Source organism: Pelobates fuscus, chromosome 7, assembly GCF_036172605.1.
Source record: "Pelobates fuscus isolate aPelFus1 chromosome 7, aPelFus1.pri, whole genome shotgun sequence".
NCBI lineage: Eukaryota > Metazoa > Chordata > Amphibia > Anura > Pelobatidae > Pelobates > Pelobates fuscus.
The window spans coordinates 139,216,753-139,360,931 of record NC_086323.1 but is presented as its reverse complement, the minus strand read 5'-3'; the positions used below and the strand labels follow the sequence as shown (position 1 = coordinate 139,360,931).

At 42.4% G+C, this 144,179-nt stretch overlaps 2 protein-coding genes and 1 non-coding gene across 3 annotated transcripts in view; all 3 read left to right on the top strand.

The window, feature by feature from the left end:
• The window catches only part of LOC134568262 (serine/threonine-protein kinase pim-3-like), a 9,901-nt gene extending 709 nt beyond the window's left edge, over positions 1 to 9,192 (top strand). The window contains exons 2-6 of the mRNA XM_063426704.1: positions 5,190 to 5,290; positions 5,790 to 5,840; positions 5,972 to 6,335; positions 6,670 to 6,846; positions 7,192 to 9,192. Of these exons, the coding sequence (XP_063282774.1) occupies positions 5,190 to 5,290; positions 5,790 to 5,840; positions 5,972 to 6,335; positions 6,670 to 6,846; positions 7,192 to 7,370 (872 nt within the window). The 3' untranslated portion in view covers positions 7,371 to 9,192. The remainder of the gene's footprint in view (positions 1 to 5,189; positions 5,291 to 5,789; positions 5,841 to 5,971; positions 6,336 to 6,669; positions 6,847 to 7,191) is intronic.
• A 60,066-nt stretch (positions 9,193 to 69,258) lies between these two features.
• QARS1 (glutaminyl-tRNA synthetase 1) lies at positions 69,259 to 137,922 on the top strand. Its single transcript, XM_063426703.1, has 24 exons — positions 69,259 to 69,399; positions 87,976 to 88,123; positions 90,266 to 90,375; positions 90,899 to 90,974; positions 91,444 to 91,508; positions 92,828 to 92,881; positions 96,477 to 96,531; positions 118,971 to 119,042; positions 122,423 to 122,508; positions 123,118 to 123,204; positions 123,604 to 123,703; positions 125,187 to 125,265; positions 125,942 to 126,050; positions 126,809 to 126,939; positions 128,681 to 128,773; positions 129,611 to 129,748; positions 130,988 to 131,075; positions 131,953 to 132,096; positions 132,548 to 132,652; positions 132,760 to 132,852; positions 133,609 to 133,736; positions 133,884 to 133,950; positions 136,041 to 136,166; positions 137,743 to 137,922. Exons 1-24 carry the CDS (start codon positions 69,286 to 69,288, stop codon positions 137,791 to 137,793), a joined length of 2,319 nt encoding a protein of 772 aa, XP_063282773.1. The 5' UTR covers positions 69,259 to 69,285; the 3' UTR covers positions 137,794 to 137,922.
• Positions 124,175 to 124,314, top strand: LOC134570028 (small nucleolar RNA SNORA14). The gene has a single exon (XR_010084681.1). It is a non-coding gene; the product is annotated as a small nucleolar RNA SNORA14 (small nucleolar RNA).
• Positions 137,923 to 144,179: the final 6,257 nt, after the last annotated feature.

Here is a 144,179-nt window from a genome sequence, read left to right as displayed (position 1 = left end):
TAATTTTTTCATCTCATTAATAAAGGGTGTTGTACTAGGAGAGATGAATTGCGGGGAAGCCCAGCACTGCAAACAGGGAAACACATCACGACTCTATGAAAATAACAAGCAATTCGTGATAGGAATTTCTCATGTTCCCCACGCACAGCCTTTGAAGGGCTCGGACATATTCTGTAGGGTAGTCAAATATTTACAAAAAAAATTGTAACACTGAGGGGGTTTTCAAATCGCTGTATCGGTGACAGTTGATGGTTCAAGGAACGATGATAGGGAAGATTTGTAAAAGTGCTGTTATAAGGGAAGTGGGGCAAAGAGCAATCCGTCAACAGAATTTTCCTAGGGATTCCATAGGTTTCCATGGTGACTGCTCCACTTTAAGAACTTTGCTCCACTAATTAAGATTTTTTTTATAACCCCCATCATGGATGTGTCTTGTATATAGATGTTGTTATGTTGCATTATTAATGAACATAAATTGCCATAGCTGGTTAATCTATGCATTTGCTTATTTTATAATAATTAATTTGTACATTTAGTGAAACCCCTCTCATTTTAAATTTGATGGCATTGACCTCTTGCATTGTAAGTGACATGTGGTACCCCTACTCCAAACTATTATAAACCCACATCCAATAGATGATTTATTTGCAGACATATGCAGATAAAACATACCGGTAGCTAATATTTATTTTATATATATAATTTTTAAAATATATATTTATACTATGATTATCCAACCCATCACGTTGCAAGGGACTGGGCCACCATAAGCCATCCTGCAACATGCGATGACGCTCTATAAATTAATGTTTATGGGGGAAATCTTTTCAGGAGTTGATGGATTGCACCAGCTGATATATTCTAAAATGCAGTTACATAACAGAGGGTCCCCCATACCCTGTGAATTCTTTTAAAGACGCAGTGCTTCTATAAGCAAGCTGGAATGTTCATAGTTTTAGTACTTAATGGGTTCAAGCAGGATAAATTAGAGCATGTTAACTCTTTCGTTGCTTTTCTTTTTTTTTGTCTTCAGACATTTTAAAGCTAAAAATGTTGCAATATGGATAGTCGGAACAGATGTGTTTTTAAGGCTCGTAAAACTGCATGATAATCATAAATATGGTTTGTGAAAAATAATTGCAAGCAAACGTTTATGGCTGTTTTTTTTTTATTTTTTTTGCTTTTGACAGTATACTAGTTCTCAGTGTTGTGGGTATTCTTGGATTTGAAACCTCTTTAGATTCAACATATATAAAATTTTACAGGGCATTTCTGAGTGTGAAGAGGTTAAAACAGGCTCTGTAAAACGTTGACATAATTTCTGTGAGATTTAGACCTGGCAAGAAAAATGACAACATTGGGCTCATGCCTGGCGCCTAGTGGCTGCAGTTCAAATCAAGCTGAACAAACTATTTATTTATTCACATACGATTGGTTACACAGCTAATTAACATTACAAATGAGGATGTTTCACGCTGGGGTTTATTCGCTAAACAGTTAATCAAAATCTGACATTCAGCTATGAAAGATGTAGTAAAGGAGTGTGTGTATGTAATTTGAGATTAGGAAACAGGACGGATTGTTATGATACTGTTTTTTGGACTGCACTCTTATCATAGGTATGATGTTAAAAAATAGTTTCTCTCTCTAGTACACTAAATCAGCAACTACTGAAATATGTCAGGTTTCACATTGACACAAGTAAAACGTTCTTATGAAAATCACACATTTTTTGTACAGTCTGCAGATTAGAACACTAATAGCAAAATATTGCAATAACAAAAGTCTTGTGCATGTGATCATAAACATATAGTAAATTATTTAAAAATGCACATTAGATGACACCTCCTATGATGCTCGGGCAGTGTAATGGGGAAAAGGAGCATTTAGCAACTTCAGTACTATATAGATGAATGGTCACATCTCTGTGCTATATAGTGAGGCACAGAGGGGGGCCAAAGCCAGTGTGGACCACCCACTTCTTGTTAGATCAGATGGCTGTACCCGCAGCCCCCCTGTTCAATCAGCCTCATGTGAACTCAAAATTGGCGCCTTTATCAGAGCACATTCTCACCCTACAGGAATGTGGAAAGGGAGGGAGGGGGGTTGCCCTAATTATGCTGTGCCTTTCATGATCACTAACTACTAGCTTGTATGCAGCTCTTCAAACTGGTCAAGCAACATAATTTGCAAATGTGTAAACTGGCTTCTGGCAAAAAAATAAACAACTATAAATAAAAATTACACAACAGAAACCACTTCACAAAATTATTGACTTAATTATTAGCTACTGGTGAAAAAATGTTTTAAATTTTATATATATATATATATATATATATAAAAATTCGAAAGGTGCTGCACTCACTGTTTGCTCCAATAGAATGCCCGGTGCTTGATCGGCAAAAATTATAGAAAGTAGAATTGACAGCACTCCAAGGACTTCTTCTTAAAAAGTAACTTTTATTCTTCCAAGTAAAATATCAACGTTTCAGTCTAGCGATTCTAGACTTTCATCAGGTATGATGAAAGTCTAGAATCGCTAGACTGAAACGTTGATATTTTACTTGGAAGAATAAAAGTTACTTTTTAAGAAGAAGTCCTTGGAGTGCTGTCAATTCTACTTTCTATATATATATATATATATATATATATATATATATATATATATATATATATATATATATATATATGTATGTATTTATTTATCTATATATATATATTTATTTTACTATGTAAAACGTATCCCCCACCCCAGCCTATGATGCTTTGCTAAGTGTTATAATGTACTATAAGTGGAGGTGTGGGGTTATACTCTTTATACTATAAATAGGTGTTTAAGACTATAGATTTATTTTTTTTAAAGGCGGGTCCTTATGAGGGAAATGACAATAGCTCAGCACTATTGTTATTACTCCCATGCTGCCCACTCATTCTTCTCTGCATTCAAATAGAACCATGCCTTCCCTGCGTTCTGATTGGCTGCCGGAGAGATAGTGTCAGCCCTCCCGAGACGCGGGAATGGAATACACTAAGGGGGAGATGAGAGGGGCGTTCCTATTGGTTTACGCTCCGCCGTCCATAGAGCTCAAGTCGGGCTGTGATTGGCCAGCGGTCTCCGCCTGGGGGCGGGAAAGAGTCCCTAGCGCTGAGCCCTGTGGCCGCACGTGGTTGCTGGCTCCTGTAACCGGCAGTGGCTGCTTCAGGAGCGGAGCCGGCAGCACGCCGACCCCACACTGCCTCATCTGTGGAGCGGGTGGCCATGCTGCTCAGTCCTCCGGCGCATCTAGCTTCTCCTCCTCCTCACATGGCTCTGGCTTGCTATTACCTGCCCTCACCCTCTGGCACCGGCGGCATGTCCCCAGCATCACCCAGCCTGGCAGAGCCACAGGCGGCCAGCCTGCAAGGTAAATGGCCACTGGGGAACCAGCCCTGAAATACATACATGCTCTCCGCCATGGCTTATGCAGGCGCCATGTGGCTCAGCAGTTACCCTGATAATCAGGTGGATGTGACTATTGTGTATCCATCACTGGCAACATGTGTGTTGATGGATGGATGCAGCCCACATACTAACACACACATACACACGTGTTTGTGCCGGCTGCTCTGTGTTGTAACAGAATGGATTTTAATACGGACACACAAGAAGACGCTGGTCTGTCTGTATCCCCGTGTGAGCTATTTAAACAATGCTGTGCTAGGTTTTTCAATAGAGCGCAATGCACACCACGTGTGCTTCCTCACAATTGTACTCTGCGCTTTGGTATATGTTGGCGCAGTGGCATTTATGTAGTGCACGCCCAGTGTCTGTATATGCTATTCGTTTATATGGTTTTGTGATCCACCGCTGCTTTAGGGGGGGTGGATGGATTTTCGTGTGAGGTTGTATTGATTCTGCAGAAAATGTCACACACGTTTGTGTTCATTTTGTACAACGCCGTGGTATATGTGCGTGGCAAAGATCATCCGTAATAATTTGTGTTGGTCTTTTGTCCCACAATCTAGTGTAAAAAAAATAAAAAAATCTCTAGTTTTGGTTCTTTACATAGTCGGCATGCACACGTGTTTCCCTTAACTTCGCTCTCCGCCACGGTATATGTTCGCGCCAGGTGGGATGATAATTGCTAATAATGCTTAATTTTCAAGGGATTGTTCTGCTATTGCTAGGATGTATGGACTTTAGACACCGGTACTTTAAATATCTTGTTACATGATATATTTGTAAGAGCTTTATGCAAGTAACACATTTGGGAGTATGATCATTTCTGTATCAGATTGAAAGTCGACTAATGGGTATCAAAGAATTGTCTGACTTATTTTTGGTACGAACTATAAACAAATGCTTGTGAAAGTTCACGAGTCGATATAAACATAGATATACAGTATATTTATGCAAATTTATACGATATATAATTACACTTAGTATTGGCATTGAATTGCAGAGGATGTGTAGTTTCAGATAGTTAAATGTCATTCATGTTCATAGTCTGCTGGTGTACATTTTCCCCTTCATGCACTGATCTAGCTGGTTTATGGATGTAGCAGCAATTTATAAAATACTGAACATTCTGTGGTGCTTGTCTGTGTTCTAAATGTACCTGCTGCAGGGACGCTGCATACATTGATTTTGTAGGGGGTGGGGGTGGAGTTGCTCTGCAGAGGTTTTGAAACAGATTGTATGGGTGGGAGGTGCAATTTGTGGGGTGGTCTCCTCCTGAGGGAGGGGTTTCCCCGGGATACCCGCAGAGCTTGGAATGGATTTGCCTCCTCTGCAGGGAGTCTCCCTGGTCTCTACTGCCTCCTTATTAACCCCCATCCTGCACATTCCTCCCCCTGTATCTTACTGACCTTGCAGAGACATCATAATAAAAACATCAGGCTTTCTGCATCATGAGTCACACATTATACCTGTTTGGTGAATGCATGAGTAATTCTCTCATCCACTGAGATCACCAATTAATCTCTGAAAGCAGGGGGGGGGGGGGGGTAGGATGGGGTCTGTGCTGTCCTTCCATATAAACTGTACACCATGAATCGTTTCCAGAGCCTGCAAATATGGATATCATTGCAGTATCTGTCTATAATAAGCTTGCAGGTATATTGGATATCTTGCTTTTGGTCCAAATACTTAACTTTTTTTTCTGTTATGGCTAGCTACTTACCAGGATTTTTTTTTTCCTCCTTTTCAGTGAAGGAACCATTTGAAAACTGCTATCGAGTGGGACAGGTTATTGGAGCCGGCGGTTTTGGCACAGTATATTCTGGAGTCCGGATTGCTGATGATTTGCCTGTAAGTTGTAGGGGAAATGTGTTGTGGTGTTTTGTGTGTTTTGTTTTTTTTCTCCTACATTTTGTTGTGTTTAACAAATATATAAAATACCAGTGTTGTCTCAGTATTTTCCATTGCCCTTAAGAGATATTTGATGCTTTTGGTATTTGTTCATGGGGCAAAGAGTGCTTAATATTACAGAAGACATTTCAGCACTACTATGTAATCTACTTCTGATGTAATTTAATGTATTGTAATAGTGCGTAATACAACATTATAGCAACCTCTATCATGAACTCTGAAATGCTCCTTCTTAAATTTTTATTTTAGTATTTGGGCCTATTTCTATCAAAGATTTTTAATTCAGTTATGATGGTTGACTATCCTTAAAATCTTTGAAGCCAAATTGGGAATTTAACTTTTGGTGTTGCTTTCTCTTTAATACTATTTTTTTGTTTTCAAAATGTTTAGTGGTGAAAATCTTTTAAATTGGTATTTTTTGTTTTTTTTTGTTTTATAGGTTGCAATCAAACACGTGGCTAGAAACAGGATTTCAGAGTTAAAACAAATGGTGAGTTTCATTTTCTAATGTTATGGGTAATAGGATTATTGGGAAATATGCTATTAACCTTGGGGAAAGAGTGTATGCATGCAATATTTCTGTGGGATTCTCATTGTAGCAATGTTTTTTTGTTCTTGCAGAATGGGACACTAGTTCCACTTGAGGTCTATCTCCTGAAGAAGGTGTCTACTGGCAACCGTGGGGTAATCCAGCTTATAGACTGGTACGAAAGACCAGATGGCTTCATCATTATTATGGAACGACCTGAACCTGTGCAGGACCTATTTGACTTCATCACAGAGCGAGGTGCTTTGGGCGAAGAACTGTCGGCCAAGTTTTTTCGACAGGTCGTTGAAGCTGTTCAGCATTGCCATGCACGTGATGTTGTGCACAGGGATATCAAGGATGAGAACATCTTGGTGGACCTTCGGACTGCAGAACTGAAGCTTATTGACTTTGGATCTGGTGCATTACTCCGGGAAGCAGTTTACACAGATTTTGATGGTAGGCTATAAACATTATTTTGCTTAAGCATTAAAATTCCAAATTTATAATTATAGAATCTGTCTCAATCGGCTCCTCTCCATATAATCTGAAATGATCCATAGAAAGATGGCACGTAGACGGTGACTAATTTCTGTAGTAGAACATTAATATAATATATATATTTTCTATTGGAGCATGTAACAGTTTGTTTGGACACCACTCAGCGTTATGTCTTAAAAATTTAACTCCAGAAAACAGTAAATTGACAAATCGTCTCAAAAGGCTGAATTATGGTGGCAGTGTCAACAGCGTCTAAACTTTTTTTTTTTTTTTTTTTTTTTTTAATGAACAGGTACTCGTGTGTACAGCCCTCCAGAATGGATCCGCTTCCATCGATACCATGGCTGCTCTGCCACGGTGTGGTCCCTTGGCATCTTGCTCTATGACATGATCTGTGGAGACATTCCCTTTGAGCATGATGAGGATATTTTAAAGGGCAAAATCCATTATCGTTGCAGAGTGTCAAGAGGTAAGCTTCCATCTTTCTACACCCTTCTTTATGGCCAAAAGAATATTTAAAATCTGAACTTCCATAGACATGGCTTAGAGAAACAGGTGTTGTACCTCTGCAGTATTCCATTACCAATTTGTGTGAATACCTTCTTCGGTTTTGGAGAATGTACACAAAAAAAAGCAGGTTTAGTGCCTCTTGTAGTTTAGATCTAAACAATTCACCTTCTGCAACTGTGAAGGTAACTCGATCATAGAATGATTGACTGTTCATGGCACTAAGGGAGTCTCGCTTATCATGCTGACAGATTTGGTTATGCAATGAAATCCTAGTTACTAAATTTGCTGTATTGTTTTCTTGCAGAATGTCAGCACCTGATTGAGTGGTGTCTGTCCAAGAAGCCTTCAGACAGGCCAACTCTGGAGCAGATCCTCTCACATCCTTGGATGTCTCAAGACCACATGGTGGGTCAACAGGACAATGGGAAAGTGTCACGAAAGGTGGACCAAGAGCAAACCAGTACAAGCCAAGAAAACCTGTGATTCCAGAGAAGTTTGAGCGACTTAGGAAAGTTCTGACATGCCGCCCTGATTTGGGTGGGCTGGCATGGGACTATGTCCGGTATGGAAGCTGGGATTCCCGGGGCGGGCAGAAGGAGCTGTCCCACCAGAGAAAAATACCTCAGGGGATTCCAGAAAGGGACTCTGTGAAATGGCGACCTCAGACTTTAAATTACATTTTTTTTAGAGGACCCGATCTTCCCAACGGAATGATGCAGAAGGCATTGAAGTGTAATAGGGGTCTACTGGCCTGTATTTGTGCTGGGTTCTACTAGCATATGTTGACTTTGTAAAAATTTTATTCTATACACTCACAGGATTTGGGGGATAGTTTGCCAATGGAACTGTAAACATATATTTGCTCATTCTGAATATGCATTCACTTACTGCCAGTACGAGGAATGAAAACTGCATCATATTTTAATTTAAAGTGTTTTGTTTTGTATGTTCTCTTCCCCTCCCAGCTTGTTTTTGAGAGGTTAGTCTTCATTTCAAGTGGATATGTCTCTTAAAATACTGACAGTTGTCAACTTGCACAACATTTTCAGGTTGAAAATGTAGATTTACACTGAGCTGTAGCCCAACATTTTAAGATCTAATAAGTGACCTCTGCTTACATAGAGCCATGTGTATACTTTTTTTTTTTTTATAAATAAATGTATATATTTACATCCCCCTCCCTCCTCAACCAACAGCCTGTGACTCCACACATTTTTCTCTTTTTAACTGGGAACTGGTTGTCTGAGTGCCTCAGTTAAAGTTGTCCCAGAATTTTAAGTGTTTTTGCTGCTCTTCTTTGATTTATTTTTTTTTGTGGGTTTTTTTTTCCTCCATGAATCCTTGCTGCTAGATATGAGTGGGGACTGCACCAAGGAGCAGAATGGGTTAACTCAATCCTTCCTCAGGGAGCTGGTATGATGCTGGTACTACTGGGTGAACCTGCATTGATGATTAATGCTGGTTAAACATGCTTTGCAAGCATATCCTCTAGTTGAAAGTGTGTATCTGCTGTGCACCAGTTGGTGACTGCAGGTGTGGTTGGAAGTTGACTTACAAAGAATGTTACCCATACCGTAAACTTTATTTCCACCTCTGCCTTAAAACTTTATTTTAAACACATTGTGGTATGACCAACATTTGTTATTGTGGGGATTTTTTTTTATACACTTAGTGGAGGGGAAGAGATGTAATGTTTTTACAGAAGCAATGCAATCTGCTGGCAACTAAGGTGGCAAAAAGATGCTACTGTAGTTCTAGCTTTTTACAAGATACATTAAGTTTAGTTATGTAAGTGGCAAGGCTTGAATATCTAGGTAGGCCTTAGGGCAAGTACATTTCATGCTACTCAATTGACGGGCGGTACTGTTCAGGAATGACATTTTTTCCCATCTGTTGGAAGTAAAGGGGTTAAAGTACTGTTCTGGTTTAGAATAGATTAGAAATTGTAACCCAACTACAACTCGCAAGGTTCTTGAATAATCTTATGGCACCAATTGGTGGAAAAATTGAGGAGTTATTTTGACAGCTGACTTCTGCAGGGTTGCCTGTAATTGCACCTGGTTGCGGAGACTGAGCAATTCTTAACTTTTCCACTAATACCTCCTTCATAGGCTTGTATATATCCATACTAGAGGCCTATACGAATAATTTAACCACAATAGCCGTGCAGATTATATATGCCCAAGCGAGGGAACCATCTTCCCGTTTAAGTCATTTAAATGTGCTGGCAATGGCATGAAGTCAATTTTATTTAGGTAGATTGGCATTGTAAGAAATCCTGTAAAATTACATTTCCAGACATATTTTACAAAACAAATTCAAATAAATGGTCACATTTAAGTTGAGGGCAAGAATATGTTTACATTATTTAAAGACCTCTCACAAAGGAGCCTTTCTTTCCGTGGATGTGGCTAATATAACTGCAATAAGCAGATGCTAGTTCCATGTCACTACTAGAATTTATAAAGGCATTTTTTCCAGGCATATTACACCTTCATCACCAGGGAAGCTGATATAATTATTGATCATTCCCCGACTGTATGGAAACATTGAGTTCTACTGGACCCCCCTCTTGCAACAAAAGGGTTTAAGGTTTATTTTGGGTACAGTCTGTACCTTCAGTGTTCACTGGTCATGTTCTAACTTATTTAATTTAATCTGTCGTGTTTTTTTTGTTTTGTTTTTTTGTCCTTGTTCTGACTTTTTATTTATGAAGACTCTTTGATTTCCTATTTTCAATACAGACTTAACGGTATTTATAAAAACTTTGTTACATTCTGGAGATCAGATTTTTGCATTTTGTCAGTTTTATTTAAGTGTTTAATGTTATCTATTTTCTTTTAATAAAAGTTTTTTTTTTAAAGTTTAACAGTCTCTTATTTTCTGGGTAAAGATTGACCGGTTTTGAGTTTTTACGGATTCAAGGTTCTTCACAATATGGGATTTGCAGAGGATGGTTGGTTGAAATGGAAAAAAATCCCCAGCTTTGTTGTTTTGGCTTAATACTTTTTATTGCTTTGTAATTTCTTCACAACTTCAAGATTAGGAAATAAATGCACACTGGTAGCTCGAATTCATAAAATCTATGCAGGAAAAATCAACTGGTAAGATATCTAATTGACACTATTGGTGCCAATAATAATTTAGGCTTAACTGTCCTCCATGTAAAAATGGAAAATATGTATCTACTTGTGAAATTGGAGTGGCTGTATCAAGATGCAGGATAAAGAGTTGTGACTTTTTTTACATTTTATTTTCCACATTTCACAAATATCTGTTAACATAGATAAACATTGAAAGTTACCCTTTAAAAGAACACTCAACACGCATAAATCACTTCAGCTTGTGATTTGGAGTCTCACACCTTTTATAATTGAGGTAGAAATACACATTTTCTAATGCTAGCAGGCACACTATTTTCTTCTCACCTTCTGAATGAGATGTATTACAGCTCTTTGAGAAGCCTTTAAAAAAAAATTAAATGTCTATGATGGAAAATTCTGGTTCGGTTGAATCTTTAAAAAAAAAAAAAATTCAGTCCATTTGGGATTCATGTATGCATGTCTCCTCATTATCCAGATTTTGACAGAGACCCATTTTCAGGTCCTGTCCTACCTTAGTTCCCTGCATTTTTAGGACACCAGCGAACTGTCCCCAACAATCATTGCACAAGCACATCATAAGATGCACGCACATGTTCAGTGAAACCGTGCACCCTGCATGTCCTGCACTCAGTGATGGACAGGCAGCCTGACATGCATTCACGCCTGCCAATAACTTGGGTGGGTTTCCTCCTTCTGGCACTCCCTTGCCACCAGTGTCCTGATTCGCTTGACACCGGATTTAGAGATCTATGTCCAACCAATTGTTTCAGGAAGAACTCATTTTACAATATCAATATTATGTATATGTTTTGCAGTACACGGATAGGTGCATTTTCCCACCATTTGGTTTCGCACATCAAGTGAGAAGAAGTAATCAATAAAGGGAAAACAAGGAGCAGCCAAAAAATAAATCTGTATTTATATATTATACATTTAGTAAATATATAAATAACTTTTTCCTCTCTTTTGGTCACTTCTCACTTGAGCTGTGCCCTAACCACCAATCCATTTTTATTTGATTTTTTTTTGGCACTACGAACAACTCCAAAACAAATTAAACTGTTCAGTGTCCATTTCGTTTGTTTTGCAATTCGTCCATATGTATTCAGACGACCCGATGATTGCTTAAATCGTTCAAAACATTTGGGGAAAATCACAATTTGTTTGAAACCGAATGCACAAGTCTAATATATATAATTTAAACCAAGCTTCCAGTGCATTTGATAAAACTGCACGTTTTTATATATAATATACAAGCTTGTTCTACATGCGTAAGAAACAGTCATGGCATTGACTATTACATATCGGGTGAAGCAAAGAGCAAGTTAAGAATGAACAATGTACAAACACGTAGCAGGACTATAGGTGAGCAAACTCAGAAGGTGTCTACTGTAAGTTTTGCTCACTCATATAGCATCAGGCTATGTCAGAATGCCTAAAACATTGAGCGATCTGTGCCACTGGGTATTGATTAGTAGAAAAAGGCAAAAAACTCTGCAATATTAAAGGAACACTATAGTCACCAGAACAACTACAGTTTATTGAATTTGTTCTGGTGAGTAGAATCATTACCTGCAGGCTTTGTGCTGTAAACACTGTCTTTTCAGAGAAAATGCAGTGTTTACATTACAGCCTAGTGATAATTTCACTGACCACTCCTCAGATAGCTGTTAGAGATCCTTCCTGGGTCATGGCTGCCTAAAATGCATTCAAACATTCTGTATCTACTCCCACTGCATGCAGACACTAAACTTTCCTCATAGAGATGCATTAATTCAATTAATCTCTATGAGGAGATGCTGATTGGCCAGGGCTGTGTTTGAATCATGCTGGCTCTGCCCCTGATCTGCCTCTTTGTCAGTCTCAGCCAATCCTATGGGGAAGCACTGTGATTGGATCAGGCTACCACTTCTGATGAGGTCAGCAGACTGCTTGTTTTTTTTTTTGAGGCAAACATCATGCAGATCTACAGCTTCAAGCTTGAATACAGTAAGATTTTACTATATTTATAGAGGCATGAGGGGGCCAGATGGTGGTTTTAACACTATAGGGTTAGGAATACATGTTTGTGTTCCTGACCCTATAGTGATCCTTTAACTAAATAGATACTATGGATAAAACAAGTAGCCACCAGCTCTATTCACCCAATGCCACAGGTGAGCCAGAAAGCACAGTCCCATGCCAGATGTTGCATCCCTTCTCTCTGCCATCAGGTTTGGTAGGTATTGCTTGGTTTCCCGCTGTGTATTGTATTCTGAACCACATAACAGCTTTGCGTAATGTCGGCCCCGGGCCTGAATGGGAACCTGTGCCTTATGTCCATGGCTCCCCCTTTCCAAAGTGGCATAATCATGGACCAACAGTTTCACCGGATTCTGGACCAATCCCTGTGTATATGAACATTGATGTGGAGATATGTTCGAATGGGCCCGGCGTAGAAGAGGAACGAGCAGCTGAGACATCACTCCGGGTCGGCTGTGAAGCAGGAGGAGTCAGGAGGGATCTGCTAGTAACACGATAGCAGAACGTCTGGCAGATTGCATCAAATTTTGAAAGGAAGATCATGATGTCTCTCAACCCTTTGCCCTCTGGGCCTGCTCAACTGTGTTGAAGATCCAGCCCGGCGGCCATCTTGGCCACACCACACAGCTTTGAAGGCTACTGGATTTTCTTCACTTAATGCAGAATATACTGACCCAGTGGGGACAGGGATGACCCCCACCAGTCCAATGGGAGGGGTAACTGGTATCCTTGAATTTAGCAATACGGTGCGTGCATAGCTTCGGGAGATTGACCACCTCTTTCCTCGGCCTTTGCGCCAGTCCCAGTAGGCCTCAAATACAAACAAGATTGCTGTTGAGCAGGATACTCCAGTCCAAGCTTCGTGATTTGTGCTTGGCTGTAATATCAATCTGCTTGTAGCCATGGATCAGAGGTAGCAGAATTTTCACCTTTAATCGTTTGACCCGATTTGTCGGGAGCTATTGAAAAAGGGGGACTGGACATCAGGCCCAACCCCCACACGTCTAATATTTTATAATGTATATTTTTATTTAGTATCACTGGTTTTGTGAGTAAGATACGCTAGAATGGAATCTCCAAGGACCAGATTATCCTGGTGACCTAGACCAGTAAAGTAAACCTTGGTAATGCAGGGGTATTCAATCTACATTTCCCTAACAAATAATCAACATCGACGCAGGGTAAAATCGGTCATAAAATGGTAATTTAATCCAAGCTTCCCCTCTCATTTCCCACATGGGTACCTGTTAAAGTAGAAATATGACTGTACTGTTCATGACTATATATTGTGTGTGTATATTATATTTTAGATATATAACAAATATATTTATTTTGTTTTCCTTGTTGCAATGAAAGCTGACACATCCTGCAACCTTTTGAGAGAACAGCCTGTGCTAAGTGGTCCAGGAGGGAAGCAAATCAATAATTCAGATGAAATTAGCCAACACTTCCTGAACAGACAGAAAGGAGAAAAATTGCCTTGGGAGAAGGAATGGAGGGGGAGCTGCAGGGGGTGAGTAATTTTTATATAAGCAGCTGGATTTGGGTTTCTGGAATATGGGTTGTCCTGTATGTATAATTTAGAATCAGACTTGAAATTAAAGAATGTATTTATATTATTTTGTTATATTACTTTTTGGATGAAACTAAATACATCAGTAGCACACAGTGATTATTAAGATTCATATATATTGTGGTTAAAAACAATTTGGACAAAATAACAAAATCTGGGATTATTTTCCTGAAACTCTAGTATTTTGGCATTAATTTTCTCACATTTATATGTTAAATTACTACAACTGTTTAATCAATAAACTAGGAAAATAAACCATGGTTTTTCACTTGCCACTGAATTATAGAAAAATCAAGGTTTAAATTAACAGTTGGAGAATTTCTCAAAATCATCTATTATTTTTCACCAAAATGTTGCCATTTTCATTTAAGAGTTCAGGGAATAACCACAAAGTGTGTTATACATGAACAAACTAATATGTAAACCTCAGAGTAAAAATAACCCTATACAAATTCCCTGCTATGCTTGACCTTAAAGGGGGGTTCAGAAGAAATATAGAGTCGAGCTAATAGGGATACAATACCAAGGTTCCCGTGAAAAAGAAATGTTTGTAATTAAAAGTGGATCTGATAATTGTGCAACATCTGGCAGAACAGTCCCTATTTTGGGCTCATGCATGTTAGAGCAAAGAAACTCATAAAAATAAATACATTTACTTGCCACTCGCAAGACACTTCCATCCTTAAAATAACATTCTTAGTGCACACCTCTAAGGGGGGAAATTAAGGTAAGGTTAGGGTTGGAGAGGTTTGTAGAATAAGGGTAATTAACGTTTTTGGGTTTCGGGGTACCTGCCTTAATGATGTTGCTGACTGCACCTAAAATTAGATTTTCTTAAAAAAAATTTTTTCTTAAGAATACATCAGGAAATCACCAAGGAAGGTGCATCTAAAAATATCACATGTTTTATAAAGTAATTATTTATCTTCCAAAAATGTCTGTTCACTCAGAACCCTATTTCAGAAACATAACCTCTTGATCCCAGCCCTCTAGGAATCAGGTTTAGTTTTTCTAAGTTTCTTATTTTATAAACAGTACTCCCATATCCATTGTCTACCTTCAAATAAGCACAACATATTAAGATAATTTGTAAGTTACAGAAATGGAGAAGGGGGGGGAAGGTAGAACTTTTGATAAATCTAGTGTAGATCCTCACCTCAGCTGTCCCAGAAGACTTTGATCATTAGATGCAGACACATTGTAATGACCATAAAGCACAATGTTCGTTATAAATTCATAACATTGCAGTGGAGGAGCCAACCTGTGCTACCATTTATCTAACACATGGCCTAGTTTAAGCAGTTTCATATGCCAATAATGCAGACTGCTATTAATAAGACAGGGAGTTTGTAAACAAACCAGCTTCAAAAAGACACATAAAAAGGGTGGGGGAGGAAATCCCAGACAAAACAAAGCGTGAGTCGGAACATGACAGCCTGCTAGAGCTTATGTATGAGACCCCAGGATAAAAAACAAAAAAACATACCCCACAAATATCCCTATTTAGATGGGAAAGTCCATATTTTGGTAGCTTTGTCATGGACAAGTATAATACCCCAGTATGAAGATTATAACCTTTTATAAGGCTTTTTGCAGAAAACACTGTTTTTTCAGCGAAAAGGCAGTGTTTACATTACAGCCAAGGGACACCTCCAGTGCCCACTCCCCAGATGGCTTCTAGAGGTGCTTCCTGGGGCAGTGTTGTTTCAGTGTGCAGCACTGCCATTCAGTGTCCTCACCCTCTGCATGGTGACACTGAACTTTCCTCAATGCATTTTTATGAGGAGATGCTGATTGGCCAGCACTGTGTTTGGCTTGTGCTGCCCCTGATCTGCCTTGTTGACAAACTCAGCCAATCCAATGCTTTCCTATGGGAAAGCATTGTAATTGGCTCAAACCACCACTTCTGATGATGTCAACCAAGCAGGCAGATCAGGGGCAGAGTCAGCAGCAGACTGGAATACAAGTATGATTTTACTATATTTAGGGGGGTAAGTGTGGGCTAAATTATGTTTTTAACAAAAATACATGTTTGTGTTCCTGACCCTATAGTGTTCCTTTAAGCGTGTTACCATGCCTTAGAGTGGCCAGACTTCACGTAAAACAGACAGAGAGAATAGGTCAGACTCCCTAAATTATGTGTGCCAGGGGTGCAACAAACCCCCATCACAAACGTGCCAAAAAATGTCTGCATGTGCAGCATTTCAAGCAGAAGTATTGCTTATACATATTCCTACCACCATGACCACTTTTAAAAGCAAAAAATGGTCATGGTGATTGGAGTAACCCTTTAGAGGGAACGGGTGGTACTTTAGAGGCACTTGCGCACACTTACCTCTGGTGTAAATATGGACATTGCTTGCTCTTGCAGGTTCCAGCATTGTATTGAGGATCTGATGAGTCCAACTAGCTGTATGGAATGCCGATACATGCTCACAACTAATATGCAGCACGCCTGAATCCAGGCAGAATGGCACAATATCAAGACTCTAGCTTGTATTTTGACCATTCATTGGCTTTTTTGCTTTTTTATCCTGGGTCTTAAGCCCAACCACTCTAAGGATCTATAATATGTGCTCTCTCTATTTTCCTAATTCTTGTGCTCTGACCTTTTATTGATACACTGGGGCAGTAACAAACCCTGACAGCTTGGAGTTATGACAAAATAAGAATCAGGCCAAAATCCAATATATATACTTCATCAGTGCTGTTTTATAGTTTTCATGAACCCATAGCGGAAAATTACTGTGGGTTTAATTAAAAAATATGATTTTGGGATTCTAGCAACCTGTGATAAAAACTGGTGCTGTCACCTGCTGGGGACTTTACATATATTGACATTGCTGCTTGGGGTGACACGCTTTGTGTTCGCAATAGAGGTGTGTTATACTTTCGCCACCTTCGATATTCAGCTCTAGCGCGTTATCCACCAGGAACCCACATCAGTGTTGTACTCTTTTTGTTAAGTTTGGTCAAGATATTTTATCTTATGACTGCATTAACATTTCTGGAAAATGTCATTATGGTATTCATGAGCATTTCATCAAAGTGTTTATATTCATGAAAAGCTCTATTTTGTTTGATTTTTTTTGACAAGAGTAACTTTAAAAGATCATGATCTGTATCGATCATTTTGAACTATATATAAATCCTTACCCACATGCATTTATAACTAGAAATGTCAAGCTTGTAAAATCCATCTTCAAAAGCTGGCTGAGGCACAGAATAATCACCTGGAACATCCACTAGGTGACTGGCATACATGGGGTCATAGTTACATAGTTGTGCAGGTTGTAAAGAAAGACTAAAGTCCATCAAGTTCAATCGTGAAGTCCATTCTTTTATGCTGTTGAACAAAACAAAAGGCAAAAGAACAACAACAATTCTAATTAAGACAAAATTCCTTCTTGACTACATATTAGCAATCATATTTGTCTTTGGATCAACAACCCGTTTACATACATATCAAAGCACAGATTAGGTCTAATACCAGATCTAGACTCTGCAATTGCATTATTTTCAGTCCGAGCTCTTGCGTGATTTGAATTTGCATGCCCCTCTGCGTAAAGTGCAACTAAAAGGGACACACCTGCCCTGGGTTACAGCTGACCTCATGCAAATGTACCAGTATCGGGATTCACTGTGGTCAAAGTTCAAGCGTACTGGCTCCATGAATGATCGCTGTACCTACAGACAATGGCGAAATGCATGCACAAAACAAACAAAAATGGCAAAGGTCCAATATTTCAGTGAAAATTTGAACAACAACTTATCAAACCCAAGAAACTTTTGGAAAATCATAAATAGCATACAAACCCCCACAATCCACTCCCAACCCTCCACTGTCAAAATGGACAACCAGACACTGCAACACCCCCTAGATGTAGCAAATGCCTTTAATAATTAGTTTGTTGCATTCGCTACCACCCTGGTTGCGAAGATAACAAATTACACTAATTTTCAGACCGCAAATAAAGATCAGGCTCTGCCAAATCTTCAAACTCCTCATATAGAGAAACTCAATTTCAGACCTGTGCCTGTTATTATCGTTAATAAACATCTTAATAATTTAAAAACGAAAAACCAGTATGGACCAGATCAAATCCCAGCACTCATGTTGAAGCTCAGTCACTACCCTTATCAATGTCAGGATACATACTGTGACAAAAGTACTCCTTTCCCTTGGTACCTTGTCCTGGGATTGGGGTATTACACACAGTCTTTTCAGGCTTTAGAGACACTTCACACGCTGTATGAGGTAAAAGGACTTGCTCTTTTTATAGTGGTTCCAAATTAAATGCACAGTAAGGTATAAAAGGTTGTAACAAAATATGTATAAAAAAAAACCTTGCTCTTCTGAGCACTAACTAAACAAAATAATTAGCTAACTGGGTTGGATGGCTTATCCATTTCCCAACATAAACATAAACAACAACCTTACTGTTTCATGGTTTTTCAGCTCTCTGTTTCCACTCACAGAAATCAAACACAATCTCTCTCCTCCTTTGGCAGGGGAGTACTTAATAGCACCGGTAATTGGCAATCCTTTTCAGGTGAGGTAAATTAGGATTGAAACTCTGGAACTGGACTTCTCACCTGTAGGTTCCAAGCAACTTCCAAAATGTGGAGTGGAGCACTGGCCCACCCTACTCTCCTAGTGCTCCACCCCAGGGCCCAAATAAACACATAATTAAAGTGCAATATTCATTTTAACATAACACATTTCCCTGGGGCTAATTACACAAAGTATGAACCTTGCAAAATCTGGGGAGGTATATAGATTCCCTCCAGCACAATTCCTTGCTTTCGGTCACAATACCCATACTTTGGAAGACTGCAGAAGATGTACCTATCCATAAAAGTGGTGACAATACTTTGAAATCTAAATATCGCTTGATATAATTTCTCCCAGTATTGTCAAATATGTGAATATTATCGACGATCAAATTATCTGACCCCTGATCAATCAGGCTTTCGTCCAAATCACTCAACTTCGACTGCCCTCTTAAAAGTTTGCAATGACATCCAAATTGGCATGGAACAAGGAGACTTAACTGGAGCTATTTTCCTTGATTTTGCCAAGGCCTTTGACACAGTAGACCATGGCATTTTTTTGCAAAAACATAAAAACTCATTGGTGATCGTCCGCTAACCTGGTTTCGATCATATGTTTCAGACCGATTGCAATATGTGGCCATTTCTGATAGCACTTCCCTCCCTCTGTAACGTTCACCAGGGAACCCTAACACACAGACAGGACAGAGTAGAGAGAATTGCAATACCGATACTTAGAATGGTCGGATTATGCAAAAAGGGATAGTCAAAACGCAAGCTGAGGTCAAGGGAAACAGAGAGACGGAATAACGAGAGTCAAAGCCAAATATCAGTAACCAGGAAATCTAAATAACAAGTGCAACGCTCAATGGTAAACCAATGACCACAACAGGGCACTGAGGCAAGGGAGAGGTTAGCTTATATACACACAGTGTGTCTGATTGGCTAATCTCCAATTAGTGTTAACCACAACACGTGGGAGGAGTTTCTTCCCTCCCTTGTGGTCTCTGAGGTCATCACTGTGTGCCGGGTCACAGGACCAGGTGCAGCACACATATAAGGAAGCTGCTCTGGAGCATGCAGCGTCAGACACACTGCCAGTCTGGAGACAGGGACCAGATGACGCTGTGATGAGGTAAGCAAGGTCGGCGCGGGGGCAGGGGACGTGACACCCTCTTCCAGTCATGTGTGGTGTTCCCCAAGGCTCTATACTCGCCCCCCTGCTATTCACATTATTTATAAATGATCTGTCTAATGTCTGCAAATCTTCAACTGTACACATGTATGCAGACAAAATTGTAATTTACGCTAGTAAACCCAAGCTATTGCAGCTTGAGGCTGTGCTTCAAAACCAATTCACAGAGGTAGAAAAGTGGATAGCGGATAACAAACTATTCCTAAACATTGACAAAACTGTTACAATGATCTTTGGAACTGTACCTAAATTACATAAACTACAAAATCAACAACTGTGTATCAGAACAAATTCAAATAGCACACTGACAGCAGTCTGTGCTTTTAAATATCTGGGTATGTTGCTAGACCCCAATCTATCCTTTGGCCTTCACATTGAAAAAATCTCTTCAAAACTTTACCCAAAACTAGGTGCCCTGTACAAAAACAAATCCTGCCTAAGCCCTACAGTAAGGAAACAGATAGGGCAACAAATGCTAATGCCGGTCACTGATTATCGGGATGTAGTGTATGCACCCGCACCGCAAACCCACCTTAATAAACTTAATACGTTATATAATTTGTTCTGCCGCTTTGTACTAGAATGTACCGTATATACTCGAGTATAAGTCGAGTTTTTCGGCACATTTTTTGTGCTGAAAACCCCCAACTCGACTTATACTCAATTTACATTGCCATAATACAGACAATGGGGCTGTGTAGGAGGGGGACTGGCAGAGATCGTTTACTTACCTCTCCTGCAGCTCCTGTCAGCTCCCTTCTCCTCCGCGCCGGTCCGGTCGGCTCCCCTGTCAGCCCCCAGTGTAAGTCTCGCGAGAGCCGCAGGGTCATTACACTGGGACTTGCAGAGGGAGCTGACCGGATCGGCGTGGAGGAGGAGGAGAGAGCTGACAGGAGCTGCAGGAGAGGTAAGCGCTCTCTGCCAGCCCCCCTCCACTGAACTGCCAATGCCACTGGACCACCAGGGAGTGAGAGCCCCCTCCCTGCCATGTATCAAGCAGGGAGAGGGGACGAAAAAAAAATATATATAAATAATAATAAAATAAAAATTCATAAAATACATAATAATAGAACCAAAAAAAATGATTAAAATAATAATTAAAAAACAACAATAATCAAAATGCCCACCCCCCACCAAGGCTCTGCAACACATACACAAACACACACTGCATCACACACACTCACACTGCACTCATACACACACACTGCACTCATATACACACTGCACTCATACACACACTGCATTCATACACACACTGCACTCATATACACACACTGCACTCATATACACACACTGAACTCATACACACAATGCACTCATACACACACTGCACTCATATACACACTGCACTCATATACACACACTGCATTCATACACACACAGTGCACTCATACACACACTGCACTCATACACACACACTGCACTCATACACACACTGCATTCATACACACACACACACTGCGCTCATACACACACACACTGCATTCATACACACACTGCACTCATACGCACACACTTCATTCATTATATACACACACTGTAAATAAATATTCAATTAATATAATTTTTTTAGGATCTAATTTTATTTAGAAATTTACCAGTACCTGCTGCATTTCCCACCCTAGTCTTATACTCGAGTCAATAAGTTTTCCCAGTTTTTTGGGGTAAAATTAGGGGCCTCAGCTTATATTCGGGTCGGCTTATACTCGAGTATATACGTAATTACTTTACCCACCACTGTGACATGTTAAAAGAGCTAAACTGGCTGTCTCTGAAATCCCGACGCACTCTTCATCTTTCCAGCCTTGTGCATAAGAGCATTTCTGGGAAGCTCCAACCCTACCTAAGTAGAATGTTCCCCCCGGCTGTTCCCACCTCCTATAACCTTAGATCCAGAACTAGCACGATATTTAGCATACCGCAATACAAAAATAAAGTGGCTCGATCCTCATTTTCCTACAGAGCACTGCAATTCTGGAATAACTTCAGGGACACAGTCACATCTTTATTCAATCTAAAATCTTACTGAAGCAGTTTTGGTGTATAGAACATGCCCCTGCAGCCTCACTGCTCAATCCTCTGCCATTTAGGAGTTCCTCCCCCTGCATGTGACTTGCACAGCCTTACATAAACACTTCCTGTAAAGAGAGCCCCATTTAGGCTTTCTTTATTGCAAGTTCTGTTTAATTAAGATTTTCTTATCCCCTGCTATGTTAATAGCTTGCTAGACCCTGCAAAGCCTCCTGTATGTGATTAAAGTTCAATTTAGAGATTGAGATACAATTATTTAAGGTAAATTACATCTGTTTGAAAGTGAAACCAGTTTTTTGTTCATGCAGGCTCTGTCAATCATAGCCAGGGGAGGTGTGGTTAGGGCTGCATAAACCGAAACAAAGTGATTTAACTCCTAAATGACAGTGAATTGAGCAGTGAAATTGCAGGGGTATGATCTATACACTAAAACTGCTTTATTTAGCTAAAGTAATTTAGGTGACTATAGTGTTCCTTTAAGAGATATATGGCAATATACCTCAGCACAGAATGCACCTGTCATGGAGTAATATATTTATTACCTGTTATGTATTAAACGTATATATGTGTGTATGTATATATATATATATATATATATATATATATATATATATATATATATATATATATATATATATATATATATCTATAGTTTGTATATTGTATTTTTGTAATATTGCATCCTATTGTAACAATGCTATGTTTTGTGGACCCAGGACATACTTGAAAATGTATCTGTAAGATCTGATAACACAACCTCTTTAGGCAGAGAATTTTACCTCTTTATTGTCCTTGCTGTAAATAACCCTTTCCTCAGCTATAAATAAAAAATGTTTCTGTTATTCTCAAAGAGTAACTATTGTCTGTTGTATATTTCTGCTAATTAACAAGTTAGCACACAGCGGTTTGTTCTGACCTCATATAGTATAGTGCAGCGGTTCCCAAAGTGTGGGTCGCGTCCCACTGGTGGGTCGCAGGGCGATTTCCAGTGGGTCGCGCTGACCCACACATTCAGGGCCGCAGGGGTCTCGGGCAAGCAGACTGACACCAAGAGGGAGCCCGGTGGCTTGCCCTCTGTGCCGCCGGGCTCCCTCCAATCAGTCTGTAACCCCTTCACTCCCTGCCCCCCACCCCACACTGTAACCCCTTCACTCCCTGCCCCCCACCCCAGACTGTAACCCCTTTACTCCCTGCCCCCCTCCCCACACTGTAACCCCTTCATTCCCTGCCCCCCACCCCACACTGTAACCCCTTCACTCCCTGTCCCCTCCCCTCACTGTAACCCCTTCACTCCCTGCCCCCTTCCCCACACTGTAACCCCTAAACCCCCTTCCACCCTACCCACACTGTAACCCCTTCACTCCCTGCCCCCCTACCCATGCTTACATTTAAACGCTTAAACACTGCTCACAAATATAACCCTGCAACGATGGGCAAATGGTAGATTCCCAGCTGGCATAGCATTGTTGAAGTTCTCCGACAGATGGAGATCTACCTTTTGGCCACACTTGCACTAGAGGGGGCCCCAGAAAGCATACTTGCACCAGGGCCCTCTCTACATTAGTTCCACCACTGGGATAATCAATGTGAGGTGCCTGAATGAGCAGGACACAACGTCTGATTCTGACTGAGTCTGTGAGTAAGCAGTTGTATGCCTCTAAAACTGATTGCCATGATTTGCAAAGTTTCTGTCTCTAAAACTCCATGATATATCAACATTATGCATCTAAAACTGCCATGATATACCAAATTATGCCTCTAAAACTGCCATGATATGCCAATTTTATGCATCTAAAGCTGATTGCCATGGTGTGCCAATTGTATGCTTTTAAAACTGATTGCCATGGAGTGCCAATTTAATGCATCTGACTGTTTGCCAATTGTATGCCTCTGAAGCTGATTGCCATGATGTGCCAAGTTTATATATTTAAAGCTGCCATGATGTTCCAATTGTGTGCCTCTAAACCTGGATGCCATGGTGTGCCAATTGTAAGCCTCTAAAACTGATTGCCATGGTGTGCCAATTTTATGCACCTAATGTTGCCATGATGTGCCAAGTTTATACATCTAAAACTGATTGCCATGATGTACCAATTTTATGCATCTAAAGCTGATTGCCATGGCGTGCCAAGTTTATTTATTTAAAGCTGCCATGGTGTGCCAATTTTATGCCTCTAAACCCGGTTGCCATGGTGTGCCAATTGTAAGCCTCTAAAACTGATTGCACTTGTGTGCCAATTTTATGCACCTAAAGTTGCCATGATGTGCCAAGTTTATACATCTAAAACTGATTGCCATAATGTACCAATTTTATGCATCTAAAGCTGCCATAATGTTTCAATTGTATGCCTGTAAAGCTGATTGCCGTGGTGTGCCAATTGTAAGCCTCTAAAGCTGATTGCCATTGTATGCCAACTGTATGCCTATAAAACTGATTGCCATAATGTACCAATTTTATGCATCTAAAGCTGATTGCCATGGTGTGCCAATTTTATGCATCTAAAGCTGCCATAATGTTTCAATTGTATGCCTGGAAAGCTGATTGCCATGGTGTGCCAATTGTAAGCCTCTAAAGCTGTTTGCCATGGTATGCCAACTGTATGCAATTGTTTGCCTCTTAAGCTGTTTGCCATGGTGTGCCAATTTTATGCCTCTAAAAGCAATTGCCATGGTGTACATCTAAAGCGGATTGCTATGGTGTGCCAATTGTATGCCTCTAAAGCTGATTGTCATGGTGTTCACTTTTTAAAATATGCATTAAAAGCAAGTGGGTCTCGAGAAATTACCATTTTGAAAAGTGGGTCTCGGGCCATAAAAGTTTGGGAAGCCCCGATATAGTGTATTTGTATAGTGCTATCATATGCCCTCCGAGGCGTTTTTTTTTTTTCCCTAAAGAAAACATATTCAAAATCTTCTAACTTCTCCTCAAAACTAATGTTTTCCATCCCCCTTACTAGTTTTGTAGCTCACCTCTGCATTTTTCCAAGTTCTGCAATATCCTCCTTTAAAACTGGTGCCCATTTAATGTATAAGTGTCTTATGGGTTCCTTATTCCAAAATTTATGACTTTGCATTTATCTGTATTGAATCTCATCTGCCATTTGCCTGCTCAGTGCCCCAATTTATCCCAATCTCTCTGTAGAAATCGATATCGTGTTCAGATGTTATTTTTTTACCTAGTTTGTGTCATCTGCAGACACCGAAAAATGACTTTCAATGTCTACTTCAAGATCATTTATAAATAAATTAAAGGGAAATGGACCCAGGACAGAACCACTTTTGTCCAATTTGAAAATTTTCCATTTACAGTTACTCTCTGCATTTTATCTTTAAGTCAGTGTTCTATCCAAGAAGAGGATTTTTAGTCTACACCAAATTATTTCATTAGAATTATCTAGGAGTTTATTTCTGATCTCTGACTTTGCTTGACGTACTCCTGTCTAAGCCTGTGTAATGCTTATTTACATATTTGCCTGTTTGAACCCCTAGTTTATGTATTCTGTGCATCTTTCGTGCCTTAACAAACAAAGAATGACATAAAAAAACATCTTTAAGGTTCTCCATCTTCCTGTAACTTTGTCATTATTACTAATATGGACCATGACAGCTGGGTCATCCCAGTTCCTCCCAATAATCCATCCACTCTGTCAACATGTCGGACCAGAGCACCTGGGAGACAGCAAACTGTCCAGTTGGTGTGATCAGATCGGCAGATTACCATATCTACTCTCATAATAAGAGAGTCCCCTGCCACCACAACTTGCTTTTCCTACATTCTAGAACCATTACCATACAAGAGGAGCTGTTGCTTTTAGAAAGAGTAGCTTCCTCCAGCACAGTCACTCCTAAGATGATACTCCCAACATCTTCACTCAAGCAGGCAAATATGCTGGGGTGTACAAAATCAGAACGGGCAATACCGTTCCTCTTTACTCTGTCACGCAGCTACGTGCATGTTTCCCAGCTGCCTCATCTCCTGCCACTAAACTTTGTTCTGTGAGCAAAACATGTCAGATTGTCTCAGTGTCAGTCTTTGCTTCTCCAAATCCTCAATCTGATGTTCCAGAGAAGCCACTACTCACATTTAGTGATGCACCGAACTGTTCGCTGGCGAATAGTTCCCGGCGAACATAGCGTGTTCGCGTTCGCCACGGCGGGTGAACACATACGCGGTTCGATCCGCCCCCTATTCATCATCATTGACTAAACTTTGACCCTGTGCCTCACAGTCAGCAGACACATTCCAGCCAATCAGCAGCAGACCCTCCCTTCCAGACCCTCCCACCTCCTGTACAGCATCCATTTTAGATTCATTCTGAAGCTGCATTCTTAGATAGAGGAGGGAAAGTGTAGCTGCTGCTCATTTGATAGGGAAATGTATAGCTAGGCTAGTGTATTCAGTGTCCACTACAGTCCTGAAGGACTCATCTGATCTCTGCTGTAAGGACAGCACCCCAAAAAGCCCTTTTTAGGGCTAGAACATCAGTCTGCTTTTTTTTTTTGTGTAATCTAATTGCAGTTGCCTGCCTGCCTGCCAGCTTCTGTGTCAGGCTCACAATGGATACTGTGCCCACTTGCCCAGTGCCACCACTCATATCTGGTGTCACAATAGCTTGCATTTAAAAACAAAACATGTTTTTTCACTGTAATAGATTAATTAGCAGTTAGTTGTCTGCAAGCGTCTGTGTGTCAGGCCAACAGCGTGTACTCTGCCAGTGTGCACAGTGCCACTCATATCTGGTGGCACAATAGCGTGCATTTAAAAACCCACAAACTTTTTTTTCACTGTAATAGATTGAATAGCAGTTAGTTGTCTGCAAGCGTCTGTGTGTCAGGCTCACAGTGGATACTGTGCCCACTTGCCCAGTGCCACCACTCATATCTGGTGTCACAATAGCTTGCATTTAAAAACAAAAAAATTTTTTCACTGTAATAGATTAATTAGCAGTTAGTTGTCTGCAAGCGTCTGTGTGTCAGGCCAACAGCGTGTACTCTGCCAGTGTGCACAGTGCCACTCATATCTGGTGGCACAATAGCGTGCATTTAAAAACCCACAAACCTTTTTTTCACTGTAATAGATTGAATAGCAGTTAGTTGTCTGCAAGCGTCTGTGTGTCAGGCTCACAGTGGATACTGTGCCCACTTGCCCAGTGCCACCACTCATATCTGGTGTCACAATAGCTTGCATTTAAAAACAAAAAATGTTTTTCACTGTAATAGATTAATTAGCAGTTAGTTGTCTGCAAGCGTCTGTGTGTCAGGCCAACAGCGTGTACTCTGCCAGTGTGCACAGTGCCACTCATATCTGGTGTGTATGTGTATCTGTGTGTCAAGATATACATTTGTGTCAATGTGCTTATCTGTGTGTCAAGTTGTGTGTATCTGATTTTGTATGTATTTATCAGTGTGTGTATTTGTGGGTCAGGTTCTTTGTATGTGCCAGACTCAGTGTGTATATATGTGTGTTAATGTGTATGTATATCTGGGTAGTTATGTATGTGGCAGTGTATGTCTATATGTGCATACATCCCTTCATTCAAACACCACTACTGCACACAAATGTACTTCCACATTTAAAAGCCAACACTACATACAAACACACTCCTTTAATCAAACACAAACATTACATACAAACACACCCCTGTATTAAAAAGCTAAAATTATATACAAACATCCCTTCATTCAAACACCAACACTAATAATGTCAGCTGATGAAATAGTGCAGACACAATAAAAATATGTCAATTAAATTAGCAAAGGGCTGTGCCAGGTTCCCATGGGTACAGAGACATGGGGGTGAATAGAAGAGTACATTGAGAGGGATTGCATTGGGATATTGAGGAAAGTAGAGAGGGATAGACGTTGATGGGGATAGTGACATAAGCAGGAAGGCATGGATGGCCTCAGTTAACCAGCATTTGTTTCCAGATCAAAGGTAAAAACAAGGGGACATGGAAGGATTTCAAAGAGCATAGGTAGTTATGGTGAGTGTTTCTTTAACTCCATAAATATGTATTTTATTTTACCATAACTGACAATAAAGAAAACAATTACCAACAAAATTATCTTTAAATCTGAGTCACAGAGGTTCTTGCAGAATATTCTAGAAAACAAGTAAAATGAGACAACCTGACTCATTAGAAGTAAGCTTTAGCTTAAAAATGCCATTATATATAGAATCAGGGAGTACTTTGCCAGAGGATATCAGGTCACTGGGAGATATTTACTGTGTTCCCACCACCCAACCACTACAAAACCCCACAGTTAATGGACAAGTTAACTGCAAAGTGTATGACTTTGGGATACAAAACAACAGCAATTTTCTATAGAGACACTACTGGAGAGCGTTGGAAGAGAAAATTAGTACGCCAGATGAACATAGAAGAGCAGAAATCATTGCAGCTTTAAACTAACAAAAATGCTGTAGCACATGTAATGGTTATGGTACCAAAAGTGTCCTGAAAAAAAATAACAGTACTACACAGAAAAATAATTATTTTTTGTTTTAAAAGTGAGTGTCACTTTATAGGGACATTACTGTTTGGCATGGGTCTCCTAGAGAGGGCTTTAAGGATTGAAGTATATGACAAATGCTCCTTCCCACGTATGTTTGCCACAGACTCCTGGAGGAGTGTGGAACAGGCCTCCTGTCCACCAACTATGGTCCAGGTCTGGGACACCGTTTGGGAGTTACCCTGTCCAGCCGCCATTAGCAGCTTTCCCTCGGTGCCCCTGGTTCAGCACTTTCCCTTCATGCGAATGGAACCGAACGCTAGCTCCCTGGCGGCCACTCGCATGAACCAAACGCATGAATAGTCCTCAGCGGTACTTAGCAATGACCGCTAGGGAACTAATTTTGGCATGAGGACTTTGTGGGTTCCCGGTCACCTCAGCGGGACTTAGCCGCGAATGTTATGGAACTGTTTTCGTCATGAGGTGACTGCAGTTCCCTGGCAACTTCATGTTCGCGTTTTTGAATCACTTTGAAATCCGCCAGGAGAGCGCTTTTTGGAGGGAATGTGCTTGAGACTAAGGGGAACAAACGCTACGTAGGAGCCAGGCGGAGCACCATGTATTGCGGCTGCAGGAGCTCCCGAAAGTTGCCTGGCAAAAGATCTTTGCCTCTTGGAGCTGTCCTGCTATCGGTGCAAGTTGTCTCCGCCTCGTCAGTGCGGCAAAAGGGGATGTCTCCGTATATTGCCACATTATGCTCCTCAAAGTGTATGGTATCGAGTTCCCTGGAGCGCGATAGTATCGCCGTTCGCACCGCCACGTCCTTAGTCACAACTATGATGTCTCTGGGCGCGTCTTTTGGAGCTGTCGCTGCTTTTCGAACTCTGAATGCGGCAAGTAGTACTTCCTGGTCCCTGCCACTTTTAACACCTATGTTGGCCATTAGTCTCTGTGCAAATGGTAGTAGGTCGTCCCCTCCTACTGTTTCCAGGATGCCTCTGAGGCGGACATTTTGCTTCCTATGTCTCGCTTCCAGTGCCGTGACGGTTCTGGTGAGACTTTGGACCTGTTGTGTGAGGCTTTGTACTTGGTCTTGGGTAGGTTGCAGGTTGTGGTCCCTAGTTTCTTCTCTCCCTTCCACTTCTTTAATTTGTGTCTGGAGGGCCCCTATCTCCTGTTGGGTTTCCTTGATGTCTGCTTTCCAGACCTCCCTCATCTCCTGCATTAGGTCCCTGATATCTCTTTTTGTCACCGGGGATGAGTCTTCCTCTGACTCTGAATCCCGGCATGCCTCCGCCTGGGCTGAGGAGAGGCTCTCTCTGTCGTCTTGAGACTCCTCTGAGGCCTCCTCTTCGATGCGCGCCTCCGGCGCTATTTTTGATGTTGTCGGCGGTGTAGGCCTCTCTCTATAGCCCCTTTTAATCTCAACCAGCACTGTGAGAAAGGTGCAATCTTTCCATCGATCACTCTGCAAGCAGAAAACAGTGAGTTATTTTTTGATAGTGCAGAATATCTAAAAAAAAATGTGTTCCAAAGTGCCAGTTATACCATGTACCTGCTTTGGAAACTCTGGCTCCCTGGCTAGTAGAGGTGGCGGGGGTGGCACTGGATGAACCCGATTACAAAAAACGGTTTGACTATTTACCATAGAGGAGCCACCAAGACACTCTTGGCAAAATAAATACTACAGCGAACTGTAGTGGTTATGGTGCTTGGAATGTTCTTTTAAAGGGACACTGTAAGCATTGTAACTACATTATTTTACTGAAGTGATTATAGTGTCTGGGGTCCCCTGGCACAACCCTTCCATTTAGAGTTAAACACTCTTATTTTATTTAATGCGAAACATGTGTCTTCAGTGTCCCACCCCTCTGTGCTGCTTGGGCTAAAGAGGAAGTATTGGCCTAAGCAGCAATAGGTGACGGTGTTTGGCTGAGAGAGTCAGCTGACTGCTTTCAGCCTGTCACAGCGCCCATTGCTAGTATGAATTGATATGGCTAGAAAGAAGTGGGCAATATCTGCCTAGCCCACACTTTCATAAGAGTTGTGGGTGGCCTGGGAACCTCGTTCAGTTTTAAACTCAAAAATGGAGGGACAGTGCCAAGAGACTCCAGGTACTATGACCTGCTACAGAAACAAATATTGTTTCTGAAGCATATTGATTCTACATGCTGGGGAGAAGCACCTTTAATTTGCTGCTCAGCTAGTGGTTATAAGTGTCAGACCTGGCAATCACTGTTCTCAGAAGGACTTGATGATGGTTGTGAGGGTTAATGATTTATTTTCTCAACTGTTCAAGCAGAACAGTTTAGAAAATAAATTGAGCATATGGGGCAGGAGCTGTGCTTCCCTGCGACCACTCGGCTCGGCGGCCCGGCCCCGGGGGTGATGAGGAGAGGGGGGGTGATTGTGAGAGGGAGGGGGGTGATGAGGAGAGGGGGGGGGTGACTAAAAAATTACCTTAAATCCCTGGTGGTCCAGTGGGGGCTGCCTGGTGGTCCGGTGGGGTCCCTGGTGGTCCTCATTTCCGGTCATTTCAGCTGCAGACCATGGATCTGGCAAGAACCAATCAGAGCGTTGCCGTGGTAACCCGCGGCAACTCTCTGATTGGGCAGTGCACGCGAGATCCATGGTCTGCAGCAGAGCTGCAGACCGCCGTTCTCGGCGATCGCTGCAGGAGGGGCATTGCAGTCTGCCCCGGGCACCCCCCTAGTAAGTGGCACCCCCCCCCCCCTTAGTACGCCACTGGTCATATCATATGCGTAGAATTTCTCCTTATTTTCGGTCAGTTTCGGTCAAAACTTTAAAGTCCAATAACTCACGAACCCCTTAACCGAATGGGATGATTTTTAAGTATGTTATTCCCCCAGATTGGGGCTATCTGTATTTTGGGTACATCCAAAACTCGGGTAAAAATGTGTGTGTGATAATTATTTTAACTGTTTATCTGAGGGGAGGAAATGTGTGGGATGTAACATGTTTGTAATTGGTTAAAACCAAAGAAAAACATGTTACTTGCGCTCTATCCTTTATCCCTATGTATTTTTAAAACAAATGGAGGTCTTTTAGTTACCTCCAATGGCCATGAGAGGATTGAGCCCACCTGCCACATCAAGGCAGACCCCCCCTAGGTGGGTCCTAACTCTAACCATTCACCTTGCTTCCTTGAGCCTCTGGCAAAAATCTCTAATGAGACAGAAAGGGGTATTTTTTATATACACCCCTATACATTATTAACCCTTAATAGGGAACACATGGGATGGGCGGCTGCATTGTAACAAGGCTGAGTAATACAAAAATTGGATACAAATGCAGAAAGAAAAAGTCCTGCGCTCAACTCCCATCACTACTGGGCGGCTGCAATGACTACAGTACACATCAGCCCCAATACATAGTAAAAACCAAAGAAAAACATGTTACTTGCGCTCTATCCTTTATCCCTATGTATTTTTAAAACAAATGGAGGTCTTTTAGTTACCTCCAATGGCCATGAGAGGATTGAGCCCACCTGCCACATCAAGGCAGACCCCCCCTAGGTGGGTCCTAACTCTAACCATTCACCTTGTTTTGTAATTGGTTACTGTCCTAATTATGTAGGTGTCTCCCTTTCATGGGCAGAATCGCATAAAAGGAGAATCCCTGTCATTAAAATTTAGTTCTTCTTGACCCTTCAAAACGTAGCCTCGTCTCGTTCTTGGAAGGGGATTTTTACTGCATTATTACTTTACTTTTTAACAGCTGAACCTGACTCTCCTCTTGGATCTTGTGGATGAGAATAACCAACTTCATAACTATACAGCAACTTGCCGGGAAAAAGGACATCTCCAACGGCTGATAACCTTTCACTACCTGGGTAGCCGTTACAAGGCCCTAGGCTGAAGCCTAGTTAGCCTATAGGAAAATCCGGCCCTGATTAAAAGTAAGTCATAGCATTTGTTAAAGGGGAATCAATTGGATATTAATTAGCATGGAGAAGTTGACTACCCTTTAATTGGCATGTAATTGGCTAGGGAATGTGATAGGGTAAATTGGCAGGGAAACGTAGGGTAAAGATATGGTGACTGGGCTATCTCCTTAAAACAAAATGGGACATATATTAAAAATCATATACCATTTTATCTGGTCTTGAATAGAATCATCTTTTAACATTTACTTCTATTGAACAAGCAAAAGGTTAAATAAAGTTCAGTGGCTCTTTAAGATCTCTTGTGTTTTGCCTTGTTCCATTATTGCGTGTATAACACATAAAAAGATTGCTGGAGATGAAGATCCCTAAAAGGATACGCAGTAGAAGAGAGTGACATAGCACAGTTACTCATTCTTTATGAGAAACATGAATCACACAGCAGCTCATGATGCTTAATATCGTTTAGTCTTGGATGTGTGAGCAGTATGGTCACATGATGAGACAAGCGTTACAGCTGTATGATGATTGCCTACAGGGTCCGCCTGTGGGAGAGATCAAACCAAGGGCACACATACAGGGTTCTGCCCCAAGGAAAGTATCTTAACCCCGCATGGCCCAAAAGACTGAATTGATAAGGACAACATCATCCTTAAAGCACTTTTCACGTGTACGTTTTTAAAATAATAAAGGAATATATTAGTTAAACTTAAACATTTTTAATTAGATGTGCAACTGTTTTATTCTAGATTACTGGACCAATTGATCTTTAAAAAAAAAACATTAAAATCACTGTTAAAACATTAAAATCACTATAAACTCCACCATTGAAGTCATCAAAATGTCTTTCATCCTATCAGATGCTTCTCATGGAGATGCACAGAGGACACATTGTACATGCGCAGCAAGTGCGTTAATATGCCAGCAGTCTAATGCTTCTCTACAAGAAATGCATTAAATCCAATGCTTCACATAAAGAAGATTCTGTTCAGTTTTTAGTTAGTAATTGGGGGACCGTCACTTTTTTCGGTTGTTTTTACAAACAGCTGATTAAAAGCTAGTCATAAGCTGTCATTTTTGTGTGTTTTTTATAAGCACACAGTTATTTGTCATTTAAGTGTAGCTGTCAAGGCACAGCTTGGCATACAGTGTAAATTATCTTGACACCCATGATACTGTGTGCACAAATACTGTGAAGAAATGCCCCCCCTGAGCATGCTCTTACGGAACTTTGAAACCAGGAAAGATGGCTGCGCCCACAAAACGAGAAGGCATCATAAGACGATGTAAGCAGAATGTGACATCTATGGAATCTCATTGGGCATGTGTAAGATTATGTCTAAGATTATCTTTGGAATATTCCACAGTCGTGCATACTCTTGTATTCTGTGCAAGCTCCTTATCCCCAACTCTGGCTTTTGGAGAGAGCGTGCTGTAAACAAGCTATGCAAATCCCTGTTCACATTAAAGTGAATGTGTCAAGGCCGTCAATAGTCTGTCTATGCTTATTCCGCAGTTCCACTCTTTACATTTAATGAGTGGAAGTGGAACCATGCTCCCAGTTGTTCCCAGTTTGCCAAGTCAATCTCACATTTAGGGTTTTGTCACACTGTCCTGAGTCGGTCCTTACTGAACTGCATCTGAGGACACCAAGAACTGTCTCCAATCAGCACAGCTGATCCATACTCAGAGAACAACACTTTTAGCAATGGAGTGTGCATGTGAACTCCATTAAAAGATCCACCTGAAGCAGGTAGAATGTCACACATATTTACCATGACAGCAGGAGTTTGTTAAGCCTCTAGTGCTAATTAAGGAGGACATTTCATGCTAGCAGATGATCCTTATTGCCTAAATTATGGTGATAGCCTGGAGTGTTTTTAAGGGGTTCAAATAGATCTTTTTGCAATATATTGATTCCTTCATCATTACTGGAACCACAGGACACCATCCATCTCATGCTTATCTGGAATAACGGAGATAGCTAATTTTGTCCTCCCATATGTTTGTTTACTACTACTGCAATAATGTTCAACTCGCCTAAGGCCAACCACTGTCTTCTTGCTAAAGAAAGCCTCATGAAAATTGATGTTTTCAGCTTATTTTTATTATTGTTATTGTTTTAAAATACCTATAAAGTAAATCATGTTTTTAACAATAGATTTTACCCTATTGTGTTTAGATTACTGACCCCTTGTTTAAAATAAAAAAAGCTTTATAAAAACGATACAACATACCTGTATTTCAGTAACAAAACAGACTCCTCACTACAGCCACTCCCACCTCAGCATCTATACACCACAATCACTTACTTAACATGAAGTAGTTTTGGTGAATAGAGTGTCCCTAATGATTATTTATGATCATAAATGCATTAAAACATTGTGGTTAAATTCTGTGTGGGTTGTCTCTTGCATACCACATCATACCTTCCACTCACACCTGCCCATGTGCATTGTTCTGTTCAAGTGCTCTTGAATGGGCTAAATGCCCTGAGTGTAGTCTGCATAGGCTAGGTGTGTAAAATAAAGAGCCCAAACTGTGCTTTCTGGCCATGGATTTCCGTAAAACACAACACCGAAGACCAAAATAGGACAGGAGGGGGAAAACAACACCAAAATCAGGACTGGCATATTAAACTTGAAAAGTTTTACCCTGGGATAAGTATAATTCAAATGCTACAGATAGAAAATCACTAATCATTGAAGAATCCTATATCCATGTGCTATGTTCATACTACAGGGCAACATTTTCATATATTGCCCATAGACATAGTGTAGCCAGAGGCGGCTCTAGACTTTATGAGGCCTTAGGCGAAACGCAAACATGAGGCCCCACTAACAAAAAAGTGTCACATATACACATTGACGCACTGTCTACCTGTGTATGTGCCTGAGAGTGTGTCTGACAGAGAGTATCCTTGTGTGTGCGAATGTATGTCTCTGTGAGCATGTTTGTGTTTTTGTCTGAGACCCTATGTGTATGGGGTAGCTGATGGTGAGAGGGAGCGGGGGGTGTGATGGTGAGAGGGAGTGGACGGTGGTGGTGAAAGGGAGCGGGGGGTTGATGGTAATGTGAGAGGGAGCAGGGGGTAATGTGAGAGTGAGGGGGTTAATGTGAGAGTGAGGGGGTTAATGTGAGAGTGAGAGGGGGTAATGTGAGAGTGAGAGGGGGTAATGTGAGAGTGAGAGGGGGGTAATGTGAGAGTGAGAGGGGGGTAATGTGAGAGTGAGAGGGGGGTAATGTGAGAGTGAGAGGGGGGTAATGTGAGAGTGAGAGGGGGTAATGTGAGAGTGAGAGGGGGTAATGTGAGAGTGAGAGTGGGGCGCGTAATGTGAGAGTGGGGGGGTAATGTGAGAGTGGGGGGGTAATGTGAGAGTGGGGGGGTAATGTGAGAGTGGGGGGGTAATGTGAGAGTGAGAGGGGGTAATGTGAGAGTGAGAAGGGGGTGATGTGAGAAGGAGGGGGTGATGGTGAGTGGGGGGAAGCTGAGGGTGGTGACGGAGGGTTATGCTGAGGGTGGTGATGCTGAGGGTGGTGGGGGGTAATGCTGAGGGTGGTGAGGGGTGATGCTGAGGGTGGTGATGCTGAGGGTGGTGGGGGGTGATGCTGAGGGGGGTGATGCTGAAGGTGGTGGGGGGAGTGATGCTGAGGGGTGGTGAAGCTGAGGGTGGGGTGAGGCTGAGGGTGGTGGGGGTGAGGCTGAGGGTGAAGGGGTAATGGTGAGGGTGGTGGGGGTGAGGATGAGGGTGGGCAGGGGTGAAGCTGAGGGTGGGCAGGGGTGAAGCTGAGGGTGGTGGGGGGTGAAGCTGAGGGTGGTGGGGGGTGAAGCTGAGGGTGGTGGGGGGTGAAGCTGAGGGTGGTGGGGTGATGGTGACGGTGGTGGTGGGTGTAGCTGAGGGTGGTGGGGTGATGGTGACGGTGGTGGTGGGTGTAGTTGAGGGTGGTGGGGGTGAGGCTGAGGGTGGTGGGGGTGATGGTGGGGAGGGGTGATGGTGAGGGTGGTGAGGGGTGATGGTGGTGGGGGTTAAGCTGAGGGTGGTGGGGGGTGAGGCTGAGGGTGGTGATGGTGGTGGGGAATGAGGCTGAGGTTGGTGGGGGGTGATGGTGACGGTGGTGGGGGGGTGAAGCTGATGGTGGTGGTGGGTGTAGCTGAGGGTGGTGGGGGTGAGGCTGAGGGTGGTGGGGGTGATGGTAGGGAGGGGTGATGGTGAGGGTGGTGGGGGTGATGGTGGTGGGTGGTGAGGCTGAGGGTGGTGGGGGGTGAGGCTGAGGGTGGGGAGATGGTGGTGGGGGTGAGGCTGAGGGTGGGGTGATGGTGGTGGGGTGAGGCTGAGGGTGGTGATGGTGGGTGATGGTGGTGGGGAATGAGGCTGAGGTTGGTGGGGGTGATGGTGGTGGGGGGGGGTGAAGCTGATGGTGGTGGTGGGTGTACCTGAGGGTGGTGGGGGTGATGGTGGTGGGGGTGAGGCTGAGGGTGGTGGGGTTGATGGTGGTGGGGGGTGAAGCTGAGGGTGGTGGGGGGTGATGGTGGTGGGGGGTGATGGTGAGGGTGGTGGGGGGTGATGGTGAGGGTGGGGGTGAGGCTGATGGTGGTGGGGGGTGAAGCTGAGGGTGGTGGGGGTGATGGTGGTGGGGGGTGAGGCTGAGGGTGGTGGGGGGTGATGGTGAGGGTGGGGCTGATGGTGGTGGGGGGTGAAGCTGAGGGTGGTGGGGGTGATGGTGGTGGGGGTGAGGCTGAGGGTGGTGAGGGTGATGGTGGTGAGGCTGAGGGTGGTGGGGGTGATGGTGGTGGGGGTTGAAGCTGAGGTTGGTGGGGGGTGATGGTGGTGAGGCTGAGGGTGTTGGGGGTGATGGTGGTGGTGGGGGGTGAAGCTGAGGGTGGTGGGGGGTGATGGTGGTGGTGGGGGGGTGAAGCTGAGGGTGGTGGGGGTGATGGTGGTGGGGGTGAGGCTGAGGGTGTTGGTGGTGGGGGGTGAAGCTAAGGGTGGTGGGGGTGATGGTGGTGAAGCTAAGGGTGGTGGGGGTGATGGTGGTGGGTGAGCCTACCTTTCCCTGGTGGTCCAGTGGGCTCCCTGGTGGTCCGGTGGCCCCTGCTCCCGGTCTGCAGCTCCACAGAGCTGCAGCCCGTGGAATCTCGCGAGATTCAGAGCGTTGCCGTGGTAACCCGCGGCAACGCTCTGATTGGCCAATTCTCGCGAGTCACATGGTCTGCAGCTCTGCACACTGCGGAGCTGCAGACCAGTGTCTGCGGTGGCCGGCCTGGCAGCAAGGAGGGGCCTCGCACCCGGCGGCATACTGGGCAAGCCGCCGGGCCCCCTCCTGGTGTCAGGTCTTCGGTCACTGACCGAGGACCTGACACACTCTGCTAACAGGCGGTTTAGGCGGCCGCGAGGCCCCCGCCAGCGCGAGGCCTTAGGCGGCCGCCTAAACCGCCTAATTAGAGAGCCGCCTCTGAGTGTAGCCCCAGGTAGCCAAAGCGCAGCTAAGCGGACAAGGGCCTTGACAGGAGTTAGGAGGCGGGCATAGGAGGATGAAAGGAAGTATGGGGTTATGGATAAAGGGGATGGGATATTTAAATAGGCAGCCATTTTGTGTTAATTCACTTTTAATCTCCTACCTGACCGAGTTTGTGTGCACTTCTGTGGGCACCTATTTGGTCTGGTAGGGTCTTTCTTCTGTTTTTCTGCAGGGCCATGGACGAGGTGGAGAGGATGCTGGAGGGGATCCGGTCGGTGGCGCAGGGTCGTGGAGCTGCATGGCTGCGGGCCCAACTTGGCCCGGCCCTGGCGGGGATGGCGGCCCAGGAGGGCGAACGGGACCGTCCGGTTCATGCCAGGAGGCCGCCGCGGTGCCTGGTGAAGGTGGAGCCGGTGGCCGCGTGGTCGGGATGCTCAATTTCGCTTGCCGGGTGATCCCCATGGGGAGGGTCTTTAGCCGCAGCCTGTCGGCGGCTACGGCGGGGGTGCGCTCCCCACGCCATTTCATCCGGGTGTCGTCCTCCATGAGGGCCGACCTGGCCGTATGGGATACCTTCTTGCGGAATTTCAATGGTACAGTGTTCTTCAGGCAGGAGGGGGTGTCGGCGGTTGAGCTGGAGCTATTCACTGACGCGTCGGGCAGTGTGGGCTTCGGGGCCTACTTTGGTGGGAGATGGTGCGCGGAAAGGTGGCCGGAGGCATGGGGGTCGAGCGCCCTCATGCGGAACCTGGCTTTCCTGGAACTGTTCCCGCTAGTAGTTGCGTTAGCTCTGTGGGGTGAGGATCTGCGGAACCGAAAGGTGGTCTTTTTCTCGGGCAACATGGCTGTAGTGCACGCGGTAAATAATCAGTCGGCAGCGTCAAAACCGGTGGTCAGGCTACTGCGGCGCTTTGTCTTAATGTGCATGTCCCTGAATGTAGTCTTTCGCGTGCGCCATGTGCCCGGGTACTTGAACGAAGTGGCTGATGCTCTCTCTCGTTTACAGTGGTCTCGGTTCCGGACGGTGGCACCGGAGGCATTGGAGGCGGGTTAGGAGTGCCCGGACGAGATTTGGCAACTGGGAGCGTCCTGCTTGGGGGAATTGTGAAGGATTCCCTGGCACCGGCCACGTGGGCCGCTTACAGTAAGGTCTGGGGTTCGTGGGAGCAGTCATGGGCTGGGCTGGCCAGCGTGCCGGAGGGGGATGCGCTCCGGGACGCGTTCCTGTGGTACACCTGTCAGTTGCTGGCGAAAGGGGCTTCCCCATCACTGGTTGACAGGTCCATGGCGGCGCTGGCCTTCTGGTTTAAGCTGCACGGGAAGGAGGACCTTACTAAAAACTTTGTCGTGCGGCAGGCACTTAAGGGCTATCGGAAGGGGCATAGGTTCCCGGACATGAGGCGCCCGGTGTCGGTACGGTTGTTGGGCGACCTGTTGGGGGGGCTACCGGACATTTGCTTCGACGGGTTTGAGTTGTCCCTGTTCCGGGCGGCGTTTCTGCTGGCCTTCTTCGGGGCGTTCAGGATTGGCAAGCTTGTAAGTGCCAATCGGGCGTCGTCCGGAGGCCTACAGGCTTCGGGGGTCCGGATTCGGAAGGGACAGTTGGTGGTTCACCTGGCCACATCCAAGACGGACGTCCAAGGGGCGGGCCGCGATGTGACGCTACGGGCCCTGCCGGGCTCCCCTCTGTGCCCGGTGGCATCAGTGGAGGAATACTTGGCCAAGAGGCCGGCGGTTGGGGGATCACTGCTGGTGCACGCTGACGGGTCATCCCTTTCCCGTTTTCAGTTCACTAGGGTCTTCCGGTCTGGCCTGAAACGGTTGGGGCTCCGGGCGGATAGATTTGGTACACACTCCTTTCGCATTGGGGCAGCCACGGAGGCCGCACGGTTGGGGCTGGGGGACGACACAGTAATGCGGATTGGGAGATGGGAGTCTAAGAGGTTCCGGTCATATGTGCGGCTGGGTTTGTTGGATTGTTAGGGCGGGCCGCTTCGGGGATCCCGAGGGGGCTATTGTGGGGGGTGTTTTCTCAAATGCTGTTTTCTCTTTCTTCCCCAGGCCGTGTGGCATGGATCGTGGGCCATTCCTTTGTCTTCTGGGCCGAAAGGAGGGCCGCAGCTTGAGCTCAAGGCCAGCAGCTGGGCTTCGCAATGGACCAGTTGGCGGTGAAATGGTTTGGGTACAGGGGTTTTCGCTGGGGAGAAGTCTGCGGGAAATTGTTCCGGTTGGTGGCGGGTGGGCATAGGCCCGACCTGCTCGTCCTCCACGTGGGGGGCAATGATTTGGGCCTCACGCCGCAACGGCGGTTGGTGAAGTGGATGAAGCAGGACCTCAACAAACTGGGGGACCTGCTTCCGGGGTGATGTTAGTATGGTCTGAAATTATCCGGAGGCAGCGTTGGAGGCACGCTAGGGACTCGGTGGCCATCGAGAGGTGCCGGAAGAAAGTGAATAGCTTGATGGCAAGCTTTGTGAGGAAGCTGGGGGGAGTGGTAGTGCGACACAGTGAGTTGGAGGGTGCGCTGCCAGGGTACTACCGCTCGCACGGTGTTCACCTTTCAGCAGTAGGATGAGACCTGCTGAACCTCGGGTGGTAGGACGGAATGCACAAGGCACTATTTCTTCGGGGTGGCGGAGCTCAGACAGCTTAAGGGGTCAAGGTCTGAGCTTGTGGTGGGATAGGGAGCTGAAGGAGAAGTAATAGGCTCCCTAGGATGAACGAACAGAAGCGGAAAACTGTGGTCCTTGGTGGTTGGTAGGTTTTGAGTCCTGTCGGTGGCTCAGAACCTGGTGGGGTAGGGGTATCCGGGTATACCCCTGCCATGGTTAAATTGTGTTGGCACTTTAAGTTGGTATGTTGGAATAATGTTGGTATATGTTATATATATGTGTTATTATATGGGGGTCATTGCCTTTGTTATACTAACAGAAGGATTCGGATGCGAGTGCGGAGCATGGGGGCAATGACCCAGGTTTATTTGTTAAGTTATTACTGTGATTATTATTATTATTATTGTTATTATTAAGTTATAAGTAATATGGTTATTATGATTATTCAAGATTGTTTAATAAAGCTGTGGACAATTTTTCCCATATACACTAGTGTCAGTGCGTTATTGGGGAAGGTATGTGGGAGGGTTGTCCTGGTATCCGACTGCCCATATGGCGACTATACACCGGTCATGACATTTGTCATAGGTCTGCATCTTGGGCCCCACTGATGCAGGTAGCGTGAGAATAATATATTGCAGGCAAATCTTCCTTACAGGTCATATGTGTTCCTCTATATTAAAAAATATAGGGACACATTTCTGTTTTGTTCTCTTTATTTTTCCTTTGATGTTATATAACAAAAAAAAAATATTCTGTTTCATGTGATGATGATGATACCTTGCGTAAAGGCTGCTCGGATTGCCTCTGAAATAAAGAATAAAAAAAATCTGGGGACACCACTGTTTTTTGCCAAAGTCTTTATAGTAATTCAGTCTTTCGGGTGAAGAAGATTAATCTCTTGGAAAGTAGTCATATCAATCAAAGTTCAGTTGAAGGTTAAATCCAATAGTAAGCAATGGGGTAAGTACTATTTGAGTATCCCTCACTCATCAGATATAACCTCAGATTATCCCATCCTCCCTTTGTGTGTGTGTTTCTGTTATCTGTACAGTAGGAATTGTTTTCTACTGAGAGATTATTTTTATGTTCTTGAATCCCAAGGGATGTCTCTCCAGCTGGGCTCACAGGAAATGGAGTTTAAAGATGCATTATTGATCTTAATGGATCTTTTGTCTTGCTGATATTTCCTTTTCATGTCAGTTTTACTCACAGACCATCTGTCTTGTTCCTGGATTGGGATGGACCTCTGAGCCTGATCAGTTATTATTTGGAAAAAGGGAGGATAATTAGGAAGCAAGCAGTTACCCCAAAAAAATCTGACCTATGTAGGTATAATACTGGGGCCTGTTTGAAAGAGAGAGGCAGACACATACAATGTTAGTATATGGATGTGATTATTTTTGGTACTTGTTAAAGGAACACTCCAAGCACCATATTCATTACAGCAAACTGTGGTGGTTAGGGTGCCCTGGTGCCCCTCCATTGTACGAAGTCAGGCTGTTTTAAGTAGGTTTAACTGCTGACCTGGGGTTTGTCTGGCACCGCTCCCTACTTCAACTACTGCTGACGCCAAGCTTGAAGCTACTAAGCAGGCATCTGCCAGCTCTAATGAGCTGAGTCTTGCAGTCAGCGCAAGAGCGTCAGCTGATCACTCTCAGCCAATGAGCCAAGCCGTGCACTGTAGTTCGTAGCTCAGGCAGAGTGCATTCAAATCTGTCAGAAGTAGTGCCTGGCAAACACCGGAAAGATATCAAACCCTTTCATAATTGTTTTACTACTTAGAAAGGGGAGGAGGATGCAGGGGCACCCCTGGCACCATAACCACTACATCAGTTTTTAGTGGATATGGTGGTTGGAGTGTTACTTTAAATGTTAATTTGCCACTAATCAATGCATCTCCTAAAGGAATAGTCATTCTGTGTCATAACACGTATGTGCACACAGCCCCATTATGCATAGAAAAATGTTTCCTATCTTTTAACTACCTATAATTCTACCTAACTCTATTTGGATTTTCAAAGTTACTCATAGTAAAGCTTTTTCCTTTTTGTGACTTTATTACAATAACCATGCTGTTCTCTTACAATGATTCTCTTTAACAAAGTAGTAAACAAGAAACAGTGACATTGTCCCCACAAATGATATCTGCACACATCACTTGTTTTTAGGATTAAATGTACAGAACATGTGCGCTCATCGATGACTGGATGATAAAATGAGGTAATTATGTCAAAGCAGAGGGCTGACTTCGGCTTTGTGTGACTATGTGTAATCCACATTAGCCATTTTAGTGAATCCTGTATAGTCACTGAGAATGACGTGCGATCCTCTCAACTCAAATGTCATAGAGATTATAAAGTGAGATCAGCAGGATTCATATCGTAAGGCTCCAAACACAATAATAGAGGATGGTACAGTGTCCGCTACACTCCAATTTAGAATTAACAAAACATAGTCAATGGAAAGTAAAGTGCTAAATCACAAATCTTAAAATATGACAAGGAGTTAGCAGGACTCAATCTTAAAACTTATGACTTTTTCCCTTTTTGCTAGTTTGTGGATTTTTGCATTATTTTTTGTTTCTCTTGGATGTGCATATTATAATTTTTTTTTTTTATCTCAAAGCAGTTGGTGGTAATTTTTGCAAAATCCTTAAAAGGAATTCTAAGCACATGAACATGGAAGAAACTGTATCACAAACTGTATCAATTTGTATTGCAAATTGTTCCGCAAGTGTACCACCAATTGTGTATATTTGCCTATTATCTGTTTAACAATGTACTACTATCGTATCTCTGAGGTATCACATATGTACTATCTATATAAAATCCAATTAACTATTTTGTCAATCTTTATTTTATTATTAAGGCATATGCAGTGGGGTACAGAACATAGAGAGGGGAAATGCAATAGTGGTATACAGGTTAGGGTTCATACAGCGTTATTACATTTCCTGCTAGACAATGCCTAAGTTTTGTTTTTATGTGTTGGTTAATCTAAGATGCAATGACTCCGCTTATAGTGATTTAAGGTACAATATACAAAAAATTAAGCAAGCTAAACGAAATAAGATGTCTGCTTGGGTACAATATACAAAAAATTAAGCAAGCTAAACGAAGTAAGATGTCTGCTTGGGAACCTATAAAAAACAGGCTTGTGTAACAAGTGAACAACAATATCAATCAGAGATCAAACTCTAAGCAATACGTGTAGCATTGGCATTTTATAATGAGACATGCTAAGTTATTAAGGCAGAAAACCACGCTTAGATGAGGAGGAGAGCGTTCCTGGTAAAGGCACTGGGTGCACGGTTTGGGCGTAGGTAACAGTGCTAGAGATGCTGCAAAGGGGATAAACGATAGTTGTTCAGCGGTTAGTACATTACGTTCAGCTAGAATGTAGGGTGCAGTTCTTGTGTAAAGAGTCCAGGTGGGGAGGCACGCTGTAACTTGGTGTGCCTGACGAACTCTGGGCTAGTGCCTGGGCTTATCCAATCCCTTCTGGGAGCCACTCGCTGGCCTTGTGAGTTCTTGGTACCCGGGGTGTCCGAAGCTTGTTTGCGGCGGAGTGCCAGGAATCCGGCGTGTGGCGGTGCATCCCGCGGGTCAGCAGGTCAGAGAGGTGTTCCACACCTCTAGGATTCAGGCTCGGCATGTGGGTCTGGTAAGGCCCGCGGGTTGTGGAAGAGAAGGGTGTCGGCAGACCGCCGCGGTGGACAGAGGTAGGTCTTGTGTGCCGGTAGCTTTGCTGCTGCTTTAGCTTATGTTGGGGCGATGTGTGGGGCCCAGTACACTTCCTCTGTGTGAGTTTCTCCCCCGTGGGAGCCGCTTGGAATTTCTGTGAGCGGGTTACCTGCAGTGGGTCTCCATAGTAGCGTCTGCGGGTCACCGGTCGAATCCACCCTGTCACCGCCCTAGCTGCGTGAAGATAGGGTATACCCCTGCCGCACAGAAGTGTGTGGAAGGCCGAGCACAGCCAGTCCAGGGCCTCCAAAGAGGAAGGCAGTGTATGAGTGCACGTGGATCTCCTACGTGATCCTTCTTGGGCGGCCATTTTGGGCGCGCCTCGCTTGACTTGTGTGCCTGCCAATGTAGTATACTCGTTTACCGTCGCTCGTCCGCTTGCCTTGCGGGGACCGGGATGACCCCCACCGGTCCATAGGGGGGGGGGGGTTCAGTGGCTAATGGTGTTTGCTGGGTTTTCCGGCTCCGGAGAGAGCGGCCGCCTCTCCCCGTCTCCATCTCCCGCAGGCCTCAGATTGATTATTGGGCTGTATGCCCCGTTCGGCGTCAGGAGGGTATCCCCCGGTTCCTCGGTGTGTCCCCGACGTGGGTAGCACACTTTGGGGGGTCTGTGGGCTATATTGCTGTCGGTTTCGCTTGTTTTGTCGCTGGCCCGCAGGGAGCCCCTTCCCTGCACGTCTGCTCGCCTCGGCGGTCAGACTCCGCCCCCCCAATAAACTATTTTAATAAAAAAAAAAAAAAGGAATTATAAGCTTTGAACCTTTCTTGTACTAAAGGATAGACTTGTGCAGGGAAATAATCAAGGTCATACAAAGCAGAGTCGGTGAACAGGCCAGGTCAGTAACATGAATCAAGGTCAGAAATAGTATGAACATGTTTAAGGGCTATAGAAAACATGAAACACTGCAAGACCATGGAAAAGCAAAGTGATATAGGCCCAGGCCCTTGCCGCAATTTTGTATCATTGACACAACCAATTAAGGTATAAAAGGATAGCAGGGTGATGGCTTGCATCATTTAAGTTTGGTTAAGTTCAGAATAATGCAAGTACGACCTGGTATATACAATAGCACGTCCAGAAAGATCAAGTATCAGAAATTGACGCAGTCGCGTCTTAATGTATTTGACGGCTTTTCTTTGTGCCTGCACTGATGTAGTTTATCTTAAACGGACACTGTAGGCACCCAGACCACTTCAGCTAATTGAAGTAGTCTGGGTGCTGTGACCCCTTTGTCCTTAGTGCTGCAATGTAAAACATTGCAGTTCCAGAGAACTGCAATGTTTACATTGCAACTCTAAGTCTGCCCTCTGTGGCTGTCTGCCAGACAGCCACCAGAGGGCTTCCAGGAATCCAAACTGACTTTTGGCCTGTTATCTGACACTGGACGTCCTCACGGACTTCCAGCGTCAGATTTTCCCATTAGGAAAGCATTGAATAATGCTTTCCTATGGGGAGGTCTAATGCGTGCACGGCCATTGTGGAGCCTGACCCAGCACCAAGGGACTTTAGCCCTGAGGGAGGGGGGCTATTAACCCTATAGTGCCAGGAAAACTGGTTTGTTTTCCTGTCACTATAGGATCCCTTTAAGTTGGATGTAATGCCAGAGGGGAGTGATCCATTTTAAGATCTATAATCTCTATTTACACCCAAATTGAAGACCGACCCCCTTACGACTGTGGCTGAATTGATGCAGAAGGGTAGCTGCTAGCTAGACACAGCAAAAAACTAATTCTAGTCTATTCCAATAGAATCAATGACCCAGACTAGGAAAAAGGGATTCTTCTTTTTCATAATACCAGAATCCCCAGAAGAAGGATTTTCTTTCCTCCAAACTGTTAACAAAAAAACAAAAAACGTACAACTGTATATTGATAAACTAGTCTCGTAGTAGGAAAAATGCTTGTCAAGAGCCAATCTCCTATCTCCCACTCAATTTGTTCGAGTGCTGCTGGCATTACTAGTTGCTAGATACAGCATAACACTAAACCTAGTCTTATACTAGAATCAATGACCCAAACTAGGCAGAAGGATTATTTTTTTCTGACACCAAGGTCGCCATAACAAGGATTTACTTTTCTCCAAATTGTAATAAATACATAAATAAATAACCGTGACCCTAGTAATTTGGTAAACTAGTCTCACACTAGGGTCAATAACAAAATACCTGCCAAGTGCTATTCTACTATGGCCCACTTAAATATTTTTCTAGTGCTTTTTACAGTACTAGTTTCTAGAGGTAGATACAGCATAAGCTAAACCTGGTCTCACACTAAAATTGATGATCCAGTCTATCTCCCACTCTGACAAATGCACGCAAGGGTAAAGATATTGTATCACTGCTGGTATGTCCGTCTCAAAAGCTGACGTCCAAATATCTAGAAGAATCATGTTTGGATGTATGGTTGTTTGTTTTATGGTCCTTCCTGCACCCAGCCCCACCCATGTGTCTCATTCCCTTGACCCTAAAGCCCCTCCATGTGTCTCATTGCCTTGACCCTAAACCCCATCCATGTGTCCTATTCCCTTTCTCTTCAGGTCCTCCCTGTTTTTCTTCAGGTCCTCCCTGTTTTTCCATACCCTCCTCCCTCCCAGTAATCCCATTTCTCCCTCTCTCCCCCTCCCCTTCATGTGTCCAATTCCTCCCTCTCTCCATGTGTCCCATACCCTCCCTCTCTTTCCTCTCCCCTACATGTGTCTCATTCTTCCCTCTTCCCTCCTCACTTTCATGTGTCCCATACCCTCTCTCTCCCCCTCACCTCCATGTGTCCCATTCCTCCCCTCCCTTCCATGTGTCCTATTCTTCCCCCTCTCCCCCTCCCCTTTATTTGTCCCAGAGCCTCCCCCTCTCTCCCTCCCCTTCATTTGTCCAATAACCTCCCTCTCTCCCCCTTCATGTGTCCCATTTCTCCCTCCCTCCCCCTCCTCTCCATGTGTCCCATTCTTCCTTCTCTCCCTCCTCCTCTTCATTTGTCACATACCATCCACCCTCCCCTCCATGTGTTCCATTCTTCCCTCTTTCCCCCCTCCCCATCCCTATGTCCCATTCCTCCCTCTCTCCCCCTCCTGTACCTGCCTCTCTGCCGCTGTTCCTGGTCCTGGTCCACGCTACACACAGGCATAGCTCTCCCCTCCTGCCAGACACCCGGGAACCGCGGACCTGGGCCAGCTGTGCACTGGCCCAGAAGGTATCCAGATGACCCACGGTCACAAAGATCGCAGCTGTGGCTGGGCCCCCTGGAGTGAGGGGCACGGCCGCAGCGGCGACCCCTGCGACCGTGGTAGGTACACCACTGTTCCTGTATGTTTGTGCCTGTCTGATTGTGTGTCTGTGCCTTTATATTTTTGTGCTAGTATGTCTTTGTCTATAGGACTGTGTGCGAGTGCCTGTGACCGTGTCCCTGTATAATCTGTGCTGTTTAATTGTGTGCCTTTATGACTGCATGTTTTTGTAACTGTATGTCTGTTTCTGTATGGCTAAATGCCTGTATGACTATGTACTTGAGCCTGTATGTTTTTTTCTACCTGTATGTCTGTCGGTATGAGTGTGTGCCTGTATGTCTACGTTTGTATGACTATGTGTATGAGCTTATATGTCTATGTCTGTATAACTGTATTTGTTTCATTGTATGCCTGTATGACTGGGATGGCCCTGTTCTGAGAAATTTTAGGTGATTTAATAATAACAATGTATGCAACTAAAATGGAATTTAGAACAAGAACAATGTATCTTATTTACACAGGCTGATTTCTAAACACGGTTATTGTACTTTAAAGGGACACTATTCGATATCTTATCTCCTGCTCTGTTAATAGCTTGCTAGACTCAACATTAGTCTCCTTTAGGTAATTAAATTTAATTTAATTTACAGAGCAGGAGATAAAAATGTTTAAAGTAATTATTTTTTTTTTCATGCTGGCTGTGTCAGTCAGAGTAAATGTTGGTGTAAAGGTTGGTGTGGCTAGAGCTGCATGGACAGAAACAAAAGGCATGATCTATCCACCAATACTGCTTCATTAAGTTGTTTTGGTGACTATAGTGTCCCTTTAAATATACATTACTATGAGTATTATTGCCGTGGAGCTCTGTTATACACATTAAGACGCCAACATTATGGAGCTCCTAGAAATAGGACATTAGGATAGCAAAGAAGGACAGAAAGATTTGGGACAAAATTGAGACTGCCCTCCGTAAATAGGGACACTTGGGAGGTTTGTACTAGGAAAATGTTGTAAAACTTATTTCAGCCAAACTATCATTCTCCATTTGTTTAAATTGTGAGTTAAGTAAAATATGCATCAATCTAAGTTTGTGAGCACCTAGTGAATTCTTCAGTTCAGAGATTAGCACATAACCCACACAGTGCTAAAAACAGTCTGCCTTCTACATTACAATAATAATCACAATATAATTCCCACGTGACAAATCATAAGGAGCACAACCTCCCTCCATCACCATCACTGACTAAAGATCAATCTGCCTGCTGACTAGTAAGGAAGTAAAGAAAAAAAACAAATAAATAGAATAAATAGAACAAAGAAAAAAAAATATTTTGCACATACCAGTCAACAGTATAGAAGTCTCTAAAATTCACAGTTCTTCAATCCTTCATCCCAGTAAATACTATCAAACATTCACTGCGTGTCTTCTAGAACACGCTTCTGCACATTCAGCATCTGCATGAAAAGTAGTATACAAACATATGCTTAAAGCCTGTCACCATCTGGGTAATTTTCAAGGACCCCTGACAGTGACATCACCACTGGAGTCTTATTGTTAAAGGGGGGGGGGGGGACGGGCAAAGGTGAGTTTTACATACCTGAGCCTGTCCCTTGCAGGTGCTGCCATTGTCTTTCTGTCACTACTCTTTTTTTTTTTTTTTTTTTTTTTTTTTATCTTTATACTTTTTATTATGTTTTATAGTAAAAAATTACAAAAATGACATAAAGGATACATTACAACACCGAGAGAGGTATTACGATAAAGACAACCTCCTTCGGATAGGGTTACAAAACATAGGGTATATCCATTTAAAGCATGTATATCTAAGGGGTAACTCTTACAATGCATAAAAAATTTGAATTATAATATTGAAATGTCGAGTCATCCCACATCTAGGAAACCCAATACCCACATAGGATACTTTTCCAGGATCTTGCGATAAGAATACATCCTCTCCAGATATAGGATGTAAAGCTAGTTTGTAGCATGGTTAACCAATGTGTAGATATCGAGAGAGGGAGCATTCCAAAAAGATAAGCCCATTTTGGTATTATATAGGCTTTAATGGTGTTGATCCTTCCCCACCAGGAGATTTCATGTACTCTCCATTATTTTAGTAGGGCGTTAGTTTCTTTTAACAATTTCAAAAAATTAATTTCCATAGTCCTTTTTATATCTGCCGATATAATCACCCCTAAATATGGAAACTCTTTTTCCGTCCATTTAAAGTCAAAATCTTTCTTTAATAATGTTAATTTATCTCTTTGTATATTAATAGACAAGGCTATTGTTTTATTCATATGCAAGCTGTAATTTGAGACACTACTGTAGTTATCAAATTCTTGCATTAAATGTGGAAGAGAAATATGGGGCTCTGTAATAGAAATTAAGATATCATCTGCATACAGACATATTTTCCATTCATCATTTTGTGTACCCATTCCTCTAATCCTATCATTTTGTCTAATGTTATTCGCCAAAGGTTCTATTGATAATACATATAATAGGGGGGAAAGGGGGCACCCCTGCCTTGTCCCTGCCTTGTCTGTCACTCCTCTTCTACTCCTGATGCTTCAGCTGCCAGGAGCTGACATCAGCACTGTACTCTCACGCATGCACGAGACTACAGCATTGGGGTCTATAGAGGATCCCACATGACCGCCAGATGCTCCATAGAAAGACCACAAGATCCTCCATAGAACTAGCTAATTTCCCTACAGCCGCCACTAGTGACAGCTGGGGGAAATGCCAAGCTTGACGGCCATAGTTCCAGGCCCGGACTGGCCATCGGGCACACCGGGCAAATGCCCGGTGGGCCGCGGTGGCCATGGGCCGAGGCCGGCAGGGAGATCACAGGATCTCCCCTGCCGGTCTTTGCAGGGCCGGCACTATCAAAGATCTCCTTCACCGGCCCCTGACACACACAGCTTCCTCACACGCACATAGCACCCTCACGCAAACACAGCACCCACTCACACACAGCACACACAGCACCCTTACCCACATAGCACCCTCATCACTTTGTCATGCTTGTCATTGGTGATGACAAAACACACCCTATCTGCCCCCGCCCCCTTTTTAGTGGGCCGCTGTAATTAAAAAATGCCCGGGCCGAATTTTCTTCCCAGTCCGGCCCTGCATAGTTCCGTCTAGTGTCACGGATTGTCAGACAGAGGAAAAACTGGGTTGGAACTTGGTTGGGTTCTTTTGACTGGATTGGAATTTCAGTGAAATTCGAACACAGTAAATATGAGTACAGTGGGACCTCGGTTTACCAACGCCTCAGTTAACATAGTTTTCGGTTTACAAATTAAAATTCATTGAAAATAATGCCTCGGTTTACAAAAAAATTTTCACAATACAAAGCAAGTTTCCCCAGGATGCAATGCACCACGGTGGTTTATAGCACCGCCCCTGTATGCTGGAGCCTGTGGGTAGCACGTAGCGTTGAGTGTGGAGGTGTTGGAGCGGCCTTTTCATAGAGTTTTGGAGTCATTCTGGAAATTGTTTGCACTTGTTTTGGGACTTTTTGGTGCATTTATCAAGCTGTGGAAAGGTAGGGAGCTGAGCTTCGTTGTTTGCATGCCTTTTATTGTGTGTTCTGCATTGTGGGTTGGTTTCCATGCCAGCTCATTTTGACTTTTTTCCAGACCTCCAGAACGGATTAATTGGTTTTCAATGCATTCCTATGGGACACCGCGTTTCGGTTCACAAATTTTTCGCAATAAGAAACGTCCCGGAGAACGCATTAAATTCATAAACCGAGGTCCCACTGTATTTCATAAAGATTCTATCATTATGAAATACTAATTTTTTTTTAATTCTTTTTTGTTGTTGTTGTGCAAAGGGTTTACAACAGGCCTGTAATGCCACGCTAGCTAATACAGGCAATGCGAAGCACATAACGTCATGACATTGGGTAAAACTGCACAATTTTTGTATAATAAAACATGGTCATACATAATATGTCAGTAGGTATGCTAGTATGAGCATTAATGGAAGCAGGCTAGGTAACTGACTTATTGTTAGTCTTAGTAGTATAGTTTAACATAGTTTAACGTGAGCACGATAGAGAAAACGTCAGTAGTGAGTTAAGGGGAAACAGGAAATATGTCATGCTGTATTAACTGACAGTTCTATTAGTAATGTTACCACTGGATAGTAGATATTGGCTTTAGGGGAAACGCATTTGTGAACATAAATTGACCTGAGACAAATTAGGTAAGTCGGAGGGCAGTGGATATGCTAGGTGGATCAAAGTTATGCATATTATGGTAAAAGTATACCTGTCAAGAATGGCAAATGGCATCTATATTATCAAGAAGGAGGTAAACAAGCTAAGTATGTGGCATACAGTCATCTGAGAATAGGAGAGAAATCTATGCTTCTATTATGGCATAACTTTCAGACAGGACTGTATTGATGAAACAAACAAGATTGAACTGCAAGATTATTCAACTATTAGACATGGTACACTAACTGGTTGGATCTCTGCCCACAGAAGGGAACTCGAAGTGCCAGCTTTGTGTAGTGGGGGCTGTCACTGCCCCAAGTGAGTCAATTTAGTGCCACGCATACCAGGGTTAACATTTAACATAGCTTAATAATAAGTGTTTGCAATCGTAGGTGATTTGCATTCTGCAGTTGATAGGATTGCAAATCTGGTGTCCTGGAGGCATGTGAGGCCAGCATTGTTTGTTGGAGTGAGTCCCGGTTCAGCCGATTCCCGAGTTCGGGAAGTACTGAGGAGCTGTGGTCGAGTCGATTGAGTGGGGGTGAGGTGAGGCAGCCCTATAGCCCCAGGCTGGATCAAGGTCTTGCGTCGCCATATAAGTGGGATGCTCTGCTTGTGTGGTCGATGCCGGAGAGCTGGACCCTTGGTGACCTCTAGCCCAGGAAGGCAGCTGCCGCTTGTGGCGGGTGCAGGGCACTGTTGAATGCCGCAGTGTGATCCGCGGCCATTTTGTGCTTCGCGCCTCTGATCCTCCGCTCAGGTGTCCCGCTTGGGGATTGCTGCTCTTGGCGCCAACTTTGCCCAGACTTTGCCAACTTTCACTTCCTCTTTCTTTGCTGCTCCAGCCTACAACAGGTCAGAGTATTTTTACCTCTCTAGTATATTCATATAATTTACTAGTCATTCATTCATTTAGTCATTCATATTTTTACTCGATTCTCACTTTCTACTAAATATTTATCCCTCTGCTGCACCTGGCTATCTATACCTGTCTCCCTATCTCCCCACATTCAGTGTATCTCCTACAATCACTATATGTTATCTGACTCTCTTAATATCTGTTTCTGGTCTGGCGGTCCGCGGGCGTCACGGCTGTCTGTGCCACGCTCACCGCGCGGACCTGCCCTGCTGACACTCAGGGGACTGTGTGGGGACGGGTGGAGGGTGGCCGGGGCAATTATTGCATCTTTTTTCGCCACGGTTTTTCTCACTTGCGGCCGCGAGCAAGTAATCTCTGCCACACACGGCCGGCGGCCATCTTGGGTCTCGCGGCTCGCGAGACCCACGACGGCCGCCTTCCCTGCTCACACGGCGGTTCGGGAATCACCCGATCACCGCGCCCTGCATCTGGATTAACCCCATTCAGGGGTCCCCCTCTCTGGGCACATTTATTTATTGATACAATTATTAATTTTTATTCTCATGGATATATCTCTCATGGTGCCTTACACTGGATGATTATATGTTGAGCATGCACACAATCTATGAATTATTGTGAAGCCATACAATATCACAGTTTTTATACAAAACATATACTGTACCTATAACAAGATCAACTATATCACTGTACCCTACAAAGGGCATATTGTGTTACTGTACCCTACGAAGGGCATATTATATTATATTATTGTACCCTACAGAGGGTCATATTATATTACTGTACCTGACGGTGCAAATTTATGTGGGTGTCCTCTGGGTACTTTTTCATGGCACACCACCTGGGGTGACCCCCCAGATATGTATGCAAGGTCACTGACAGACCATTACCTTTGATGTTGGTGTCCTTTGGGTTACCACGGCACGCCACCCACGGAGGCTTACGCCTCAACTTTACCACTGATTACTACAGACATATATGGATGTTTAAACACTGCCTGTCAGTTTTACATTAAAGCAACAGTACCATGCCGGATACGATTTGACGGCAGGATCACTAAGGAAACTGAGTGTATTGCGGTGCACCCTTCACAGGGATACATATATGTATATTTACTGTGCCTAGTGTACATATTGAACGTGGGTGTCCTCTGGGTAATTTTTCATGGCACACCACCTGGGGTGACCCCCAGATATGCATGCAATGCTTGTAAGGTGCCAATAATTATAATATGGGTGTCCTCTGGGTTACCATGGCACACCACCTGGGATGAACCCAGCCGAATAGACATGGGTCCTGCGGCTGCAGACCTTATGGAGACAGGCCCCACGCGCCTATATAATAAGCCTGTATAGTTAAATCGTGCATACAGCTCTGGCGTACATTTGTGGTGAACCCGGCTAGCCAGACCAACACCACTACCAGTCAGTCGCGCCTGCACCGCGGCTCTCAGTAGCCAGATTAAACTATTAGAGGTGACCCCTCTACACCTGGCACGAGTATTCATACTCTCAGACAAACTAAAGCAGGCAATTCAAACTGTTTTACCTGGGTGATCCCCAGTTCTACCAGGAGTCTAGCACCACCCTGTGCTGACCCTCACACACTACTCTCACTGACTACCACTATCTCCCAACAGGACGGGAACGAGTCATGGTGGACATTCTCAACCTTCCCAAGATTTCTAGGCAATGATAAACGCCGCAGTAGCGGCCTCAGTGGAGAAGGTTCTGTTATGAACTCTGCCCCACACTGCGTGATGGAGACCTCAGGCCCACAAGCCTTCAAGTCAAAATGGCAAGGGAAGGGCTCCAGCCCCTCTGCCACTAAGGTCAAGGGCAAGACGCCCATCGAACAGACCAAATAGGCGGAGCACCGGAAAATCCAAAATCCATCCGCCACAATCTTCCGACAAAGAAAACTATTACCTACCACGTACTTTGGACTCGGTAGATGAGCGACACGAAGACAGCTCACCGTCTGAGGAAGTGGAATGGCAAGACCTACCCCACACTTCCTCGAAGTACGTTAGGGAAACCTTACTCTGTGACGGCAGTTGAGGCAGAGATAGCAGTAGTGGCACTAAACCAGAGTAGCCGAAGACGGAACGTTCCTGGACGAACACTATTGGCTGCGCAACCCTCTGGGGATTGAAGTATGCGCACGCCTCAAGACCGAATACCCCAGACCACTGCTACCAGACAAAGTGGCAGTTGCGCCCGAGCTAAACAACACTGTGGTAGTCTTCATTGCACGCTCGGGATGAAACCCCGCAATGGTGGGGAGTAAGGCCTGAGGTCGACACGCGATAAAGTACTTCATTTACCAGGCCTGATTGCAAGATGCTCTATTTCGCGGATCTGGCACTCAACCAGGGTACACAACTCAACCCTACCACCTCCAGAGAATGGGCTCAATGCTCGATATGCCTCCTGGGCAACGCAAATGACGCACTATGCGCGGACAGACGCAAATCTGTACTGGTCCGCATCGACAACACACTATTGGACTTAGGAACGACAAGAATTTGGCCCAAAAGCACAAGGCCTACTATTCGACGTAGTGTTCATTGCAGTACTCAAGAAACACGTGAATTTATTCACCACACTAAATTAAACCCAGACCTCACTAAAACAAGTCTTCCACACCCCTGCGGGGAAAGGTGTTTTTGGGAGGACTGGTCGGTAGCGGAACCGAGCCACCAGCCGCTTCTGGGCGACAGGTTCCAGATCGTATACACAGTCCTCCCATCTACTACACAAAGGACCCCATCCGCTTCATCTACTAGTGAGTCAATCTACATAACTAACTGTTTCCAATTTTATGACCGGCAACCTGTCTCTGTTTTACAGAATTGGGAGATGACTACCAAAGTCACCTGGGTTCTCCAGACAGTACAAAGCTATGTCATAGAGTTTTTATCACAGCCGTTCAGGTCGCCCCTTCACCTCCATTACGCACGCTGGCGGAACAGGAACACCTCGTGGACAAGGAAATCCGCACCCTCTTCAAGAAGGGCGCAATTCACCGGAAGGGAAGGCTTCCTCAGCAAATTTTTCCTGGTCAAGAAGAAGCCAGGAGACTACATCAATGGAACTCCTGCGTGGTATACAAACGCTTCAAGATGGAGGAAATTCGTCTTCTACAAGACCTCCTAAGTGATAACGACTGGTTTACACATCGGGACCTCAAGGACGCACGCTTGTCAGTACCCGTTGCCCTGGACTGCCGAAGTTTCCTCCGATTCCAATGGTGAGGACAAACATGGCAGTTTACGACTCTGTGGTGCTCGCGAAGCTACTGAAACCAGTAAGGGCACACATCCATAAATTTGGGCGTGCGATGCCTCGTATACCTGGAAGACTTGCTGATTCTTTGCGAATCCAGGCTACGTTTGCAGACAAATTTGTCGTTCACTCTCGGGACTCCATGGGTTTTTTGTAGTACACAGGCAAAGATTGCTTCTCCATCTGAATCGGGCCAGTTCCTCGGTTTCGACTTCGGCTTGGAGAACTACGTTCCGCGTCGGTCTACGGCAAAGAGCGCCTCTATAAGGATAGCTGTCGGACACGCTCTAAGGTTGGATGCGATTCCTCTCAGGATACTCGCCGGATTGTGGGATTCCTCTCCTCCTCCATACAAGCGATATTCCCTGGCCCACTACACTACAGGGCCATGCAACGACTGATGGCGAGATACGTACGCACCGGTCACTCATACGACCACTGGATCCCACTGTCAGCAGAAGGGAGGACGGAATTTCGATGGTGATTACTTCACATACAAACTTGGATTGACAAAACGATCTTTGACTCTTCCTTCGGCTACGAGGCGATGGATGAACCCCTACAAACGTGACCGAGCCATTCTCAATAGCAAGGGTGCTGCGATACACACGCACCCACAAGATATCGCTCCTGCTCATGACACCCCTCGGGCAGGGCCAACCGTGGTTCCCCAGATCGCCTGGAGATGTCTCGCGAAGACCCTCTACTACTCCCTACCTTTTCTCTACTTCCGACGGGACCTCGAGGGGAAGCCCACTCCCTTGTCATGGAAGGACAACTGGCACTAGTTGCCTGGACGATTTCAGGGGCTCCTGGTCAGTTCACGACCTATTGCATCAACTAAGACCTCCTATGGGACTCATAGGCTCCCGGCACCAGGAAAGGCTATATTTCTGCCTGGTCGGCCTGGAGTGATTGGTGTGTGGAAAGGGATTCCGATCCCTTTACCGCACCTGTCCCACTGATCCTCAACTATCTGTCACACCTAGTCTCGTTGGGTCGGTCATATCGATCCCTCAACGTGATCAGATCCGCCATACCAGCGGCGCACGTTCCAGTACAGGGCAGACCAGTAGGTCAAGATACACTGGTTTGTCGACTACTACGGGGTGCGGAATTGTCGAGACCCCAGCACCCAAGTATTCACGCCTCTGGCGGGTGGATGTGGTGCTGAGATTCCTTAGGGAATGGCCGGACAATCCTTGTTTGTCACTGAAACAACTTTCAGCCAAACTAGCCCTCTTATTATGCCTCGCCTCATTGAGCCGGGTGGCAGACATTAGGGCTTGCGATATGGATGGTTTCTCTCTCACACCAGACGGGGTTACCTTTACCATGTCGAGACGAACTAAGTCCGATTCGTCTTCAGTGTCATACCCATGCTTTGTGTCAGACGCCACACTATGCGTGGTCAGAATGCTAATGGGGTATACCGATATCTCTACCCCCTTTGAACTCATTCGACGGGTCACCTTCTGACTTCTTACGTGAACCCTCATGGACGGTGTCTACCGCAACACTGGCCAGATGGGTCCGCTGGCTATTGTCTTTAGCGGGCGTCGAACCTTGTTTCGGAGCCCACTCGGTCAGGGGAGCGGCGGCCTCACAAGCCTTTTCGGCCGACGCTTCCCTAGCCGACATTATACACTGCGCGGACTGAGCACGAGAGAGTACGTTTAGAACGTTCTATTTTCGGCAAACATCTCATGCTTCCTTCACATTGGTCAATTCAAAGCTTTAAAAATGCAAATATGAAGCCTCCGGTCATGTGGTAAAATTTAAGATTATATTAGCTTTAGTGTACTAATAATCTTAATTTTAGTAATGACAGGAGGCGAATATTTCCCACCCTATAGGATCCCTCCCATGTTTCTCGTGTGGAACAGAATATGTCCTTTATGTTCAGGAAGGTAAGTACGTATGGTTTGTATGTTTGCTACTTAGACCTGTATCTTGTGGGTCTTGTATAGGTTGAATATTAGACATGAACCTTGCATTATGTTGTGTTTATAGATTCTTAAATATCATTGCTTTACAATAGATATATATTGATATGTTTCACATTCTAATGTTCGTTGGTATATCAGAGGCTTAATGCTTCTTGTATGCAGAGAAGTTATCACGCCAGAGACCTTTTTCTTTTTCTTGCAGCGTGAACGTCTTCTCATCAAGCCAAAGATTCACCTTCCATACCTCTGCATCGCGAGTACTGCTGGAGTTGGATATTCTAATATGTTGTTGAACTGTTGACGTAATATGATTATGTCTCTTGTTGTTATTTATTGTTTCGCTTCAAAGAAAGAGGAAGTGATGTCATAGACAGGTCCTTTTATGGGCATCATAACCTTTTTCTGATTGGTTGTTATGTTTCTATGCTGCTGGAGTTTTCAGTAAAGAAAGATATGCAAATATTCGCCTCCTGTCATTTCTAAAATTAAGATTATTAGTACACTAAAGCTAATATAATCTTCAATTTTAATGTAATTTGCCAAATATTTGATATGGGTTTAAAAGAACAAGTTATATGTAATTTTTAAGGTTTTAGTTAATGATTTGTTTTAGAGAGAAGAAACAGTTCACTTTTAATAGTCTGTACTTCTTCCCAATAAATTATAAAAGATAAAGCAGCAGTGTCACTGTATGGGGACTTTGCAGAACTTGTAAATACCCCCAATAATGACATTGCTGGTGGTCCGGTGACCCGGGGGCAGGGAAAGGTGAGTTTTACTTACCTGTCCCTCATTGGCACTGCCATCTTCTTCTTGCGGGTCGTATATAGCTCCTGGCATTTAAGCTCCAGAATCTGATGCCACTGCTATACTCTCACGCATGCGCAAAAGTACAACATTGAAGTCTACGGAGGATCCCAGAAGACCATGGAATCATCTACAGACAGAGCCAATTCCCTACAGCAATCACTCTGCCCAGTCACTACGTTTTCTTATGTTTTTAGTTAGAAATACTGTAGATAAAAAATGAAAAAAAGGAAAACAGAATGGGAAAAGAAGAGGAAGCGATTGGGAAAAGGTAAGTACGGCGTTAAAGTGTTGTTTTAAATAGTATTTTCTGAAATCTCAGCCCATCAAAGCTTTCTATAGGTTGCTCAGCACCAGGAAGTTAGAATACCTTGCAACTCAATGAGCTGTCACTACCCAGTGACAAAGTGCTTTGAGAAATTAGTTTTTAGAATGCTGGTAAATGTTATGTCTTACAGTATAATTTAATCTATATTCTACATATAGAACATCATAAAATGGACATTGTGTTTCTTACAGATAACTCAAAATGGAAAAGTCCATAGAAACGAGCAAGAGGAAAAAAACAAGAATTGCGTTTATTTTCCATGTTGTTGATGTTTGGAGCACTGATGCATATGTTCAGGAGATTCCGTTCCCGGTTGTTCTGGTTCTAAGAATTGTTTTTTACTGGTTAATTATTGATATTAAAAGCTTAGGTGATGATTCCACACTTTTTGCTTGGATAAGTTATGTAAAATAGTATGTGCAGCAGGATACTTCAGCACTGAAAGAAAATCTCCAACAGATGGGGGGTTTTTTTTCACTAAAGTGAGAATTGTCGGGAATTCAAAGTGATTTCAAAGTGAATTTCAAATTTAAGGCCAAAATAACAGAACTGGAAAAATTATCTTAGTCAACTATGTTTCCAGTTCCTTTACTTTGGCCTTGTATTGAAATTCAATTTGAATTCACATTGCATTTCTGATGTTTCTCAATTTTGTGAATAACCCTGCAAGAAAGGAACTGTTCTCTTAAAGAACGATGTAAGGTGTAATGTCTCAGAGTAAACTTGCAAGTTGCATACTGTATTATGTAATGGGCGAAAAAAAACTTTATTACGGTAACTATTTCAATACTGGCTGCACATTTTCAACTTAACAAAAGCTAAGTTTAATACATTTGTGTACAACAAAGAAAGGATCATAGAATCTGATTTTATCTTAATACCCCACAATCACTGCTGCTTCCACCCTGTTCATAATCCAGACTCAAACCACTCCTTAAATATCTCCTTGGCGTGGTAGAAAATATCTTCCTGTGCCTTGCTGTCACACTTTTATTGCTTACAACGTGCAGGCTGCTTTTAAAGCTTTTGTCTTTGTTGTTGGCATTGTAATCCAAACACATGAAAAAATATGGCATTGTAACAATTAAAGAAGGAAGCGGTGAAACACATATTTTGCAGCCTAGTGACTAGAAGTAACATCCAGTACTTAACTTTTTCTAAATTTCATTTCTTATGGAGAGACAACTTATATGATATCAATAGTGGGTCAAAAAGTCATAGAGGGCCTATAACAAATGTTTAGACTCTAGATATGTTCATCAGCCTTAGTTTGAAAGGAAATACCACCAAAAGTATGTTCTGGCAATCCCTTAATATTTTTTTGTCAAACCATTTTTATTCGATTCTCTGGAACTCAAAATCCACCTCTAAACTCGAGACACCATATTCAGGAAATCTCACTTCATCATATTCCATCATATTCCATCCAAGTGTTTTTATAATGCGTGCATCAACAGAAAGCCTAAGACCGCTGAGGTATAGTTTAAATTACCAGTTTCAGCATGAAAAAAACTTCACCGAAATTTAGTTATTATGGTGGCAGGAGGTCCCTGGCAACTTAATGAAGTACTTCTACCAGACATTTAATTCACAACATCTCTGTGAGAAAAAAAAAAATTAAACTGCATTTTGATGTGATTCGAACGCTATCTTATCCCCATGTACAATATTGTTGACCCACGAAGTACATTGGAGTACGATTATCAAATGTGCTTCATTTTTATAGAAAAACACATACAGTGAAATACTATAGCGCTCTACAAAAGCTGACAGACTACAGTTACTCATATTATGGAATTAGATAAAACTATGCATGAGATTTCTAAAAAAAACAAAATATATATTATTATTAACAATAGATAGTCATAAACTGAAGATGTATTATTACCCTCACAATGTTAAAGTAGAAAAATTACGCAAGTAGATTGAAAGAAAAAACAATCGCAAGCTAAAATTTCTCATTTAGATGGACAGAAATGGCAGAAATGATTTAAACCCAACATTTACTAAATTCTCTAAGTGATATGGCTTACATAGAAATACTGACTTCACCGAAACATGACAATAAGGCTTACCTTAACCAACTACAACTTCCTACTTTATTGTCAGCCAATATCCAATTTCTTCACCAATCTATCCATCTTGAAGATGTGCAAGACACTATCCATCTTTCTTTGAACAAAGCCCCTGAACTTGATATCTTTTTTTTTCATAACTACCGTAATTTATTTTCTGATAGTTTGCTTCGCAACTCCATCATGTTTCCCACAAGTCTAAGATACTGGAACTCTCCCTGAAGAGAAAGATTTGGTTTCTATTCCTACGATCCCAAAGTCTGGGAAGATCCATTCCCAATGTTAAAAACTTAGTCATCACTTTGTTGAATACAGATGCCAAGTTATATGTGAAAATATTAGCACCTTTGAAGGTCCTGCAAAGATGTGACAACACAAGGAAGGTTTTTTTTTTTTTTTAATTCTTTATTTTTGAAATGTTTTCTTTTTCGTTGGGGTTAGGGTACAGAATAGAACAAGGGAGTAAGATTATTGTTACAGAGTTCACAGAGCTTATTATCGCAGTTCATGACAATCTTACATATGAAACAGGTTTATGACGATTTTTCTTTGGTTACAGTATCTGTCGTTTGCTTATACGATATTACTCTGTACATAACATTTGTTGCTGCTCTAGATCTAAGGATTGGGGAGGGGTACAGAATAGAAAAGGGAGGGAATCGGGGTGCCCTATTGTTTTTTGTTTTAAATCTTTATTTTTGTATTTTGCCTTTTTTACAAGAGTAAGGTTGTACAGAAATGTGAAAGAATTGGGTAGAGAGGTGTACACTTGAATGGTTATATTTGTTTGCCTTGTACTGTTGCGAGCGCGTATAAGCTTGTCTTATCAACGGTGTGGTGGTTGTGTTCCCAGAGAGGTTTTGGGGTTCGGGGGAGCAATGTTTCACAAGGAAGGTTTTTAACATCTTAAATTAGGTCCCGAGAAGGTGTGAAAGGCATTTTTCTTTCTTTAGATGTCTAAAAAAGCATTTGATTATCTGAATTGCTAAATTTTTTTTTTTACAGCCACCTCTAAACTTTGTCTAGGTTTTAAAAAAAGACTTAAGTCCATCCAGTTCAACCCTGAAGCCCATCCTTTTATGCTATTGATTGAAGAAAAGGTAAGAAAAAATAATTGTAGCCATTTCCAAGTATGCCACAAAAAGGGGGAATAAACCCTTCTTGACTCAATAATGGCAATCAGATTTCTCCTTGGATCAAAAAACGGTTTACATATAAATCGGTTATATCCTTGAATATTTTTTTTTTTTAAATTATCTATAATAACACAATCTTTTTAGGCAGATAATTCCACATCTTAATTGTTCTTACTCTAAAGAACCCTTTCCTTTGCTGTAAGTGAAAACGATTTTTTTCCAGTCTCAATGGGTGATCTCTTGTCTGTTATATATTCCTGCTAATGGACAGGTTAGCACATAGCGGTTTGTTTTGACCCTGTATATATATGGATAGTGCTATTGTTGTAGAATTATAAAACCTGTATTAAATTTCTCCATTAACTCCATCTAACTTCATTATATGACAGATTTTCCTAACAGCATTTAGAATGTTAGACAGAGAATGTATTTTCTAGAAGAATATGACTAACACCGGAATTATCAAGTTCCTGTAATATGTAACAATGTATGCCATAGTTAGATCACGAGAAACTGCACTAATGAAATGTTCATTTACTAAAAAGCCGTGAAACTAACCTCGAAGCTAAACGGTGCCAAGTACTCAAAATGGCTGGCTGCCAGATTCCCCCTCCCATCGAGCGAGCCTCGTGCTAAACAACAATGGCGCTTGAATCTTATGTCTAATCCCTGTCAAAGATGACGACATCCCATGATGGGAGGATGCCCCACTAGCCACTTAACCCTTAAGCCAATTACTAATATAGATGGGAGGGCATTTAACTTACCACTTAACACATAGACCAATTAATGATGTTTATTTGTTGTTATCTTGATATTCAATGATGATGTAATATTGCCTTTAAAAGGGTCTGCATACCTGCTTTTTAACCAGATGCCATTAAATTTTCTCGAACTTCTTTTAACCTGAACTCCGTGTGTCAGTGTGAATTTACTTCTGCGTATACGCAATTTAATCATCTCAGATTTGGACAGGAACAGATAGTCATTCAAACATATTTGTTTGTTTAAGATAATCTATATCACTATCATATTCCCCCAAGGCACTGTTTTTATTTTTATAAAATATTCTTATTCTTATCTCGATCCTCCATGATTAACTCACCGATCTCACTATGCAATGAACCAACACTTTCACTCTTAAAACCTTTTTTGTATTAACGCACTTAAAAAAACAAAAACTTTTTGGGTTTGGTCTTGCTCTCTTTGTCTATGAGCTTTTCATTTTCAAATTTAGCACATCTAATCACTCTTTTGCAAGCCCAATTGAAATGCTTTTATTTGTTATAGGATGCAATCGAACCCCCCGATTTTTTTTTTTTTTTTAAATTCTTTATTTTCTTAGTGCACGAAATAACATACATGCTTGTGATGCCACAACGGCATTGACAAGCATATTGCAAGATCACAGGTTGATACAGTGTCATGGCAAATTAAGAACTGCACATTTTTTATGTTTTCAATAAACAGGCTGAATCATAGGTCTGCGCTTAAGACCAGAGAATACAGGAGAAATGATAGAAGTACTAGTAGATATTAAACAAGCTTGATCAATTTTTTAAGGCACCGACATAGTGTCTAGCTCCAACTTATCCATGTCTAGTGTAGCTTGGGAAGTGTCCTAATCAAACAGGATTTAGTCATGGAGTATGGTCCTATATACTATATATTAGATAGGTGTTCAGGCTCTATATGCTGTAACCTGCACACATTCAAAATGTACAGGCTATGTCAGTGTGCCTGAGATTGATGCTACTGGGTCACGAGTAATGCGAAGGCAGCCAAAAATAAGAAAAAAAACAAAAACAAAAAAAAAACATGTGTGACTAAAAAGAGCAAAAAACATGAGGACCTTTTTACATTTAGTAAGCTAAGTAGCTGAGTTACAGGCTATCCAACTTGTCTGAGTCACTTGTAGCGAGTTGTCTTAATGGGTTATCCAGACAAATGGATGATCGTGCTTAAGTGAGTTGCTTCCTAGGCTTTTAAGATTAAACATATACATTGCTCATCAAGTTAGACTGCAGGTCCTACGTTATGCTGTCCAAGTGCACTGTGGTTGAGTGTGTAAGTGTTACGCAAGCTTAAACCAAACTGACAAATAAAAGTGGTACAACATCCTAAGTAGAGATGTTTAAATCTGGAATGTTAACTAAATTAACAGAAAACAAAACTAATGATAACATGCTCCAGCAGGTTGGTATTTTATGAGTAAAGGGAGGCACCTTGGTCATTCTTAGGCAGAAAGAGATGCGTTGAACAGCACCGCTCTCGGTAGCTTCTGCCGCCACCCACCCCTTTCTCCCCACTGACTAGTACTGGTCACTCAACACCTGTGCTAGTCTTTGGCAACAAATAGGTACATAGAGTCTCATGATCCCGAGGCTGCTCGTCTCGCTGGCCCCAGGCCCTGTCAGGAGCCCATGTGCGAGTCCCTCTGCTCTGGTCCGTCTTGCAGCTGGGAGCAGGAACTCGAGGTTTAGTGTGCTCCGCTCGTGATGAAGGCTTGGTCCGCACTAGGATCTTTCCCTTGCGGGCCTTCTGTCCTGGTAGGAGGTAGCGGGCACCGGATCTCTTAAGGCATAAGCGGGTCATCTGTTTCTCCTGCCGCGCTGAGCTGGGAGCCGCGTGCACCGTCCAACGCTTGTCTGTCGGGAGGCAAGGAGGGTCCTGAGGCTTGTTAAAGTGCTTGCTCTCTCTCTTCTGCTCCTCTCTGTCTCTCAGCTTCTGCCAGAATTTGTTAAATAACTCATCTAGCCGCTCTTCAAGTGTCGCTTGTGGGCTTCGTGCTGCATTCGAACCCCCCGATTTAAATGTTTGAAAGCCCATTTCTTTTGTTTTATCACTTGATTGATGCCACATTGGTTTTAATTTGTTTTTTTATATATTTATTTCCCAATGGTATGTATTGAGATATTTACCTTTGTAGAATTTGTTTAAAGACCTTCCATTTATCCTCTGTGCTTTTGACATTAAATATTTCCTGTCAGTCAATTAGTTGTAAAGAAGACCTTATCCTATTGAATTTAGTCTTTTTAAAATTAAGTGTTTTTGTACAACCTATATAGTTTTTTGCTGGGTTTTTTTGTTACTCTCAAATAATTCCATATTATGGTAACTATTTCCCATGTGCTCCCGAACTTGAATGTTTGAAAATAAGTCAATATGATTAGTTAGTAGAAGATCCAGACAAGTATCTCTTCTAGTTGGCACTTCTACTAATTGATACATTAACTTTTTGTTTATCTTGTTCATAAACCTGTTTCCCTTAACTGTACTACTAATCCCTCTGGCCCAATCATTGTCTGGATAATTAAAATCTTCCATGATTAACAAATTACCCAGTTGTGCAGCCTTATTAATCTGAGATAGCAGTTGCTCTTTCCTATAAGTATTATTGTTTGGGTGTGTGTAACATATTCCTATTTTTAATGAATGTCTCGTTATCAAAAATTGATATCCCAGAAACTGTTGTTAAAGCTTTCTTTGACTTGCATTTTAATTCTAGAGCACATTTTCTATTTGGAAAATTTGTTTTGCGGAGATTCCCAGCTTCCAGTCCATGTCCTTGCTTTGGGACCTATTACTCAGCAAGTTAGAATACTTCCTGTTGTGAGTGGAATACAAATAAATAACATGGAGTTTACATTGAACTCTTTTGCTGCTGATGTTTTATTGAACCCTTCCCAACAGTTTTATTTCACCCCAACTTTTGTTTGTTTTTAATTTATTGGCACATTGCCATATTAGAAATTAAGTTAATCCAATTATAGGCCCTTTGCAGAGAACTTTTGGGCAGTATGAATTTGAACTTAGAAAATGTTGCCATTGGATGGCAAGACCGATTGCTTAAATCGAATGGCAAACTATAAAATGTACATACTACCTTGTTATCTTTGCCCCTTCTTACTACATATATTCATTTGTTACAAACTATAGGAAAGCATTGGATTGGCTGAATTCGTCAGCATTGATCATCTTAGTCAAAGAAGCAGAGCTACCCATCTCCTCTGATCGGTCGACTTGCAAGTGCAAGACACACAGAAGCTTTGGCTATACCTTGAATGGATGCAGATGAAAGGGCGTATCCCCTCTTTGGCATGGTTAGTAGAACCTCTAAAAGATAGACCGTTTCACAAAGATCCGCTTATTGGTGATACATTAAAAGTATAGTGCTTGCTCCGGATAACCCAACAACTTTCAACAACACTGTCCACTCTGACTCTTTTAATGAACAACCGGAGTGTGGCAGGTGGACAAACATCCAAAGATCTGAGTGGCTTTGGAAGTTCAGATTGGGTCCATCTTTCACAAGGTGTACAACTGGAGGTTTGAAATCTCTGCAAGACTTACTTCCAGAAAGGGTTTCGACTGGCTTACACACATTTAGATACCACCAGATTCAGCATTATTATGCCTCCATTTCAGGCCAGTATCTGCTACATAGGGGTCTCTATCCATTCAAAGAACTTTGCACTGCAAGGGAGGACCCACACAAGGGATTTTGACACTTTACAATATGTTGCTCACGACACCTAGAGTCCCGGCACGGCACATGACAACATGGGAGAGGAGTGCTGACGTCTCGCTTACTGACTGTCAATGGGAAAAGATTCACATTTTGGCTCACCAAGGCACACTTAGATCCAATCTACTCGAGGTAAATTACAAACTGATCACATGCTGGTATAGGACCCCAGCAAGGCTCCATCGTATATTTGCGACAATACCAGAGACGTGCTGGAGATGTGGAAACAAAGCAGGCATAGACATATATATATCTCATAGTCTTGCTCTAAGATTACCCCATATTGGGATAAGATTCATGGATTAATCTCTGAAATTCTCTATACTGATTTACTAAAGCAGCCCCTACAGATGGTGCTGCATCACATGAAAGTACCCTTATCTGCATATATGAAATCTCTGACGAGACATCTATTAAATGCGGTTAAATCTTTAATCCCCACCAAATGGCGCACGACTGAAGTACCAACAATCCTGCAGTGGATATATAAAGTAGAAGAATTGTATGATATGGAAACCCTTATAGCATCACCAGAGTCGATCCTAGGGTTAGAGACGTGTCTTTGCAGAATTTTTTTTTGTTTTTTTTTTACACCCCTATGTGGAAGTAGTCATCTAACCAACTCCTCCCCTTTGCAAATGTCCAGACATTCATGTTTTAAATGGCAACGACTCCACCTCTCCATCTATAAGTCCCACCCATTTTTCTAATCAGGCAAATACTCACTGACAGTCACACACTCTCATTGAGTTAGGCACACTGACAGACGCACACTGGCAGACACACACTCTCAATGACAATCAATCTCACTGTTTTGAAAAACTCACTAACAGACAGACATACACAATCACTGACAGTCACACACTCTCACTGAGAGAGACACACTGACAGACGCACACTGGCAGACACACTCTCAATTACAGACACACAATCATCTCACTGATTTGAAACTCACTGACAGACACACACACACACTCACTGACCGCCGCAAACTCACTGACAAACACACACACACTCACTGACAGACACGCACACTGACAGGCACCCACATCCACTCACTGACAGGCATCCACACACACTCAGTGACAGACACACACACTTACTGACACTCACTGACCCAAAGCACACTTTTCTGCAATTCCCAATGCCTGCAGTGAGAGGAAAGGTAGTGGTCTTATTTTCAGTGGGATTGCTGTGCATATGTACTCTTGGACTTTTGTCTGTGCATATGTACGATTGGACAGTGCAGATCAGCTGCATAGCTTGAGGATGGCTGACAGATTATTTTAACATGGGTGAGTAGCTTCACACACTGTCACAAACACACACACACTCACTGACAGACACACACTCACTGACAAATGCTCCCTGACAGACGCACACCCTCACCGATAGACACACAGTCACCGACAGACACACTCATTGACAGACACACACTCACCGTCAGAGACACACAAACTGACAGACACTCACTGACAGATACACACACTTACCAACTGACGCACACACCGACAGACACACTCACAAATTACACCTGCCCGGGATTGGCCCTGAGCATCGCTTCATGGGACATCTGAGTGCTGCACACAACTATGGGTTCCTTGGAGAGACTATATGTCTCATCAAGAGCTGGATCCAGAGGGTTAAGAGGTGCTGTAATGGGATTGTTGTTCTGATGAAGGAGAACGAATCTCTCGGATCGACTTTGCGTGCCTTTAAATGGGAGTCCCTACCATAAATACCTTCGCGAAGATGAGGGCTTTAAACAGTTCCTTGTGGAATGGTAGATATTACGGTGGTTTTCGCACCAGATTCAGAAACCTGGGGTGAACCCCTTGGCGGGGACAATGGGTGCAGCGACTGCAGGGCATAGAGCTATGAAAGGCTACACAACATTATTACCCCCTATTTATTGTACTACTCCGCCCTATTTTGCTCTCTCTCTTTATTCTTCTTGCTTCTTTCTCTCTCTCTCTCTCTCTCCTTTGGTTCTAGGGATAGGTGGGAGGATCATGGGTGGATGTGAAGTTAAAAGTCAACACATATACTGGTACCTCATAAGCAGGCGTCAAATATTGATGCTCTATGACCAATGCTTCTGCACTGACCTAGCTACTGTTCAGAATCACTGTTATTTTTAGGTTAAGACATGACAATTACTGTAAACTATATTTATATAGTTTGTATATGTTATGTTGAGGAATGCTGTTTACCTCAGATGTATATCGCTGCCTTGACAGCAAAACACAAAATAAAAAATGTCAAAATAAAAGAAAGACTGTCAAAACAAAAAAGCTACGTAAATCACCTTTTTTTTTTTTTTTTAACCCTGGCAGCGCTGACATGGTCACCTAAACAGTGATTAGGTGAGGCTACAAATATGTAGGCTCACAAATATGTAGCCTTAGGACTACATATTTGTATTACTTACACTACAGTGTTCCATTAAGCTAAGGTTTCTTTGCTGCTTGCAATGTTTCCTTAACCCCTTAAGGACCAAACTTCTGGAATAAAAGGGAATCATGACATGTCACGTGCCCTTAAGGGGTTAAAGAAATACTTTACACACCATCACCGCTACAGTGCCCTGGCTCCCTTCATGTAAGGAGTCAAACTTTTTTAGAACAGTTTGTCTTGTCACCTGGGGTCCTCGAGTGTGGCACCTCGCCTCTGCTGAAACCTCCAGGCCAGCCGAATACTCTTTATCCTAGCTAAGTCTGGCAGTACATGGCTTAGCTCACTGGCTGAGGCAGATTAGCTGACGCGCTCAGCCTGCACTGCAGGGTTTAGCACAGGACAGCGAATGAAAAGGAATGGGCAATCCTGGTGCCATAACTACTACTGCTTGCTGTAGTGGTTATGGTGTTTGGAATGTTCCTTTACTAATTAATCCAGTGTTCTTTCAGCAAATATAATAACATACCATACACAAATAAGAGAAAACAGATTTAAATAAAAAAAATATATGACAGAGTGTAAATATAACACAATGAATACACTGCAGCAGAATGCCTTGCATGGCTCATAGTAACCCCTGTCCAAGCTCTTCCATCAGGACCAGAGCATTGACCTCTCCCACGTGTGCGAACAGAACCTGATGCAACCTCTCACTGAGCTTGTCCTGTGCTGTGATTGGCTACACATCCAGCAGCCGGTCATGTAGTGATCCCTCATTGGCTGACCGCCTTCCTTACCAGGGCTCTGATTGGTGACACTGTACTTCCGGTTTCGCCTTCGAATGAGCTTTGCAGATTTCTACTTTCTTTTTTTTTTTTTTTTTTTCTCTCTCTCCCGGTTTCAAGATGGCTGCGGAAGCCGAGTCCCTCTTCACGGCCATCGGGCTGAGCGAGCAGAAGGCCCGCGAAACGTTAAAGAACGAGGCGCTAAGCTCGGCACTGCGGGAGGCCGTCCTCCAGGTACTGACACTGTGTGAGCTCCCATGGGGGCTGCCTGTACCGTGCTGGGGACACTTTCACCATTGGGCTCATGTGTTTCCTCTATTGGACTCCCAACTTCTCTAATCCCCAGTCAGTACAGTATGAGTCACTGTGTCACATGCAGAAACTTAGTATGTCTTTTAATTAACTTCACCAGCCACTGGAGACTTACTCTCAGGAAAAGGGGGCACTTTTTTGGGGTTGGGGGGTCACTAATTTCTTATTATCCTTCAGATAACTAATTTCATGTATTCTACAACCCCTACTTTCAGATGGGGAGGGGTGGGGATTTTTCTTTTGTGTGTGGTTATTTAGGAGAACATTTAATTCCCCCAAAATAACAATTAATTAATTACTATTACAGGACTATATGTTTATTTTATAGTAAAGTGATCACTGTCGACCCCATTGCTCAGTAAGATAAGTTAAATAAAGATTGCTGACTTCGTTTCCAGTGCTGGGATTCCTCCGCTGCAGCATCCAGCTCCTCCTTCGGTGATGTAAACATTCAAGGTGGCATCGCCAAGATCTGCTCCAATCCCTTGCATCTTGTAGAGAAGCGACTAGAGGTGTATTTAAAGGGACACTATAGTCACCAGAACAACTGCAGCTTTAATGTAGTTGTTCTGGTCAGTATAATCAATGCCCGCAGGCATTTCTATGCTTAGGCAGTGTTTACATTGCCCCCTAGGGACCCCTCCAGTGGCCACTCCTCAGATGGCCACTGGAGGTGCTTCCTGGGGCAGTCCTGCACTGCAGTTAAGCGTTGACTTTTCCTCATAGAGATGCAGTGATTCAATATATGTTTATGAGGAGGTGCTAATTGGCATAGCTTGCATTTGGCACCGCCTCCTTGCCAATTTCAGCTAATCCAATGCTTTCACTATGGGAAAGCGCCAATGGGACAACTATATTCCTGACACTATTGTGTTAAAGGGATTCTATAGTATTGGGAATACAAAATTGTACTCATAACACTATAGAGCCCTCTGGTTGTCCCCCCTTCCTTCAGCAGGTAAATTCCAGCATTGATGTCCCTAAGCACTTTGTCTTTGCTCTGCATCCTCTTGTCATCTGGAGGGATCGGGGGGCTAATGCTTTCCTATGGGGATTTTACTGATGCTGGATGTCCTCATCCAGAGTGTGAGGACATCCAGCATCAGTTTGACAACCAAAAAGTCTGTTAGAAACCAGTAATTGCCTCTAGTCTCTGTCTGACAGCCACTAAAGGCAGTCTTCGTCCTGCAATGTAATTATTGCAGTCTCTCAAGTAGGACAGGGACAAAACACTTGCTATTTAGGTGAAAATGCAGTGTTTACATTAAAAAGCCTGAAGGGACAGGCTATAGAAACCAGAATCACTACATTAAAGGACCACTCTAGGCACCCAGACCACTTCAGCTTAATGAGGTGGTCTGGGTGCCAGGTCCCTCTAGGATTAACCCTTTTTTTTTTTTATTATAAACATAGCAGTTTCAGAGAAACTGCTATGTTTATACTGAGGGTTAATCCAGCCTCCAGAGCCTCTAGTGGCTGTCTCATTGAGAAGACGCCAGCGTCCATAGGAAAGCATTGTAAATGCTTTCCTATGCGACCGGCTGAATGCGCGCGCGGCTCCTGCCGCACATGCGCATTCAGCCGATGACGTCGCGAGGAAGGAGGAGAGGAGAAGGAAAGCTCCCCGCCCGGCGCTGGAGAAAGGTAAGTGTTTAACACCTTTCTCTCTCCAGAGCCCAGTGGGAGGGCGTCCCATAGGCTGGGGGCACCCTCAGGGCACTATAGTGCCAGGAAAACGAGTATGTTTTCCTGGCACTATAGTGGTCCTTTAAGCTGTAGGGGCTCTGGTGACTATAGCATCTTTTTTAAAGAAACACTCCAAACACTATAACCAAAACAGCAAGCTGTTGCTGTTATGGTACCCTGATATCCTCCTGGGGGAACGTTTTATATCTTTCCTATTAAGCCTTACTTTTTGAGGGTGTAGTTATCTCACATAGTCACAATCTTTAGTCTCTATTTCATTCATTTTGTTAAAATTAGGAGTTTAGTGCATAACCCTTAGTGTCTCTCCTTCTGTTCCCCTGATAGTGTGTTTGTGCAACATCTGTGTGTAATGTGTGTCTTAAGCCCCACCTTTTGTCAAGATTGTTAAAGGGACACTCCAGGCACCCAGACCACTTCTGCCCATTGGAGCGGTCTGGGTGGCAACTCTACTAGAGGACACTTCCATGTTTATAGAACACGAAAAGTGTGTAATAACGACGCTGGACATCCTCACACTATGTGAGGACCTCCAGCGTCGCCGAAATCCCCATAGGAAAGTATTGAAAGCATTATTTAATGCTTTCCTATGGGAAGGTCTAATGTGCGTGCTCGGCATTGCCGTGCATTTGCATTATGTCTTCCCGGCCGCGCATGCGCAATAGGTCTCCCCCACCGACGTCATGTGGGCGGACCCTGAACCAGCGCCGAGGGACATCGGCACTGGATACAGGTAAGTCACTGACGGGGATTTAACCCCTTCAGCAAGTCGGGATGGGGGGGTGGGAGGGAGAGGGGACCTGCAGTGCCTGGAAAACGGTTTGTTTTTTTGGCACTAGAGAGTCCCTTTAAGCCTAGGAAAAATACATGAGACAAACAAGTAGGGATCGACCGATTATCGGTTTGGCCGATATTCGGTATTTTCAGCAATATCGGTATCGGCCAATAGGGATACCGATATTGCCGATAATACCTCCCAGGACCGCCAGGCTCATTACAAGCCCGGCGGTCCTGGGGGGGCGGGCAGCAAGCGTTTACTCACCTCCCAGCAGCTCCTCCAGCTCCCCAGTGTAAATCTCGCGAGACCCGCGGCCAGCTCTGACGGCCGCGGGTCTCGCGAGATTTACACTGGGGAGCTGGAGGAGCTGCTGGGAGGTGAGTAAAGGCTTGCTGCCCACCCCACTTCCCTCCCCTCCCCCAGCTAAGCCAATGCCACTGGACCACCAGGGATTAACATATCCCCCTCCCTGGCAAGGCAACAAGCAGGGAGGGGGGACAACAAAAAAAAAATAATAATAATTAATATAAAAAAAAAAAAAAATGTTTTAATAAAAAGTGCCCCCTCTCACACACACACACACACACACACTATTATTATACACACACTACACACACTGTGTATATAATTCAGTGTGTTTGTATAGTGTGTGTATATATAATGCAGTGTGTTTGTATAGTGTGTGTATATAATGCACACTACACAAACACTGCATTATATACACACACACTGCATTATATACACACACACTGCATTATATACACACACACTGCATTATATATACACACACACACACTATACAAACACACACTGCATTATATACACACACACTATACAAACACACACTGCATTATATACACACACACACTATACAAACACACACACTGCATTATATACACACACTGCATTATATACACACACTGCATTATATACACACACTGCATTATATACACACACTGCATTATATACACACACTGCATTATATACACAAACACACACTGCATTATATACACACACTGCATTATATACACACACTGCATTATATACACACACTGCATTATATACACACACTGCATTATATACACACACAATATACAAACACACACTGCATTATATACACACACACACACACTGCATTATATACACACACACACACTGCATTATATACACACACACACACTGCATTATATACACACACACACACTGCATTATATACACACACACACACTGCATTATATACACACACACACACACACACACACACACTATTATATACACACACACACACACACACACTATACAAACACACACACACACTATACAAACACACACTGCATTATATACACACACACTATACAAACACACACTGCATTATACACACACACACACTATACAAACACACACACTGCATTATATACACACACACACACACACTATACAAACACACACTGCATTATATACACACACTATACAAACACACACACTATACAAACACACACTGCATTATATACACACACACTATACAAACACACACTGCATTATATACACACACACTATACAAACACACACTGCATTATATACACACACACTATACAAACACACACTGCATCCACTACACACACATACACAGCTCCCCTGTCTAAACACACTGCATCCACTACACGTGGCATGTATATTTTGTGCATTTACCTTTAGAAATAGTTTTTTATTTTCCAAAATGGTAAATGTACAGAATATCTGCAAATTATATCGGCTATCGGCCTGAAAGTTCACAGGATATCGGTATCGGTATCGGCTCTAAAAAATCAATATCGGTCGATCCCTACAAACAAGTCCCTACTTTGTCTTAAGTTTACAGATAAATAGATCAGTACCTAATGTGCAAGGAACATTGTCACTTCTGTACTCTAGCAAATGCCGGAGTACAGCACTGTGTTCTATAGGTCTATTCGACCATGGGAGCGTCCATCGGTCACGTCTCGCACCTCGAGAGATGTTGCCTGATTCCCACAACCATTGCTTGTGACTGTTGTTTGGATTAGAGAAATGTTGACTGCAAAGTTCTTTTTTTTTTTTTCTTTTCAATTTAGGCTTGCCCATATGACAAAGTAGTCCTTTTGTCTTATGACCTCTTTGGATTGTTTTTTTTTTTTTTTTTTAATGTACAATATGTGGCCATCCCTTTTAATTAGTAAATCTGGCGATTTCATCCACACCTTTTGCTGGACAGTTGTATAACTGGAGCATTTGGGTATGCAGTCTCGTCTGAAAACTTTGTAGAAGAAAGGCCTGCACTACAGAGCTCTGAGAATTCAACTGCTTTAAACTGTGTCTGGAGAACTGGTAGTAGAAATCACTGAGCGTAGGCCACCACTTTCCATTAAGCGAGATTCTCCGCTTCTTGCTGCAGTTTTCCTTCTTAACTGTTTAGTGACAATGTCCAATTAACCGAAGGTCACTATGCCCAATGCCAGGCTTTGGTTAGAGCGGAATTACTCTTGCTGCAATTGGACTTTGGAGTGATACAGTTCTGTAATTCTAAATTGTCTGGCTGCATTGTGCCAGTTAAAGGGACACGGTGTCTGCTTCATTTCATTAACTGTTTGTAGTGTCTGAAGTCCACTGGTTCAGTTTTTAATGCTAAACGAGTGTCCCCAGCAGCCCATCCCATCTGAGCTGCTTTGGCTATGAGGAAGTATTAGGCTGAGCAGCAATGGGCAGCTGTAAATGTCAGCTGACTGCTTTTAGCCTATCAGAGGTCCAACTGAAAGACCACAGACGCAGGCCCGAAACAACATGGCGCCTGAGAGGCCGCATACCTCAAGCGTCTGTGACTCTTCCCAAGACGGAGAGGAAGCTTGGAGGTTGCAGGCAGCTAGCAAGGTATACCAGCAGATTAGCTCCGACTCAGACGTGTTTCCTTCTACCAAGGAAGACATTAAAAAGCTCCTTCTGGATCTGAGAGAGGTCTGGAAAGCTGACCTAGCCTGAGTGCAAGCGCAGTTTCAGCAGAGGCTTGGAGAAGTCGAATCTAGGGAAGGTGACAGGAAGTAGCGACTAACTGAAACCCATTCCCAGGTGAAATCCCTGACTCTGCAGGTACAGCGCGGCAACCCCGGAAAAATATCAGAGTTTGTGGAGTGCTAGATTCTGTAGGCCCAGAGGCCTTGACGGACTACGTCCCCAAAGTTAATAGGGTAATCAAAGAAAAGGAAGACCGTAAGATGTCACCCATTGTATCAGCCTTCAGGATCAGGAAAGCACCGACTGCCTCGGCGGATGTACCCAGAGACATTCTAGCATTTACCAGGGACATGGCAGTGAAAAAGTCTATCATGGCCTGTAACGGCACCCCCAGGCATAAAAAGGGGTTAAAAGCCGTTTAGTAGATCTTCCCTTCCAGAGACACAGGCACAGCTACTGTAGACACCAATACACCGAACCGGAGAAGCCCCCCCCCCCCCAAGAACGAGACAGGGCTCCGTTTTGAGGGTCAAGCAGGAACAGACAGAGCTGTGGGTTTATTGTTCTTATATACACATTCTTGCACATTAGTGTAGACACTCCAACACAAAATCCTCCCCTTTGCCTGTGATACAATTACCTTACACAATGGGTTAATGTAATTATCACAGGCAGAGAAATACAGGTTTTCCACATTATTCATAACTTTACAAGTATACATCACATTCACATAAAACTTACATTTTCAAAATCGTCATACTCCAAATTCAAACATATGTCAAAATCATCCAAATTGGTCCATTGGTTCAAAAGATAGATTGAAGTCCTTTGTGACCAAAGGAAGCATGACTTTTCTGCCCGAAACCAGTTCCACAGAGTCTTCTATCCTGGAGATAATTGGTAAGTAATCCAATTATCTCCAAGGACAGAGGCAATACTCCATTAAGCACATGGCAGTAAAAATACACCAGGTTACATTTATTACATAAAATACAGACATGCAATATATCCCCAGATAGCCTAGGTCTCAGCGCACATTATTACTGAATGGCGCTCAGACAACACACATACAGTTCAATTGCCATGGAGCCAAAATCTTTTATTACACGAATAGGCTCCATGGCATAGCTATCTGGGTTAAATAAGTTCATTCAGTAAATCCGAGAATCTACCGAACGCCAGGGCAGAAATACATGAATAGACCTTTCTGCATAGGAAAATAAAGTATTTAAATGCCGGTCCATAGTCAAAAGGCAGCAGGCAGGCAACCAGGCTCCTCCAATGCACAGTGGCGAGATTGGTCTCGTCACATGGCCTGCTCCAGGAAGCACCCCAGCCTTATCGTGGACCACTGCAGGATCTTGATATTCTACGACTTACCCATCTCGGTCCTTATGGAAAGACGCAAGTTTTTGCCTGTAACCAGGGTCCTGAGGGAACGGGACATAAAATACCGCTGGGGAGTATTGGGAACCCATTGTGGTGCAGTGGGGAAATGCAGTCCATGCCTTCTCACCTTCAAAAGACCCAGCGGAAGTCCTGAAGGGCCGCCAGTACAGCCTGGAATTTGAGGGGAGACAAATGCTCAGAAGACTACCAGCCTCAGTGTGGAACTGGAGCCTACTCCTTACAACTGCAGGGTCCCCCCATAGAACTCGCTAAATGATAAGCTGACCAGTCGGCAGGTCCCTACAACAGCCCTACTGGCACTCATTACATGCTCTTATGTATGCCCAAAATCTAACAAGAGCAATCACTGTGAATGTTATTTTAATTTTTTTTGTTGGTTTATATGCCTTCTTGTTACGACCTACATGCATTATTTGTACATTTATATTTCTCTTATTCTGCAATTGCTTTGATTTTTTTTTTATATTGTGAAGAATTACAAATTTCAGTGACTCTGTCTACAACTAAATAAAGAATAAAAAAAATCTTCAAAGTAGAGAATACTTGCTTATCTTGTTCACAATATGTACAGCTTAAACTCTAATACATAAGGCCACAAAGACATAACTTATTTTGAGAAGATACTCCCCAGACTTTTTTTTTTGGCACATTTATGCAACAGGCTACGTTGATAATCCAATGTCTGGCTCCTCTTAATTATATTCACCTCTTGGAACGAAATATTGGAGAAACCCTGGAAATCCCATTTGAGGGGTTGGCTAGACATATGGGGAAGCTTATTTATATATTTGTGTTTCCTCTGATACAGTGAGATGGTGCACTTCCTCATTTTTTTTTTCTGTACTGTATAGGCAAAACACCTTTAGAGTTGTTGTTGTGGTGATGCCTACTCCTAACCCCAATTTGGTCTGACATGGCAAATCCTACTATAAAAACGGCTTGAGACAACTACATACGTTTTCTGATGCTGTTTTGTGAATGGTGGCTACTGATTGCATCTAGCGCCAGCTTTTTGTTTGAAGAATCACAGAGAAGCGGAAGCACAGGCATAGAGCTAAACTGTGCTGGAAAGAAGTCTTGGGGGTGAAGCCGGCGTCAGTGACCTTCTGGCACCATAACAACTTCATTATGACTGTTTTTATGATGCCCCGGAGGTTCCCTCAAAGTAGTTATACCCACATCCACGACCTGGTGCGTGGGAGCATAAGGGAGCTTTTCATCCTCCTTATAGTAATATAGTGGTCATATTGACCCCCACCCCCATAGACCTTTTTCTTTTTAACTTTGTTACTGTGACAACTGGCTAGCAAGCGCTGGCCAGCTGCCTCGTAGGTTAGCTCTCAGGCCAATGAGGGTTCCTTGCAGGCTGCTAGAACATACAAATATCGTTCGCTTCCAAAAATCAAGTTAATGGTCATTTATAAATGTGCATCCTACATTCAGTTCTGGTTTTCTTTTAAATCAGTGCCTTGTAGATGTCAGAAATCTATTGTTTCTATGGAATGTGTGTTTGAAAAACAGAGATTTTTAAGTTGACACTGAATGGTGATACCAGATTTGACTTTAGTAAAAAATTGGAATTGCCTGTCTGAATTCAATATGGACAAAAAGTGATGTTTAGTAAATAAACCTGTTAGTGTTTTGACTCCTTGTTTGGCAGCCTTAGTGGGTTGTCTTTAACAGCAGCTGTTTGTTCTTGTATTTTATTTATTTTAAACGTGAGAGAGTGGACTCTGTGTACTAATCCAAAGTGCTTTTGACGTATCTTTTGAGCCTTTTAGAAACCGTTCCTGTTCCTTTTCTATTTTTTAATAATCATGATAAATTTTATTATTTTTTACTTGCACTGATTGTAGTATGGAATACATATGCATATGCTTCTCTATAAATTGCTGGTGTATGTGTCCCTTTCTAATCAAAACAATTCTGTTTTTGCATACAGCATTGTAATGTGAAAAATACCTGTGGCTTATTTTGATAAGTACCCTCATTTGACCCCTTTTTATATCTCTTCCGCATATTCTGCTAGTAACTTCTTTTTTATTTTTTTATTACAACATGAGCAGCATCCTGTAATGATCAATAATGATGCTCTTTGCAGGCTGGTCAAACCAGGACACACAGAAGCTTTTGTAGAATCTTTAATATTCTTGTTATGTAGCCCAAAGCATTTAGGTTGTGAAGATCGAAACCTGTGCTTTCTTTTCTTATACTTTTTTTATGTTTGTTATTTAGTTAAAACAATACAGGGACTCTCTAGACACCAAAGTAACACACATGCATCTGTGTTTTTTACCCAGATGTTTTATTTATCCTAATAACAAACTCCTTTTTATTTGGGGCAATGCTTTGCTCTCACCTCAAACAGGAGATAGTGGAAAAACAAACAGGAAGTGTGTGGTGATACTTTTAAAAGAAATGCACAATGTTTTGTGTCACTAAGCTATATACTGCTTTCACATCTGCAGTACAGTACAGCCAGCTTCCCTCTGTTTGTGTTTGAATTATTAGCAAGGGCGTGCTCATGAATTCTCCCATAGAAATTAATTTGAGAACCAGGTCTGGCTGTGGTGATGTCCCAGTGACCTCAAGTTAATACTCTTTTACCGGTGAGGTGTCACTGTGACTTTGGGATGGGGCAATATTAAGTGTAGGTACCTCCTTTTTGGGCGTTGAGGCAGGACTGAGAAAGTGTAACTCTAAGCCTGAAAGGGACACTCCACTTCCCAAATCCAAACAAAATAGAAATCTGTTTAGTAGATAAACCCCTAAAGAAAATATAATTATACATTTGTTTATTGGAGATATCTAAAAATATTTTGCAAAAGCTTCAGATCTCTTGTCTGAAACCTTTGCAAGCCCTCCCCCCCTTTTTTTTTTTTGTGTCTGTCCAATCACAGGCTTCCCAATGCTGCTCAGTGAGAAGTCTTTGCAATGCAGGTGCTTTGGGCAATTGCTTAGTTACATTGCTTAGTTACACTGAGCTAACCAAACCAGGAATTAACAGGGCCGTCTGCTTGGAAGCCAGGAGGGTCTAACAAGGATAATTGATCAAAGTGTAAATTTTAATTGAAATCTGCACTATTTGTAAAATGGGGGGAAAAAAATTACAGACTCTTCACACACCACGCACGCTGACATGCTTTTGTGGCCTGGAGTGCCCCTTTAAGCAGTGTTTATCATCTTCGGTGTGAAATGCCTGACCAATGTAACTCAAATCTTGCTCTGGTAAAAGCCCTTGGCAGATTTGCTCTACAAAAATGGAAAAAATGAGGGCAGCGCAGACAATTGCAAATGTAGCAAACAAAAGTGCTAAAAAAAGATGTATTTACAAGGACATAAGGTACAAATGTTTCAGGTTATCCCCTTTATCAATGCAGGTCCTTGATAAACATGCATTGATAAAGGGGATAACCTGAAACGTTTGTACTTATGTCCTTGTAAGTAAATCTTTTTGTAGCACTTGGTGTGCACATTTGCAATTGTCTGCGCTGCCCTCGTTTTTTTTTTTTCTATTTTTGTGGATTACTTTACCCTGCTTGGAGATGCAGAGGGAGGTGTCGGCAGCACAATAGGAAAAGTTGTAATTTTTTTTTACTTTTTTTTTTTTTTGAGTACTGCAGTAACCTTTACCTCAGCTATATACTGGGCAGACTTACTCTCATTCGAGTAGTTTACACTTCGCTACAGGTGAGTCTTCCTTGGCCCCCTGATTAAAGCTTTTACATTTTAAGTGAGTTTCCTGAAGTTAACGGTTAAAGGCAACTTGGTATATAATGAACAAGGTTCAAAGTGGTTCATGCTGCAGGAAGTTCTGGGTAATCCAGTCTAACTACACACTCTAGAATTGTAATAATTCTGCTTAAAGGATCACTATAGGGTCAGGAACACAAACATGTATAACCTATAGTGTTAACACAACCATCTAGCCCCCCTGGGCCCTCATGCCTCCATAAATATAGCAAAACCTTACTGTATTCAAACCTGAAGCTGTAACTCTGCATACTGTTTGACTCAGAAAAACTGCAGTCTGCTGACATCATCAGAAGTGGTGGCCTGATCCAATCACAATGCCTCCCCATAGGATTGGCTGAGACTGACAAAGAGGCAGATCAGGGGCAGAGCCAGCATGATTCAAACACATCCCTGACCTATCAGCATCTCCTCATAGAGATGAATTGAATCAATGCATCTCTATGAGGAAAGTTTAGTGTCTGCATGCAGAGGGTGGAGACACTGAATGTTTGGATGCATTTTAGGCAGCCATGACCCAGGAAGGATCTCGAACAGCTATCTGAGGAGTGGCCAGTGAAGTTAGCACTAGGCTGTAATGTAAACACTACATTTTCTCTGAAAAGACAATGTTTACAGCAAAAAGCCAGAAGGTAATGATTCTACTCACCAGAACAAATTCAATAAGCTATAGTTGTGCTGGTGACTATAGTGTCCCTTTAAGTTTTAGATAACTTGCTCTGTTGCTCAACATATTGTTATTCAGTCAAGATGGAACAGCCTCCAGTTTCAGTCACCCGAATTTTCCTATGTCAAAGCCATATCCCACATTGTGACACTGCTAGCTGCAGCTTATAGGAGTTATGGCCTGACGACAATTGAAAACTTAGAAATCTTACCATTTGTGATAATAGATAACAAATTATCCCATGGCTTACTTACCAGAAGTACAATAATCTCACTATGTTTCTGTAGAACAGGTTTTAGCCAGGGAAGGATTACAATGGCCCTCCTAATTTCCACCCTTCTTTGCATGCACAAAGGGCTGAGTTTACACGTATGTCATACAGGTATGACGTAGGTGTGTCTTAAACATACCTTTTCACAATTTAAAACCCATTTATCCTCTTGCCCTTGTTTCCTGCAATATTTGTAGCTTTATGGAGTTTTTTATTTTTCTTATCTTGATCATTTGTTTTGTACGGCATTGTTTTTGTTTGTCAATGTGTGTTTTATTAGTATTGTGAAAAGTTGCTTGAACCTTGTTTTTTTTTTTTCGTTAAAAATATAGATAGGAATGGTTTGACAGTTCTTGCTGCGTCTATTTACATTTTTTTTTCTTCTGTGTTCTGGGAACATATGCATGGAGATGGGGGAAAAAAATTCAAATTTTGGGTAAATGTGGGCCTACAGTGTCAAACAATGTAATTTTATATTCATTGTGAGTGACCTTTATTAACTTAAGAGTGCTTGTGGCAGGTAAACTCTTCACTCTTAGCCAATCACCGTTGGCATTGCTAAAGTGTATGTAATCTTCTTTATCGGTGGTCCCAAGACGCAGAGAAGGTTTATAGCTTAATCTTCTGAGGTTACTCTTCTGGTTTGGTACAGTAGCTAACAGATTTGGATAAGGGCAGGGTGAGGAATTTAAGAATCATTGGGATGTGAGCATGTGTTGTGATACATATGACGGCAAGCTTGCCACAAATTTCAGAGGAGTTGCAGATTTGGAAAAGTCCACCATCTATGAATATATATCCCAGCCAGGGGTTCAAATGTTTTCTAATGTTAATCACTTTGTAACATACATACTATAAAGACATGGGAAGTGTGTCATACGACACTGGAACAGTTTTAAAGTGAATTTGCAAAGTCCCTTGATGGTGACATTGCCGCTGATGGTCCTGTGGGGCAGGTAAACGTCAGTTTACTTACTGCAGGGCTCAACAAATCTCAGGTAGCCGTGGCCAGGGCCGGACTGGGAATGAAAAGCAGCCCTGGAAAAAAATTCCATACCAGCCCCATAATGCATCGCGCGTGGAGAGAGTGCTGTGTGTGGGGTAGGGGGGTTCTGTGTGTGTGGAGGGGTGCTGTTGGTGAGGGGGAGGAGTGTAGTGTGTGTATGGGGGGGTTAAAGCATTGATATATTTATATTGTAAAAAAAAAAAAACTTTTTATTACTCCCCTCCCCCCTTACCTTTGGTCAAGGCCAAGGGGAGAGGGGGGACAGCTTCAATCCCTCTGGCTGCAGGCTGACTTCGGTCTCCTCCCGCGAGAACAGCAGGCAGGTCGGAGCGTTGCCATGGTAACGCAGGCAACGCTCCTGCCTGCTCGCGGGAGGAGCATTCTCTGCTCGCTTACTGCTTCCTGTTACACCGGGTAGGGGAACAGAAGCTCCCCTACCCAGTCTTCCTGCTCGGCCACACTACATTCTGTGACCGGCAGGGGGGGAGAGCATCCCCTCCTGCCGGTCACCCTGTAATTGCGGCCGGGGCTGGTGCACACTAGGCGGCCGTGCACCGGCCCCCTAGGGGTCCGGCCCACCGGGAAATTTCCCGGTGGGCCAGTCCGGCCCTGGCCGTGGCGACTAGTGGTTGTTAGTTAAAAATACCTGGCTCCTAAATTCCAAGCAAATTTGTCAAGCCATGACTTACCTGAACCTGTACCTTGCAGGCACTGCCATCTTAATCCGGCGGGATCCTCTTCGGCCCAAACGTCACTGCTTCATCCTCTTCGTGGGGGGTGATATCATGTTTATGTTTAAAGGGTACCTCTCGTCTAATATTTCTCTAAAACTAGTTAAAAATCAGCCCTTTCACCCTCTTTTTAGTCAGTTTAGTCTATACCGAACCTATGCCGATCAAAACAGAGCTAAGAAGCATGTGCTTATGTCTTTTACCTGTGAAGTCCTCCTGTGAGCTTTTCGCTTACTTTAACTCCACCTAAGGGGAAGTAGGGAGGAGGTAGCTGCAGCTTAGAGAAAGGAGAGAATCTGTCAAAATAATATATTGCACCAGCTTCCCAAACAGGGTTTGTAGAAAGGTGTGTCTTACAGCATGCATTACACCCAGTGAAAACATGACTGATGCTCTTAGCAAGAATCAAGGGTAATGGAAATTAAAATATGAGCTTTTAATAGTACTAAAGGAACAATTTTGTATACAAAGTGTCCCTCCCCATTAATAAATGGGTTGAAAAAAAACCAAACCTTTCATTTACTTACCTGATTCCAGCGGCGATGTTCTTCAGTGCCTGTTGGGTTGTGCTACTCATCTGCCAACATCACCCAGTGGGGGAGGACCGAACGCGCATGTGCAGCGAGGGCCATGGACGCATTAGGCCTTTCCCTTTAGGAAAGCATTGAATCTGTGCTTTCCTATGGGGATTTGTTTAACACTGGGTGTGCTCATGCAAAGCATAAAGACATCCAACTTTGTTTTACAAAGTCAAATTCAAGGAAACTTCGGAAAGCGCCTTTAGTAGCTGTGTGGTAGACGGCCAATAGGGGCAGACTTAACACTGCAATGTAAAGATGGCAGTTTTAGGTTAAGGGGGACAGGGAAACTGCACCCAGATAACTTTAAAGGAGCACTATAGGGTCAGGAACACAAACATGTAGCCACCCTGGTCCCCTCTTGCCTCCCTAAACATCAGCAGAAGTGGGAACCTGATCCAATCACAATGCTTCCCCATAGGATTGGCTGAGACTGTCATAGAGGCAGAACAGAGACAGAGCCAACACAATTCAAACACAGCCCTGGCCAATCAGCATCTCCTCATAGAGATGAATTGAATCAATGCATCTCTATGAAGACAAAAAAGGAGAGGAAAGGAAGCCTTAAACAGGCACTCAATAGGTAGGGGATAACCCTCAAGAACTACCAGGGTAGTGACAAACAAAACAGAAACAAGAAGAGTGCCCTGCGTATTAATACGTAACCTTTAATAAATATATTGATAAAAATAGGTGAAATACCACCAAAAAATGTGAACCAATAAAAAACTGTTATAATTCCAATAGGATGAAATATCAAAAATAGGTTATAAGTGCCAGAGTATTGACAGATTATAACAGATGTTCCAGCATGTGAGGGGTTAAAAACCCAATTCCGTAAACCCCCACCATGTTGGAAGTGTAAACTGCTTCAAAAAATGAATAAAAAGAGAGGACATGTACTAAGGCGATCGTTATCTTTACGGAATTGGGTTTTTAACCCCTCACATGCTGGAACATCTCTATGAAGACGGTTCAGTGTCTGCATGCAGAGGGTGGAGACACTGAATGTTTGGATGCATTTTAGGCAGCCATGACCCAGGAAGGATCTCGAACAGCTATCTGAGGAGTGGCCAGTGAAGTTAGCACTAGGCTGTAATGTAAACACTGCATTTTCTCTGAAAAGACAATGTTTACAGCAAAAAGCCAGAAGGTAATGATTCTACTCACCAGAACAAATTCAATAAGCTGTAGTTGTTCTGGTAACTATAGTGTCCCTTTAATGAAATTAAGCGGTCTGGGTGTCTATATTGTCCCTTCTTAGGGAAGAAACACTAAATTGTAAATACTGAGTCAAGCCAGTTAGTTAGAAAACTGCAAAACCTTTAGCTTCCCTGACAGGTTCGCTTTAACACAAACCAAAAATAAGTAATTTTATATCCACTCTAGACCCAAAGACCCTTTACATGTACTCTTAGGATAATTTTTGTATTTTAGTTGAAAGTAAGTTACAATAAGTTGAATAATGGTGTAAATTCAATGCATTTATTTCTTATGTCAGATTGGCTACTTGTTTTTTTTTTTTGGGGGGGGGGGGGGGTTTATGCAATAAAAGTGACTACATGAACTGTTTCAGTTTGGAAAAGTAATTTTGTCCTTTTTTTTTAGATCTATTCTTCCATAATTTCTTTTTTTAAAATAAATATTTTTAATTTAATTTTCCAGCTTTAATTTTCTCTTCTCCCTGTACCCAGAACCTATGTGTGTGTTTTATTGATTGATAGATAGATAGATAGATAGATAGATATAGAGAGACACAGACACACACACACACACACGGAAAGGATTCTAAAATGTATTTAAAAAAAAAAAAAAAAAAAAAAAAGTTTTGCTACGAGTGCATTTTGCTGTAAATTTTAGCAAAATAAATGTCTGCTAAAAGCATGGTTTCAGCCCTGCAATCAATCTTATGTGATGACCCGTCTATGGCTTAATTTTGGCTAATAAAAAGCTATTCCTTTTGGATAGTTTAGGTGTTGGTATTACAGAGTGGGAAGCGGGTCTCCCTGCTGGATAAATTGGAGGTCCTGTCACTCTCTGGAGTTCTTTCCATACCATCAGTCAGGGCTTAATTTAGGGTCTCTTATTGCACAAGTGTTGGTCTAGGACGGCTGGAGCATTCAATCACCACACATAACCAGAGCCTTCCAATGACGTCAGCAGCAAAAGGCAAACTATTCCTAACTTGTCAGGAGAGAGGGGCTCTGGTTACAGCCTCCTTCTTAAGAATTTAACCCACTCCAAGCCTTCTGTGCAGTCTGATAGTGCGGGCATGTCCGTAAGAAAGTTTCTAGAGCGTACGTATAGCATGGAGGGCACTTTATACGCAGTTTGCAAATGTATTGATAGAATGTGTTTAATATTCTATAAACTATCAGCTTAGAGGACTATCTCAGAATGCTGCGAATGCAGCGGCTTTGTAACATTGTGAAATAAAGCCTCAAGCATTGTAGGATGCCTACTGGTACATATACATCTTGCACAATAGATTGCATGCAAAACGGCAGGTAAGTGTGTCATTTCATCCATATAAAATGAGCTATGTCAAGCAGATGGTCCTTGCTTACCATCTACTATCCTGGTAGATCTTATATAGCTATTGCACTGTTCTGTGGAATGTGCTGTAGCCCTATAAAATTATACAAGCCACCTGCCTGTTATTGTAATAAAATTAAATTCTATGTTAGTGTATGTAAAATATCTCTCCTCACACATTCAATTGTATAACGCTGGCAGACGGCGCTTTATGAGTAAGATAAAATGCTCACACTCCCTGTGTGTATTTAACATGAACAATGCCCTTGAAATGGTCAACTTAGTGTGACTTATTTTACGGTATCCTACTATATAATAGGACTGTGTTCAGAAAGGAAAATAACATGACACAGACTAATAGCGTAAACTGCTACTTCCTATATTCAAAGGGCTCCTATGTCTCACCATGTGCCGGCCTCATTCATCTTTGTCTTAAGCATATCAGTTGATAATCTGAATCCGCAGCAGCCTGTCCTTCAGATCACTGTGTGTTGTGTAATGTAACCAAAGCATGTAATACATGCCACGCCTGACCAAGCGATATGCTTAACAAGTAAACTGCGTGAAGGTGCAGTCACACCTTATGTCGGTGCTATCATTTTATTTTTGGCAGTGTAACTGAGTCTGTTAGTTAAGAACTTAAAAGTGGTGGTGGTGGTTTTTATCTGTGTATCAACCCTGCCACCTTGTGGCTAGACAGTTGCTGCACATTACAGGATGGTGATGGGTTTTATATTATGATTATTTTAAAACTTCACAGTGTTTACAATGGATTATTGAGAGAATTCTAAATCAAATTCTCATGCATTGGCACATTTGGTCAGGGTTAGGTAGTTTATTGGTTAATCACATACTCATTACAGAAACATTAAAACACTGTCAGGACTGGAGGTATTCTTGAAGTGAGAAATATCGTATTTTGGATGTTACTTTGAATCCCTGCTATCTTGTTGCTATTTGGTGTTTTGTTTACTCTCGGCTGTGACACTGCCTAAATTATTGTTACATGGGACTATACCAATATGTCAGGTTTTATAAAACTGGAAAATATTCAATGTATTGTTTCTGTTAAAAACTTTTCATCTCTTACCAACACCTCTACCTGCTTATAAAATCCTTTTAAGTCCAGTCTTTGACTCTTAACATTGCTGTAAGTGCTGGGTCCGAGGGATTTACGAACTAAAATTTGAATTGTAATCAACTGAAACCCAAACTTCAAAATCTGTATGAAAATAGAGATTTTGGTAAAATTATTTGAAATGCAAATCTTGCTTTTTTTTTTTTTTTTTTTATTTTGTAAGCATTGATCTAAATCACACTTAAAGTGGAACTGCCACTTCTTTGGAAATTATAAATAGAACTTAAATTCACAAACAAACCTCGTGTGATTTTCTGTTTGTTTTTTTTAATATATATTGAAGAATTCACATTTGACATTACAATCCAGTTTGACCCAAGCACAGACATGGCACACATTGTATACAAAGAGAAGGTAAATACATTATTGCTTCTCCTTCTCAGACATTATTTTCCCTCCTGGCCATTGGTTATTTCTGCCCCCATGAAGATGTCTAATGATGTGGGTGATCTGCTGACTGATAGGGCAGAGCTTATGTCAAGGCTCAACGGTGAGCTAAAGTGGAGACGGGGCAAAGGCAAATCCAAAATTGTGGATGTTCACATTTAATTTTATTTCTCAGACACACGTTTTGCTACATTCAGGCAATAAGTAAACATGATATTAAAAATTCTTAGGAGTGGCAGATCCCATTTAGAGTGAACCTGCATTACAGGCTAACTTTCGAAGTACTCCGTTTTGACATAACTATGAATATTGCTAGCTGGCTTTCACCTGCTGCCCCTTTTGAGGAAAAAGTGTAGATTAAAAATAAGATAAAATTTGGTTTATACAGCAAGACAGCTGAATAAAAATTGTAATGAACACCATTCAGGTAGCAGCTTCTTTTTAAGTAAGCTTCTCTGGTGGTTTTGTAAGTACTATCTCAACCTCAAACATGTATTGGGTGGGGGTGGGAGGAAGTATTGATGCTTAGCTCCTGTGACCATGATTATTGATGTTCTTTAATTTGTATTTTTTCAGGCCCAGTCTATATCGGGTCCTTCCATTGACAAGGTGACAGGTACTCTGCTCTACAATGTGGCATCCCGTCTTAAGGATACGAAAAGATTGGGTTTTCTAGTTGAATACATTGCCAGTAAGAAGATCAGTACTGACCTCCAACTAAACGGTAATATATTTTCATTCTTTTCAAATGCATTTTTAAAGGAAGTCTTGGCCTTTATGAAGTGTATATATATGTGTGTACCTATTAGTGTGTGTAAAAAATGTGTGAATTCAATGGGCAATGTCTTCTATTATCTAGTTAACTGATTTGTTTTATTAACCCAATACATGAGCAGGCCGAACAGTAAATCCAGTTAGTGACAAATTGTGCTCACTGTTGGATGGTTTGTTTGTTTTTCCTCTGCTGTCGTAATGAAAGGAGGGTCATCTTAAGTTATGTTCCAGGAACCTCAATTGCATCAAAACATCCGAGCAAATTAACATCCTGGAACGAGGAAATGTGGAGACCAGCAGCATACCGTTATGCTTCACTAAGAGGGTTATTTACTCTTCTGAATGTTGTGGGGTGTTGACAAGGGAATAGCAAAATTTGTGCCCAAAATTGTCAAATTGGGAATATTCTTTTTTCTTTTTGGAGAATCTGTAAAGCCAGCGCCTGCCTTCAATAGTTCAGTGAATAACCCTGTACCAATTTCAATAAGTTTCTTCCCCTCCCATCCCCAGCCACCTGTCCTTAAAGGGAATTTATTATGAAATTCTCAGAAGGGACTATAACACATGGTTGTGCATGCTTTCTATATTCTCAAATAATTTTGAGTAGTTTCCTTTTGTGTTTTAATGGAATTAAGCTTGTGGCTCTTTTGCACATGGAGACTGTATGTATAGGACCTTGCTGAGCATGGCCACAGATTATTTCATCAAAATGTGTTTTAATAGCACCTCGTGTGGTGACTACCCTTCCCTTATTTATCATTCTGTATCACAAAATAACTGAAAAATTGAAAATAAAGAATTTACCCAAATTTTTTTAAAAATGGTTCAATTAGTTGTTCTTGTTGTGAACGGGATAGGTTGTGATGTTTTTTTCAGGTTAACAATGGATCAAAATACTACACAATGTTAACTTGTTGGGTGCAAATCCCATGATGTTGAGCAAGCAACATTGATAGTTGGTCATTATAGGAATAGTAACTTACTGTGGAAGGGGCCGTGTTGGGGGGTGGGGACACTACATGAAGTCTACTGTAAAAACACTAACTTTTGTTGAGAGCATGTACATTAATAATCAGCCAGCCATACTGGTAACTGAACTCCATGGGAATTGTAGTTGTAGACTGGTCTTGTGGCCACTACATTGCACACTAACCTTTTTGTGGTTGACTGCAACTCCCATGATAAACAGCCAGCCATTTTTGGCTGAAAACCATGGGACTTGTAGATTGGGGCAGTTGTGGCTAATCTTTACCATACCAGCTATTTTGCATTAAAGTTCTCATGTGGCATAGGTACATACCTGTCTTTTAGCTGTTGCTACCATAGTCATATAATTGTTCCTATTAATGGGTAGCTAAAATTCACCTCGCACCAGGAAACCCCTCTCATGAGCCAACAAAGGTAGACAATGGGGAGGATGAATTGTTATGGGAGCATATTTTGCCTCCTCCTGGAAAAATTTGAGTGTGAGATTGCCCATGTGCTGAAATATAAACAAAGTCAGGTAACTGAGTAGCAGCGTACCAGCAAATGAATAAAATACATTTGGCAAATTTAGAAATATGCATTTGCATGATATCTTGCTTTACTTCAACAATATTATAGAGTAATAGAGCTGCGCTTGTTTGTGATTCCTCTTTTTTTTTTTTTTTTTTTTTTTTTAAAGCTTGTGGCAGTCTCACTGTAATTTCTCTATGCTCAGAAGTCTGCAGTGGTGGTAGGGAATTAGATTGAACATGAAAACATTTAATAAGAGTGGTGCTGCAGTCGCGGATCACAAGTTGTCCGCAACTGGTCTAAGGGGAAGTACAACAAAGTATGAGAGTGGCTGCAAACCCTACAAGAAATGGTTATTCTATAGATTCTATTTATTTTTTAAAAGCATTCCAAATCGGTGGTAAACTGGTGTGTGTTCCTTTTAGATATTAAATTTAAATTGCCCTTTTACCACTGCAGGAGCAGAGAGAGCAAGTATGTTACCGATTGGCAGGAAAAACATTATAATGAACTGTAAAGTGAAAAAAACATCAGTGTTTGAAAGAAGTTTGGTTTCTCTAATTTAATAAATTTCTCTCTTAAAAATGTTTTTCAGCTGCTCTAGATTATGTTAAATCCCATCCTGTGGATCCCATCAATGCTGCGGATTTCGAGAAGGAATGTGGAGTTGGTGTGACTGTGACTCCAGAACAGATAGAAGAGGCTGTGAGTATTGTTGCGTACAAATCATCTGTTGACTACAAGGGTGTTAAATGCTTGCACACCTTCCAACATTTCAGGGGATCTGTCCTGCGTTTGTTCACAGCTCTCACCCATCTGCGAACCGTGAGAGTGCATCTTAAGACGTGCTCGCAATATGCAGTATAAACTCAAAGCATGCACAGCCCTGAGTGAGTCTGAACCTGTCGTGCATGCACTCCCAATGTTGGGAGAGATGGGCCTGTAGTACTAGTTTAATATCTTGAGTTCAAAGCGATGCTCCAAGCATCATAACCAGTTCTAATTATCACATCCCATACATGTGCCAGGAAATCCTTGGTTTTATTTGCATGATACCACTTAAACAGTTTAACAAAGCTACTCACAGAGCCTCTTTTCACCATTCCTGCTACAATAAGCTGAAGTGGTGATGGTTCTTGACACCTATAGTTGGATTTATAATGAAAGATTGGTATATATTTATAGTTAGCCAGACCTGTTTTCATGGGTGTTTTTGTCCTCTTCACAGGTGGAAACTGTGATTCAGAAATGTAAGACTCAGCTGCTGGAAGAGCGATATCGTTTCAACATGGGATTGCTAATGGGTGAGATGGAAATTATGGATTTATTTGTATATTGAAAAAATATATATAATTCAAGCTGTTAGTAGACAACAAAGGCACATTCATCTGTTATACAACAAAATGTACAAATACCGTATCGTCAATAATAACTTGGGATTTAGTGAATAAACCCCCTAGGTGTAACCAATCCTTCAGTGACAAATCGACCATTGGTGCATGGGATATTAAATCAAAATCTATAGTTCTGAGCTGCAGTATAAGATTGAATGGGTTATATTTACCAGTAACTGTGGGGAATTGAAAACAGATACGATACAATTATATACTATTGTTTGGTATAGTGGATGTCCTGTAGCCTCTTTCCATTGAACTCCCAGTAATTGCTGACCTTTAATTAAACAAAATAATATCAAAACATTTAACCGGTTTAAAAAAATAAAAATAAAGGAATTTTAGTGTTTTATTTTTTTGTTTCTATTTATCTGCTAAGGGGAAGCAAGAAATAAGTTGAAATGGGCTGATGGAAAGACAATCAAGAATGAAGTGGACATGCAGGTGATTAAAACTCTTCAGCCTTTTAAATAATACGTACCGCATATACTAGAGTATAGGTCTACCCGGATATAAGCCGAGGCACCTAATTTTACCTCAAAAAAATGGGAAAACTTATTGACTTGCGTATAAACCCAGGGTGGGAAATGCAGCAGCTACTGGTAAATTTGTAAATAAAATTAGATCCCAATAAAATTACATTAATTGAATATTTTATTTACAGTGTGTGTACATAATGAATGCAGTGTGTGTGTGTGTGTACATAATGAATGCAGTGTGTGTGTGTGTACATAATGAATGCAGTGTGTGTGTGTATATAATGCAGTGTGTGTGTATAATGCAGAGTGTTTGCATTATATACACACACTGCATTCATACAAACACATTCTGCATTATATATACACACACTGCATTCACACTATACACATACTACAGTGTGTGTGTGTGTGTGTATGCAGTGTCTGTATATAGTGTAGTGGGTGTATATAATGAATGCAGAGTGTGTGTGTGTGTGTGTGTATGCAGTGTGTGTGATATACATAAACTGGGTGGGGGGAGGGCATTATTTATTTTAATATTTTTATTATTTTAATATTTGTTTTATTTTACATTTTTTATATTTATGTTTACATTTTTAAACTATGTAAATCCCTGGTGGTCCAGTGGTGTGTACTATGCATGGGGGAGGGGGGGCCGGGAGCGAACTGTTGCTTACCTTTACAGCAGCTCCGTTCAGCTCTGTTCATCTCCACCGTTCAGCCCCCTGTGTAAATCTGGCGGTCTGCGTGCTGTGTGGAGCGTTGCCACAGTAACCCTTGGCAACGCTCTGACGGCCGCGGGTCTCCCGATATTTACGGGGGAGGTGAACGGAGATGAACGGAGCTGCTGTAAAGGTAAGTAACAGCTTGCTCCGGCCCCCAACAGGACCACCGGGCTTGTAATGAGCCTGGCGGTCCTGGCCTGTATTATGGCAATGAAAGTTGCCATAATATAGACACTGACTCGAGTATAAGCCGAGTGGGGCTTTTTCAGCACATACTCGAGTATATACGGTATATAGTCTGTCCATAGTGAGAAACCGGGAAATCTGGTTTAGGCTTGCATTTTTTTTTATATACTTTTGTTTTCTCTGTGTGCATCCTGGCATAAGTGAGCAATATTGATAGCAGTTTAGAAAGGCATGTGGAATGCGTTCTTTATTTAGAATTATTTTTAAACTGCTTCTTCAGTGGACTGCTCACCTTGAGGGAAATGCTTTATTTGGGATTTGGCATCTTTCAAGACTTTGGTGTAAACATTATTTCTACCCCCTGACCTTACAGGTTTTGCACTTACTTGGTCCCAAGACTGAATCGGATCTAGAAAAGAAACCCAAGGTAGGTGTTTTCTTTTTGTTGTTGTGATTGACCTTTTCAACTTTTGAATATGTATGGCCATGAATGAAGGACACTCTTGCTGCATTAAACTGCAGAACTCGGTGACCTAGAGCATGTTTATGTGTGCATGGGATGGGATTTCACTCAAACTTATGTCATTCTGGCATACATTGGAGACAGAGGATGATATGTATTCAGACAAATGGAAAAATCACACAATTTGATGCTAATAGATTTTATGTATTAATATGTGTAGTTTTGTGTTTTTTTTTTTTTTCTTTTCTTAAAAATGTCAAGATCTAATCCTACCATTGATAAGGCTGCCACCTTGTGGATTTTCTGGTATTTGGCATGTATTGTGCTAGAAGTCCAGATGGTTCTGGCCAATGCTGGGCTTGTAGATGGTTGTTTGGTGCATTACCAATGATACTTAGCTAGCGTTAAGAATCATAGGAAATGCAGTTCCCAAACAATGCATTGCCGTGGCTAATTGTCTTTAGCCCGGATGCCAGCAATGTAAAATTGTGTGTTAATTGACGGTAAGAAAATGTACTTCTACAACCCAATGTACTCTGGAGGAAGCATACTGCTAATGGCAAGGAGGAGTGTGGGCGGAGCCTGACCCAGCGCCGAGGGACATCAACCCAGGATTCGGGTAAGTTACTGAAGAGGTTTATATCCATTGAAAAAGCCACTGAAGCTGAGAAACTAGTCTGGAAATAAGACTACCATACCCGGTAAAGACTATTTGCGTGTCAGAACATGCTATGAGGAGGAATACAAGTCGTTGTCGTCTGGAGCGTTTAGTAGTGTGTAAGCAGTATAGGTATGGTGTGCAATGTGTGCAGGTTCTTACGTGATGTGCGGCATAGTAGCTAGTTAGTCGATAAAATATGCACGTGTATTGCCTGACATTCGCGTAGGGCAAGTTACTTGGTTAGCTAAAGACATAGTAACGTGCACACTGTGTAGGCTATTACCGGCCATGCTCACCAAACAGATTAATTGACGTGACTGGTATGTGAACTAGACGAGATAATACAGAATAATTTGAACTGGTAACTTAATTTAAATAAAGAAAATACTATTAATAGAGGCAAGCATGCAATGTGTATAAATCAGGCTTATAAGGTGCAGGTCATGCGGGTAATCACATTTTGCAGAGCTTATCTGGCTACCATAGGGATCATAAGTCACTGTGGCCCGGAGTCTAAGGTGGAAAGGAAAACCTACTGGACCCCAAATATAGCAGTCACGGTTTTATGTGGCATCATGGTTGGTTGTCAGGCACCAGAGCACGGTGGAGAGAGTGTGCAGGTCCTGAGAGCGTTTGTGAGTGGTATCTCTCTCATCCGATTCCCTCTGTTGGGCGGCGTCTGTATCTTGATGGTGGATTGCGGGGGTTCGTCGTCGCATTGGGGAGGGTGACCCTCCAGCCCCAGGCTGGTATGAGGGTCTGCATCTCTTGGCCACAAACTCTTCTGCTTCCAGAGCGCGGGTTTCTTCCACGTATGGGGGCAGCAGGAGGCCTGATGGTGGGCTGCCGCTTGCCGCGTGTGGACCGCCACCAGTGTAGGAGATGCTGCCGGGTCAGGACCCTTTTGCCCTTCAGTCCGGGAGGGCTATAGTGAGTGTGCATTGGTGGGTGTTTTGGAGCTTTGCCCGATGGTGGCCCTCTTGTTCCCTGCTGCCTGCGTCCCTTCTTACCCGCTTCCAGGGGGTCTTGCTGCTCTATCTGTGCTGTCTGTTTGCGGTTTTGAAGTCTCTCCCAGAAGTCACTGAGCAATTTGTCTAGATGTTGCAGAGTGTCCGCTTTAATGCCGTGACTGTTTGTGTGATACGAGAGCTGGGTCAGCATAAGTGGAGAGCGTTCAGCCGCCATCTTGTGTGTGCCTCGTGTGGTGGTGCCGCTGATGCTTGTGGTACACTTGGGGTCCGGTTTAGGCAGAGGCAGGTTGCTCCGGACTTCCAGCGGGAACTGGGATATCCCCCACCAGTTCCAAAGGGGGAGGGAGGGGGTAGGAGAGTTGAGTCGAGGGATTACCGTGCTGGCTAGCAAGCGAGGAGAGCGGCCGTCTCACCTCTGCTCAGTCTCCAGCAGGCCTCAGCAGTCGATTTCGGGGTCCGGGGTGGCTAGGAGGTAGATTCTGGTGTCTATAGTTTCACCTGGGCGTCCCCAGTATGACTGTGGCCCTCCAGAGTGCGGGCGTGCCGAGTTTTTAGTTTTTTTTCCCCGAGAATTGTGAGATTTGTCTGGAGCTTGATCTCGGCACGTCTGTTCAGCCAGGGTGCTAGGCTCCGCCCCCAAAAGTTTATTTTTTTGTTTGAATAAAAGGAGATTTTTTTTAACCGCATCTCAAATCTCCTCTTGTTTTTCAAATTGGAACCTAATGGGATTTCTGGGGGGGGGAAAAGACCCGGCAATGTGGATAAATTGAACATTCTGCAATGACTATTTAATAGCAATCTTTGTTTGTATATGGAACGATTCTGTGTTACATCTATACAATATGGACATATGATTTTGATACATTTCAAATAGAAACTAAAGGGAGATTTTTTTTTTCTTTCTGTTATATTTACGTATGGTCATAGGTGGTTAGGTTACCTATTTTTATTTATTTTATTTTTTTCAATTCTTTATTTTTAGTAGTGCAGATAAACACAATATTTCAACAAGCGCCAGAACAGCGTATTTCAAGTTTCATACGTGATAGACAGTGGCATGATAATTTGCACAATTTTTATATTTAACAGCTTAACTAAACAGTTGATTTGTCCAAAGAAGATTGAGTGAGATAAAATTAAGTAATGATGCTGGTTGCTTAAGGTTACCTATTTTTATCTACCCTTTTTTCTCTGAATTATTTAATTTATACGTTATCCCTAGCGCTTTCTACAATCACATACGTTTATAGTTTCCTTGTATCCATTACCGCTTGACAGTATACCTATTAAACTTGCAAGGTTACAGCAACAGCTATTATCTGCTGGCAATTTACTGGCGAATATTAATCATTGCAAATTATTATTTTAGGACTATTACGTTTAGGCACACAAGGATCTGTGATGAGCTTCCTCTTGCCTTCCCTGTGACGTTTAATGAGAAATTACTTCTTATTGTGAAACGTAGTGTAAAAATCTGTGGTTTCTTGTTGCGCATGTGTTAAAAGATCTGCAGAGGAAATAATCTTAAGAGATTTACCATAGACCCCCTATTTTGTACCACTCCACATGATCTAGAGTGCAAAAATTATGCAATTCTTTTTAGCTCCATCTTCCAGGAGCTGAATAAAGGAAGATGGGGAGAGGTTTAGCTAAATGTATCTACCCCTCACATTCTCACTGTCTGGTACCACAATGCAATGTCACTGCAAAGAAAGGGAAAATAAAAGCAGAGGCCCCGCAAGTAACAGTGCTGCTTTTTCATAAAGGTTTGCTTGAAAAGTTGTGTGTGTGTGTGTGTGTGTGTGTGTATATATGTGTATATGTATATGTGTGTGTGTATATATATATATATATTTTTTTTTTTGTTTTGTTTTTTAAATGGAGACCAGATTATCTTGATTACATATCTGTAGTTTTGGATTTCTAGGTTACAAAGCAAAAAGCATTGGAAACTGAAAAAAAAGTTGACGTGATCACCAGTGGTAAGTTTTGGTTTGATTTGGATATTTTTTTTTTAATGCTTCCTGCTCCGTGTAAATCCCTCCCCTCCCCCCTCCCCCCCCCCCCCATCATTTACGGTACTATGTTTCAAGATTCTCAGAAACTCTCGGCTATTTGCATTGTGTGCTGCATAACTGGGATGCCTCAGGTGTAATGACCTGATAGTTTGTGATAACCTGCAAAACAAGTTGCTCAAATATTTCATTTCTTACTCACGGCAAGTAGTCAAAATCTGGTAACTTATAGAATTTAAATTATTGTATTGATATCTTTTTTTTTTTTGTTTGTGTCTTGTATTTTATTTTGGGCAGTGAAGCTAGACTCAACTTCAGCTATTTTTCATAAATACCACACATTTACTTGAATGGGCACGAGGAAGAATATTTGATAAGAGTAATTGTAGCTTCTAGCTGCAGCAATTATCTGGAGTTATAATCCATTGCTGGAAGGAAATATGCACAGATTAGGTTGTTATATTTTGGAGTGTCCTCTTATAAAATGAACACAGCAGGTTACAGTATGTTTTGTTATTCCACACTTGGCAAATTAGGAAAATGTGTTCTTTTAAATGTGTGCATGTGTATATTATTTGTGTGGTTTTTGTTTTTTATTTATTTTTTTTATTGCCATTCTCAAAAGAAAGCTGGGTTGTTTTTTATTTTAATTTTTTTTTTTCAAAAACAAATATATAACTTTTTAAAGCCCTATATGTGGCTGGGATTTTACTTATACGCAAACAAAAATGGCCAGATTAATCTGAAGAGGACTTGAGTGAGGGACTGGGTATAAAGAAAATACACGTCAAGAAATCTGAAATAGTCCTGAAAAAGGTTTGTAACTAACCTCTCAACAGTCCTTTTGTGTTGATTATTTTTCTGTACTTTCAGATATCATTAGATAGGTCATAGTTGCAGAGAAGAGACATACGGTCAGTTGTAGCTGCTCCTGTTAATCAGTAAAGGAGATATAGCTAATATCCACTTTATCCATTGAGAGTGAATCTAACATTGAGATTCTTTAGGGCTTAAGCAGATAGGATCAGGTCTTAAACTTCAAGTGCAAGCTGCTTTATCAAAATTCTGGGTTTTTTTTTTTTTCCTCTCTCGGAAAAACATTTTTGACCGTTTTTGTTTCATAATAAAAAAGCACTATTACGGTAAGAATGCAAACCTGTAAACACTGTTTACTCACCTTTTTCTAATTCCAAGACTCCATCGGCGCTGCTCTGCATCCTGTGACATCATCAAAGATGCATGTCCTTCTTTGGTGATGGTCCGATCCAATGCTCATCATAGTAGTGCAGATGCGTCTGCCCGGCGAGTGCCACACGCTCTTCCAATGCTTCTCGTAGGAAAGCATTGAATTTAAATGCTTTCATATAAACTGTCACTTCACATGACAGTTTTACGTGGTCAGTGCAGCGCCAAGTGTCTTTATTGGCTCTTTGGAAGACAGCCACTTAGGTGTGTTTAACCCTGTAATGGAAACATTGCATCTTCTGGGAAAAAAAAAAAACTGCAGTGTTTTAAATTGTGGGGTTAAAATGACAAGGACACTGCACCCAAACCACTTCGTTGAGAAGTGACTTTAGTGTCCCTTTAACTGCTAGAAGAAACTCTGACTAAAATGGTCTAGTTCGATAAGAGTTGAATTTTACTTGTCGATCTTACTTTGCTTTTAAAAAGGTGGAATAAATCACAAAATACAGTAAAGGGATTTTCCACTATACTGCTACTATTACTATCTTTGCTCCTCGCATGAAGCTCTCTTTTCGTTATGTTTATTCAGTATGCTCTTTATAGTTACAGCAATTTACAACTCACACTACATCATATCTAAGGCATGCTTTATTTTGGCTTAACTATAAATCTTTGCCAAGCACAGTGCACTCATTGAGTACAATGGGAAGACCAGGATTGGCTGCTGTAAACCTATGGTTCCCCTAGGAAACCGAAAGTGGCTGAGGATTCTTATAATGAGGCAAATTCCCTGAACAATAATTAGGTGTGGTTTTTTTTGTGAATAGACAGGCATGGAAAAATATGTTCGTTATAGCCGAATTAAAGAATATATCGAACTCTATTTTGGCTGGAATTTTCATCCCCAGTATAAACTCACCACAATTTTACTGTGGAAAAATCCCTGTCCATAATGCCTGCTTAGGTGTCCTCACACAATAATGGTTTGTGATCTCACAATTGCACTAACACTTGGTTGTTTTTTTAGTTTTTGTCCAGGAAATGTTTGGCAGCAAATTACTGCTTTTACTTTTAACCTTTCAGCTATTTTAACCTCTTTGTTCCCATGTTAAAATAGGAATATGATGAAGGTTTTGCTACCATCCCCAGCACTTTATAAGTTAATTCCCCCCCCCCCCCCCCCATTTCCTTGGCGGTTTCCAGTCCCTCCCTCCCTTTCTTCTGCCCATGGTAACTGGATTGTTTACCTAGTAATTAGAACATGCTGTGAACAAGATGCCCCAACTTTCAAGGGGCCCTCTGTGGCTTTACAAGGAGTCTGATGAGGTTCTAGAAGGTGACATTAAGACGGTGTGTTCTGCCAGCTGGAAGTATTCCCTGCAAAGAAAATAAGATTTCTTCATTGAATCACATTTACTTTTTAAATTTTTTATTTATTTATCATTTTTGCAGACAGGCGCTGCCTTAGGGAAAATCTAAATATGTGAGGGAAAATGTTTAAACTTGGCATTATCGGTAACTGAAGTGAACATTTCTAACTGTGCCTTGTGCTTTTATTATTATTATTAAAATACAGATGTGGTTGACAGCAAGACTTTATGCTAGAAACAAGCTGTATGCTATATTGTATGAAGTGAGAATTGATAGAGGGAAAATAAGCATTAGACCACAATATACAATCAAGGTTTGGAGAACATTTCCAATTTGATTACTTTTGGCTTTTGCAATTTCTTCTCATTTCCTGTCTTATTGAATAATCCCCATATTGTACAAATTTAGAAGAGCAGATGTTAACTGCAATCTAATGCAAAGTTGTCTTCTATTGGCACAGTAGTTATTGTATTTGTGTCAAGCCTTGAATAGACTTCCAAGGAAGCAGCTGTTTGTGAAACACATTCTGAGTTCATTAAACCTAGCCGTTTAGGCTGTGGCTCATTCACATCTTTTGAAAATCTCTGCAGTTACAAGCAATTGTTTGCCAACAAACTGAGATGAGGGACCTCTTTGCACCATAACCTAATCAAAGAGACTAGGTTTGGAGTATCTCTTTAGAGGCAAGAAGGAGAAATGTGTCTGATATAGGCACACTTCCAAAGTATGAGAACAGAAATGCCAGTTAGGTCGGTTAAGAAGTCCTAACTGCAGCTGAAGGACCTCGAAAAATTATACACCAATCATAAGAGGATAAACAATGTATGGCACTGGAGATCATTTTTGATTTTCAGCAACTTTGTAAATATTTTTAAAAATCTTCCAATCTACCTTTCATGGATTTTAACTATTGTAAGGGGAAAGGGCACATGTTCTACCAAATTATTGTCATACCTTCTGAAATTGGGGTCCGCACTGTAATGCTCTATATTTTGGAGCTTGGCAAATTCTCCCACTGACCAGTTTTGAGACTCTGTGCAACTGTAAAGAATAAAAGTAAAATTGTTTTAAGCTACGGTAAATGGAACTTTGTGACATACATTCAGCCATGGTGGGCTTCTCAACCCGAAGGCCACTGTTGAGAGAGGCAAGTCATACTATGCAGGCCATCGTTCTGAGTAGCTCCACTTTTCTTTTACCTTTTTCTAAAACAGATTAAATGTAAACAGATACTGAATGAGAAGCCCATCTGCTATAGGTCATGATCTCATTGAGACTTATGGTCTAAGCACAGGAATCCGATAATGTAAATGCAAACATGGTATTTTTAACCACTGAGCCATTTAAAAAAATAAATAAATAAAGCAACCTATTGACCATTTTGTGTCAGTCTGATTAAAGTTGATATGGGGAGGGGGGAGTTCTCCAATGTGGTCTAAGGTGAGCTACTATGTTTTGCTTAAAATCAATATTAGAGGTTTAAGCCGGATGCCTCTCTTCCTCTTAAGTTAAATCAGGCATCTCTTACTGGGAGGATATGCAAATTCCAGTAGAGACAATTTTCATGTTGCTGCTAGAGCACCTCTCTATCAAAGGGTTTGCTCTAGTGGGACATAATGCAGCAAATTGGCACCACTGTCTTTCATGCTTTTTATACATCATGCTTATTCACCAGAACTGTGCTTTATGGGGAATAATGATTAGAAAACAATGTCCTGTCTTCTGTAATCAAGGTAACCTGTAGAGGGTCCTTCTCTATACATGTATAATATTGATGTTGCTCAGGCAATGCGGTCTGCTTAAGGCAAACAAATATAAAATGACATTTATTTTATATGCTCGTGAATGTCAACAGATGTAAAGCATAAATATCACCCTTGCCCAAAATTTGCATTCAGTCTCTGTTTTGAGTTGCCTGTGCATCCTTGCAGTACCATAATGCTTGGCACAGCATTACACAATGCCTAAGGCACGACTGCTCACTAAACGTAGTGTAAGTACAATGATGTGTTTGCTATTCGCAGCAACTGCTCCATTTGTAGTTTATATCTCATAGCCAGTGACCTAGATATATAAAAGAACACCGTGGGGGTCTGTTATCTTAAGATGTAAGAACAGATTTGTACAACTTTGGGCAAAATGGAAGCATTGGGGGAAAGACATGCCAACACTACTGAATTGGAGTTTTTAACCAGCAATACTGGTTTTGTCCTGAATAATTACTTATGTCTTTTCTTAAGCAACCACAACTCACTGTTTAGTAAAATAAAACAAAATTGGGTAGCATAATGTAATGCTTGTCATGTATTTGGTGTTTAAAGGAAGACTGCAAGCACATGGTGGTTTTAGTACGATTTGACAACTTAGGGCGCCCGCACCACATTCAATCTACTCCAGGAGAAGCTGCATGACTCTATAGAATAAAGCATGGCCAATACAGCTGCACTCACTAGCTGAGAGCGCTCAGCTGACACTCTCGGCCATTATGCATGGTCTAATATGATCCTGCTTAGTTCTCTAGAGCAATCATGTTTCTCCTTCTGGAGAAAATGAGATGCATGTATGCTGTGATGGTGCCAGCAGGACCCCGGTAAGTGTCAAGTCATTCTAAAGCGATTTGTGACATCTTACTGTGGAATGGCACAGTCACCACCCAGCAGGCTGTAGTGGTTATGGTGCTTGTAAAGCTTTTTTTAAAGTGTTAAATTATAAGTGGCTAAGGAGTTCAGAAATCACTGAATTACCTCATTTTAATTATTTTCCAATGATTTGTTTAAAAATGTGAATTTTTTTTTTTTAAATGCTTTAAAATAAACCCCCTACCACTGTTGTCAAGAGACATTCCTTTGTAAATCTTACTCTTCCTGCTTGTTTCTGTGGCTTGCAATATTCACCCTGGCAGCAGTAGTCAGCTTGCGATATTTGCCCTTTTTAAAACAACGCTGATCCGTTAATTCCCAGCTGGATAAGAGCCTAAGGAGTCTGTCAGTTTCTTTGTATTGCAATCCATTGCACGTTTTCTAGGAACGTCAAGAAAGGAGATGATTGAATTAAGGGGAATGATCGGGGAGGGCGCTCACAGCCCCAGAGTCTGTTTTCTATGCAGCTCTGTTGGCTTTCTTGGAAAGACTCAGCCAAACCCAAACACTATCAGTTCTGAGAAGCTGCAGGTCTGTGGAGTTGGTGAAAGACACACACTGCTCTGTCTAGCCATGTCTTGTGCACAGAGAGACGCAGTGCAGCACACAGCCTACTTTTCCAAAGGGGCATGCATTTAATGGTTCTATTATCCTATTTTATACACAGCTCAAGTTGTCGTAAAAATCCGTTTTGGAATGAATATATTCTAAATGTCAGATTTCATGAAACTGAAACTTCTATTTTCTTTAAGAAAAAAAAAGAAAATTAAAAATACTTTTTGTTTAACTGGTGTACCTATTTTTAAAGAAATACCCTTAAGATTACTATTTAAAAACCCTTGGTCTATTCAGCAGGATTTTTTTAAATTCTAATCTGTTTTATACGTCTCTCCCCAAAATTTTGTGAGGAGTAGCTCTACCCTTTAACTAAATGTGAATAATCGAAAGGCAAGCAAAAAGACTATTTTAATGAAGGCTCTATATTAATTATTTGCAGTATAAAGTATATGGATATATGCCAAAATACCAGAGTATTGCAGTATGCAATGATACCTCTTTTTTATTGGATGAACATAATATTTCAAAGACAATGTGAGGTTTTTCTCTTTTCCTCTGGTCTGAATCAAAACTGATCAATCTGATAGAGTTTAACACTTAAAATAACTGTGAGAGGAGGGGGGTGTGGGGTGTCATAAATAGCATAAGATGTGTCTGAAAGTGAAAGGTGCAGGTTGGGAATTATTCTGGTGTGCAGATTTGTGCCTAACAATGTACTGACTATCCACTCTGACTTCAGGTGGAAGGGGTTTTCAATCACAATTTTTTTTTTTTCACCATAACTTTCTTGGTTTGTGCTCCGCAAGTACTGCCCAGCCTCAATAGCAAGCCAGTAACCAACCTTGTGCTGATGAGTTGCATTAACAATGAAACAACTGTCCATGAGTGGTTCAGAGCACAGCAAACACAAACTCCAAGAAATCCATGTTTAAAATGGAATGTGATTCTTTGTTAAACTAATTTGCATATGCAGTAATCACATCACTGTATGTATATACACGGTGTATGTGTATATACAGTGTGTGTGTGTGTGTGTGTTTGTGTGTGTATATGTGTATATATATATATATATATATATATATATATATAATTTTTTTTTTCCCACAAAAGTCAGTACACCCCCTCACATTTTTGTAAATATATTACTATATCTTTTCATGTGACAACACTGAAGAAATGACACTCTGCTACAATGTAAAGTAGTAAGTGTACATCCTGAATAACAGTGTAAATTTGCTGTCCTCTCAGCACACAGCCGTTAATGTCTAAACCGTTGGCAACAAAAGTGAGAACACCCCTAAGTGGAAATGTCCAAATTGGGCCCAAAGTGTTTATTTTGTGTGGCCACCAATATTTTCCAGCACTGCCTTAACCCTCGTGGGCATGGAGTTCACCAGAGCTTCATAGGTTGCCACTGGAGTCCTCTTTCACTCCTCCATGATGACATCACGGAGCTGGTGGATGTTAGAGACCTTGCGCTCCCCCACCTTCCGTTTGATGCCCCACAGATGCTCAATAGGGTTTAGATTTGGACACATGCTTGGCCAGTCCATCACCTTTACCTTCAGCTTCTTTAGCAAGGCAGTAGTCGTCTTGGAGGTGTGTTTGGGGTCGTTATCATGTTAGAATACTGCCCTGTGGCCCACTCTCCAAAGGGAGGGGATCATGCTCTGCTTCAGTGTGTCACAGTACATGTTGGCATTCATGGTTCCCTCAATGAACTGTAGCTCCCCAGTGCCGGAAGCACTCATGCAGGCCCAGACCATGACACTCCCACCACCATGCTTGACTGTAGGCAAGACACACTTGTCTTTGTACTCCTCACCTGGTTGCCGCCACTCACGCTTGACACCAAAATAAGTGTCACGCTGAACTAAATAACTAAATAAGTTTTTCTTGGTCTCATCGGACCACAGGACATTGTTCCAGTAATCCATGTCCTTAGTCTATTTGTCTTCAGCAAACGGTTTCCGGGCTTTCTTGTGCATCGTCTTTAGAAGAGGCTTCCTTCTGGGATGACGGCCATGCAGACCAATTTGATGCAGTGTGTGGTGCATGGTCTGAGCACTGACAGGCTGACCTCCCACTCCTTCAACCTCTGCAGCAATGCTGGCAGCAGTCATACGTCTATTTCCCAAAGACAACCTCTGGATATGACGCTGAGCACATGCACTTAACTTCTTTGGTCGACCATGGCAAAGCCTGTTGTGAGTGGAACCTGTCCTGTGAAACCACTGTATGGTCTTGCCCACCGTGCTGCAGCTCAGTTTCATGGTCTTGGCAATATTGTTATAGCCTAGGCCATCTTTATGTAGAGCAACAATTCTTTTTTTCAGATCCTGAGAGAGTTCTTTGCAATGAGGTGCCATGTTGAACTTCCAGTGACCAGTGTGAGAGCGATAACACCAAATTTAACACACCTGCTCCCAATACACACCCACATACCTGTTTGTATATGTAGAACATGATATCTAAATATATTGTTCAAATCTTCAAATATATTGCATCTGTGATAAACCCATACCCCCCCTCATCTGCAATGGTTCTCGGCAAATACACGTTTTGTAGACATACATTCAGTATGGTGTGTCCTGATAAAATTACAGTTTTATTTACGTCACTATTGTGAGATAATTTTTAAAATGCAATATTCTATTAATCTCCCTACGCAGACAGATTTTCTAGCATTGAAACACATGTCAAGGGTGCTTGTTTTATTTTGCGTTTCTCTGACTACCAACGCCCACTTCACTGAAAAAGGACTTAAAATGTAAACTTTTAAGTTTCTATAAGTACCAAAACCTGTCACCCTGCCAAGCCAAACATTAAACCATTGGCTCAGAGCCACCACAACATATAAAATATATTCCAGTTCAATAATGGGATTTATTTTTTTTAACACACACCCCAGAATAGTATTTTAAAATGCACAGTAAAGACATTGCATTTCTGAATACATTGTGATTATTATACAGGGATTTGATTTACCCCTCTTGCAGCAGTTTACAAGATTCATATTTGATGATGATTATGCCATATTTTCTTTCTTTTGGTAGCCCCATTGTTTTCTGTAGATGTCTATAAGTTCACAATATGGGGGGGGGGGGGGGTGTAGAAAACAGGAAATAATTACACGAATGAAATGGCCAAATGCTTAGCCAGTCTTCCATCTCCCATGTTATGCGATCTTCATTGCAGAAGGTAAATGGAGGTTCCGTTTTTATCGATCCACCTACCAGCAATAATTATTACCCACTGGCTGCCTCTCATTTGTCTGCAAAAAATAAAATCAATAAAAAAATAATAATATTTAGACAATTTGATATGAATAAACCAGAGCTGGTCTGTACCCCTTGGGTATGTGAGATCATATTTCTAGGAAGTTTGCAGTTTTTTTTTTTTTTTCTTGTTTTTTTTTTTCGTGATGCATTGATAGACAGGCTTGTTGTACTTGCATAGTAATGAAACCATACATGACATTGAAGGTGGTCAGCTTATGTCTGAGAGTCTAGCATCGTTTTGTATATAGATATATGTAGTATTGTAATAAACAAAATTAACAATCTGTCTAAATACATGAATAGTAGAGGAGTAGTAAAACGTAGTGACAGTTGTGTGCCTAGCAAGAAACCTTGATATAGTGGACATGCCTAATAAACCGTTGTAGGTTGTTTGTCAAAGGAAAATGGTAAACTCTCATGCCCACAATAGCTTTCTTCACAGTATTCGACTGGCTGAGAGTGCTGTCTAGACGTGAGGAGTGAGAGAAGTTAATCGAGCTAGGCTGACATGTCTACTTAAACACAGGGGTTAAGCTGAAATGTAGCTAGAGCCCTCCTAGACGTTAAAATGGTAGGCTAGATATAGTGAAGATTAAGCATGCTGAACTAACTTATATAACAGATTGGACTTAGTTCCACTGGGTGCTGGTTGCTGTGTGAAAATATAGAAAGGGGCATACTTCCCTGCGCTCTTAAGCAAAATGGTGACTGGCATTAGGCGAGAGCTCAACTATCAATAATGAGTGTAGCATGAGGCTAGAAATAACATGAGTCCCCAACTGCTGATCTTTCATGTAGTAAGCTTCCTCCCTTGTAGGTCGCCCTGTTTAGCAGATAGGTCATAGTCCAGATAGCTTGCCGTTTCTCCCCTTCATCCCAGAGCCGACTAGGTTCAGTTGTTGTTGTGTAGCAAGAGGAGAAAGTGTCCATGTCAGTCAGGTTCGAGACCTGGTAAGTAGCTGCAGAAACCAGATCTGGCTGCCGGGAAAGAGAGTGAGCCTTGCTGTATGCCATCCTTCGGCTGCATAAGTGTCTGCATCACGGTGGTAGTGTGCAATCCCCTTATTGCCCCGCAGTATAAAGGTTGTCGATCTCCTCCATCAGTGGTTCCGTTGTGGTTAACTATTTTGGATCACCGCAGTCAGTGGTGGGTCTGCTTGCGAGGTAATCAGCGTGGAAGTTGTGAGGAGTGCTTGGTCGGCGGCCATTGTAAGAACAGAGCGCGGGAAACTGAGTGCTGGGTAATTTATTGCCTCTTTCCCTTAGCAGCTTTGGATTCCTCCAGTGGGGGCTGGGATAACCCCAACCGGTCCATAGGGGGGGTCAGCGGGGCCAGCAGACGCCGCAACATGCTGGTGTGTAGTACCTGGGGGAGATAGCAGGGCCGGCCGTTCACCCCGCTCCACCCGGAGCAGGCCGCAGACTCCAAAGCCTCGTTTCACCCTTAGGGCTCCGATGCTCCTGATGTTTGCAGCTATTTCGATGTGTTTTTTTTAATATATATATTTATTTTTACAATAAACCAAAATATGATATGAGGGGTACCTCTTGTCTGTTTTTCTTTTTCCAATGTTATTCTATGGTCTTATACAAATATATATGAGGCATACAGAAATGTCACGACTAGTAATGTGGTCCAGCACGCAGAAACTATGTAAACATATACATAAGTAAGAAAAGGAAATTAATAGGATAGAGCGTAAACCGGACCTTAGAATGGCCGGACTAATACGCTAGAGACAGAGAATGGTCAAAGGGAAAGCCGAGGTCAAGGAAGCCAGAAAATACTCAATACCGATAAAACAAGCCAAGTCAGGGAAACCAGAGATCAGAATAACCAGGGAAACGCCAAGGATCAGGATACCAGGAAATCAGAAACACAGAATCAGCACTTTCAGGAAACCAGGAAACTGAAACCACGACATGGCAAAGTAATGGGGAAAGTTAGGGGTTTAAATACCCCTCTCTAGGCTATGATTGGTCAGAGGGCGACCTCTGACCCCAAAAACGTGCGTGTGCGTTGACGTCGTGACGTCACGCACACGTTGGTATAATTCTCGGGGGCGGGGCTAGCAATAGACGCGACCACGCGGTCGGCGCCATCTTGGATCTGGGCGCGATGCCCGGAAGAACTACGTGCGCGGTTCCCGGCTCGCCGACGAGCAGGTAAGCTCGTGTAGTCGGAGCGGTCGTGCCGGTCGGGCACGACCGTGAGGCTCGGCGGGCCGGTGACCGCAACAAGAAAATACACATGGAGGGATGAGTGTGTGTATATATTTTATTTTTTTAGATTTTTTTTTATTATGTGTGAGATAATTAAATAGATTAACAATTAAATAATGTGTTCTCCCAAAGTACGTCTGCAATAATTTGAGTTATTGGACAATAGTTTGTTGATAATAAGATTAAACATCCTCATTCGTTTTAGTGTACCGTGGAGGATGTGGCAGTCTGCCCTGTTTTATAAATCAGGATGGCCAATATCATAGGATGTGTAGTTCTACATTACTTGGTGTCTTACTGTGGCTACCTCTGAGCTATTGAGTATTGCTAGAAGTCCTTTATTTGACCATCACATTCCCTAAAGCCTGACCCCCCGCTTCTGTTTGAACACAATCTCAGGGTTTTGCTTTTACTTTGTGCTGCCCAGATCCCTGTAGACAGGAAGGGGTTCAACAGTCTGTTCTTTCCTTGACATGTAGGCACCCAAACCACTGTATCTCATTGAGGTGGACTGGGCCCAGTGCCTCTTATTCCTGCTTACTTTGCAGGGTTAAGACTGCCTCTAGGGGTTGCCTACTAGAGAGCCTCTAGAGGCGCCCCTGCTGTTTCATACTTTGACTACGTGAAACAACACTGAACATCATCATGCTTTGCATGAGGACTTCCACGTAAAAAAAAATCCCACAGGAAAGCGTTGAATCAGTGCTTTGCTATGGGGAAGGCCATGGATGGGATGGACACTGGCGCTGAAATCTTTTTTTTAAAAGTAGTGTTTTTGGTTTTGTTTTTTTTTTTAAACATAGCCACATGGCTGGGAGCTACAGGGGCAAGGGGACACTATAGTGTTAGCAATACAGCTTTGTATTCCTAACACTATACTGTGTTCCCTTAATATCTAAGGCTTTGACTGGTTCCTTTCCCAGTGGAGATGATGTAACCATTGTGTATGTTTGTTTTTTATTTGGAGCCCCAGGGACTTTTGCAATTGTAGGCTTCACTTCCCCAAGCTCTATTGAATAATTCTGTTTCTATAAATGAGTGTAGATCAGCAGTCACTATGTCAGATTTTATTGGAGAATAGGTGGTCCTATGGTCCTAGAATGTTTTCCTGTGAGATCTTATTTTTTTTGTGCAGCAATACAAAATTCACTAACCTACAGTGACACCTTTGCTGCCTTGGGACACCTCTAGTGACAGGCACTCAGACGGCCTCTAAAGGGGCTTCCTGGGTTGTGCAGCACTGACGCTCAGTGCCTCCATGCTCTCCATGTTCAGTGTCTCTAAAGTACGAATAGCCAACACGGAAACTTTCTCCAAGTCGACAATGCTTAAGTTCAGCTTCTTTGGTCCTTAAATTTTAAATGCTTTATTTTACAATCGCTGGTTAACCTTTTTAAGTGCCAGGAATAAATCAGTTTATTTTGTTTTGTGCCCAGTCTGGCATTTTAGGGCTGTTATTTCAGGACAAACTTAAATTCTAAGTTTGTCTCATCTAACCCACTGAGTGCCTGAGGGATGAGACACATTGCTTTGCAAGTTTGCAGTGGTTACAAAACTGCAGTGTATACTTTATATTAATCTAAACAAGCTGCACTGACGGCCTTGAATACTATAATTATATGAAACAACGAGGCCTTTCTCCTGCATTAACAGTTTTAGACAAGTACTCTCCTATATTAGGCACCAACGTCTACCACAAAAAGAATAGACATTCATAATAGGGCAGAAAATGTAAACGCATTACGTTTCCTGACTGATTTTGGTATAACTTGTGTAAGCTCTGGGATTGTGTAGAATTGATAACGGAATGGCAAATCCAAGCTATTTTTCCAGCTCTTACATTTAGCCTTGAGTTAGAGAATTTTCACTTCGGGTCGTTTGGCCCTAAAGGTGAAGTTTATACAGCACTCATTTTAAAAGTTTAAGTTGTAAAATAAACTGCCAAAAATAGGGACGAGCTGTGACAATAGTGGAGTTGGAGAGTTTTATAGTTTTTTAGCCTACATTCTGCAATTTGTTTTAACTTTCTCTTTGAAACAGAAAAGCTTTAACATTGGAATGACTGAGCGGATCTTATTATTAGTAGAAGGATTCAAAGTTTTATAATGCCAATATATACCGCAGTGCTTTATAATCAAAAGGAGATATTTAGAGGGTAAAAATGGGCTTACAATCTATGAGGATTTGAGGTTGATGGATATATACCATAAAGTGGTTTGACCAGGATTCAAACCTGGGTTTCCCAGTTCAAAGACAGTGACATAACCTTGCTCTAGACAGCCGATACTGTTCTAAGCTCTATGTAACTGGACTAGTTTAAGAACCACATTGTTCAGTTTTCTTACATTTTCTCTGTAGACTGTTGAAATTAAGCTACTCTGATGGTCTTTCTGTAATGATTGTGAAAAAAAATTAAACTGTTCATATAATTTACCCCCTTTTTGGCATTTATTAATTACACAGAGTATATGTACAGAGATTAGGGATTGGAGAGTACACAGTGCCTTGCAATTGTAATCTGTTAAAGGGATTCTATACTGCAGTGTTTCCCAACCACTGTTAGGAATACAAATCTATAGAGGCATCTAGTCCCCACCGCCCGGCAGCTGAAGGGTTTAAAAAAAAAAAAAAAAAAAAAAAAACCTTTGTCATTTACCCAATTCCAGCGCTGATCTCCTTTTGCCGCTCTGTCTCCTCTGACGTCATCCGACAGAGGCCGCCTAATGCGCATCTCAAAAACTGCAATGATTTAAATTGCAGGACTAAGTGGGATTAGGACACTGCACCCAGACCACTTTAATGAGATAAAGTGGTCTGGGTGACTAGTGTCCCTTTAAGTGCTCATAGAAATCAGTATGGTGGTACAAAGTGCATTGTGAACATACCATACATTTATGATTTCTGAAAATAAATCACTATTGGATTTGGCAAGGATATCCACATTCTTTGCACGTTCTTCAAACCCCATTGCCTGGTGGTGATTGGGGTGATATGACTTGTATGTTAAAAATGTTGAGCATATACAATCATGTTTGCTTGCTGTGCATGATCATATAGAGATGTGAAGTGCCTTACAGTCTGGCCATGTTTCTTAGCGGTTAATAAAGCATTTAGATGTCTGTATTGCATGGGAATCTGGTGCACGAGTGTAGCTCTCAAAGGCGAAAGCCAGACCGGAGACATGCACAGTAGTCTGTGGGTCTGGCAAGAGAAAGACAGTGTTTTGGTTTTCAGTCCTAAGACTCCTAGAAAGAAACCCTTCTCTGTGATGATCACAAGCATGCGATTGTTCTCTTCTTTAATTGTACTGCATGGGGGAGTATATGGAAAAGCCAGGAGAAGGGGGAAAAAAAAAAGGCCCGTGTACAGGTTTGACGGGCTGTCAGACTAGGGGATTGATTCTAAAACGCTCATGTGTTTTTGGAAGCGGTCAGTCTGATGACTACTCAGTGCAGTGTATTCAGCTCTTGTTGTGGGTGCATTTTCCATGTGTTATTTCAAGCTGTGAGTCGTTTATAGAAGAGAATTCTGGGAAAGAAACCTTTGTATTCAGTGCACCTAGAATGCCTCTTAGCACAAACCAAATTGGTTGCTGGCATGATTCAATTGCTGGCCTGGCGTCTACCGTTAATTCACATTGCAGGGGATAAAAGTTCAGTCAGTATCCTATGCAATACATTCCATCATGGAGGTCTAGCCAATCTGAATCTTCATTATATGTAATGTTTCAATTCCTGAGCCTAGTACTCACGTACCAGTATTAACCAGTATTAACCAGTGAAATCCAAGGCCAGCATAGAATAAGCTTTGTTTAGATGTTTGTTTTTTTGGTTTCACGAAAGGATTAATTCTGTTGCAATTTCAGCTAGATCTATCAGCTGGAAATGTTATCTAATCGCCCATAAACTATAGAATACAATGGCTAAATATACATTTGTAATTTTTAAAAAGAAAACTTTTGGGAGTATTTCTAAAGTTATTCAATGTATTTATGAAAGTAGTTAAAAAAAAAAAAAAAAAAAAAAATTGTGAAAATTAGACTGATGAAATTGGGTGAATGGATTTATTTTTTGTTCCTCAGTCATACCAAAGTCTGTATTTGATCGTTTAACCTCTCAGATCATTTTAGCTGCTTTCCATTTTATTTTTGTAACTTTGTGAGGTTTTTTTTAATTGAAAGTTTTAAAAGTATACAATAGAAAGACGAAGTTGTATACAGTGCATCAAATAAACATAACACATCTGGACACTTTGTATATTGCACCCAGTGGTTGTCCGAAAGTAGGCCATCAAAAGTGATGGCCACAGTGGGAGGAGGTCTGTGGTAGAAAAGTATATCGTAGGGGCAATTCAAATGTTTTTTTTTTTTTTTTTCAATTTATATTTTTTTATTGAGTTATCATATATGATATACATCATTTCCATTGTATAAGTGAACAATATGTATATGTCCATTAAACAGTTACTGTCCTGGGGCAGCCTTCCGGGAAGCATGCCGTGGGATCACCCAGTGGCTATCTGACATGGGTGTATGTCTCTGTGGACTAAGATGACTATCTGGGCTCCTACTGGCTTAGGTAATGTTATAGTCTCTATGTCTGTGGCTCGGGTGGGATTGGTTCGCTTGTTGTGTTGTAGTGTTTGGGGTCCAGCGTCCTGAGGCTCTTCCTCCTTCTGGTCTGTTCAGACTCTGCACTTTACTGGGGCAGGTTTTCGATCCGCCCGCTTGGTGGCGCTTGGAGGGTGGCTCTGGTGTGGGCCTGGGCTGCAGTCCCAGGATTTTGTAGAATGCCTCGGGGTCGTCTGTTGACGTCAGGGTGTGGGATGTGTCCCCCATTGTCACTGCTAGGGACCCCTCCATTCCCCATCGATACTTTATGGAGCAGTCTCTGAGTTTCCTGGCCACCAGTGCTAGTTTCCGTTTCTCCACCAGTACGGAGAATGGAATGTCTCCATAGATGGCTATGGTGCTGCCATCGAATTCTATGGCCCCCTGCGCTCTGGAGCGGCTCATGATTGCATTTCTGGCACTTACGTCGCGTGTTACCGCTATGACATCCCTGGTGGTCCCTTCTGGTGCTGCTGGGGATTTGCGGACTCTAAATGCCGAGGCTATGAGCGGCTGGGTGGCCCCCCTTCAATTCCCAGGCTGTCTATGAGGCTCTGAGCGTATATCAGTAGCCTCTCGTTACCAATCGCCTCCGGGATCCCCCTGAATCGAATGTTCCTGCGTCTATGTCGAGTTTCCAGCACTGTCACAGTGCGGTTTAGTTTCTGGACCTGTGCGGTTAGGTCCCCCATTTTTGTCACAGTCTCTTGTAGTTGTGCCTCTCTGGCACCTTCTCTCTCTTCCAGAGCTCGGACTTTGGTGTGGACTGTCCCCACCTCAGCCTGTACCACTTTCAGGTCTTCTCTCCACATTCTCCTGAGATCTTGCAGGAGTTTCTTTATGTCCCCCTTCGTGGAGGGTGCTGAGTCTTCATCAGACTCTGATGCAGTGGATTCTCCTCCTGACCGTTGCGGTGTGGAGGGATCTTCTTCCTCTGGGGAGTCTTCCGACCGTGTGTTTTCCACTCCGGCCTCGGGCGCCATCTTAGCTTGCAGCCGCGGTACGGGCATCTCGAAGGAGAGCCGAATATCGGGTAAATGGGTCGTCCCTGTGTGCTGAGCTTTCCGATTTTTGCGCCCCATGGTTCTCTCTGGTGGGGGGTGATGTGTCTGTCTGATTGCTCTCGTTTTTTTCGGCCAAAATAGCGTTTTTGCTGTGGTGCGATACGGAGCCTCTCACTTAGGCGTCCGCTCAGTCTCTTGGTTGGCCACGCCCCCCCCAATTCAAATGTTTTGTAGAAACCTTCAGACATCCGGAATTCTACAGAGTGCTCTGACATATAGTGTTTAAGTTCTGTGCTCTATAAGAAACTGTGTGATGGACTCAAGGAACAAAACACATACACAGGCTAGATTTAGTTTGTATTTCTGTCACATAAGCAAATCAACATTGCAGTGTTTGACAAATGCCTCCTCCTCCCAACACTCGCTGCTCTCTGCACTGTCCTCTCGCTCAGGCCAGAGTTTATATGTAATCTAGGACAAGAGCTGCAGTCTGCCAGCATGTTGGGTTTCCTCCTTAGAATTCCTGCTTACTGTGCATGTTACTACTGCACATTTCAGCATGTGTCAAATTGGAGCTGCACTCTGCAGCACTAATCTCACTGGTGTTTCCAATTCTGGCACTTGTTATGCAAAAAGAGGGCGACTCTGCATATGGGCATATAGTATCACAGTGTTATCGTTGGTTATTTGACATAATGAAATGTTAACTTAATATGTCAGCTGTTACAGTCTTGACTTCATTTTTTTATATTTTGTAGAATGAGCTGGCATGATTTGTGATAGGGAGATACGTTTGCAGAAGCTAGTATTAAATCAAGTCTTGCTGTGAAAATGGAAATTGTTTTGCAAAGATAGATATTTAGGGAATCATACCAGCACAGGTACCCTTTTATATTGTAGTACAGTTTAGATCAAGCATGTCAAACTTGCGGCCCACATTGACAATATTTGCGGCCCACTTGCCCTGGGGCCACTTTGTGCTGTGACTGCGAGTAGCCGCAAGACAGGAAATATATTTCCTGTCTGATTCTTGTCTTCCCTCCCGCGGCACAAGAGCGCAGAGTGTCTCTGTCTGCAGAGCAGGCCAGCCACTCCTGCTCACAGTGCCAGAGGAGCATCTGGCCTGCTTGAGCAGAGAAGAGCAGGGCTGGAACTGGAGGATGGGCGGCTCATCTTTAGGTAAGAGAGAATGCTTGGGGGTTAGTGTGTAGACTGTATTCATTTTGGGGAGGAAGGGGGGTAGTGTATTAATTTTTTAGGAGGGAAGGGGCCAGTGTATTCATTTGCGGGAGAAGGCGCTAGTGTATTAATTTGCAGGAGAAGGCACTGTATTAATTTGGGGAAGGGAGGGGGGAGGGGCAGTGTATTTAATTGGGGGTAGGGCAATGTATTAACTTGGGGGAGGGAAGGGGCAGTATATTGGAGTGGGGGGAGGGAAGGGGCAGTATATTGGAGTGGAGGGAGGGAAGGGGCAGTGTATTGGAGTGGAGGGAGGGAAGGGGCAGTGTATTGGAGTGGAGGGAGGGAAGGGGCAGTGTATTGGAGTGGGGGGAGGGAAGGGGCAGTGTATTGGAGTGGAGGGAGGGAAGGAAGGGGCCGTGTATTGGAGTGGGGGGGGGAGGGAAGGGGCAGTGTATTGGAGTGGGGGGGAGGGAAGGGGCAGTGTATTGGAGTGGGGGGGAGGGAAGGGGCAGTGTATTGGAGTGGGGGGGAGGGAAGGGGCAGTGTATTGGAGTGGGGGGAGGGAAGGGGCAGTGTATTGGAGTGGGGGGGAGGGAAGGGGCAGTGTATTGGAGTGGGGGGGAGGGAAGGGGCAGTGTATTGGAGTGGGGGGAGGGAAGGGGCAGTGTATTGGAGTGGGGGGGGAGGGAAGGGGCAGTGTATTGGAGTGGGGGGAGGGAAGGGGCAGTGTATTGGAGTGGGGGGAGGGAAGGGGCAGTGTATTGGAGTGGGGGGAGGGAAGGGGCAGTGTATTGGAGTGGGGGGGAGGGAAGGGGCAGTGTATTGGAGTGGGGGGAGGGAAGGGGCAGTGTATTGGAGTGGGGGGGAGGGAAGGGGCAGTGTATTGGAGTGGGGGGAGGGAAGGGGCAGTGTATTGGGAGTGGGGGGGAGGGAAGGGGCAGTGTATTGGAGTGGGGGGAGGGAAGGGGCAGTGTATTGGAGTGGGGGGAGGGAAGGGGCAGTGTATTGGAGTCGGGGGAGGGAAGGGGCAGTGTATTGGAGTCGGGGGAGGGAAGGGGCAGTGTATTGGAGTCGGGGGAGGGAAGGGGCAGTGTGTTGGAGTCGGGGGAGGGAAGGGGCAGTGTATTGGAGTGGGGGGAGGGAAGGGGCAGTGTATTGGAGTGGGGGGAGGGAAGGGGCAGTGTATTGGAGTCGGGGGAGGGAAGGGGCAGTGTATTGGAGTCGGGGGAGGGAAGGGGCAGTGTATTGGAGTCGGGGGAGGGAAGGGGCAGTGTATTGGAGTCGGGGGAGGGAAGGGGCAGTGTATTGGAGTGGAGGGAGGGAAGGGGCCGTGTATTGGAGTGGGGGGGGGAGGGAAGGGGCAGTGTATTGGAGTGGGGGGGGGAGGGAAGGGGCAGTGTATTGGAGTGGGGGGAGGGAAGGGGCAGTGTATTGGAGTGGGGGGAGGGAAGGGGCAGTGTATTGGAGTCGGGGGAGGGAAGGGGCAGTGTATTGGAGTCGGGGGAGGGAAGGGGCAGTGTATTGGAGTGGGGGGAGGGAAGGGGCAGTGTATTGGAGTGGAGGGAGGGAAGGGGCCGTGTATTGGAGTGGGGGGGAGGGAAGGGGCAGTGTATTGGAGTGGGGGGGAGGGAAGGGGCAGTGTATTGGAGTGGGGGGAGGGAAGGGGCAGTGTATTGGCGTGGGGGGAGGGAAGGGGCAGTGTATTGGAGTGGGGGGAGGGAAGGGGCAGTGTATTGGCGTGGGGGGAGGGAAGGGGCAGTGTATTGGAGTGGGGGGAGGGAAGGGGCAGTGTATTGGAGTGGGGGGAGGGAAGGGGCAGTGTATTGGAGTGGGGGGAGGGAAGGGGCAGTGTATTGGAGTGGGGGGAGGGAAGGGGCAGTGTATTGGAGTGGGGGAGGGGCGGTGTGTTTGTGGGAGGGGAAGGACGGTGTATTGGAGTGGGGGGAGGGGGGCAGTTTTTTTTTTGTTTGTTTGTTTTTGTGGGTCTGCATGGAGGCGCTGAACACTCACCATGGAGATGCTGATTGGCCACACAACTTTTTGCCACACATGCACAGTAGCCTCACAATGATTTTCTATGGGAAAGCATTGGATTGGCTGAGATAATCAAGTTTGATGATCTCCGCCAAAGTGAAGAATACACTCATAGGTCTTAAAAATCAACAAGATAACGTAATTTGTCAGGCAACTTTTTTTATACTGTACTTTTTTAAAGAAACCTAAGTTTCTATGAAAACTGAAGTTGTGTTTTTTTTTTGTGGCCCACATGAACTTAAACCTTGTTTATTTGGCCCGTGTTTTCTTTTGACTTTGGCATGCTTGATTTAGATGGTCCTTCACATTTACAAAAACAGCATGTTTGTAGTACTCTGTATTATATTTTATCTACACTAACAAAAGAATGGTGTGGTTTTTTTTTTTTAATATATATATTTTTTCTTTTGCTTCCCAGTTAGCCATGGTTACTGGTAAGATAAAAGATTTAAAAAAATATATATAATAATAATGCTACCTGGAATAACAACCTCCCTTTTTTTGGGGGGGGGGTGGGGGGGTTAATACATGTGCACGATAGTTAATACATTTGCATTATAGACTAAACACTGTGACCAATACGTTAGGAATTGAGTGGGAAAACGGTAGCATTTGGAGAAGGATCGGTTCACAGGAATAAATCCGGAGAGCAACAGTACTAAATCAAAAGGTAGAACTCCACCTAGCTACTGCAGACAAACTGGGCTAACATGGGAATATCAGAGTAGACAGTTTAAGGTTTGTTTAGAAAAAGTATAGGTGGAGGTATAACCGGAGTGGTTGACGTTACTCTACCTCCTGAGCTGAATAAGATAGCGTTCACTACTATGGATAGTAAGCGCTTGTTATTAGATATGTAGTCTCATATCCTACCTCTCTAGGAAACTACATTTAGAGATCAGTAAAGTATATAATGCCCCTGTCAATTCAGACTTCTAACTGGATCTGAATATTTTTTACAATGCATCAAACTGCTCCACAACGCTGTACAGTTGGACAGACTGTCATAAAATATTCTGTCTTTAAATATGCGGTTTGTAGGTTTCCATGCAGAATAAACCACTTCTGGGTAATGCATAATTTAAAGTCTAGTTTGGGGTAAAATGCACTGTATCAGTATTCAGATTTCACTTCTATAGCATCAGACGTAATATGTGCGTATGTTTTCAATGTGTTCCCATGCAGACGTCTCTGCAGCTTGGCTAACTGATGACGGAATCCGCATAACTCTTAGGAGATTTCTAGAAGTCTGGAGTTTAGATTGGCTTAACTTTCCTGGAATTTTGTATTTATATAAAAAAAAAGTATAAATAAGCAAAAAAAAATAAAATTGTGTTGGCTAAAATGCACCACCTAGTGGCAGAACATTAAATCTGCATATAAAGGCAAAACAAAGCATGCCATTTAAAACTAAATACATAAACTACACATTTGCATTATCCAAGCAAGCAGAGTGCAATTTAACTATATAAATCAGGTCTGTCCAACTGTGGGGTCTTAAGTTGTTAAACTACAACTTACTGAATCATCTGTTCAGGTCACTATAACTTGCTGTTTAGGGAATAAACCTCAATGTGTTATATGTCCTTGCTTGCATTATGTAATTTGTGTAAAAGTCAAAATTATTCATTTTTTGTGTGAGAAAGTGATATTAGATCACTGGAGGTTGACTGGGATTACAGTTGCTAGCATTGTGATATATCTGGTCTAAAGACACTGATTTCCAAATCTAACTATCTTCACCTTTCTTGCCTGGTTTAAAACCACTTCTCTGAATACCCCACACACTGTGAGCTGTATGCTCTCTCCATCTCTGACTCATAGGGGGTAATAGAAAAAAAAATGGTCTAATGTCCTATAAGTAGGGCAATTACCGTGGAAACTAGTAGAACAGACGGGCACAATTCATTGTAGACTTCTATTTTAAATCTTGGCACTGCATTTCAGAAGTGACAAAGTTTACACATAACCCCAATTGTGTTTAATAACCACTCATATTTTTTGTGTTAACCTTTAAACTGTATTTTATTGTCCATACTCTTCAGGAATTGGGTGAAATCAACAGAAATATAATCTATAAAAATGTGTGTGTGTGTGTGTGTCTGTGTGTACATACATATATAAAAGGAAAAAATATATATTTATATTTTTTATTCCTTTTATATAGTCCTTTCTAAATAAAATCTTTAATACATTCTGAATAGCCAGAGCAGGATGTACAGTTTTATGTGCAAAAATACATCATAAGTAACTATCCCACTGTAATTTGCAATGTTTTATCGTTTTTTTATTTTTCTTATTTTTTTTCCCCTTTGTCTAGGTGATGTCAAACTAGAATCTGTTTCTTTAATGGAGCAGCTAAGGGGAGAGGCTCTGAAATTTCATAAACCTGGTAAGTGTTGGCTACGGATATGGCAATTAAATTTCCTTAAAGGATCACTATAGGCACCCAGACCACTTCACTCAATGAAGTGGGCTGGGTGCCAGGTCCCCCCCTAGTTTTAACCCTGCAGCTGAAAACAAAGTTTCAGAGAAACTGCTATGTTTAACCCCTTAAGGACACATTATTATTATTATTATTGCCATTTATATAGCGCCAACAGATTCCGTAGCGCTTTACAATATTTTGAGAGGGGGGGGATGTAACAATAAATAAGACAATTACAAGAAAACTTACAGGAATAATAGGTTGAAGAGGACCCTGCTCAAATGAGCTTACAGTCTATAGGAGGTGGGGTATTAGAAACATTAGGATAGGAAATATCAAGTAGGAGTGAAGCAGAGCTGGAGGAGAGAGCAAAGCACTATCCCATAGGAGAGCAAGAGACAGGTATGTAAGGGAGAGATTACTCTGGGAGGCCATACGCTTTCCTGAAGAGATGGGATTTAAGGCCCTTCTTAAATGATTGAAGACTAGGGGAGAGTCTGATGGCAGTAGGCAAGTTATTCCATAGGAGAGGAGCCGCCCGTGAGAAGTCCTGCAAGCGTGAGTTGGCCGTACGGGTGCGAGCAGCGGTCAGGAGGTGGTCGCGGGCAGAGCGGAGGGTACGAGGAGGGGCATACCTCTGGATCAGTGAAGAGATATAAGAGGGGCTGGAATTGTTCAGTGCTTTAAATGTATGGGTTAGCACTTTGAATTGACTCCTATAGGATACAGGGAGCCAATGTAAGGACTGGCAGAGGGGCGAGGTGTGAGAGGACCGACTGGATAGGAAAATCAGTCTAGCTGCAGCATTCATTACAGACTGTAGCGGGGCAGTACGGCTTTTGGGGAGACCAATCAGGAGAGGGTTACAGTAATCCATGCGGGAAATTACTAGAGCATGGACAAGCTCCTTGGTAGCATCTTGCGTAAGAAAGGGGCGGATGCGGGCTATGTTTTTGAGTTGGAACCTACAGGACTTGGCAACATGCTGGATGTGAGACTCAAAGGTGAGACCAGAGTCAAGTATGACGCCAAGACAGCGCGCTTGTAGGGACAGCGCGCTTGTAGGGACACATGACATGTCATGATTCCCTTTTATATCAGAAGTTTGGTCCTTAAGAGGTTAAACTCAGGGTTAATCCAGCCTCTAGTTGTTGTCTCCCTGACAACCACTAGAGGCCGCTTCCTTGATTCTCAGTGTGAAAATCGCATTGAACTCTCACAGCGCGAGTTCAGATCCCGATAGGAAAGCATTGAGTAATGCTTTCCTATGGGCGGTTGAATGCGCGCGCGGCTGGCTCCACTCAGGATCTGACGTGAGCAGGGGGAGGAGAGGTCACCAGCGCCAAGGGAGCCTGGCGCTGGATTAAGGTAAGTAGCTGAAGCGGTTTTATCCCCTTGAGCCCAGCGGGAGAGGGGCACTGAGGGTCGGGGGGGGGGGGGGGGGGGGGACCTATTAACCCTATAGTGCCAGGAAAAATGAGTTTGTTTTCCTGGCACTATAGTGCTCCTTTAAAGAAAAGTATGTTACTGCGATGATTTTTTTTCTGTAGTTTCTCTTTAGCCACTTAAGGATGGAGGCAATTTTCCAGCTTTAAGAGAACCACATAATTCACCAAGACCACTATATCTCAGTGAAGTGGTCTTGGTGCCCTGTCAATGTAACCCTGTAATGAAAAAAAAATAGTTGTGTAGAAATTGCTTTGTTTGAATTGCTGGGTTAAACACCTCTAGTGACACCCACTAAAGGTACTTCCTGAGCAACAACAGAGTGAAAATCAGTCATGTGACCAGATGCAGCTCACAAGAAAGCATGAGTGATTGGGTGCATGCATATTACATCCCCAATGTTCATCCATGAGGATCGTTGAATTTTACAAACTCCTGGGGTGCAACACCACCACCACAATGACGGGTGGCGGAGCAACAGTAGTACTGAGGAACCTTTATTTTACTAAATTTAATAGGGACAGGGGCGCTATAGCATTGGAAATACATCTTTGTATTCCGAACACTAAAGTTTTAATTTCACAATTTAAATTTTTTTTTATTTTTTTATTTTTATAAAAAAAGAACAGAAACGGCTTTGTTTTTATATTCAACACATTAACCCCTTAAGGACCAAACTTCTGGAATAAAAGGGAATCATGACATGTCACACATGTCATGTGTCCTTAAGGGGTTAAGTATGGTTAAAAATGGGGGACGACAATGACCTATTTTCAATTTTTTTTGCTTTTATTTTTTTTAATACAGATAAAGTGCATGTAAAGAAAATTAGCTAAAAACAGATTCATGTATTATTCCTGATTGTTGAATGACTCCTATGTCTAAAATCTAAAATAAAGGAACACTGTACTCACTATAACAGTTCATCTAATTGAAGTTGATATAGTGCCCACGTTCGATATCTCCTTCTAATTGCTCCCCCCAAAACAATATTTTAATAGTTAGAAGGCTTGGGAGCATGTTTAAAGACATTATTCCAAGCCCTCTGCATAGGGTAGACAAGATTGTTACTTCCCAGCTCTCATACACACGCATACTGCATCATCGCGCACACGTTTCGGCTTGCCATAGAGAATCATTCCATACAATGCTTTTCTACGACAAGAGAATGCTTGGCAGATTGCAGCAAGTGTCGCTAAAGCACCTATGGCTATGAGGCGCACTGAATTGGACCATCATCCTGAAGTCACGCCTCCAAAATAACATCATGCGAGTACTGCAATGCTAAGGGAGATTCGCTGGATAAAGGGTGGGTAAAGTAATTTCTAATTAATTTTTTTTTTTTAAATGATTTATTTTTAACATTGCCCCTCCCAGGGGGTCCTAAACAACTAGGGATTATAGTGTTAGGAAAACAGGTTTGCACTCCTAAAGCTATATTGTTTCTTTGATATGTGGTAGTCAATACATAACTCTAATAGTACACCTACCCTAGCCTTAATCTTTTACGAGCTCTAGCTCTAAAACAACCTAAACACTTACCCTACTCTAATCCCTCACAGTAAACTCACACAGTACAGTGCTCACTTTGAGCGCAGCATACAGCCCATCCATCTAAGGCCACTGAATATGGCCCCTGTTGACAGTGAGGAAGCCCTGGTATCAATTCAAAGGATTGTCCATGTCATTCTAACTGCTTTATAGTCCACTATATTGCCACCATGTTTGTATTTTCCTGGCTAGTCCATCTAAAGTAACTACCTTGAAAACATTATTATAGTGATATTTCTTTCCAACTTTCATTTCAATGTTGACAGGTGGGCACAGGTGAGAACATTTGCTCTTTTGTTTAGAAAGTTAGTCTACTTTTAAGTAATGTATCTGCACCGTGCCTACAGGTGAAAATTACAAGACAGAAGGATACATCATTACTCCAAACACCATGGATCTACTGAAGAAACATCTGGAGATCACTGGGGGACAGGTGAGGTGACCTAATGACTAGTAATGTTCCCTTTACAACAGCAACTATCAAACCTTCATGTGTGAATAGAGACTTAAGAAGTAACGAGCGTTCTAGTAATATTTCTCAGGGCCTTTTCTGTAGTCTGGAAATTACCCTTTTTATAATTAGACAACACATACTGCTTTTCTTGCCTCTAAGGCTTTTTTAATGCAAATTAATATTCCGAGCCAAGTAATTTGTGTAGACAGCTGGTTAGTTTGCAAAATTGTGGTTTATGATGCATGAAAAAAAATATTGTTTTCTTGCACAACCTTTATACCCGTCACAATTGTGTTCTATGCAAGAGTGGATCACACAAACAAATTAATAAAAATAAAATACATTTCTGAATTTATTTATTTACAGTTTTGTACTGTGTATTTTTGTTTGTTTACTCACTAAGCATGAAATTCTAGAGAATTAACAAGCACATTGAAAATATGATGTCCAGAGGCCCAAACTTTGTATTCCCCTTTAAGGGCATTACAATGCTTTCAGAAGTGCTGTTTGTGGAGTCTGCCACACATTTTGAGGTATTCGAACACAAAATGTCCTGCAGGCAATTTCAGAACTTTTTTTTATTTCTAGATCAGAACTCGGTTTCCTCCAGAACCAAATGGGATCTTGCATATTGGTCATGCCAAAGCGATCAACTTCAACTTTGGTTATGCAAAGGTACGATAAGAATTTGTGCAGTTTCTTTGTATAGTTTTTACTATTATTTATAAAGCACTGTACGATCTAGTGCCGCAACCTATTCCTCAATTTGACAGGTAATCAATCTTCTATATTTTAACATTATTAATATTATATGAACAGTGTAGATTAGTAAGCAATAGAAAACTGTTAAAATTAATCTCATTACAAGTTAGGTTTTTTTCTTGTATCCAAATAACAGTACTGGTTGTCATCCAAACCTATCTAAATCTAAACAAGTCAATGCTAGTGTGCTTATTAGATGTATGCAAGGAACATGCATTGTTTCAGAGATAGAACCATGCTTTAGGATTTCCTTACAGCATGGTCATATTCAATTTTAAGGCTTTGTACTAATGTCCGCATACATCTGTACAGGCAAACAATGGGATCTGCTTCCTGCGATATGATGATACAAACCCAGAGAAGGAGGAGGAGAAGTATTTTACGGCCATTAAAGACATGGTAGAGTGGTTGGGTATGTAGCTCAGAGATATTTTTTTAATTGTTTTTATTTTAGAAATCAGATAAAAGATGCAACTGTATAGCCTTTAAGAACTCTTTAGTAGATATTAAATGATTTTGTCCCAGAGCTAGTATTAGAATACTCATAATGCTATTTAACCTTTTATGCATGTATGGATCGCCTGAAATCTTCTTAATAGGGGAATTGCTGGATTGACTTTAATGTATTGAAGAGCATTTGTTTTCCCTTATTCCTATGGTGACACTTGAATGTTTAGTTAATGTTGGATAATGTAGATTTTCACATTTTAGTCTATTGATTAATGGCGATAAAATTAATGATATTGTGTAGTTAAAGGCTAAAATAAGCACAACTGTTACTGCAATTGGAATTTAGCCCTCATCATTCTCAGTCAGCCTTTCCCAAGCACCCTTCTGACTCCTTAACCACAAATTTCATTTATTTTTTTAACTTTGTTCTTGTGTGCATTTCTGAAACCCCTCAGATTTCTTTTTCTGTGACTTCTGAGACAAGAAGAGATGCCATAGTAAACCTGTGAGATTTCCAATGTGCAGAGATCCATATTCTTGGCTTTGTTTAATTTCACATCTTGCACACATGCTATAAAATAAACCAATGACTACAATTGTTGGCTATTTTGTTTTTGTTAGAGGTTTATATTAAGAGTTGGCTTGTTTACAGTGGCCTGCAAATAGTAGCATGCTTCTTCGCAGTTTATTCCTGATGTTTTTCATGTACAGAGCCGGGAAGATCAAATACAAATTATTATACTCGGGTCATGTTGCTGACAGTAGCAGTAATGTGGGGGTAAGCTCCTTAAAGGAACACTGGAGGAGTGAAGTGTCTTGACTCTCCTCCTTTCTTTCTCCTGAATATCTATTAGCAATATTAATTTATCTTTCCAACATCCATGCTTAAAGAGTAAGGGCAATAGATTTAAATATGAGGCAAATAAGTAAAGATGAAAAGGGATATATTTAAATGGGGGGCAGATACATTATTGCCACTGAAGGTCTCCAGGGATGGATAATTATATTATTTTCTTTCTATTTGGGGTTTCATCCCTTAAAGCCCCTTCTCCCTATCCATATAGAGCAAACCATGGTTTACTCCTTAGTAAAGTACTGTAAAATATATTCTGTGCTCTTTTATTTGGGGGTAGGATGCATTTTTTTTCCTAGCAGGTCCAGCAGTAAAAACATCCTTGGTCACCCTTTGCGTAGATGATATTAGGAACTCTTCCCTGCTTTAAACGCCATATCTTGTTTAGATTGTCTTGACATTTAAAGTAAACCCATCTAGTAATACATCTATCACCTTGTCCGTATGACTTGTCAGGTTAGAAGGTGCCTGAGAACAAAATGATGTAATGTTTGAGGTGGGGAACCATGGGCATGTGCTAAATTAAGGCTGAAGGGACTCCGCGTGGTGTTACATTTTTGTGAAACTATTTTGCCTTTATCTGCTGTCACAGGATACAAGCCCTATGCAGTGACGCACGCTTCAGATAACTTTGGCCAGCTGTACGATTGGGCTGTGGAACTCATTAAGAGGTGAACAGAGGGGCCTAAGTTGTGGGAAATGTGATCCTGTGGGGAGACACGAGACTGTAGGAATTCAGGTTGTTAAAGGATTACTAATGCCCTAAAATAAGTCTGCTTATGTTGCATAATTTTCCTACCTGATAGGGAACCCCTATGGGTGTTGTGTTTTTTTTGTTTTTTTTTTTAAAGATGAAATAACGTTTTGAATTTAAAATGGTGAAGAGCTAAGCTGCTTATGTAAAAGTTTTATCAATTCTAAATTTGAACATTAGAGGCAAGCTCTGCAACTACTTTTGTATATCAGTACATCGAAGTCTTGTTCTTTAACACTAAGAAATAAATATAAAAAATAGATTCTACCACCTAATTGAGCCATGCATTTCTTGTCAACTGTTATATGTAACTCGCCTCTGCTCCATAAGCTTGTCAAAAATAAATACACTATTACACTTTAATGTTTCATTAAAGTTCAATTTGAATAATTTTCTATATGGAGTGAAACTGGGACTTGATGTTCGAGGCCAGGTGAAGACCAAATAAAGACACATTTAATATTTTCTTACATTAGAATGGAGTGAGGGTTCTGAGTCAGTGCTTTATTTTCTCTGTAATGTAGGGTTAACAGGAAATGTCCCATTGTTAATTCATTGATACAGATTGTATTGTTTGCTTTTTTTTTTTTCAGGGGTCATGCATATGCATGTCACCAAAAAGTGGATGAAATTAAAGGCCACAATCCCCCACCATCTCCATGGAGGGATCGACCGATCGAAGAATCCTTACTTTTGTTTGAGGTACAATATTACTTACAAATAGCATTGTGTCTGAAACCCAAACACAGAAAAGTACAGGATGGTTCAGGATCTCCGACCCGCGAGCCCGTAGCCACAGCACCCGGAGCCCAATTAGGTGGTAGAATCTATTTTTTATATTTATTTCTTAGTGTTAAAGAACAAGACCCAAACACAGATATGCACACTTTGACACATACACACACAGACACATACACATACACATACACATACACACACATACACATACACACACATACACATACACACACACACACACATTCACACCCGGCCCCTTCCGGGGGTGGGGTTCCACAATGTAGATACACTATGTCAAAGGGTTTCACTGGAATAATTAATTGGTAGTCCCTGCCGTAGAGAATAATATAATGCACTGATTCTCTATGACTGATCCTGACGGCACTGAGCATGCACGGCTGATGTCACGGTATGCCTGGGTATGAGGTCCTAGAAGGAATAGTCCTGGCAGAGGGCTTGAAGGTGTGGCTTGAAGTCTAGCTTCCAAGCCTTCAAACTATTAAAATATAATACTTTATGGGTAAGAGTAGGACATGGGTTAGGATTGAAGGCAATGTAACAACTTCAATAAGATGAAATTGTTATAGTGCCTTTTGTGTTCATTTAAATATCCTCAGAGTAGTACCTTTTGACTATACCTTTAAATCTTTCAGGCCTTTGCCCCCTCTCTTATTTGTGAATCTTGTTTCCCACACCCTCTTACTTCTTGGTATTGACTGCAGGGAATGAAAAAGGGAAAGTTTGCAGAGGGAGAGGTAACCCTGAGGATGAAGCTTGTTATGGAAGATGGAAAGATGGATCCAGTAGCATATCGAATCAAATATACCCCACACCACCGCACTGGAGACAAATGGTATGTGCTTGGTTACATGTCAGAGTGGTAAAACTCATGATGAAATAGTGTAGAAAATAGGCAGAGATTGTGGATAGTGCAGCTTGGACTTCAGTTATCAATAATTTCAGTTTACTAAAGGAACACTATAGGCACCCAGACCACTTAATCTCAATTAAGTGGTTTGGGTGCCATGTGCCTCCCTCTTTTACCTCTGCATGATCAACTTGCCTAATGGCCGTTTCCATAAAATATCTAATTAAAACTCTGCTATTGTAGTCTGATGGGGACCATATGAGTGGTGCAGCGCAGCATTTTGCCGTGCTTGTGCACTCACCTCCCAATTTTTTCATATTGCATTGGATTGACTGAGACCATCAAATCATTTTCATCTTGATGATCTCAGCCAAAGAGGCAGAGCTTGAGTGGGGGGAAAAAACAGCACAGTTACGTACCTTTTTTGTTTAACCGTGAAAATGCTGGCCCAGGCACCTAAACAGCCTTACTAGGCCACTATTTGTATTCCTAACACGTTGGTGTTCTTTTACCACATACTAATTGCTTAAGAAAACACCATTCTATAGGGCTAACATTCAGGGGATCTGATTCTTCAAATGGTGTGTAGTTGGGTCAGTTCCTTTGTGCATCTTTGAAACCCCTCAGATTCTCCTCTGTATGGATTCTGAGACAAGAAGAGATGCCAGAACAAATCTGTGAGCTTACGAACATGCAGTGACTACCTGTCTCTGCTGTGTTTCCGTCTTACATACAGAGATCATTATGATCAAAACATGTTTTTTTACTATTTTATTTCACTTCTAATTTAGAAAGATCCTGCAATGAGTGGTTCATCATGAACTGCTATTTCAAGAGACAATCTAAGCACCCATGGTGCATGTATGCATGTTATAGGGAGTAGTGGACTTTCTAGCACAGTAACAAATGCATGGTTTATATACATTTCACTTATCTTAGATAAACCCTTTTGCCTCCATTGTCTTATCTGTAACAAAAGCTCAAGATGTAAAAATGTTACTTTTTTAATATGTATTGTAAAGATCTAAAAAAAAATATATATATATAAATAAGTTTGGCACTCTTCCTTAAAAAAATAAAAGCAAGAGATACATACCAGGGTGAAACAAGCCAGCGAAAATATAAATAAACGAATAATGTAGGCGCACGCCTGGATTTAAATAGTGTTAATTTTACTGTGTCCAAAAATTCAAAAGATCTTTTTATTTTTTGGACACAGAAAAATGAACACTATTTAAATCCTGGAGTGTGCCTACATATTATATATATATATATATATCTCTGTCTCCTCTAGCCTTCCTCACATTTGGTTTTTTGCTGTTGATCCAAAAGAAGGCAAAAAAAACCCAGTTTGAAGCACAATTTTGCAACAAGCTAGGAAAAAAATTCCTTCTTGACCCCAGAATGGCAGTCAGATTTATCCTTGGATCAAGCAGCTATTACCCTACATTGAAAGATTATATCCTTGAATATACTGTTTTTGCAAGTATGCATCTAGTAGCTGTTTGAACATCTGTATGGACTCTGATAAAAGGTAGTAACCGTCACAATGTGAGACAGATGGGGAAAATAAAATACATTATGTGAAATTACTTTATTTTAACCTGTTGGAACTTTAATTCACTTGTGGGTCATTAGTCAAACCTTTTTCCATAATTTGTGGGGATCTCCGTTCTTTTTGAAAGGTAGCTGGATGATGCTATTACCTGTGTTCTTATCATTTCAGGTGTATATACCCCACTTATGACTACACTCACTGTCTCTGTGATTCTATTGAGCACATAACGCATTCACTATGCACTAAGGAGTTCCAAGCCAGGTAAAACCACGCAGGAACCGACACATGTGGGATTGCTAGAGGCATCATGTTTTTTAAATGTGTTGGCAGTTCATAAAATATGCTGCCCAGGCAGTATATACAATACATATGTTGTAGGAGAGAAAACCATTACCTAATCAAAGCTGTTCCTTTATTGAATAATGGATTTGTTTCCTTCTTAGTGTGGCAAATTATTCAAACCATCAGCTGCCCCAGTAGTCTTTAGACTTTCGCACAAATCCTTTTCACCCTGTGACTAATGAATCAAATGTTTGTTAATCTACCCCTGAATGAATCGACAAGTCCGATATTTTTCTGTGGCGTTTAAGACTCTACAAGTAAATCCATGATGGGTTGATTTGTTCAGGCATAGATTAACCAACATTGGATTAATTTGGCGTAGATGAAAAGACTGTGCATAAGTCTAGGAGTTTTCGGGATTTATCTATTTATTCTCTTGGGGGTTTCTCCCCTCCTCTTCTAGCTACTCAACCACCCATCTGCATCACTGAAACCCCCCAATGTTCTCACCTATAGATGTTGGGACAAGAAGTGATGCAAGAGTCAAATCGCAAGAGTTCCAAAGTACATGCACTTTATGCTTTACGTGCACGTACGATTTCACCTCTCGCACAGATCCTTCTTTTAAATATTATTGTTTTACCATTTTGTTCTTTACACCTAAAATTAGCTTTGGGTAAGAGTTTTGGAGAGTGTTGTTGTAACTCACTCTTTCAATTAACAGCAGTGGATGACAAATCCCATGTTAGACTTAACCCTTGCTGCAAAATAGAGATGATGTGTATGTCTCAATCTCAAACTACATGTATTTTTCAGGCGTTCGTCATATTTCTGGCTTTGCAATGCTCTTGATGTATACTGCCCTGTGCAGTGGGAATATGGACGACTGAACCTGCATTATACGGTGGTGTCAAAGAGGAAGATCATCAAGCTGGTGGAAACAGGGGCTGTCAGGTGCGAAGAGCCAGTCTGCTAATGTCTGTGGATATGATTGGATATTTGAATCTGTGTCTGTACTTTGTGTTAGGGGTAGGTGGCTCCAGGCTGTGAAAGCCACATACAGTAGGGCCTCTCTAGGTTTCCCCTATATGAAAAATATATTCCAGTACTATATTAAACTCATTTAAATGGACTCTAAGCACCAAAACAACTTTAGCTTAATAAAGCAGTTTTGGAGTATAGAGCATGCCCCTGCAGTTTCTGCTCAATTCTCCGCCATTTAGGATTTAAAGTTAATTTTATTTCTGTTTAGCAGTTGCAACACCTCCCCAAGCTGTGACTCAGACTTAAGGGACTAAAAAAAATTTAATTTTCTATTAGATCTTGCAGCACAGTGTTTACTTTAGAAGTTTTTATCTACTTGCTCTGTTATTACTTGCTGTTATTTCACATGAAAGTCATACCTCACAGAGGAACAGAACTGAGCCTCAGAGTATCATGCACATCTCCCAGAAGCTCACAGTGCAGAGATGTGACATCACTACAGAGCAAGCTACGAGGGAGCGATGTTTAGAACCAACCCAAGCTCTATTCCGCACAGCCATCTCATTCCATTTGGCACCTGGGATAAAGAACACAATGTAGAGAAGGGGGACACTGCTAAAGAAAGGGGCAATTAGAGTGAGAGAAGGGGGACATTGGCACAGAAGTAGTGGAAAGTGTCTTGGTAAATTAAATTATAAACATTTTAAATGGAAACGGGGAAGCCTTTACATTCACTCACAGATACAGAACACAAATAAATCCCTGCATTCACACAGGACACTCAAAGAAATACATTTGCACATAGACTGTTGGCACAAGTTCACCCTACCCTGGATACATCTACAATTCTGAATTGGTAAACACACCTACACTCCACAAATACATTCATGCATTTGCAGAAAATGCATCCCTGTATTTACACAAACTTACACTCCAAGTACATAACAAAATATTGATGTGTTTGGTTTTAGTCTGACCTGGCGAGTAGATTCATTCCCTGGTAAGTGTCATGGACTCCCTAGGCTTGGTGGCAAGTATCTTTTCAGGCCTGGCTAGTAGTATAGGACTTGAAATGTTAAGCCCTATATATAATTAGTTTTAATTAGTTTTGTGATTATTGCTTTGGTGTACTGAATTCCGTGGGGTTCTGCATTAATTATCTACGTCTTAATTTTCATCTTCTATAACTGTAACAATCTGTTTACATAGGGACTGGGATGACCCACGTCTGTTCACATTGACAGCTCTGCGGCGAAGGGGATTCCCACCCGAAGCAATAAACAACTTCTGTGCCAGGGTATGATTTTCACTTCCTGGAAACAAAACACTTTATAGACCAGGAAACAAGCATCTTGCACACACCTGTCCTTTTTGTGTGTCTGCAGTTTCACATACTGCAGAACTAAAATTGCACGCCATGTATACTTTTGCTATTACAGCATGACTAGCAGTGTGTATGTATCTAAAATATATAGAAGCCTTTATTTGAACAAATGAATACAAGTATATTAGATATTTGTGTGCACAGTTAATGTGACCATGTTGAGAAGAGATTTATGAAAACTGCTTTATATTTAGAGCAAACATTATGCATAGTTTATGGTGCAAGGAGGTTTTCGTTTCCTCTTCTCCCCTCCCCTCATCCTAATAATTATAGCTGCAGTGATTTTGCAAATACACCCGCTGTCTCTCTGCACAGCACTGTCATGCTATTTGGTGTTCAGTTGTACTCCTGAATGCTTTGAATTGTAGCCTCTTCGTGTGCTGGTGGATGTGGTCTAAAAGCACCTTAGTCAGACCTTAGTTCTCAAACAGTTGACAAAAAAAAAAATCAAATAAAAATGTTTGAAGCACTTTATCGTACTCTTTTATGCACTCCAACTAAACATAATGCCAGAGTTAAAGGATGATTCCAAGCACTGTAATAACCTCAGCCCAAAGTGATTAGCTCAGTGGAGCAAACAGAAAAGGTTATGACTGGCACTTGGCAGAAAGCCGAAGTGGTTATGGTGTTTACAGTGTTCTTTTAAGCGACTCAAGACTGTTACCTCTGCTAAGACTAGAATGGATGTAAGGGACAGTTTAAGAATTTATGTAATGCTGTGTAGGTGTGTAATGATCCACGGGGCAGCAGTTATTTCTGTTAGTAGTAATGTTTGCCAACTTGCTTCTAGGTTGGGGTGACAGTCGCTCAGACTACCATGGAGCCTCACTTGTTGGAGGCCTGTGTGAGAGAGGTACTGAATGAGACAGCCCCGCGAGTCATGGCTGTTCTAGAGCCTCTAAAAGTCACAATAACAAACTTTCCAGCAAACAAGGTGAGTCATCCCTTTGTCAGTATGGTAGTTTGACCATCGGTTCCAGGGATTCATTGAATCTGACCACTTTTATTTTTGTTTATATTTTGCTGGAGAGCTTTCTAACGATCTGTCTGTGTATGTGTGATATTTATAATCATAATTCATAATCTGTCTCCCTCTTTATTTTGGGGCAACAATATGCCATAAAATGTGATGTGGCATAGGCTGTTCCGTTACCTAGTTGTATGCATTCCACACGCACAAAATTAAATTAACGCATGACCCTTTTCTGTATTTTGGATGCAAACTTATATACCAGATCACATACATATATGGACTAGAACTAGCTGTTGCTCTATATCCCTGACATGGGACACAAATGCCCATAAGCACGTTATTCCAGATTCATGGGTATCTGTTGCCTTTATATCCCACTGTATCTAACTTTGCCTCTGTATCTCCCCAACAGGCAATTGATGTCTCTGTACCAAATTTCCCAGCTGATGAGTCGAAAGGGTTCCACACTGTTCCTTTTGCTTCCACTCTGTACATTGAGCAGACAGACTTCAGAGAGGTAAAGGTCTAACGCTAGTTATACATGCAATCCTGTACATTGCAATTCCTGGATATAATCTAAAAATAACCATAAATTAAATATATATTTATTTATATAACTTGCAGGTGATGGAGAAAGGATACAAGCGCCTCACCCCAGACCAGCCTGTTGGTCTTCGGCATGCTGGTTACGTTATCTCCGTACGGAACATTGTAAAGGTGAGATTGTAAAATATATAATGGATGCGTTATTGTATATTGCACATCAGCAACGAGGTTCCTTCCATTTAAAAAACCTTTTATAATTCATTGGGTGGTGGTTAAGGATTTACCTGTGGAGTCCTATTCATTGAATAAGACTCTACAGTTAAATTCCAGGTGGATTGATTCGTTTGGGCGTAGATTAAATATATTTGGTTTGTTCAAACTGCTGAAAACACATCCATGAACAATTCTAGTGTCTGTAACATTGACTAATATCTGCAATTGGATGCAGAATCGATTGGAGTCTGTAGTTTAACCCTTGGTGTGCAAAAAGTAATGCATTTGATAAGATTAAAATGTAAAATTTTTCCAGAAATTTTAATACAGATATAGTTAAATCCAATTTCTAACAATTTTTTTTTTTTATGTCATAAAATTGTGTCCTAAGGCATTTAAGTAGTTAATACCTTGGATAAATTTTTTTAAATAGATGTATCGGTGCAATTTATTCACTAACTTTCAAATAATGGGGAGACTGCAGATTTCGACCAAATAGTTGAATTGGGGGGGGAAATGAAGTGTTTTAGTCTAAAATACCCTTGTCCGTTTTCCACAAAATCCTAATTTACTGAATGATGGTAAAATCTTTATTCTGCTCGACAAACTTTTTAGCAGCTAAATTGCCTGTACCTTGCATTATCTAATTTAAAAGCTATTGTAAATGTTACTGGTCTTTTTAATCCTACCGCTGTGCTTTATACACCACCCTAGGATCAAAATGGCAAAGTAGTTGAAGTGGAGGTGACCTGCACAAAATCAGAACAATCAGAGAAACCCAAAGCATTTATACACTGGGTGTCCGATCCGCTGCTGTGTGAAGTGCGTCTGTATGATAGATTGTAAGTAATCCCTAAGCAGCAAGGAAGCGAAGTTCGTTCTTGCAGTATTGCTTCATCGCTGATTTGTCCTCAAATAGCATGCTCAAGAAATGGTTAATTGTGTTCTGTATCCTGTTTCTGTTAATGGCATATCATGTCTCATTCCAGATTCCATCACAAAAGCCCTGAAGATCCTTCTGAAGTACCTGGTGGATTTTTAACTGATTTGAATCCCGTACGTTCTACTGATAACATTTTGTGTTGGATGAAGCTCTGCTTTGGCCTAGATAACTTTAATGTTTTTATAAACTGCCAGAGGAGCAAATGATTGTCTGTCTTGTAATTCAGTAATTGACGTAGAGACCTGTCACAAAGGCAGAACATTTATTCTTAATGGAAACTTTCTGTTCAACCCTATTAACCCTTTCAAAATGGTGGGGGAGAGGGGGGTATTCACATTTCTGCATATAATTTTTACACAGCCAGTTCCAGAAAAATAACTCAATAGATTAATATATCAGCCTTGATTGTTAAATGCCTGGTATGTCTAGGATCTGAATAGATTTTTGATAATTAATGCTAACCCTTTACCAACCCCCCACCTAATGCTATACCTACCCTAACCCTATGCTTACACTAATGCTAACAGAATACTTCCCCTAATCCTACACTATCACTTAACCTAAAACAGCACTAACCCATACCCAGCATTAACCCTTACCCGTACCCTACAGACTCTAACCCTACCCTACTCTTGCCTCTAAATCTAACCCTAATCCTATCCTAAAACTATGGAAACCCTCTGCTAATATCAACTCTGATATTAGAAAATGTTTTTTCTATTTAAAACCGTAGATGATGGTCTGTGATTGCCATCTACTGGCTGATTTTCAGAATTACATTGAATACAATTATGCATGAACCCCAGCCGATTACACTGTGATTAGTGCTGGGTAGCATCTATTCAGACCCTGGGGTGGTCTCCATGAAGAAGCCTGCAGTTTAGAAACACTGCGGCCTAGCGCAATTGCTCTGCAGAAGTGTAGTTAATGGAGTTAAAGGATTCTAAGCAGGCATCAATCCAGGCCTGCATAGAGTTCATCGGTCAGTCTTTGGCCACTAAAAATGGTACCAGTTGACAGAGGGTAGCCCCAGGTATCCATTGATCCTTTAATCAATTAATCCATTGAGGTGTCCATTATTCTGGTGTGAGCCGTTATTAAACCTTGCTCACACCACAATCTCTTTATAAGCATTTAAAGTACTATTTAAAGAGTTGCTTTTAGTGCAGGCAACTCATCAAAAAGTCTAGGTCCTCAGGTGACAGAAGGGAACCCCAGGTATCAATTGATACCTGAGACTCCATGAATTGAGCAGTAATTTAATCTTGCTCACACCAAAACTGCAGGAAATGTTAGTATGTCCTATTGGCATTATAGCCCATTATATTAAGGATGAACTGACGTCTAATGTTGTAAAATTAACGTCTGTGTACATTATGTTACTAAGAAAGGATAATATATATTGCAGTTAATAGGGCTGTATGGGAAGGTTCCAACCAGAATTAAAGAGTAAACTCTAGTGCCAGGAATACCAAGCTGTATTCCTGGCAATATCGATCCCTCTGCGTCCCTTGCGCCCCGCTCCTACCTGGTAAATGGTTAAAAATCCATTACTTACTTACCTGATCCCAGCGCCAATGTCCCTTGGCGCTGGATCAAAGCTCCACTCTGTCCTGCAACAAGCGGGGTCTAAGGCGCATGCACAGCAAATGATCCATTGAGGTAAATGCTGCACGTGCACTAGACCTCTTCATAGGAAAGCATTGAATTAATGCTTTCCTATGGGAAAAAATCTGACACTGAATGGCCTCATTCTAGGGTAGACTGACAGGTACTTCCTAGTCTTGTAAGCACTCACTACAATAGGCTGCAAACCATGGAAATTTACCGCTATGGTCAAAACCTTTAAGATAAGATTCTTTCTTATTTCATTATAAATATAATAGAGCATATTTTTTCCTATATTTTTAATGCATTATTCCTATACTGCATTAAAGAAATGCCAGTTCTGCCGTGGAGTATTCCTTTAAAAAATCCCTCCCCCCCCCCCCCCGAAATAGCTGTCAAAATAATTTGGGAAATGTAAATGCGAAAACATAACACTGTTTTATTCTCTTCATTATGTACCTGTTTTTTGACACTAGCATTTAGAGACTTGAAATCTACCACATATTCAGTTTAAATGCACCATGCAAGTTTATTTCCCAAATGTAACTAGCTTTTCTATAATTTGTTATATATTTTAATTTTTTTCTCCCTTTAGGACTCTTTGACTGTGATTTCGGATGCTTTGGTAGATCAGTCTGTAAAGAATTCAAAAGCCCTTGATAAATTCCAATTTGAAAGACTTGGATATTTCTCTGTGGATCCAGACACCACTCACGAGAAGGTAATTCTGATTTGTTTATTTGTATTGTATTGCTTTATGTACTGTATATACTTGAGTATAAGCTGACCCGCATATAAGCCGAGTCACCTAATTTTACCACAAAAAAAATGGGATTGACTCTAGTATAAGCCTAGGGTGGGAAATGCAGCAGCTACTGGTAAATTTCTAAATAAAATGAGATCACAATAAAATTACATTAATTGAATATTTATTTACAGTGTGTGTATAGAATGCAGTGTGTGTATAGAATGAATGCAGTGTGTGTGTGCATAATGAATGCAGAATTTGTGTGTGTTTGTGTAGTGTGTGTAAACTGGGTGGAGGGAGAGCATTGTTTTTATTTATATTAAATTTATATATATATTTATAATATTTTATTATTTTTATTTATTAAATATTTAATTGTTTAACTTTTTTTTTTTCCCCTCCCTGCTTGTTACCTGGCCATGGAGGGGGGCTATGGCATTCCCTGGTGGTCCAGTGGCATGGGCTGAGCAGTGGGGGGGCCGGCAGCAAGCTGTTACTTACCTTTCCTTCAGCTCCCCAGTGTAAATCTCGCAGTCTGCGTGCCGTGCGGAGCGTTGCCACAGTAATCCGTAGCAACGCTCTGACGGCCGCGGGACTCACGAGATTTACACAAGGGAGCTACAGGAAAGGTAACAGCTTGCTGCCGCCCCCCCAGGACCACCGGGCTTGTCATGAGCCCAGCGGTCCTGGTCTGTATTATGGCAATGACTCGAGTAAAAGCCGAGAGGGGCTATTCAGCACAAAAAAATGTGCTAAAAAAACTCTGCTTATACTCGAGTATATACGGTAGTTCAAATTTCCATACAAATCTAAGGCCAGAATGAGAAGAGACTGCTACCCTTTAATACAAGTGTCTTGCAAATGGTACAATTGTAATCTCCCCCTCCCCCCCCCCCCCCCTGTTTTAATGCTTAGTCAGTCTTCAGAAGTCACTGTTCAGTAATTATTTTAGATTTGGTAGCAAAAGAACAGAGGCTGGGGAAATGCCATGTACAGTAAGAAATATGCATATGATGCTCTCTGTGGCGCTAATGTATATCATAGCTGGATAGAATAGATATGAGCGCTTTGAATCAAAATAATTTTTAGTAAACCTTGATGAAACTACCACCTTGATGGGTAGCATTGCTCTAATCAACTTGCTGTAACACATGCTTCTGTCATAAAAAAAAAAAAAAGTCGAGTTGCAAATACTTTTCTTCGTCTTTTAATAGAGAACATGGTGCTCGGTATAGGCAACTGATGAGGTGTTTAGGTGTGACTGTCTTGCTGATAACAAGTAACCTAGCAACAGAGTCCTCGGTACGCTTCCCGAGAGATCTGCTTACATTTTAAAACTAGCGTCTTGGAAACACAGATGCCAAACAATATAAAAAGGATTAGGCAATTTTTTTTTTATCTGCTTTTTGATCAGTTTGATACAGACTGATTTAAATATACGTAAAATTATTTGAATGCATTGACCCAAGTGTCAAAGCTGTAATTGCAACTTTTGAAAAGCTTCACTTGTGTATATGTGCAAACTCATTTCCCAATTTCTTTGTCACAGATTGTGTTCAACAGGACTGTTACCCTGAAAGAAGACCCAGGGAAAGTGTGAAGCATAAGAAAAGGGACACTGCACGATCACCCAAAAACAACCGCTTGCCTTAACTCAGGGGATGGCGCATTCTAAGGCCACATTTTCTCTGCTTTCATGGAAAGATTAATAAACATACCATTATTTAAATTTGGCTTTTTATTATTAGCAAGATTTGCCAATGTTCCAAAGATTTTTTATGTAATTAAAACTTTTTAATATTTTTAAAAATGTTAAATATCCAGTCGTACTCACAATATCTTTAGTTTAAGTGCCAAAGCAGTAAATTAATTGCCATTATAACTGGAGTAAGTTTAAGGTGGCATTTCTTTTTTTCTTTTCATTGTTTAAAATTTTATTGAGCTTTCAAAGGGTAACAATTCCGTTACAAACATACAATACAGGTGCACTTCGTCTTATGCGTTTAAACAAGCAATATGGTTACATTCCTATGTTTGGCGTACAGTATTTGTTGTAAGAGCATATCACTCAACATTTGGTACCACAGATAAATTGCTCTGCTACCCGTGAGATCTCCTCCCTTCCCTAATAACTTATACAGGTACATTATGGAGTTCGTATTCGTTTCTAACAGAGGAAGATAATATTGATAAGTATAATAGGCAAAGAAAAGGCCTAAACAACAATCAAAGGAAAAGGAAAAGACGTAATTATTTATAGGACCCACTCCAAACCTGTGCACGTCCTGATATTCGACTTGACTCCTCTGTTTGGTGTGCTTGTGCTGTGCCGTGTGGGGTAATTGCTAGAATCGTCCCTGACAACTCACCATCCCCATACGCGCTCCACCCCTCCCCCCTCTCTTTTCTCTATCAGCACCAAGTGCCACCTTGACCATGCCCTTTCATAATACGAGTTGAGTTGCCCATTCTATTGGTCATATTCTCATTTTATTGAGTCTGTCCAGTACTGTGGACATTCAAGGGGCTAGTTTGTTTTTCCAGTTGGAAGCTATGTTGCTTTTGGCCGCTATGAGGGCGTTTATTGTAGTGGTTCTTTCTGCCTTACGTAAGGAAGTGGGCATCATATGTAATATACAGGTTTCTATGCCGAGTGGTAGTTTATGACCAGTCAATTTTAGTTGTCTGATACGTTCCCAAAAAGGTTTAATATTATTGCAATCCCAAAACATATAGCTGATAGTCCCCACGGAGTCATTGCATCTCCAACATTTAGTGGATACCGTGATATATATGTGGGCTAACCTTTGTGGGGTCGTATACCACCGCATCCAAATTTTATATGCTGCTTCTAGGTGATCCATTCCCCATATTGCTTGCTTGGTACATAGTAAGACACTATTCCACTGTCCCACTGAGAATAGTATTTGGAGCTCTGCTTCCCATTTAAGAATATAGGTATATTTTTCGGGTTTACCAATGTTTTGCAGCGCTCTGTAGCATCCTGCTTAAGGGTTTTACATTTGCCTTCCCTTTGCATAAGGGTTCAGTCTTTCCCATTGCCTAGTTGTAATCCCGGTGAAATGAGCTTGGGCAACATATGATGTTTTATCCTTTGGAAGCTCAACAGTTCCCTGTTGGGTAGATTAAAAGATTTTTGAAGGTCATGAGGTTACCCCCAGCATACAGTTGTGCAATATTTTGTATACCAGCTTCTGCCAGTATGTGAAGTTGGATATCTGTAAGCATTGTATGGGGAAGTATAACATAGGGTTTCTAGGTTCCAACAGGGCAGGTGCTGATTTCTGCCATATGCTTATCGAAAGTTTAGTTGTGGTTAATGGATCTATCATAGGTGGGTGGACTTGGTTGAGGGTTCACATTAAGTGCATGAGGACGTGTGGTGCTATGATGTAGTATAGCCATAGAAGGGTATTCATGTTTGCCATGCAGGTTCACGATTTGTGCTAAAAGCGTGGCTACGTAATAATTGTGGATATCGGTGATCCCCAAGCCTCCCTCATGAAATTTGTGTTGCAAGATTGCAGCTGATATTCGGTGGGGGTCTACGTTTCCAGATATGTGCGTTAATCATCCTTTGAAAATTTGTTTAGATAGTTTAATATGAGCATTTCTTTATTACAATACTGATATTTTTGGACTGTTTTTACTTCTCACCAACAAAATGGGTGAAAGTATTTGCATAACAAACAATATAGTTAGAGATCTGCTAATGTCACCAAGGGGAAAATAATCTCTTAGTGTACATTAAAGCTCATTACATCAGAGCCATATCTAAATCTAGTGTCATCATAGTGTATTTAAAGGACAGCTACGTGGCTTTACCATTTGGGTCAAGCTTTTGCTCTGGGAGTGCTTTCATCAGTTAAATCCTCTTCACTATTAAATATGTGTTTGAGAAGTGTATTTGGCCAATATGTGACTACCATACCTATATAAGCTTGTTGGGGATTCCAAGACCATGCGCATTAATATGGTGGTGTCCATTTCGAGATGAAAACAGTTGCCACTCCTTTGGGATTGTCTGTGGGAATTTACCTTGTCTGTGGGAATATATGCCCATTTAGTCAAATAAAATTTATTTTTTTCAAAAGCATTTGTGAGGTCAGGCACTGATGTTGGACGAGAAGGTCTGGCGTGCAACTTGTGTTCCAATTCATTCCAAAGGTGTTCAGTGGGGGTCAGGACTCTGTGGTTTAAGGCCACTCTATTTACACTGAATTCCTTAAACCACTTAATCTTGACTTCATGTAACACAGTTTACAGTAGGCACTGTGCATTCATGTAGGCAGGGCCGGACTGGGGATACAAAGCAGCCCTGGAAAAAAATGTTAAGCCAGCCCCATAAGTCACTGCGCCATATATTGTCGCATGTAATATGTAAGGCTATGTCTTACCACCCCAGATGACAGATGATTGAGTTATTTATATATATATATATATATATATATAATTTAGCTTTTTCTAATATAAAATATTGGTCCTTTCAGAGTAAAACGTTTAATTATACAGTAAGCATACTCGCATGCAGACACTGACATCTCAATGACACACACAAGCTCATTGATGCACAGCCTCATAGACAAACAATCTCACTGATATACATCGGCTCATTGACATAAAAACGCAAGCTCACTCACTAGCAGGCACACACATGCAAGCAAGCTCACTCACTAGCAGACGCGCGTACACACACACACAGCTTAATGTAGTGGTACTGGTGTTTATAGCATGTCCCTACAGGCTTTTCAACGTAAACACTGACTTTTCAGAGAAAAGGCAGTGTTTACATTGCTTTAAAGGGACACCACTAGTGACAGTCACTCAGACGGTCACTAGAGGTTCTTCCTGTGTTGGTGCACCTACATTCAGGGCCTCTACACTTTGGAGGCGCTGGACGTTCCCCATAGTGATACATTGATTCAATACATCTCTATGAGGAGATGCTGATTGGTGTAGCGTTTTGCAGCCAATCCTAGGGCAAAGCATTGGATTGGCTGAGATCATCAAGCTTGAGGGCCAGTCGAGGGGAGACCAGCACACTGTGTGGGGGGGAAAGGGTGAGCAAAAACACTATTTTTAAACACACATATACACCATGACAGACACAGAAACACACATATACCATGACAGACACAGAAACACACATATACCATGACAGATACACACCATGACAGACCCACACACACATACCATGACATAGACAGACCCACACACACACACCATGACAGACAGACCACACACACCATGACACAGACACACACACACACACACCATGACACACACATATACCATGACACACACCCCATGACGGACGGACACACACCCCATGACGGACGGACACACACCCCATGACGGACGGACACACACCCCATGACGGACGGACACACACCCCATGACGGACGGACACACACCCCATGACGGACGGACACACACCCCATGACGGACGGACACACACCCCATGACGGACGGACGGACACCCCATGACGGACGGACGGACACACACCCCATGACGGACGGACGGACACACACCCCATGACGGACGGACGGACACACACCCCATGACGGACGGACGGACACACACCCCATGACGGACGGACGGACACACACCCCATGACGGACGGACGGACACACACCCCATGACGGACGGACGGACACACACCCCATGACGGACGGACGGACACACACTCCATGACGGACGGACGGACACACACCCCATGACGGACGGACGGACACACACCCCATGACGGACGGACGGACACACACCCCATGACGGACGGACGGACACACACCCCATGACGGACGGACGGACACACACCCCATGACGGACGGACGGACACACACCCCATGACGGACGGACGGACACACACCCCATGACGGACGGACGGACACACACCCCATGACGGACGGACGGACACACACCCCATGACGGACGGACGGACACACACCCCATGACGGACGGACGGACACACACCCCATGACGGACGGACGGACACACACCCCATGACGGACGGACGGACACACACCCCATGACGGACGGACGGACACACACCCCATGACGGACGGACGGACACACACCCCATGACGGACGGACGGACACACACCCCATGACGGACGGACGGACACACACCCCATGACGGACGGACGGACACCCCATGACGGACGGACACACACCCCATGACGGACGGACACACACCCCATGACGGACGGACGGACGGACACACACCCCATGACGGACGGACGGACGGACACACACCCCATGACGGACGGACGGACACACACCCCATGACGGACGGACGGACACACACCCCATGACGGACGGACGGACACACACCCCATGACGGACGGACACACACCCCATGACGGACGGACACACACCCCATGACGGACGGACGGACACCCCATGACGGACGGACGGACACCCCATGACGGACGGACGGACACCCCATGACGGACGGACGGACACCCCATGACGGACGGACGGACACCCCATGACGGACGGACGGACACCCCATGACGGACGGACGGACACCCCATGACGGACGGACACACCCCCCCATGACGGACGGACACACCCCCCCATGACGGACGGACACACCCCCCCATGACGGACGGACACACCCCCCCATGACGGACGGACACACCCCCCCATGACGGACGGACACACCCCCCCATGACGGACGGACACACACCCCCATGACGGACGGACACACACCCCCCATGACGGACGGACACACACCCCCCATGACGGACGGACACACACCCCCCATGACGGACGGACACACACCCCCCATGACGGACGGACACACACCCCCCCATGACGGACACACACACCCCCCCATGACGGACACACACACACACACCCCACGACGGACACACACACACACACCCCACGACTGACACACACACCCCACGACGGACACACACACACACACCCCACGACGGACGGACACACACACCCCACGACGGACACACACACACACACCCCACGACGGACGGACACACACACCCCACGACGGACGGACACACACACCCCACGACGGACGGACACACACACCCCACGACGGACACACACACACCCCACGACGGACACACACACACACACCCCACGACGGACACACACACACACACCCCACGACGGACGGACACACACACCCCACGACGGACGGACACACACACACCCCACGACGGACACACACACACACCCCACGACGGACACACACACACACACCCCACGACGGACACACACACACACCCCACGACGGACACACACACACACCCCACGACGGACACACACACACACACACCCCACGACGGACACACACACACACACACACCCCACGACGGACACACACACACACACACCCCACGACGGACACACACACACACACACACCCCACGACGGACACACACACACACACCCCACGACGGACACACACACACACACCCCACGACGGACACACACACACACACCCCACGACGGACACACACACACACACCCCACGACGGACACACACACACACACCCCACGACGGACACACACACACACACCCCACGACGGACACACACACACACACCCCACGACGGACACACACACACACACACCCCACGACGGACACACACACACACACCCCACGACGGACACACACACACCCCACGACGGACACACACACACACACCCCACGACGGACACACACACACACACCCCGACGGGGACACACACACACACCGACGGACACACACACACACACCCTATGACGGACACACACACACACCCCACGACGGACACACACACACACCCCACGACGGACACACACACACACACACACACCCCACGACGGACACACACAGACAGACACCATGACACACATTACTACTACCTGCCACTGGGTCGTGCAGTGCAGACGGCATTTTACCACATGACAGGAGGCTTCATATTTGCATAACTCTCTTTACTGAAAATCT

Excerpts from the sequence above, each read along its gene's own strand:
- QARS1 (XM_063426703.1), top strand. The coding sequence starts at position 69,286 with ATGGCTGCGGAAGCCGAGTCCCTCTTCACGGCCATCGGGCTGAGCGAG. Across the intron at positions 91,509-92,827 it reads AGAATGAAGTGGACATGCAG|GTTTTGCACTTACTTGGTCC; the intron begins GTGATTAAAACT and ends CTGACCTTACAG. Across the intron at positions 133,951-136,040 it reads TTTTAACTGATTTGAATCCC|GACTCTTTGACTGTGATTTC; the intron begins GTACGTTCTACT and ends TTCTCCCTTTAG.